Raw genomic sequence first — 144,179 nt, forward strand, 5'->3', positions numbered from 1 at the left:
TTTTCCACTAGGCTTTTTTAATACATTAAGTATCCATTCTGATCAAAACAATTTCTTATAAAGATAAAAAAAATAATAATCAAATATCTTGGAATGTAATCAATATTTTTGATGGATTCATTTGATGATCTTATATTTGTGGCACACATGATGCATTTTGCAAACAATGAAGATATTCTTTTGAGACCCAGTAAAAATACATTGCAACATTTATTGCATTTATTTATAATATCAGCAGTTCTTTAATATTTATTATATATGCAGGACTTTTAAAATATTTCTTCTAGCAGTAAATTGAACTTGTCTTCAAACACAAGTACAGTAAGTCATAAAATCACAGAATCGTAAAAAACTTGAATTGGAAGAGACCTTAAAGGTTGTTTACTTCCAATCCCTCTGCTTCCCTAGGAAGCATTGCTAACTAGACCAGGCTGCCCAGGGCCCAATCCAGCCTGACCTTGAACAGCTCCAGGGATGGGGCATCCACAGCCTCTCTGGGCAACATGCTCCAATGACTCACCACCCTCAAAAAGAAAAAATTCCCCCTAACACTTAATCAAAACCTCACTTTTTTGTGTTTAAAACCACTCCCCCTTGTACTATCACTATCAGACCATGTAAAAAAGTTGGTCTCTCTCCTGTTTATAAGCCCCTTTAAGCACTGGAAAGCTGCAATTAAGTCTCCCCAGAGCCTTTTCTTTTCCAAACTCAGCAAGTCAGGACTCCTCAGCCTTTCTTCATAGGAGAAGCACTCAAGCTCTCCAAATGATATTGTCATAATCACAGAAGTGTCTGGTTTGGAAGGAATCTTAAAGATCATTTAGTCACAAACCCTCTGCCATGTGCAGGGTTGGCAAACACTAGATCAGGTTAACTTGTGTCCCATCCATTCTGGCCTTGAGCACCTGTACGGATTGGACACGCACAGCCTCTCTGAGCAACCTGTGCCAGGCAACACTGTCCTCTGAGTAAAGAATTTCGTCCTAATATCTAACCTAAATCTCCCTTCCTTTCATTTAAAACTATTCCCTTTTGTACTGTAACTATTAGAATCTGTGAAAAGTCAGTCTCCTTCCTGCTGATAATATAGCTTTGATCATACAGCAGCCCTCAAATCATACAGTTAATTCAAAATAGAATTCACACAAATTTTATGGCATTATGAAATATGTGGGTTTTATTTTCTGGTTGGTTGTGGTTTTTACTTTTGTGAATGAATGCATTAAACAATGAAACAATACAGACAACTTTAAATAAGTGGAAGATAAAATGCTTGAGTTGCTTTCAACAAACATTCTTTTTAATTCACGTATAAATTATAATCATATCTTACTTCTGTTCTATTTTCATATTAAGTGCTTCCTTACTGTATAGAAGTATCTGTAATTCATGGGTGCAGACAACAGCTGTAATCCCCGTTATGCATCAACACATATTTTTATTTCCAACAGAATATTTCTATATGCTACAAAATTGATGGAAAAACAAAACAAAAATAAACAACAACAACAACAAAAAAAACTATGGATTCTTTTATGTATCAGAAATGTAAGTTATACATTCGTATGTGCACCTCATAATGTTTACTGAAGTATATTAGTGACAGATTTCTGTTTTGCAAATTTGGTATTCATTATTTATCTTACTTCTTCTCACACTACAATAAATTCATTATATAGTAACTAAGAATGTCATTTCAAGTTGTAGAAATTACTGTAAAAACAGCTATTGAACTCAATAAATAACTGAAATAATGTTCCTCTATTTAAAATGCTATAGACAAAAGAGATGTAGAATTAATTCACACAATACTCTCATCTCTCTATCTCTTTGCGAAAAATAAAATTAAAAAAAAAAAAAAAAAAAAAAAAAATCCAAGGATTCTCTTATACATTAATCTGAATTTTCTTAGGTTTTTTGTTTTTTTTTGTTTGTTTGTTTCTATTGGCATTTTATTTAACAGATTAGATCTTTTGCAGTATACAACATTCTGGTGTTGTATCTCAAATCCTATATTTGCTCTGGATTCTCACTGCACACTATGGAGGTTTGCAGGTTAATTTGTTTTCCGTCTTCATAAGGTGCAGTCAAACCCTTCTCTCTGTCACTTCTGCTCAGTTCATTGAAATTAAAACCAGCACGTCCTTGAAATATTTCAAACAACAGTCAGATTTAATCTGCACCTATTTTTATGAATGACTGCCATAGATAATCAATCTAGTGCAGTACAGTTGTCCTTGAAAATGCAATCTTCTCAAGCTGCCATTTTTAATGGGCTCTTGCTCTAGCACACTATAATTAGGCTTAGTGTCTTATGTGTTGCAAGAATTAATCTTTGCAGAGTACACATTCTTTAACACTCTTCATTCTGTGAATCTTACAGCATGGTTTGCTACTGTCACTGAAGAGGTGTAAAATGTTTAACGCCAGATATTAAGTCATTACATTATGTGTTTTCAAAATTGCTAACTACATAGGAAAGCTAACTTATAAAAGTACCATGTGGCACTCCTAATAAATAATCAGAGGAAACTAAGGTTGATAGTAAAAACAATCAAATAAAGAACACTTAAGCCTTTGGTTGTTTTTTTGTTTGCTTGGTCAGTTGGTTCTTTTTCAGGGAAAAAAATAATAATAATAATAATCATTCCAAATAAGTAACAAATAACAATAAAATAATAATAATAAAAAACAATTTAAAAAAAAAAAACAAACAACCATTCCCTTATCTTTTTCTATGATGACATTTCTTTCCTAGACATTTTCAATCTTGTAAACAAGTGGTTTTATCTCATTCATATTCAGCGAAATACATTAGGATTTTTTTTTTTTACATAATACATTATATGGTGTTTTTTTTTTTTTTTTTTTTTTTTTTTAATGTGTTCTTTTCTGTTAGAACTTAACTTAAACCTCTCCTTGTTATTAGCTTTTGTTTATTAAAACTGAAACTGAAACTAGAGGACATCTGAGAAGATAAATACAGTTTTCTTTGCCCTCAGTGACTCACAGGTTTTAGCCTACTAATTTTTGTCAAGAAGTGGAACATAGAATCTGTGAAGACTGTGCATTAATAAATGCATTTAGTTTTCAGTTGCAAATATGCTTATTTACTTTGAACAGGTATTACCATAAATACAAAAATTTATTTTGTGAGTGTTATGGTTTTATGACTTTTGTTATTAGTATTCCACATTGTAACATCATGTGAAGCACTGGGAGTTAAAGAAGTAATGCTCCAGTTCTGTGGATCATGGATGGTTCTGGGTACCTGGTTCGCAGAAAACAAAACAAAACAAAACAAAACAAGACAAAACAATAACAACAACAACAAAAAAACACTACATAGTACACACCCCACATTTTTGCATTGTTCTGTTTCTGTTTTCTGTTCAGAGATCATGAGACATCTCCTCTCTTTTCCCTTTCTGCTTGCCTTGGCTAGATGTCTCATCTTCAGCATTAGAGTAAGACCTTTAGTTTTGAACACACTCTCAGTTTATTTGATTTATCAGCCTCAATTCCAATCACATTGTATTATATTATGTTATCTTGCATTCCAATTTCATATTCAGTAAATTAGCTTTTCTCCTCAGATCGTTGCTGCTATTCTGTACCCTTTCCCCTTTTCCACTTTCCCCTTTCCCAGGGTGTGGGTCTGTGGGCCCCTCACCCCACTAGTCAGGGAACTGGACTGAATCAGCCCATAAACTGTCAACAGTGAGAAGTGCCACTGACATACTTGATGCACAGCTCTTACTTACACATCAACTCTAGACAGAAAATCTCCTTTAGATCTCATCCAAATCTTTCAGCCTTTTCCTGCCAAGCTACTTCTTCCACAGCCTGTCAAGTTCCTTCACTCAGAGCTTGTCAGAGCTTTACAAAATGCCTGTTCTAATATCTGTCTCAGAGTAAAGGGAAATGTTTCTAAAAATATAACATTTTCCTTTTTTATCCAAGAACTGCTTAACTTAAAAATTTCATCTTGCCCTGATAAGGATCTGTGAATAGTTACATTTGAAAGAATAATCTTCAAACATCAGAAGTTCTCTCAGATTCAAGGGAATATGTAGGATTTTTGCACAGCATAATTTTAATGTGTCCAACTGGGAATTTTATTATGAAAAAGTAATGGAAAGTAATAGGACAGCTTTCAGGCATTTCATAGAATCATAGAATTATAGAATCACCAAGGTTAGAAAAGACTTAAAATGTCATCCACTTCAACTGTCCACCTATCACCAATAGTTCTCATAGAAAAATCATAGAATCATAGAATGGCCCAGGTTGGAAGGGACTGCAAGGACCATGACACTACAACGCCCCTGCCACAGACAAGGCCACCAACCTGCACATTTAAAGTAGATAAGGCTGCCCAGGGCCCCATCCAACGTGGCCTTGAACAGCTCCAGGGATGGGTGTCTCGCTCCAATTTATAGGAGGGAGATGAGGTTCTTTTAATATTTGTATACCTGGTGTGAGATTAAGAAACAACGGTTCATATGTTAGTCCAACCAGTTTATTATAAATCCTAATTAGGGAGACGGGGAAGGGAAGGAGGGCAATAGAAAAGATAGGAAAGAAGCAAGAATCCTGTAAAGCGGGGATAGTCACCACCAGTCTCCAGCAGCGGTCCCATTGCACACCGTTTCGAAGGTCCGAGGCAGAAGCAGCAGGGGGGGAGAGCAGCCGCATGGAAGGCTTTGGGCAGCAAGCAGGTAGCAGGAAGAAGTCGCAGAGCCAATCTGGGAGGAAGCAGCAGGACTCGGGTAGCAGGCCCAGGAGAGTCCGTCAGCATGCAGGAATTCCGTAGTGAGGAATCTGATGGCAGACACCTATCCTCATGGTTTTCGATTCGTCTTTTTATCCTACTTCTTCTCCTGCCTATGTGACATGCCTGGGCACTTGAGCAAGAGTCCTGCGAGTACTTCCTGAGATGGCCATCTTCCTTGAGATAAGTCCACACAAAAGACCACTTCACAGCTATTAAGCTGCAGCTTATCTCTCTCTCTCTCGTTGCCCCCAGCCTTGTCCATCTGTGATCCTCAGACAAAAGATTTAACAATCCTTGCCCAGGACTTGTCCATCAAACTTCTCCAGACAAAAGATTTCTCAACCCCTGACCAGGACTTGCCTGAACTTGTTCGTCTGTGTCCTCAGCAAGCTTTGAGACAATAATGATGATGCAAAATAATAATCTCTTACAATGGGACATCCACAACGTCTCTAGACAGCCTCTTCCAGCACCTTACCACTCTCTTGGTAAAGAACTTCCCTTGATATTCAATCTAAATCTTCCCTCCTGCAACTTAAAACCATTTCCCCTAATTATCGGCCCCTACCTGGACATATAATCATTGATCACCATTCTTTGCAGCCTTTCAACCAATTTCTTATCCACTGAATGGTCCACGCATCAAATCCACATCTCTCCAATTTGGAGATAAGGATGTGGTGGGGCACCACGTCAAAGGCCTTGCTCAAGTCCAGGTAAATGACATCAGTTGCCTTCCCTTTCTTCATCAGTGCCACCCTCCATTCACAGAAGGCCACCAGATTGTTAGTCATGACCTTCCCCTGGTAAAACCACGCTGGCTGTCTCGGATCACATGCTCATTCCTCATGTGATCAAGCATATCATCCAGGAGGATCTGTTCCATGATCTTCCCAGGCACAGAGGTGAGACTCACCGGCCTGCAGTTCCTCAGATCTTTTTCTTATAAATGGGAGTGATGTGACCCTTTTTCCAGTCATCTGGGATCTCACCTGACAACCACAACTTTTCAAATATGATAGAGAGCAGTTCGGCAACCACCTCAGCCAGCTCCTTCAGAACCCTGGGATGCATGCCACCTGGCCCCATAGACTTGTACGTATTCAGTCTCATGAGGCAGTCTCGGACTTGCTCTGCCCTTACAGTGTAGGGGGCGGGATTTGCCGGCCCAGTCCCCACCTAGAGGTTTAGGGATGCAGGGCTCAGGGATGTGAGAAATATTAGAATCCTGGCTACCAGTGAAGACCGAGGCAAAGAACTCATTCAGTACCTCAGCCTTCTCTTCATCCGTTGAAGCTATTTTTCCTTTTACATTTACCAAAGGAGGTATGCTTGCTTTGGCCTGTCTCTTCTGGCCAATGTATCCATAGAAAGTCTTCCTATTGTTTTTCACATTTCTCAGCAAGTTCAGTTTTGCCTGTGCCTTGGCTTTCCTGATCCCACATCTGCAAGTCTGGACAGCATTCCCGAATTCTTCCCAGGTGATACACCCTTGTTTCCAGAGCTTGTATGCAACTTTCTTTGCCCTGAGTTTGCCCAGCAGGTCCTTGCTGAGCCATGCCGGTTTCCTACTTCCTCTGCCCGCTTTCTTATTCAGGGGGATGGAGAGTTCTTGTTCTCTCAGAAAGGCATACTAGAAGAGAAGGCAACTTTCCTCAACATCTTTGTCTCTAAGGACAGCACCCCAGGAGATCTCAGCCAACAATTCCTTGAACAGCCTAAGCTCATCCTTTTAAAGTTCAGGGTCCTGACCCCACTCTTTGCCAGGCCCACATTCCTCACCAGTGCTAAGCATAGATGGATGATTACTTCCTTCTCTCTGGGCCTGGCCCTCCAGCCAGTTCCTTACCCAGCAAAGAGTGCACCTGTCCAAGCCATGGGCTGCCAGCTTCTCCAGGAGAATACTGTGGGAAACAGTGTTGAAAGCTTTGCTGAAGTCTAGGTAGAACACATGAACAGCCTTTCCCTCATCTATCAGATGGGTCACTAAATCATAGAAGGAGATTAGCTTGGTCAAACAGGACCAGCCCTTCATGAATCCATGCTGGCTAGGCATGATTCCCCAGTTGTCCCACAAATGCCACGTCATCTCCCTAATGACAATCTGCTCCACAGCCTTTACTGGCACTGAGGTCAGGCTGACAGGCGTGTAGATCCCCAGATCCTCCTTACAACCCTTCTTGTAGATGGGAGTCACACTGGCAAGTCTCCAGTCCTCTGAGACCTCTCCAGCTGACCAGGAACACTGATAGATGATGGAGAGCAACTTGGCTATCATCTCCTTTAGTTCCCTCAGGACTCTTGGGTGGAATTCAAGAGACTGACCCATAGCGTCACTCCATAGCACTACCTGAGGGCTCAACACCACAATATCACTCCACAACACTGCCCCATAGTGTTACTCCATAGCATCACTTCAAAGTGCTGCCACATTGGTTAACCTCAAAAAATCCTCCATAGCACTGCTCCATAGCTTCACCCCATAGCTCTGGACTGTAGCATAACCCCACAGCACTTCCCTAGAGTGTCATCCCATAATTTTGTCCCACAGCATCTTCCCTTAGCATTGCCCCGAGCATTGTCCCATATCATACACCTGTAACATCACCCCATAGCACTGCCCCATAACACCACCCCACAGCGCTGCCCCATAACGTCACCACTTAGCATCTCCCCATTGCACTGTTCCATAGCATCACCCCATAATGTAATCCCATGGTAGATACCTATTAGATGGGTAAGGAATTGGATTGATAGTGAGATCCAAGGAGTTGTAAGTCAATTATTCAATGTCCAAATGGAAACAAATAATGACCAGTTAATGGCACAGTAAGGGTGCAATCCCTTGAAATCCTTCAACAAGTTTGTCAGTGAACCAAGGTGAGTGGTGAGAAGGAAGGGATGATGTTCATAAGGACTTTGACAGGCTTGAAAAATTCAACAAGGATAAATGCAGTGTCAGGGACTTCCTGGATTGGAGCATTTCCCAAATCAATATAGACTGGGTGCTGAATTGGTAGAGATCAACCTCATAGAGAAGGACTTGGTGATGCTGCTGGATGAAAAACTGGATGTGCTCTGGCAGCATGCACAAGCAGCCCAGAAAGCCAAAGGTGATGATTTTCTTCATCTCCTGGACTCCTGTGAGGCCCCACCTGGAATCCTGAATCCACATGTGGGTTCCATAGGACAAGAGGGACACGGACCATTAGAGCAGACCAGAGGAGGGCTATGAATATGACCAGAGGGCTGACGTACCTCTTCTACTAAGAAGGGATGAGAGTGTTGAGACTGTCTGGAGAAGAGAAGGTTTTAGGAATACCTTACTGCATGGGTGCCTAACCCTTTGGCTTGCCTGGGCTGCACTGAGTGAAGAGGAATTGTCTTGGGCCACATTTATGTGGGTCACTCTAAAAGTAATGCCTCCTATTTATTTCCATAGAAGGGACAACAAATACAAATAACACTGTTGGACTGAGCGAATTTTCAGCTACACAACACTGTTTTTCCACATAGTCACCACTATTAGCTCTTTATGCATTTTTGCCAACAGTGAACAAAAGCCTGCATGCTGTGCTTCTTGCTTCTTAAAATCTGTAACAATGGAGGTGAGCCACTGTCACTATTTTCATTACTGAAACATGCCATGCATTGCCTCACTATGCTGACATCCACTGTTTGGTCTCTACAAAAAAAAACAGTGTTAATGAATGTCAATGTGTGCCATTTTTTTTGCTTGTGGAGGAATTCAGTGACACAGTTTTGATTCATGCTCACTTCCAAGTCAGATGCCTTTCTGACAGTGTCCCTCTGCTACCACATGTCACACAGCAATAAAAGGTAAGATTGGTAGGAAGGTTCCAACTCTACTGTCATGCCTCCAACATTCAGCTCTGACATCATAAAATAGGAGGCATTACTTTCAGAGCAGACTTCATTGAACATATAATATAGTTGATGTATATAAACTAACAAAATTTATTTTAATTTTTAATGTTTTTAATTAAAATGTATACTAAAAAGAGTAATACAAACATACAACTAGTGGGATATGTGACCTTGTTTTTGTGCATCTAATACATCAGCCTGGTTTGATGGCAGTGCTTGCAATTCCTAGTGAGTTCTCAAAGTGTTTCTCATGAAATTTTACTGTTCCTGTACATCATCCTTCAAAATAGTTGTTCACAAAAGTACATACAATGATACAAATAAAATGTGGTTGTGAAGAGTGGGATATTTCTATCTGGTAAGAGAGATCTTATAGAAGTCTGGTAAAGATATCTTTAAAAATTTTATTTATTCCAACAATCTTGAAGCATATTCTCAAATATCTTTATCAGAATGGAAAGCATAGCTGCATATTCTCTGGTGTTCACAGGACTGTGTTTATCAACATCCACAAACTTATTTGCCAGAACTTGAGCTGTCTCTGCACTGCACCCCATGCTCCGGTTTCAGCCCAGACTGGGTTAGTAGTGCCCTGATATTTCATTGGCACTGAAGGACCAGGCCCGGCCACTTGGCTGGAAGAGCCACTGCCATGATGGTGTGGGGCTGGGGCAGCTGCACTGTTAGCTGTACCGTGCCATGTGTTGGACATGCCTGCTTTGCCGCAACATTTTATTAAAAAAATGGGCTTATAAGGAAGATGGAAAGAGAATTTTTTACCACTGCTATGCTGTAGTGATGACAGAATAAGTGGCAATGATTTAAAATTAAAAGAGAGAAGATTTTAATTAGACATAAGGAAGAAGATTTTTTATTTTTTTATTTTTTTTTTTAACTTGGAGAGTGATAGAGATACTGGAACAGATTGCCCAAAGAAGCTCCTTTGCCAGGAGAGCTGCAATTAGATGATCTTTAAGGTCCCTTTCAAATCAAATCATTCTGTGATTCTAAGCTGTGGATTCCTGTTGCAGTTTAACCCTGGTGAGCAGCTAATTACTACACAGCCACTTATTTACTCTCCTCACAGTGGGATGGAGGAGAGAATTGGAAAGGTAAAAGTGAGAAAACTCATGGGTTGAGGTAAAGACAATTTACTTGGTACTGCAAAAGCTGCTCATGCAAACAAAGCAAAACCAAACAAGGAAATCATTCACTGCTTCCTACTGGCAGGCAGATGCTCAGCCGTTGCCAGAAAAGCATGGCTTTTTCACATATAACACTTAGTTTAGAAGGTAACTATCATGACTCCGAATATTTCTCTCTTTCTTCTTATTTTCTTACAGCCTTTATTGCTAAGCAGGATGCCACATGCCAGGGAATATCCCTTTGGGTTAAGTGTCCCATCAGTGTACCTTTCTATCTTTTTTATTGATAGGAAGGCAAGACAACATGAGAACCAGAAAAGTCCTTGACTTAGTGTAAACACTGCTAGCAAAAACTAAAATATTGGCAAGTTATCACCATTATTTTCATAAAAATTCCAAAACATGGGGTTGAGAACATTATTACCTCTATCCCAGCTAAAACCAAGAAAATGCTTCTTCCATGGGAGTGTTCAAGGCTAGGTTGGATGAGGCTCTTAGCAACCTGATCTAGTGAAAGATATACCCACTCATAGCAGGAGGATTGAACCAGGGGATCTTTAAAGGTCCCTCCCTACCCAAACCATTCCACGACTATGATTCAACAATTCTACTATTCTGTGATTCAGCTTGCCTCTAGGTCAGCATGAACTTGTGAACAAATACTGAGGGTGAAATCAGTCAAAACAATGAAATGGAATGGTAAAGAGACTAAGGCTGACTAGAAAAAAAAAAAAAAAATATCTGGAAATAAATACAGATATATTATGGAGAAAAGTAAGGATTACGGTAAGAAGATAATAAAGGTTAACTTATCTATGGCAGTGTGGAAAAAAAACAATCTCTAGCTGGAATTATTATTTAAACTGAGGAAAGGTAAGAACTCCAGGAAAATATTTTGGTGAAAACAACAACAATAATAAGAAAATTCTTCAAACCCACATAATGATGAAAAATCATGTAAAAAGACTTGAGAAAATGACTGGATGAACAACATGCAGCGTAGGTGGCACAAGAAAAATTTGAATTTTTACAAGCAGAAGAGCAGAAGACTTAGCTAGTAAAGTGTAACTGTTGCCTTTTTAAGACAAACATCTCAAGAAATGTGATTCATATGCCTTAACACAGATACCTAGTTTCATTTTAGTGGCACCCTTTGACATAGCTTTCAGTTTAGGGTGGATGTCTTAGATATATTAGACATTTGAAAAACAACAACAACAACAACAAACACCTACAAGTCATTTTGAAACACATGAAGATGCTTAAAAAAAACTAATACTTTTAGGTAATAAAAATCTAAGCAAAAGCATTAAAAGCAACAACAACAGCAAAAAAAAAAAAGACAAAAACAGAACAAACAAACAAAAAAATCCTCTAGCTATATCATTCATTTAAGTCATGTTGATCCAGTTGTCTATACAATTAAACAAAATGAAATTTATGATGCTCTAAGATCATCACAATTCACCTGCAAAGTAGTTGCACCAGAAAGCCAAAGGACTCCCATAGGATTTATTATACATCTGCCCAAAGAAATTTGAATTAACATATCCATAAGGATTCAGATACAAATGTATGAAAATCTCTTTCTTAAATAGGTAATGGAAACTGTTAGCAAATAGAATAAGCACGCTCAGTCAGAACTGTAGTAGCTGCATATACAGTCATTTTTAATCCATTTCTGAGCTCTGAAAAATGAATTATTATGCCTCCAACCACACATAAAAACTCAAGTATGATTTGCATTTGAGTTCCAAAATCTTATTTATGACCTTTGAAAATTTTAAGAAAGAATTTATGATCATCTGTGGTGCATACCAGAGTCTGTCATGAACAAGTAAAAGAGAATCAGGATTCACCATTTCATCAGAATGTCCTTATCCCATGCTCACACAGAAGTTTTAGAAGACTAATGTATTAACAAAATATCCCTCTAGCTTCTCCTTATCTTTACAAGCCATCAAAAATTCCTAACATTGTTTCTAAAGCTTTTTCCTTACTTGTGCTGATATATATATACACGCACACATGAACATACACATATATGCACATATATGTATACACACACACACGTGTGTGTCTACAGAGAAGCCATGACAGCCTTGTGCAGAGGGCCCAGGAGAATTTCATGAGGTTCAACAAATCCAAGAGTAAAGTCTCACACTTCAGCTGTGGAAATCCCTACTATAATTACAAGCTGACATCAGAAAAAGGGGCAAGATGCATGTAAAGATTATGAAATCATATTTTTTTTAAGTAACTAGTCAACTTTAAAAGTTTCCAGATTCTTTAGCATTTTGGAAAAGCCCTAGGATTTTGTAGAATAAAATATTCTCTTTTCACATTTATCCATATTTATCCAACATCATTGTACAAATTCATTATTGCTTTTCACACATCAATATGATCAAAGTGTAGCTATGTGTCTGCTCACTGTAAAAGCAGGCTTAATTTGAAATGCTAAAAGCTTTGATACAGAACTTTAAACATGGGCATGTGCATTAAATTATGTTGTTCTAACACCTGCTTATGGCCCCTTACTTGGGAGCCAAGGCTGTGTGAAATGACACAGGACCTACAGAAGACCTATACAGGCTGCTAGAAGGCAGAATATTCTGCATCTCAAACAGTTGTACATAATCACATACGGACAATGCAATCAATCCCCTAGTATCTAACTTGGGATGAAAAGAATTCTGGGCAACACTGACTATGCTGATTAGATTTCCATTTGCTATACTCTAAGCTCAGACACTCAGCTGACATACAGATAACTGGGCATAGACAGTTAAATATAGTTATTTCTGATCCAAATCCCATCCCTTAGGCTCATTTCATCTGTTCACATTTAGAGAAGTGAACAAAGTCCCCCTCTCTTTGACTGTCATTTTCATCGATGGTCTTAAACTATGTTTAGAAATACTTTAGAAAAATTCTGCTCTGAAATACCTTATATGGAGTATCAAGGAACTTTTGGAGTCATAAACATTCACTTTTTTTTCTCTAAAAAAATCTCAGAACAAGATTTTTAAGGATACAAATCCTTTAAACAGATTTAAATAATCTGCTTTAACCATGAGTTAAGTGATGAATCTTAATCTTCTTGTTCTTTTTAGTTCTTTTTCATTTCTTTTTCATTAATTGGTAACCCTCAGGGCATTAAACTAAATAGGTTTTACAGTAAATTTGCTACTTCTTTAGGCTAGTATTAAAATTACTTAATGTACTTGTTGAGAACTAGAGCATTTTTAAAAATACAGTCACTGTATTTGCATTTGTAACATTTGATTAAAAAGCAGGAATAACTATTATGCAATATGCTGTTTATTTACTTGTGCAGGGCTTACTGGCTGTGTAAATTAGAATTCAAATAAAATGAATAAAAATAGTCTTCCAAATGGTTAATTACTTTATTTATTTAATTGATTTTTTTTTTAAATGTACACTACATACAAATTTTATTATCGCACATTTTTTATTTGAATATAACAATTTACAAAGCATGAACAGACACCTGCATTTTAATATACACAACCCAGTTTGCTTTTTATTTGCCCTGAGCTTCATGGATGATTGCTGATTAACTTTTACTGAAAGAAAGGCCCTCGACTGCCATTGCCGCCATAGAAAACCATTTCTTAGTCAATTTCTGTAGGTAGGAAATTTATGTTCAGATGGTTAAAACAGACTTTTGCTTCTACATGCCAATCCTTTGTAGACAAAAACAGGCCATGTTTTGAAAGTAGTCTACAATTTCATACCAGTTATCTATTACAATTTTAAGGAGAAGATACTGTGGATTTTGATAAAAGAAGTAAATAAATCACAGTAAACAGAATATTAAATCTATCTGTGTGAACTAAAAACAAGCCACATGTTGACATGATGCTAAGAAAACCTTACAAGCAGATGTTTCAGATATATGAAGGGTTTGAATGGTTGAATACCATATGGGTATATTTTTCAAAGGATATGTTATAGAGAAGATGCCTTCATTTCTCAGTGGCTTGTCAAATGAATTGTCACATGAATCAGAATACAGATTTTTGGCTAGGCAATAGAACAACCAAAACAGTTATTAAAATGGGCCAAAATCAGGACTGAGCTATAAGTTTTGAAAATGTATAGTACAGCAAGACCTAAAACCAGAATAATCGAGGAAACACTTAGCTTTTGTCCATTTTTGTGCTGTCATGAGATGCTGAGATGTATAAGAATTTTCCTTTGTTAGAATTACAAAATCATGCAGTATAGAGGTGACCTTTAGACATACCTAGCACCTCCTCCTGTGCAGAGCAGATCCAGTTAAAGGAGATTGCTTAGGGCTGTGTGCAGCCAGGTTTTGAGTATTTCCACACATGGACATGCCACTTCTCTGGGCAAAATACTTCAGTGTTTGACCACCTTTATATATTTTCCCCCCACTTTTTTGGGGGGGAAATTTCACAGTATCTTCCATTCTTAGGCCCAATAGGGGAGCATGTCTTACTTTTCCAGAGCTGAGAAGTACCCAGCATCTACAAGACAATTTCAGTGAATATTATTTACTTATCTGCCTTTCCATTATTACTCACTTTCTTTATTCTACATTAACCCCTTAATGGAAAGGAAAAGAATTATTAGAATCATAAACTAGATGAGGAATCCTGTCCTTGAAAGTAACTTGATCTCCTGAATCTACTGTTTTTTGTTTTGTTTTGTTTTGTTTGTTTGTTTGTTTGTTTGTTTGTTTGTTTGTTTGTTTTTTATCACATGGCTGACATTTTCTTCTATTTTTAGTTTTGGGTTCCAGTTTGGATGAATGAAAGACCTGTTGCCCTAGAATCATGTCAGAAAAATGAAAGAACAAAATTCATGAAAATGTTTAGCAGATGTGCTCATATGTTTTCTATTTTCAAAGTATTCCCAAGTTCATTTCACAAAAGAAATTAAAAGGGAACAAGAAATTAAACTTCCAATCTGTTTTTTCTATTTTTATTTTCATCCATTACACCTTTCTTGTCTAATATCTATATTTATTTTTAAATATAAAATCAAAATACAAGAAACCCAACCTTAACCCAACCTTTTATTATAAGTTGGCAATGCTCTTTTTTCTACGCTTTAAACAAGGTAGAGGGGAAATGGGGGAATGTAAAGCAAAGGTTATCATCTCTATTGTAAAATTATTGCTTCACTTGACATGAGGAACTTGTCATTTTTAACAACCTCCATTCTTCTCATTTTCAGCTTCCTGCATATACTGTATCAGTTGTGCCAAATAGAAAGCCGTGCTTTGTATGCCATTGTTTCAGATAGTTTTGTAGATATACAGAGATAAGAAACATCTCCTTGATCATCATAGCAAGCATGATTATTTTTAATATACAGTCTTACTTGGATACCCCTGTGAAGCGTTGTGAAAGTGAAAATAGAAAAGCGCCTTCTTAAAAAATACAAACAAAAAAACAAAAACAGCCAAAACCAACAATAAATAGTCTCCATACCATAAATTCCCATAAGATCTCAAAAAGTGCTGCTATGTATGATAACAGTTGAAAGTCTGGCCTTCTCCTTTCAGTACCCATAAGGAAACTTCTGGTTGATTAACAGTATAAAGACCTGGTTCTTCATATCTGATGTGTAAATATGAATTTATAACCACTTAAACTTGACACTTTGAGCTTCAACTACAGTTCTTTATTATCCTTAGATGTTTTTTCCTCATTATTCCTCTCACAGAGTTTTCATGAATAAACTTGCCTACATTTGAGCTTCAAAAGAGATTAGTTTATCCCTTTTAAAACATTGTGATGACTGTTTTAACGTTTTGAGGAAAATATTTATTTATAAGGTATTTTTTATCAGTTGCCTCTCATTTTATCTTTTTACTTGAGTTTTCCCTGGTGATGGCCAAGTTCTAAAAAAAAAAAATGCTAGCATAAGACATCAGTACTGAAAATATTATAGTTGTATATGTGAATAACTCTGTATCAGTAAGACTTAAAAGAATAGCAGTGTTCACCACCTTTTTAGCTTATTGAAAAAGCTAAATATTATATAAAAGCTAATATTATAGTAACTTGCTAATTTAATCACAAATAAGGGCATATTCCTAAGCAGTTCAATATATAATTTGCCTTTTGGCCTAGTATGATAGTCTTTTAAATCAAGAAAAAGCTAAAAATGAATTTAATTAAGTTGATGTAGTACAATACTATAGAAATGAAAAATTGATATGTGTAAAATGTTTCTGAAATATGACTGCTTTCATAGCAAAATCATTAATACAACTGCAGTAAAAGTAAATATTTAACCAGTGACAAATCAAACATCCATCTGGTGTTTGCATTATATGAATTAAAGTTATTCTCACAATCCTAGAAGTTTTAAGTACTGCAGCTTCTCCTACTTCTTTTATGAAAGAGTGCTGAGGACTCTGACTAGTAAGACACTGCAGAAGGAAATTTGAATATTTAGTACAGACAAATCCAACCTGCAGACCACAGGCTGAAAGTGGCCTGGAACAGCCTATCTATTAGCCTGCCTTGGGCCCTGTGCCATCATGGCAGCGATTGTTCCCCACCAGGCGGTCTGGCCCTGCCCCAGGCATGCATCCATTTTTCAGCCAGTTCCCCTCAGCTTTATAGATTTTTCACATAAATGGTATGGAACATCCTTTTGTCCAGAGTAGGTCAACTGTCCCTGTCCTGTCCTCTTGTGCTCCCCCTGCCACCAGAGTGTCCAGCACTCAAAGCACAGTTCAAGAAGCTGAACAATTGAAATGTGCCTGGTTCTGTGCAGTACTGGTCAGCAACAATTAAAACATTTGTGTGTTAACAACATTGTTTCTTAGTGCTAGAGCCAAAATATAGCATCATGTCAGACACTACAAAGAAAATCACTTCTGTCCAAGCTGAGACCAGGATAATACCCTGATATGCATCAGGCACAGCACTGCTAGTGAGTCGAGGAAGTGATTGTTCCACTCTTTTGTGCTGGGCTGATGTAGCCTTACCTTGAGCACTGTGTGACATTTTGATTGCCACAATATAAAAAGGACACAAAGCTATTAGAGAGTGTCCAAAAGAAGACTACAAAAACAGTAAACTGTCTAGAAGGTAGTGAATGCATATGAGAAGTGTTCAAGGTCTCTTGGTGTGTTCAGCCTGGAGCAGATGAGATGAGGGGAGGCCTCATGGCAGCTGCAGCACCTCACAGGGAGAGAAGGAGTAGTGATGAACTCTGCTCTCTGTTGACAGCAACAGGACCTGAGAGAACAGCCTGGAGCTGTGTCAGGGAGGTGCAGTGGGGCTTAGGGAAAGGTGCTGCACCAAGAGTGCAGTCGGACACTGAGACGCGTTCCCTGGGAAACTGGTCATGGCCACAGTCTGTCAGAGTTCTTAAGTGTTTGGCTAACACTCTCAGAAACATGATTTGAATTTTTATTGGAGACAGGAGTTGAATTTGATGATTCTTGTGGGTCCCTTCCAGTAATAAATACTCTATGGAATGCATTATAATGCAACTCTGATGAATACTTAAATTACAGTTCAGGTTGCTATCAATATATCCTAATGTAACACACACACACACACACACACAAAAGTAAAAACATAAATCAGCTAGAGATGGAGGCTACAATAAAATGTGTTTCTGTTTGTAAAGGAGGCAGTGATGACTCTTAAGCTGAGAATGCAAAATAAATAAATAAATAAATAAAAGATGGTTGTAATATCTATCGAAAGGCAATGGTAAAATCACTCAACCAGTAATGCATTATTTGGAAATAAGCCAGTCGCTGATTCTAATTTGTTGCCAATAATTTCAGTTCAGATGTTTCCAGAACTGGGACTATATATCAAATATTGAATCAGCACAAATTAAAAAATAAAATGTTTTATTCTTAGGAATTCTTTGCCAGATACTCACATTTTAGTTGAACAGGTGATTTCAGTAGTATCCGATTGTAGAAAAAAATTAAGCCTTTCTAGTAAGATTACTTAAATAGAATATTTTTTACATGTTTGGTGGGCTAGCTTTGGCCAGCAGCCAGACACTGATCTACTACGCACTCCCTTCTCTCCATTACCAAGACAGAATTAAAAAGTTTGTGGGCAGAGATAAAGACATTGCTTACCAATTACTGTAACAGGCAAAACAGACTCATATCAGAGAAAATTAATTTGAATTACTGTAAATTATTTTTAATTTATTTCCATGCAAAGAAGATAAGATGAAAATAAAAGAGGAATAAGGAAATACACTGAATAGTTTAATACACACAAACTAAACATTTAAGACACAGTTGGCAAAAGACTTAAATTTCAGTAGCATTTTTGAATAATTAATGTTGGTTGCTTTCTACCTAGCAATAGAGCTATTAGTATTAATGCAAATTGCAGCACTGTAGCCTCAGATGCTACATTCAAAGCTCATTTTCTGATGTTGTTATAACGTGACTTTTTGAAAAAATTTTAGTTGATTTTCTAAAATACTTCTTGCTCCAATGTTTATATGTAATTATGTCAATACTATTTCTTATAATATTCACATAACATAATCATATCAATATACAAGTATATAATCAATCAATAAACACGTAATCATTTGATTGTCAAATATTATGCTGATGAATGTAGACTAACAATGTCACTTGCTACAGTTATTGTTGTTTTCTAAAAATTGTTTCAGTATACAATTCTGTATATGCACAATTTTTGTAATCTTCTCAGCAGAACTAATGTAAAGTAACTCCACAGTTTTCTCAGAAACTGATAAAACAGGAACTCATCTCCTTATTGAGAAACTTATGATGAGTATTTCAAAAATAGAAATATTATTCTCACCGTGGTTCCAAATTTATTCCTCTTTGCTCCAGAAAATTAGGTAGGTATTAAGCCATTTGACTTTGCACTGTTCCTCATACCTGAAAAAAAAAAATAGTCTGCTTTGACTACAGGGATATAATCACCTTCAGTCTCTTCCAGGACACTGTGGAAAGGGAAGATGCTAAACTGAAATTTATTAATAGAAAAAGTGACTAGCTTTATTAAGTCTAAGGTGGGATTACAGCATGATTTATGTAATGCTCTCCAAAATAACAGTATTACAGTCTTTCTGCTAGAGGTGCTTAAAAATTTTAAACCGACAAGCCCTAACGCTAATCTCTAGCCTCAACTGTTGGGTCTTTGCATAGCTACTGATTAAGTTACTGAGGCATAGAAGTCACCTATATTCTTTTTTCTTCTACCTTGAAGCATACAGCATAAATATATAGATACGTAATGTGCTTACTTTATACTGCATTCTACCTCAGGTGGTCCCAGATAGGGTACAGGCAGAGATGTAACAGTGGCAGGGTCAGGGCTGGTCACTCTCAGAGGGTCTGGGTATTCTTCACCAGCTGGATCCAGCTGGAAGCTCTTGGAGCAGGTCCTACCCCTTTACTCTATCCTTCTCCATACTATCATGTGATAAGTCTCTTTGCTGGCAGGAGTAGCTTTTTGCACAGGGAGGGACAATGGTTGGCTGGGGAACAGCCTGACAGACCACAGAACAGAAGGGAGACTCCAGTCCTTTTTGTCATGGGGCAGACAGGCACCTGCACTCTTCCTTGCTAGGATCCCAAAGGGCAGCCAGCAGGGGAGGAAAGGAAATGTACCCCTCAGGAAGGCCAGCTTCAGAAAGGAGCACCAAAAAAGAAGGACTGTCATTAATCAATTTCATAGTGTTACACTTTTGAAGGTAGTGCTTATGAGCTTTTCTGAGTGGTTACTGATTATGTATGTTGGTATTGCTATAATGGCTGCTTAGAACTATTTTGTTTAAATTGTTGGGTTTTTAATTGGACTAAAGGTGATCCTTGACTTTTTTGTAAGGGTTGATCAGCTTTTACCTAAAAGGGTTGATCAGCTTGTGATTGCATAGGTATTTGTGTATCAATACACCAACAATTATCTATAAAATTTTACTTTTTTTGATTTTTTAATGGAATACTTAAGAATTTTTCTCCCATTGGCAAGTTTATTTTTCATTAATAATTACTTCTGTCTGGACATAGGGTAGACTGAAAAAAATAAGGACACGGGAGCAACATAAACCTTGAATGATATCTGGTACAGTTAACTTGTACAGTGGTGTTAAAAAAAAATTGTTTCCTTTATACAGTGTATTAGTGTTTATTAAGTCTTTAGCTGAGTTACAAATTTTAAAAAAGAAAGCAACCTCATTCTGTCTGAGCTCCTCACAGTGTGAGAAACAGGAAGAGAGAGTAAGCAGAGACATTTCCAGTTACTACTCACAAACCGTTTCAGACAAGGTGTCAGTGCAGCCATGTTCAGAGGATTTGGCTAAACACTGACTGTCCAGACCCATCTTGTAAAACTAAGTGGACAGACCAGTTGTTTCAAAGAATTACATGGACTTACCATTTTACTTCTGTAATGCAGTTGTCAGAGGAGTTGGATAGACTGGGATGGTTGTGCTGCTTAGCTGCTATAGCCTCTCCTGCTGAGAGATTAGATCACATTCACATCAAATTAAAAGGAAAACCAGGACATCAGACACTTATCAGCAAAAGAGCCTTAAAACTCTACACTTACATTTTTTGTATTGCCATAATTTCTAGTTTGTAAGACCTTCTGGTTAAAGACGATGAGAAGTAGAATTTGAACAATCATAAAACACTTTCCAGATTTGAGAAAACATAGCTTTTCAGAGTGGCCTTAATCTTCCCTTGTCTCTCACTTTTATATATTTTCCCAAATAATTTTTTCTTAAACCTTCACTTAAGAATGTTATATACATTTTTTGAAGTGATGTTCTAGCTTGAAAGATTACTTTTATTTGGTTTCTGTCACTTCTTTTTCTCATTATTATCTTTTTGTAAAAAAAAAAAAAAAAAAAAAGAAAAAAAAAAGTTAGCTAAATTATTGCATAACAAATCATAGAATCGTAAAATGGCTTGGGTTGGAAAGGACCTTAACAATCATCAATCTCCAACCCTCCTCCTGCATGCAGGATTGCTAACTAGATCAAGTACTAGATCAGACTGCCCAGGGCCCCATTCAACACCTCTGGGGATGGGGTATCCACAGTCTCTCTGGAGAGCCCATTCCAGCACCTCACCACACTCTCAGTGAAAAACCTCCCCCAGCATCTAACCTAAATCTCCCTTCCTTAAGTTTAAAACCATTTCCCCTTCTCCTTTTCCTACCTACTCATGTAAAAAGTTGATGTCCTTCCTATTTATAATCTCTCTTTAAATACTGGAAGGCTGTAATGAGGTCTCCCCACAGCCTTCTCTTCTCCAGACTGAAGAAGACCAGCTCCTTCAGTCTGTTTTCATAGGAGAGGTGCTCCAGCCCTTGAATCATCTTTGTGTCCCTCCTCTGGCTCAACTTCTTTCACAGAATCACAGAATCACAGAATTGTAGGGGTTGGAAGAGACCTCCAGAGACCTCCAGAGATCATCAAATCCAACCCCCCTGCCAAAGGTTCCCTACACCAGGTTGCACAAGTGGGCATCCAGGCGGGTCTTGAATATCTCCAGAGAAGGAGACTCCACAACCTCCCTGGGCAGCCTGTTCCAGTGCTCCATCACCCTCACCGTAAAGAAGTTCTTGCGCACATTTGTGCGGAACTTCCTATGCTTCAGTTCTCGGCCATTTCCCCTTGTCCTGTCTCCACATACTTCTGAAAAGAGTCTGGCCTCACCACTCTGCCCCCCACACCTTAGATATTTATAGACCTGGATCAGGTCTCCTCTCAGCCTTCTCTTCTCAAGGCTAAACAGACCCAGCTCACTCAGCCTTTCCTCATAGGAGAGATGCTCCAGGCCCTTCACCATCTTTGTGGCCCTCCGCTGGACTCTTTCCTGTGTAGGGGGCCCCAGACCTGAACATATCATGTTCAGTCCCTCATCATTCCCTGTAACTGGAGTGACGGAGGAGCACACGACTTGTGCTCCCAAACCCCTGTCCAGTCACCCCAAGACTCTAAAGTCATAGAATCACAGAATACTTAGAGTTGGACCTTTAAAGGTCATCTACTCCAACTCTCCTGCAATGAACAGGGAAACCTACAGCTAAATCAGGTTTTTCAGAGCCTAGTCCAGCCTGACCTTGAATGCCTCCAGGGGCAGGGCTTCCACCACCTCTCTGGGCAACCTGTTCCCGTGCACAGTGAGATAACAAGCCTCCTTGCTATATAGTTATGTGTTTGGGAGCCAAATGGTTGCTCCATGCTTAAGTAATACTTAAAAATGCTTAAACACACACCCCTGCCTTGTGTAGGACAGACCCAGCCTAGCCCGCTGCCACAGTCTTACCAATACCTCCTTACTGTGCCACATGCATGGGTGGCTTATGGCACGACTCGCGAGAGCTGGTGGCCTCTGCCAGGTCACTCTCCTCTCCTGGGTTTCCTCAGGGAAAGGAAAACTGCCCCTGTACCTCAAGATTCATTGTTGCGGATCCGGCTCCAAAGCAGCAGACCTCGGCTACTGAGTGCTACTTCCAGGGTTCAGCTACTTAAACTAGTACTGGGAGACAGAGAGGTCTTGTGCCCTCGGAAAGGCATCCTAAAGAGTAGTCAGCTTTGCTCCACTCCTTTGTATCCAAGGACAGCTTCCCAGGAGATCTTGTCCAACAACTACTTAAACAACCTGAAGTTCAATCTTATAAATTTCAGGGTCCTGACTCAATTGTTTGCCAGGCCCACATTCCTTGAGATCACAAACTCAACCAGGGCATAGTTGCTGCAGCCCAGGCTGCCTCCAATCTTAATTTCTTCAGTAATCTCCTCCTCACTGATGAGCATTAGTTCCAGCAACAGTTCACATCTGGCAAGTCTGTCCTACACCTAAACCAGAAGAAGGGCAACAAAACTGGTGAGGGATCTGGAGCACAAGTCTTATGAGGAGCGGCTGAGGGAGCTGGGATTGTTTAATCTGGAGAAGAGGAGGCTCAGGGGAGACCTCATTGCACTCTACAACTTCCTGAAGGGAGGTTGTGGTGAAGAGGGGTTTGACCTCTTCTGCCAGGCAAATAGTAGGGCCCGAGGAAATGGCCAGAAGTTGTACCAGAGGAGGTTTAGGTTGGACATGAGGAGAAACTTTTTCTCTCAGAGGGTGGTCAGGCACTGGAATGGTCTGCCCAAGGAGGTGGTGGAGTCGCTGTTCCTGGCAGTGTTCAAGAAGCACCTGGATGAGGAGCTATGAGATATGGTTTAGTAGCTTGTGGTACTAATAGGAATGGGAAGGTGGCTGGACTAGATGATCTTGCAGGTTGTTTCCAACCTTGTGATTCTATGATTCTATGACTTGCAGCTCATCATATTTTCTTCCCAGCAAATATACAGATGTTTGAAATCTTTCATCAGGAAGAGTCTGCAAGCAGGACACTTCTTGCAACTGAAGCAAGAAGGCCTCATCAGCAGGCCCCCCTTGATCAGATGGCCTGTAGTACACCCTGACCACCAGCTGTCCTTTATTTGTCTTGTCTGTAGTTTTAACCCACTGGCTCTCAACCTGTTCAGAGGGAGCTCCTCATAGTCTATCCACTTTTTAACATAGAGAGCAACTCCCCCACCTCTCCTACCTTGCCTATCTGCTCTAAAAGGCTTATAGCCCTCAATGGTGGTGCTATCCTTGTTATGTGAGTCATCTTACCATATGTCCATGATAGGAATAAGATCATAGCTTTCCAAGTCCATCACCATTTCCAGCTCTTCCTGCTTATTTCCCACACTGCATGCATTGGTATAGAAGCACTTCAGCTGCACTTTTGAACACATTACCTTCCTAGAGGAGTTCTAACACAAACCTCTGGGACAAATCTGAGGTTTTTTCCCTGCTACTTCCTGAAGTGACAGTATTCTCTGGCTCTCTCTGTCATTCAGCAGTACATGTCCTCCCTCCCCCAGCAGCTTTACTTTAAAGCTGTGCTTTAATTTAACATAATTTATATTATAAATAAGGGCCACCACAGAGAATCTGTCTGTTTTTGTATTCTCTGGGGAAATGAGATAGTAATGTTGATAAAAAATGCTAGATAAGAGATAAGAAAGGCAGATAATGCAGATACAATAGACATGCAGATAAAGCATTTATTCTGTTGTCAAATAGTTCTATTTCATACTTAGCAAGATGAATAGTAAGCATTCCAAAAGGACAGAAACGGATCACTCACTACAAACACCACTGGAAAAAAAAAAAAAAAAAAAAAAAAAAAGGTTAGTGGAAAAGATTTATAGCTATGAGTAATATGAGGCTTAGAAAACAGTCTGTCTAGTAAGAAGCAAATGTAATTCAGTCTATGTATTTTACCCAGAATGTAAGAAATTAATTGGTCTTGGTTCAAGATATGTTCATAAGAATAAATTCCTTGTTGCTTTTATAATATATCAACAAAAGTTACTACAAAGGAGGGATCTGATATCTCCTAATTATTATTCTCCAGAGAATCCAGATGTACTACTGCTGCTCATTCTCTGGAAGGCAAATTTGAGGGTGAAGTTACGTTTTACTTTGCCCACATATTTGCTGTAATATCCAACTTAAAGCTACTGGTACAGCACAGTATCTGCTTTCTGATAGTGATAAATATCTGAGTGAAAAAATCCTGGCAAATCTCATAAGCAACATGAATTTGTTAGATAAATGAATACATGATACTAATTCCATACAGTGAAAGACTTAGCTAGGAGATTACTGGAGTCCTGTCTTGAAATTCCCCTCTTTTTTTTCTGTTTTCTGAAATTTGCTTTGATCTCAATCTGTTACTAAAATTATGATCAAATCTAATATTTACATTGGGAGCACTAAATGAATGTGTAGAATTATATGGAAGGTGAGTGCATTTTGTTACATAACACTACAGTGCCTGAATCAAACTTTCATACTAATTGATGTTATGTAGAAGAAATGCTTCAGAAATTTTGATTGATTTTAACAGAAAACTTGTATTTCTTACACAGAATGAGTAAAAAAGAATCCAAAATACTTGTTTTCTTTTTATGTATATTTAAGTACTTCATCAAAAGGCAATAGAAGCCTTCAACAACTACAAGAATAAATGAGGCATTCCTCAAAGGAAAGAAGGGCTCCTTAAAATGTGTATGGATTCTGCCATAATGTTGAAGCATTCAACATTTTCAGAAAAATACTTTTAAAAGAAGTAAAAATGATAAAACAACAAGCTTGAGTGGTATTTTCTTCTTTTAAGAGTTTATTTCAAACTTCTAGGAATAAGAAAGCATAAGCGATTTGCTGTTACCAGTTTACATAGTTACTGAAGTCAACAAAAGGCTCAAAAAATTATTCAGATTTGAATTTTTATTGTAGAGAAAGAATTTTACAATTTATCTAAAATGACAGAAGCTGAACTTAATTCTGTTTTAAAAATCAATATATTTTTGCTTCTGTTCATACTGAAACTTGATTTTATAATTGATGATGTTCATTGAATTACAAATCAACAATTATACCTGCTATTTTGGTTTTGCTAATAGTTTCATAGCGATGAGAGAAGTAAAAAAATTCCCCAATTTTCCATGCAACATAAAAGTTGAATTGCACCCAATATTCTATGTATGCTTAAAATACCTTATAGAAAAAAAACAATGGTTCGGTGGGAGAAATGGCAAAAGATGCCTTTTCTGCTATCTGAATAATAGAGTGTGACTTAAGAGCGCATGACTGTTTAAACAGTAAAACAGTATAAGTGGAACTCAGTTTAAGTGTCTTTAGGTTAATAATTAATTCACAAAAAGTTGTGCTATAAATATTACAGAATGAATAAACAATGCATTTTTGGCATTAACTTCTCCTAAGTTAGTACCAGGCAGTTGTTTTGTAAAATAGCTTTAAAGAAAATAAATGTGTTGGTATGAAAAATGAATGGAAACAAAGGATGATTTATGAATGAAGAGTTGTTTTTGTGTTGATTTTTCTTTTTATTTGCTCCATTTTTTAGCTAGAAAAGATAGGAAACATGATTCATCTTCATCTACAGGCATGAGGCTTGCTTGTCTTTTTGCTTGCAGAACTTAGCAAACAAGTTTTCTTTAATTTTTAAGTATACTGAGTTAAAAAGTTAGAACAACATAAAAGCTAAAAAAAAAAAAAGTTACAAAAATATTACAAAAAATACAAAAAATATATAAAGAATATATTAAACTAGGTAAAAATATGTGTCAGTGTTTTAATTGTATGATTTCAGGGGAGTAAGAGTTTTGTCAGTTAAGTAGGGGACAGATTTTACAAAATAACTTTTGAGAAGTGGTTGGTTAAAGGTAATAGTAATGATATGAAGGTTTCCAACTACACAGTACTGCTCAAACAGACTGGTTGGCAGACAATTTTTTTTTTTTTTTTTTTTTAAGTTCATAATTTAACTAAGACTCAAAGAGAAATTCACCCCAAATCCAGAAGCAACAGTGAAAAACAGAAGCAGCTGGTCTACTTAAAACTGATCATTGAGATGTTTCACAAATTTTCTGTTAACCCTGAGCAATCATAACTCTCCATGAAGCTCCTGTTGTAACTTTTGTCCATGCAAGTATGCTGAGCATTCTTAAAATGGAACTTGGAGTAAAGAGACATTAATAAGTAAATAAATAAAATAAAAGTTGAAGGCATAACTGAAAGCAAAAACAATCTGACTAATACAAATATTAAGTCATATGAGGTTTCAATTTTAAATCTGTGCCAAGGGAACAGATTTTGATTAGAACACATAAAAATAATTCAGAGAGTCTTTCAGAGAAAGAACTACTTCTCGAAAAATGGCACAGAATGAGAAGTTATCTGCTGAAGACTGATTTATTGGCAATTTTTTTCAAGGCAGTAGCCAAACCAGCTATGTTAGCTAAACCTCAGGAGGTAAACAAGCCAGAACAAATTATCATACTACCACCTGATAACAAGTTATATTGATTTTGTAAACTATATTAATGTAGTCTTTTGCAAGGAAACATGTTTGCTTACTGTTTAATTGTAAAATGTATCTGAAATAAAATAGATATATCCATGGTCAAACAGAGTCTGGGATTAAGACTGGGTATTAATGCACACCAGTTATTATGTCAGGCTTTTTAAGTAATGACTTGACAATTCTTCTTTTTTTTTTTTTTTTTTTTTTTTTTTTTTTTTTTAAGGCATGTAAATGATTATGTACCTGTAATCTAATAGGCAATTTTGTTACTCAGCATGTCAAAAATGTCAGCATAGTTCTTTGATGCATTTATTTTTTAATAATGCTGTTGTTTGTAGGAATCTATTTTTTGTAATTTTTTTACCAGTGTCTGAGACTGGTAGGAAAGGTCTCAAATAAACATGAGGCAATCAACATCACTTTGTGGACAGTTTTACATTTGAATGCATTTCTTTGGAGCTTTTTGCCTTCAAAAGGGATGGCCCAGGAAAGTTTGTTGTTTGAAGACCTGGCCTAGGAACTAATGATTCCAGCTTGATATAGGAGACTGGGGGATGGTAGTACTGTATCCTGTGAAGGCAAGATGAAATGTGGCGTCTCCCTTTTTCCTTTTATCTGCTTTAAATTGGCAAGGCCTGAAAGGTGGGAAAAAGGATTTCCTGCTGAAATCCCAAAGCCAGAAGCTGTCACTCCAAAAGTGCAGGCTCGACAACTTTGGTCTATAAGTAAGAGTTTTGTACATCATCTTAGTCATCAACTGAGCAACACAACCTCGGACGACTCAACACTACTGGAGACCAGCACCTGACACCAAGACAATGCTGGATTGAGGAGTGGTAAATCAATTTGTTTTGCTGTGTTTGCACAGCTGCCTGTCTGTCTCTCTTTCCACATTTTTAATCTTTTCTCTTTATCCTCTTTTATTCTTTTACTCTGTGTAGTAGCCATTACCTAATATTGTCTTACATGTAAGGCTCATTAATCATAATTAGCTAATTAACCAATTTTACCTTCAAATAGATTATTAGTTGTTGCAAAGAAAGCTGTCCATAAATTGATGTGTATTATTCCTCTGAGTCTTGGATGACTCCATAGTGGAAGTGACCCCTTCTGACTAGGGGAGATGCAACTCAGATAGAAAATTATTCACCTCCCTTAAAACCCACTGAGTGGGACGAGAGACGTAGGAAAGGTAATCTGAGGTAGTGTGCCTTTAAAACATTCTACAGGGTTATTTAGAAGTTGTTACATGTTGTGAGTGCTCATTTTATCTCACAGAATCACAGAATCACCAAGGTTGGAAAAGACCTTCAAGATCATCCAGTACAACCATCCACCTATCACCAATACTTCTCACTAAACCATATCCCTCAACAAAACATCCAAACATTCCTAGAACACCTCCAGGGTTGGTGACTCCACCACCTGCCTGGGCATCCCATTCCACTGCCTGACCATTCTTTCAGAAAAGTAGTATGTCCTAACGTCCAGCCTAAATCTCCCTTGGTGCAGCTTGAAGCCAGTCCCTCTAGCCCTATTACCATTATACGAGAGAAGAGGCCGACCCCCAGCTCACTACAATCTTGCTTCAGGTAGTTATAGAGAGCAATAAGGTCTCCTCTGAGCCTCCTCTTCTCCAGACTGAACAATCACAGCTACTTCAGCCTCTCCTCATAAAACCTGTGCTCCAGACCCCTCACCAGCTTTGTTGCCCTTCTTTGAACATGCTCCAGGGCCTCAATGTCTTTCTTGCAGTGATGGGCCCAAAACTGGACACAGTACTTGAGGTGCAGCCTCACCAGAGCTGAGTAGAGCAGGGCAATCACTTCCCTGTTCTTGCTGGCAACACTGTTTCTGATGCAACCCAGGATGCCATTGTCTTTCTTGGCCATTTAGGCCAAGATGCTGCTGGCTCATGTTCAGCCAAGCATCAATCAATACCTCCAGGTCCATTTCCTCTACACAGTCTTCCAGCCATTCTGCCCCAAGCCTGTAGCATTGTCTGGGGTTGTTGTGGCCAAAGTGCAAGACCCAGCATTTGGTCTTGTTGAAACTCATCCCATTGGCTTCAGCCCAGCTATCCAGCCTGTCCAGGTCAGGGGCCTCGCTACCCCCAGGCAGATCGACACTTCCAGCCAACTTGGTGTCATCTGCAAACTTACTGAGGGTGCACTCAATGCCCTTATCCAGGTCATCAGTGAAGATATTGAAGAGGACAGGCCCTAGCACTGACCCCTGGGGATTACCACTCATCACCAGTTGCTAGCTGGATTTAGCTCCATTCACTACCACACTCTGGGCCCAGCCATCCAGCCAGTTCCTTATCCAGCCAAGCGTGTATCTGTCCAAGCTATGGGCTGCCAGCTTCTGCAGGAGAATACTGTGGGAAACAGTGTCAAAGGCTTTGCTGAAGTCTAGGTAGACTACATCAACAGCCTTTCCCTCTTCTACCAGATGGGTCACTAGATCATAGAAGGAGATCTCACGCTGATCAGCTAAAATGAGAATGCTTAATAAAAAGTGATTTCTCTCAGATTCCTTGATTTTGACTGCTAAAGATCATGGTGATTGAGACATATAAGGGTAGAGTTCATGTCCCGATGTGGTTGGAGCACAGCCCTGCACAAGGACAGAGACCTAGGCAAAGCAACTGGGGTCTATAGCACCTCTGTGGCTACCTGTCCTGAAAATTTGTGTTCATCCAGAAAAGCACCCAATAGGCTAGATCCTAAATCATATGCATAAATTTAAAAACACCCAAACTATATGTAGACAATGCTTGAAGAACAGTCTTCTGTCTTGTCAAAGGATAGAAGAAAAAGAGATAGGAAGATTATGTCTATGGTGACAAATTTCAGAGTAGCTCTTCTCCTCATCTGTATTTGTGGCATGTTTTGTGATTGCACAGTGTTATTAGTTTGAGATTGATCTGAGAAATAGAAAGATATATTTTTGGCCTTCAGCAAAAAAATGATAATGGGAGAACTGAAAAAAAATCTCTTAATGTACAACAGAAATGTTCTGAATAGAAAATAATTTTATGTGACTAGGAATAAGTAGATAGGACTTCTCATTGTCAACACAATTCCTAATGAAAGTACAGTGCATTGTCTATATATGTCTGTTTCATTCAATTGGAAATCTTTATTAAGATATATATATATATTTAAAAAAAAAAAAAAAAAAAAAAAAAAAAACATGACATGTAGCCAAGAAATGACAAAGGAACAGAAGGAACTGCAAACAAACTGCAACTTAGCATCAAGGGAAAGGTTTGCCGAGGAAGAATATCATTACTACCATAGAAACAATCTGCTGTGTATGCAGTTCCTTAACTTTAAATCACCTTTATCATTTCAATGGGTGAATGAGGTGCCCAGTTGTAATATTTTTATGTCCAAATCTTAAACTTGAGTTTCCAACAGTAAACAATTTTTTCTTGCTATTAATGTCTCCCTCCAATTTATAGGAGGGAGAGGAGGTTCTTTTAATATCTGTATACCTGACGTGAGATTAAGAAACAATGGTTCAAATGTTGGTCCAACCAGTTTATTATAAATCCTAATCAGGGAGATGGGGAAGGGAAGGAGGGCAATAGAAAAGATAGGAAAAAAAGCAAGAATCCCGTAAAGCGGGGATAGTCACCACTAGGATCCTGCAGCAGTCCTGTTACATGCCGTTTCAAAGGTCCAAGGCAAAAGCAGCAGGGGGGGAGAGCAGAAGCGTGGCCGGCTTTGGGCAGCAAGCAGGTAGCAGGAAGAAGTCGCAGAGCCAATCTGGGAGGAAGCAGCAGGACTCAGGTAGCGGGCCCAGGAGAGTCCATCAGCATGCAGGAATTCCGTAGTGAGTAATCTGATGGCAGACACCTTTTCTTTTCCTCAACATGCTGGTAGAGAGCAGAGCAAGTGCAGGAGAGAGAGAGGTAGAGCAAGTCCAGGAGGGAGAAAGGCAGGTCATGAGGCTTCTCATGGCAGAAACCTCTTCTTGTTCATGAGCAATCTGTTGCCAGAAAACCTTCTTTATCCTTCTTCTTCTGCCATCGTGGCATTCCTGGGCACTTGGATAAGAGTCACGTGCAGCACCTCCTGAGATGGCCATCTTCCTCGAGATAAGTCCACACAAAAGACCGATCACAGCCATTAATTTGTGGCTTCGCTCTCTCTCATTGCCCCTGGCCTTGTCTATCTGTGTCCCTCAGACAAAGGATTTCACAACCCTTGACCAGGACTTGCTTGGATTTGTACATCTGTGTCCCCAGCAAGCTTTGAGACAATGATGTAAAAGAATAATTTCTTACAACTACTGAAAGGATGTTAAATTGGTTCACTGTATTCTAATAAGACAGGGGATTTAGAAAGTGAAAATTATATTATAATATAGATCAATTACTGCTGAACAGAAAAAGAATGGAAATGTTGCCATAACAGTAATTAAAAGCAGTGAATAATTTGTGTATGAAGAATTAATAGAAAAGACTGCATTTGAATAGTCTTATAAAATAATAGAATCACAGAATGGCCCGGGTTGGAAGGGACCTCAAGGATCATGAATCTCCAACCCCCCTGCCACAGGCAGGGCCACCAACCTCCCCATTTAATACTAGACCAGGCTGCCCAGCACCCCAACCAACCTGGCCTTGAATAACTCCAGGGATGGGGCATCCACAGCCTCTCTGTTACAGCATCTCACCACTCTCGTAGTAAAGACCTTCCCCCTGACGTCCAACCTAAATTTTCCCTCCCTCAACTTAAAACCATTTCCTCTTGTCCTGCTGTTATCTATCCTTTCAAAGAGTTGACTACCCTCCTGTTTGTAGGCTCCCTTTAGGTACTGAAAGGCTGCAATGAGGTTACCCCGCAGCCTTCTTTTCTCCAGGCTGAACAAGCCCAGCTCCCTCAGCCTGTCTTCATAGGGGAGGTGCTCCAGTCCCCTGATCATCTTTGTGGCCCTCTTTTGGACCCTCTCCAACAGCTCCCTGTCTTTCTTGTACTGGGGGCTCCAGACCTGGACACAGTACTCCAGATGGGGCTTCACAAGAGCAGAGTAGGGAGGAACAATCACCCCTCTTCTGATGGAGCCCAGGATACCATTTGCTTTTCGAGCTGCAAGCGTACACTGCTGGCTCATGTTAAGTTTTTCATCCATCAGGACCCCCAGGTCCTTTTTTGCAGGGCTGCTCTCAAGGATTGCTCCTTCCAGTCTGTATAAATGGGATTCCTTCAGCCCAAGTGCAAAACCTCACTCTTTGCTGTTTTGAACCTCATTAGATTTTCCCAGGCTCACCTTTCCAGACTGTTGAGGTCCCTCTCAATGGTATCCCTTCCTTCCACTGTGTCAGCTACACCACTCAGCTTTATGTCCTCGTCAAACGTGCTGAGGGTGCGCTCGATTCCATCATTGATGTCATTGATAAAGATGTTAAAGAGCATCAGTTCCATGACAGACCACTGGGGGATGCCGTTTGTTACCAGCCTCTACCTGGACATAGAGCCATTGATGACCACCCTGTGTCTGCAGACTTCCACCCAATTTCTTATCCACTGAATGGTCCATGCATCAAATCCATATCTCTCCAATTTGGAGATAAGGATGTGGTGGGGCACCATGTCAAAGGCCTTGCTCAAGTCCAGGTAAATGACATCAGTTGCCTTCCCTTTCTACATCAGTGCCACCCTCCATTCACAGAAGGCCACCAGATTGTTAGTCATGACCTTCCCCTGGTAAAACCATGCTGGCTGTCTCGGATCACATGCTCATTCCTCATGTGATCAAGCATGTCATCCAGGAGGATCTGTTCCATGATCTTCCCAGGCACAGGTGACATTCACCAGCCTGTAGTTCCCTGGGTCCTCCTTGCTCCCTTTCTTGTAAATGGGAGTAACATGACCCTTCCTCCAGTCATCCAAGACCTCACCTGACAACCAGGACTTTTCAAATATGATAGAGAGCAGTTCGGCAACCACCTCAGCCAGCTCCTTCAGAACCCTGGGATGCATGCCACCTGGCCCCATAGACTTGTACATATTCAGTCTCATGAGGCGGTCTCGGACTTGCTCTGCCCTTACAGTGTAGGGGGGGGGGCAGATTTGCCGGCCCGGTCCCCACCTAGAGGTTTAGGGATGCAGGGCTCAGGGATGTGAGAAATATTAGACTCCTGGCTACCAGTGAAGACCAAAGCAAAGAATTCATTCAGTACCTCAGCCTTCTCTTCGTCCGTTGAAACTATTTCCCCTTTTACATTTATCAAAGGAAGTACACTTGCTTTGGCCTGTCTCTTCTGGTCAATGTATCCGTAGAAAGTCTTCCTACTGTTTTTCACATTTCTCAGCAAGTTCAGTTTTGCCTGTGCCTTGGCTTTCCTGATCCCACATCTGCAAGTCTGGACAGCATTCCCAAATTCTTCCCAGGTGATACACCTTTGTTTCCAGAGCTTGTATGCATCTTTCTTTGCCCTGAGTTTGCCCAGCAGGTCCTTGCTGAGCCATGCCAGTTTCCTACCTCCTCTGCCTGCTTTCTTATTCAGAGGGACAGACAGCTCTTGTGCTCTCAGAAGGGCATCTGAGAAGAGTTGGCAGCTCTCCTCAACATCTTTGTTTTTAAAGACAACATCCCAGGGGATCTTGGCCAACAATTCCTTGAACAGATTAAAGTTCTCTCTTCCAAAGTTCAGAATTCTGACCCCACTCTATGCTAGGCCCACTTTCCTTGATATCACAAACTTGACCAGGGCATGGTCACTGCAGCCCAGTCTGCCTCCAACCTTCATGCCTTTAATGACCTCCGCATTGCTGAGCAGAAGGTCCAGCAACGCTTCACCTCTGGTCGGTCTGTTCAATACCTGGACCAGAAAGTTATCATCAATTCATTCCAGGAGCCTTCTGGACCTCTTGCAGCTTGCCGTGTGGTCTTTCCAACAGATATCCAGATGGTTGAAGTGCCCCACCAGTATGAGAGCCTGTGAGCATGAAGTCTTCCACATCTGAAGTAAGAAAGCCTCATCAACAGTCTCCCCTTGATCAGGTAGCCTGTAGTATACGCCTATCACTATCTGGCCTGTGTTAGTCCTGTCCCTAATTCTAACCCACAGGCTCTCAACCTGTTCCTGACTGTTTCTCAGAGGGAGCTCCTCCATAGTCTATCCACTCTTTGACACAGAGGGCAACTCTCCCACCCATCCTACCTTGCCTGTCCCTTCTAAAGAGCCAGTATCCCTCAGTGGTGGTATTCCCATTATGGGAATCATCCCACCATGTTTCCATGATAGCAACAAGGTCATAACTTTACAAGTGCATCATGGTTTCCAACTCATCCTGCTTATTTCACACGCACTGGTATAAAGGCACTTCAGCTGGCCTTTCCATCTCACCACCTTTATAGAGGATCTAGGATCCCCTAGAACAGCAGTATCCCAAGTATCCCCCTGCCCTACTCCATCCCTTTGTACTCCACCCTCTTCACCCATCAAGTTTGTTATGAACCCCTGAACAACCCACTCAACCCCAGCGGCCCTTGTTTTGTCGTCTTCCCTCTTCATACGTAATTTAAAGACCTTTCAATGAGTCCCGCCAGTTCTTCAGCTAAGATTCCCTCACCCCTCAGAGACAGGCTACTTCCATCTGCAGCCATCATGCCACGTGCCGAGTAAACTGACCCGTGATCCAAAAAAAAAAAACAAAATTCCTGTGTTTGCACCAACTTCTAAGCCATTTATTTGTGAGGTGGGTTTTTCGGATCCTCTCAGTATCCTGCCCTGCTATTGAAGGTACAGAAGAAAAAGACACCTGGACACCTGTTCCTTCAACTACCTGCCTCAGTCTCCTGAAGTCTTTCCTGATAGTCCTGGGGCTTTTCTCAGCGACTTCGTCACTGCCAGCCTGAACTATCAATAAGGGCTTATTAACAGAAGGGTGAATCAGTCCAGGAAGTTTCCTAGAAATGTGCCTGACCTATGCCCCAGGGAGGCAGCACATATCCCTATGGGTAGGGTCAGGCCAACATATAGGGCTTTCTGTTCCTCTCAGAAGGGAATCACCTATGACAACCACCCTTCTGTCCTTCCGGCTGGAGGCAGTCTTGACGCATGGGGTCAACTGCTTCACCCGAGGCAACCTGGTGGGTGGACCTCCCTCTGCACCCTCACTCACCTCTCCCTCAACTCCAGGGCCTCAAACCTATTGTGCAGAGGCATCCAGGGAGCCGAGAATGGTTGGGGTGGGGGATGCCTTCTTCTCTGAACCAGTATCCGTTTCCACTCCTCTTCCTCTCTCAAATTGCCTTGCTCTGCTTGGCAATGGCAGGGCAGGGGCTTCACCACTGTCTCATGAATATCACCCTGGTGCCTTTCTGAGAGAGAGTTACCCTGCTTTTGCCACTGTCCCACACCCCCCAATTCTTCACTATTGTTGCTAGGGGGAGAAGAGGACAGGGGGCTCGCTGCAGCAGGAACACTGTCTGCCTGCTGGTTCCCCTCTACCACCTGCTGGCTGCCAAGATCCCAGGGCTGATAGGGACCACCAATCAATCTCCCTCTTACATTCCCTTATAGTCCTCAGCCTCTCCACCTCCTCCTTCAGGTCGACCACAAGGATGAGTAAGTCATTTAGCTGGTCACATCTTACACAAATGCCACCTCCATCACCTGGTACTGCAAAGGCCAGACTCTGGCATCCATGACAGCCAGTGGCCTGCGCACTAGCATGTTGTTTTGGGATCTCAGTTTGAGGCTCCACATTTTTCTTAGCAGCAGCCTCTCTTTCATGCATGCACAAGACCTCAGTCTGGGTCTCCACATTCTTCTTGTTTGCAGTCTTCCTTTTATGTGTGCATGAGACCTCTGTCTGGGTCTCCGCATTTTTCCTGGCAGTAGGCTTCTGCCTGGGTACAGCAATGGCAGACCAGCAGACTCACTAACTCATTAAGGCTATTAGATAGCCTTAATGGGGTGTGACTGATCAGCCCCACCTTGCTGCCAGTAGTGCTGGATCTGCCCTCACCTCATTACCAGGTCATTAACAGGTGACCCCCTTATTACTCACTTGACAGTGATAACAACCCTCTTTGCTGTGTAGTCCAGTGAATGGGTGGCTTACAGTTTCTCTCACTAAAACAGCCCACTTGATTCACAGATCCCTATTCCTCCTCTCAACCCCGGAGGCTTTTTCTAGGCAAGGGGATATGGATTCAGAGCCATTCCCCTGGCAACATCCCCGCCACATCAGCTGCTCTCGTGAGAGCTGCCGGGCTGCTCTGTTGTCTTGGGGATCCCTGGATGAGGGAACCAACCGAAACCCACCTGTACCTCGCGATCAGTCACAGCGGTTCTGGCTGAGACAGCTTCAGAGCAGTGAACCTTGGTGATCAAGGTGAAATCAAGCTCAGAAGGAACTATAAACCACAGAATGGATAAGATTTATGGGTGATTGCAAGTGGCTCACTAGGATGAATACTTGGGGCTTTTATATTTCTATCTAGAAAGCTCTATGAAAAGTATGTGCTCATGCCATTCATGCATGTGCCATACAACTTCCCAAAGAGTGAGGCTGAAACAGAAGATATGCTAAAATTGTAAAACATTCCGGAGAACTGCAAGTCATTTCTGCAGGTTATAAAATGTATTGAAAGAGCATTCAAGTTACTGTACCTGAACAAACCAAAGTCACAGAATTCATCTCCAATGCATCAATACACTGAATTTATTGAATTTGTGCTATGATATTAAACGACATAGAGACAACAGCCATTCAGAAGATAAACAGTTCGGTCAGAAATACAGTTATTTCTGTGTAGGATATTAGTGATTAGACTCAGAAATCCCAACCAAAGGTGTTATAATTAGGAAATGTGTTTGTCTATTCCTAACAATGTATTTTCTGAAAGTATATGTACAGCGTCATTCTTGAATGCCCTATGATGCCTTCAAGAATTATGCTTAAGATGTATTGTCTGCTGTCAACTGTAAATTGAATATATACAGAAAGATTTTCAGGCTCACCTTTGTGCAGGTTGTGCAGGTTGTGCAGACATAACTAGCTATGGTAAATCAGTATATTAAACTCAGATTTGCTATCACACATTGAAACAGAGACATAGCTACAACCAAATGCAACTATACAGGTAGGATGCCTTAAAAAGAATGTGTGCAAATTAGACATTTTCATTGTTCCTAATATCCTTGAAATCTCTTGCTGTCAACAACCAAATTTGCTCTCATTGTGGACTAGAAATTTCAACTGTTCCAAGAATAAGAGAGTTGCTCAGCTGAATAAAAGATTCACCTAGAACATTACACTATCTCTGAAAACAAAAAATATAATAGCCTAAACAAAAGTAAATATGTAAATTTTTATTTCCCTTATATCCACCACCTGCTTCCAGAGATTAGTGACTTTGAATTTTTAGTAAGGAAGCAGTGTCTTAGTATAATACATATCAACAAATTTTAACTGGCTGCAATCTAGATGTGCAGATCTACATCTCAGCTAATGTTCTTGGATGACCTCGGTAGTCTATGGAGAGAAACAATCACTCTGCTGGTCAGGTTAAAAAAAATCACAGAAACTGAGATAACTATCTCAGATTTATATTACATTATCAATTCCAACACTTACATTTGGGGCTAGTATAAATACAAATATCTGGTGTATCACAAACATCTATCTATACATTCTGCTACTGAATTAAGCGTTATGTGAAATATGGCCCAGGTTGGAAGGGATTTGAGGGATCATGAATCTCCAACCTCCCTGCCGCATGCAGGGCCAGCAACCTCCTCATTTAATACTAGACCAGGTTGCCCAGGGCCCCATTCAATCTGGCCTTGAACACCTCCAAGGATGGAGCATCCACAGCCTCTCTGGGAAGCCTGTTCCAACACCTCACCACTCTTATAGTAAAGAACTTCCTCCTGACCTCCAACCTAAATCTTCCCTCCCTTCTATTGCTGTTCTGTCATCTTGCTGAAAGCATTCCTTCACCCTAAAAAGAGATTTTTTAATCTGTACTTTATCAATAAGGTTAGTTAATTTCATTCTCTGTTTTCAATTTCTTTGTTTGTTTGTTTGGTAATTATCATGTGTAAAAGTAACTCCATTTTTCTAGTTAGCATTTTCTGTTGGAAACACAAAGTTTTTTAAACTTCTCACATTATTAGTTTTTTCCTTCCTCGTCACAATTTCAGTATTAAAAAAAATATTCTGCACTTTATTTTTCATATTTGGATAATTTACGTTAGTATCTAAAGTCTGGAAATAAGAATTTGAATGATTCGATCTGTAGTAGATATAACAAGTCAATCAAATTCTGAACGACTGCTTTATAATAAAACCATTATATAAGATGGTTGAAATGCTACCTACTTAGTAGCAGAACTATGATTTAGATACTGAAGCCCATGATAAGGAGTATGTACTTCATATGTGTTGTGATGTTAATGCTACTAAGTAATCTGTCTTTTTGATGTCTTAACCAAGAATACTAACTATACTGAATTCCAGGTGCACCAATAAATAAGATTTAAACATTCCAGCTTCCAAGTTATCCTTGAGTTTACTCTTATCTCTGGAGTTATCTCTGGAGGGTACACTAATGTAAACTTGCAAAGGCAGAATGGCCCAAATATAGAACAGACATGGAGAAAAAGCTTCTTCAGAAACGCCTGAGCAGAGTATACACAAACCATCTCCGCTGTGGATGCAGTCAGGATAAACTACTCTTGTTGTGGAAACTTGTCAGTTCGACCAAATGCCTACTTGGTTTTCCAAACAGTTTGGTATGCCTAGAAATGTAGTAAATCCACACTAAAGTTGGAAACTATTCTAAGAAAGGTAAAATATTGCCAGGCCATTTATTGTGTCTCATTCTCATACCCTAATCCTTTCAGTTCATCCTTTTTCCATCTTCAAAAATGAAAGAAAAAACAGTAGATAAAATCTTTTATTATAATAATGTGATTGAACAATGACATATTGACTGAGGCAGAATTATGCTTTTACCTCTATTTCTATCTGATATTCTTGCAAATTCAACCAACGAGCTGTCACACAAATTGAAACGGTTCTGTTTGGTTTATATTTTGCAAATTAAAGCCAGTGATAGAAGTTTCTCAAACCAAAGTATAACTCCTGTACATTTTTGCAACTGATTTGTCCCTAAATTTTGTCCTAAATCACAAGTGCAAAGATATAGATGTATGCATAATTTAGTAAAAAAATAATATTGATTTTTTTCTTCTTATATTGGATAGGGATAACTAATTTTACACATTGTACTACAAGTGCGATTTGTCCTGATGTTATCAGAAATATGCATTTTACAGAAAAAAAAAAAAAATAGCAAATGAATATAAGCTGATATAAAAAAAATCTTTAGAACTCACATTGTCATTGACAGAAATGTCACATTTCACATTTTCAATACCATTCTAACATCAAATATTCAATATTTGTTATTTTCTCAAAAATATGTTCTTGGAACACTTTTGCATCTTACATACTTCAGAGATTTTGATCTTCTTGTCATTGGAAGCCTCAGTAAAAACAGTTCAGCATGAAAGCACATGAAAAACAACAACAACAACAACAAAATCCCAACTTTATTTCTAACCTTTTTCTAACCTTGTCATTGCTGAATATTGAATGAAAAGTTAATGCATTGGCCATGAAAGGCACTGAAACTGATTGCCCTTACAAGTTATGGATGCCCCATTTCTGGAGGCATTCAAGGCCAGCTTGGTTGAGACTTTGAATAGCCTGATGTAGTGAAAGATGCCCTTTCCCCTTGCCTGGGGATATAGATCTAGATGACATTTAAGGTCCCTTTGAACCCAAACCACTGTATGATTCTATGAAAGTCAAGGAAAGGAAACATAAAATGGTTTTAGGTTAAAAGAAGAGAGATTTAGATTAGATGCTAAGACAAAATTCTTTACTCAGAGGGTGGTGAGGCACTGGAACAGGCTACCCAGATTAGCTGTGGATGCCCCATCGATGGAGCTGTTCACAACAAGGTTGGATGGTGCCCGGGGCAGCCTGACCTAGTGAATGGGAACTCACAGAACTGTTTTAAGTGAATATTTTAAGTAAGAATAGGCAACACGCTTAATTGAAGTAATAACAGATTTTTTTCTGGGAGAAATCAAAGCTACAGATGGAATCTCTACCACTTTTTGAAGTGTTATATTTGGACCAAATACAGTTGTTGTAATATACAAGGCTAAACAGGTATTTTTAATTGTGAAGTCTGCTAGAGGAAAAAAATAGTTTCCTCTAGTTCTTATCTACTTCTATATTATAAATAAAGGAAACAGACCTCGATTTTGATACCCTATGTGCTGTTGAAAATAGTTTTTTAAAACGAAATCTTTTTAGTAAAAAACTAGTTGTATTTTTTCTTTGTTGCTTGTTTTTTTCTTTTTTTTTTTTCTTTTTTCTTTGTTTTCGAAGCAATTTCACCCCTTATGCACATAGAACAATTTCATTTGGACTATTGAACACTCTTACAAATCATAAACTATATGCTTGTTCGTATACAGAAATTGATGTGTAGATTCATTAGTACACAGAGCATGTTGATGATACTGTAAAATTACTTTGACTCCTGTAGCAGAATGTAGTAATTCTTGAACAAAGTTGATTATTTGTACAAAGTACAAACTTTCTTTAAAATTATACATTGTAAATTACAATTACATGCTAGTGCCTTCTTAAACTGACACCTGTTTGAATTGCTTTATTATTAATAATATATATATATATATATATATATATATATATATATATATATATATTTTTTTTCCAAGAAGGAATCTGATTTTCCTCCTGAAAGATTGTGATTCTCTGACAGTGAATTAATACATTGTGTATTCCTTGAACACACTCAATAAAGTGTGTTTTTTTTTTATGGTTAGCTTTACAGTGCATTCTAAAAAGACATTGGATGACGGTGTTAATCAATACATGGAAGGCTCCCTGTAAACCATGTAATTCATAACAAAATTGAAGTCTTTTTGTATTGGTTCATTTATTTGTTTATTGTTTACTATTATACTTTCACCATTAACTTCTTATAATTGCAACATAACTCTGCTAGAGGTATGATAGAGGTAGATTCATATGAACATATTAAGGCCAGTTTCTGTAGTCATCACTGAGAAGTACATAGAAGTCTGAGCAATCTCGTAACTTCTGTAAGGTAACTGTATTTATTCACAATGGTTTTCTTAAAACTGATATAAATTATCCCAAGAACAAACTAAAAACAAGGCAAAATAAAACAAAAATAGAAGCAACACAATAGCATAGAAGTCAGTCCTACTTTTACCAGTCCACTGGCTTTGTATTCTGACTCGATTGGTTGCCTTGGCTCATCTTCTGAAGAGTCAGTGCTATACCACATCCTGTGGAAAATATGATGATTCTAAACTTGCTACTGCTAATGGGCTCTTGTATTACAGCTAAATTTGCATTTACATATATCCTCTTATTACTACATTCAATTGGATTTTGTCTTGCATATATGAATATACATATACATATATGCACATATCAGTCTGGGCCTTAACTTACTTATAAATTTCATCTACTTTTTTTTTTTTTTTTTTTCTTTCTTTCTTTTTTCTGAAGCTCGTTTGCTTGTTGCTTTGATTTTGTTGGTTTGTTTTTGTTTGTTTGCTTGTTTTGATGTTGAAGTTTAATTTTATTTCTAGTCTCATTCTGTTACTAATTTTGTTAGTCATGAAGCAGATCTGATGGTCTGGTGTCCTACCCTCATGGGATGCTTTGGGACACAAACTCCAGTGTCCTGGTCCGTTTGTCTGTGATCAGTCTGAGTAAAGTATGCATTTCATCTAGTCACCATTTATTTTCTGTGACAGGTGGAAAGAATGCACTCTGTAGAAACACTGCACTCCATTTCAGATGCAAAATGTGACTGAAGAGGAAGAAATGGGAATAACAATGTCGACTGAGCCATAGAATTCAGGCAGATTCCAAAAGTCATAGAACATAACCACTGCTGCATTTTATAAATAGACTTTTTGTCATTTTCACTGACTGCCAATTTCCTTTTTATGCTTGCTGTTCATTAGCACTTCATACAGCTCTACTCATCATCCTGTCCAGTCATACCAGAAGATACATATCCTAGTTCTGGTGAAAATCTATAGAAAAAAAAGCTGTTGCTCCTGTCAAATGGAATTTCACTTCTGTCTAAAAATATATTACATGAAGAAAAGGTAATAATGGTTAGAAAGCTGAGGGATTATCATTTTTGAATTACATAAAATAAAAATAAAACAGGAAAGCCAGTGAAACTATCAATAGAGAGTAACATAATTTCTAATAATAATAATAAAACATTTTAATATCTGGATTTTTGGATTAATAAAGTATAAAATGGATTAGCTAATTAAGATTAGTAATGCTATTCCTTATGAAGCCTTTGACAATGATGTATGTCAGAAGTATTTTCAGACAGAAAGGCAGAGGAAAGAAGAAAACAGGAGTACAGAATATAAGTGATAAAATACAAGCCGCAAAGCATCATAAATTACTTCTATGATAAAGGAGTAGGAAATGAAATATCATTCCTGCTTTTATCAGAACACTAGCAAGGTAGAACATAAGCTCTGGAAGCTCATTTGGGATTGCTAAAATATTTTAACTTGTATCAGCTATGTATTATCTCTGCCTCCCAGAGTATGGACAGCTACTTTCTATGATATAACTTCTTTCACTCCTCAAAGTCCATTCTAAAGATTTATATTTATGTCCAAGACATATCTCTGTTGTGTACTCAGAAGAAACAAAAGTAGAATGGGATAGAATATGAACTTTTTCCCCATAATCTCATGATATTTCCTCTTACTGCAAAAACTTCCAAATTGCTTAAGGAAATGGAAGAAGGTGATAAGGAAATACACAGGTTTTGAATGTATTTCCCTGTGTTTTACCACAGATATATTTCCTCAGTAAAGATATTTTATAATATATTCTGGGTGTCAAATCATAGAATCATAGAATCATAGAATCATAGAATCATAGACTGGGCTAGGTTGAAAAGGTTTACAATGGTCAAGTTTCAAACCCCTGCTATGTGCACAGTTGCCAACTACTAGACCAGGCTGCCCAGGGCCACATCCATGGCCTTGAATGCCTTCAGGGATGAGGCATCCAAGGTCTACTCGGGCAACCTGTTCCAGTGTTTCACCACACTCTATGTGAAAAACTTCCTCCTAATATCTAACTTAAATCTCCCCTGTCTCAGTTTAAAACCATTCCCTCTTGTTCTATCACTATCCAGATGTACCTCCTCCTGTTTACACACTCCTTTCAAATATTGGAAGGCCACAACGGGGTCTCCTTGGAGCATTCTCTTCTCCAAGCTGAACAAACCCAGTTCCCTCAACCTTTCTTCATAGGAGAGGTGCTCCAGCCCTCTGATCATCTTAGTGGTCCTCCTCTGAACCCGCTCCAAGAGCTCCACATCCTTCCTGTACTGGGGGACCCAGGCCTGGATGTAGTACTCCAAATGGGGCCTCACAAGAGCAGTGTAGATGGGGACAATCACCTCCCTCTCCCTGCTGGCCATCCCTTTCTAATGAAGCATAACACAGTTGGCCTTCTGGGCTGCAAGCACACACTGCTGACTCATGTCCAGCTTCTCGTCCACCAGGACCCCCAAAGTCCTTCTTCACAGGACTGCTCTCAAGGACATCTTCCCCCAATTTGTATAAGTACCTGGGATTGCCCTGACCCAAGTGCAGCAACCTGCACTTGGCCTTATTGAACCTCATTAGGTTTTCATGGGCCCACTTCTGCAGCCTCTCTAGGTCCCTCTGGATGGCTTCCCTTCCTTCCAATGTATCGACCACACCACTCAGCTTGGTGTCATCCGCAAACTTGCTGAGGGTGCATTTGATGCCATCATCTATGTCGTTGATGAAGATGTTGAAAAGCATTGATGACAATTGAGTAATGATGACATTTCCTACAGAGGGGGTTCTATTGGAGTAAAAGATAAAAATAAAAAATAAAAAAGTAAAAAAAAAAAAAAAAAAAAAAAAGGAAAAAAGGTGACTCATAGAAGCTGTGGAGATGATCCTTCCACTTTGCTCAGCATTGGTGAGACCACACCTGGAGCAGTGGATAAAGTTAAAGTTCTCAGCTCCTCAGTGTCAGAGAAGTCCTACTGAAGAGAAACTAATGTAGGGCCACAAAATGTGACTGGCACATCTTTTCTATGTAGAAATGCTGAGATTTTTTAGACCAGAACAAAGAAAAGGCTAACAAGTGATCTTAGTAGTATATAAAATACCTGCATGGAGTATGAAAAATGATGGAACTATGCTCTTTTCAGTGATACCAAATGACAAGGCAAGAGGCAAAAGACATGAGCAGGAACACAGGAAGTTACATTTCAATATCAAGAAGTACGTCTTTACTGTGCAGGTTACAAAACTCTGAAACAAGTTGTCCAGGGAGGTTGTGCAGCCTTCTTCCTTGGCTTCTACAGGTACATCAGTTAGAGAAGGAAAGTCCAGGAAGGCATACCCTCATAGTGAGTAATATAGGCAGGTTGGTAACAATGCACAAGGAGAAGACTGAGGTACTGAACGTTTTTGCCTTCACCTTCACTGGCAACTGCTCTTCACGCAACCCTTAAGGGGATGGGTCAGAAGGCAGGTACTGAGGAAGCAATGGCCCTCCCACTGTAAGTGAAGGTCATGTTGTGATCACATGAGGAACCAGGACATCCAGAAGTCTATGGGTTCCAGTGAGAGGCATTCCAGATTCCTGAAAGAACTGACTGATGTAGTTGCCAATGACTTTTTCAGTGATATTTGAGAAGTCGGGAAAAAAGGCAATGTCACACTAATTTTTAAGAAGGGTAGAAAGAATGATCCAAGGAACTACTGACTTGTCAGTTTCACTTCTGCACCAGAAAAGATCATGAAATAGATCCTCCTGGAAGCTATGCTAAGGCACATGGAAGACAGGAAGATGATGTTAGACAACCAGCAAGGATTCACCAAGGGCAAGTCATGCCTGACTCTCCCTCTCCCCCCCTGTGAGAACAGAGCAGGTCCAAGACCACCTCATGAGACTGAACGTGTACAAGTCTATGGGACCAGATGGCGTGCATCCTAGGGTTCTGAAGGAACTGGCTGAGGTGGTTGCCAAGTCTCTCTCCATCATATTTGAAAAGTCATGGCTGTCAGGTGAAGTCCTGGCTGACCCTGGAGGAAGGGTCACGTCACTCTCATTTACAAGAAAGGGAGCAAGGAGGACCCCGGGAACTACAGGCCAGTGAGTCTCACCTCTGTGCCTGGGATGATCATGGAACAGATCCTCCTGGATGACATGCTTGATCACATGAGGAAAGGGTGTGTGATCCATGATAGCCAGCATGGCTTCACCAGAGGAAGGTCGTGCTTGACCAATCTGGTGGCCTTCTATGATGGAGTGACGGCATTGGTGGACAAGGGAAAGGCGACCGATGTCATTTACCTGGACTTGAGCAAGGCCTTTGACATGGTCCCCCACCACATCCTTCTCTCCAAACTGGAGGGATGTGGATTTGATGGGTGGACCACTCAATGGATAAGAAACTGGTTGAAAGGCCACAGACAGAGGGTGGTGATTAATAGTTCTGTGTCCAGGTGGAGGCTGGTAATGAGCAGCATCTCCCAGGGGTCTGTCTTGGGACTGGTGCTCTTTAACATCTTTATCAATGACATCGATGGTGAAATCGAGTGCACCCTCAGCAAGTTCGCTGACGACACCAAGCTGAGTGGTACAGTTGACATGGTTCAAGGAAGGGATGCCATTCAGAGGGACCTCAAGAGGCTAGAAAGGTGGGCTTGGGTGAGCCTGATGAGGTTCAACACAGCAAAGTGCAAAGTTTTGCACTTGGGCTGGAGGAATCCCAGGCATCCATACAGACTGGAAGGAGCGTTCCTTGAGAGCAGCCCTGTGGAGAAGGACCTGGGGGTCTTGATAGATGAAAAACTTAACATGAGCCAGCAGCGTGCCCTTGCAGCTCGGAAGGCAAATGGCGTCCTGGGCTCCATCAAAAGAGGGGTGGCCAGCAGGGACAGGGTGGTGATTGTTCCCCTCTACTCTGCTCTTTTTGGGCCCCTCACTGCAAGAAAGACATTGAGGCCCTGGAACGTGTTCAGAGGAGGGCAACAAAGCTGGTGAGGGGTCTGGAACACAGGCCATATGAGGAAAGGCTGAAGGAGCTGGGAATGTTCAGCCTGGAGAAGAGGAGGCTCAGGGGAGACCTCATTGCTCTCTATAACTTTCTGAAAGGAGGTTGTAGTGAGCTGGGGGTCAGCCTCTTCTCTCATGTCATTAGTGATAGGACCAGAGGGAATGGTTTCAAGCTACGGCAGGGGAGATTCAAGCTGGACATTAGGAAGTATTACTTTTCAGAAAGGGTGGTCAGGCACTGGAATGGACTGCCCAGGGATGTGGTGGAGTCACCAACCCTGGAGGTGTTCAAGGAAAGACTGGATGTGGTGTTGAGGGACATGGTTTAGTAGGAGCTATTGGTAATAGGTGAATGATTGGACTGGATGGTCTTGTAGGTTTTTTCCAACCTTGGTGATTCTATGATTCTATGATTCTCTTGTGAGGCCCCATCTGGAATACTGCATCCAAGTGTGGAGCCCCGAGTACAAAATGACAGGGAGCTGTTGGAGAGGGTCCAGAGGAGAGCCACAAAGATGATCAGCGGACTGAAGCACCTCCACTATGAGGACAGGCTGAGGGAGCTGGGCTTGTTCAGCCTGGAGAAAAGAAGGCTGTGGAGTAACCTCATTGCAGCCTTTCAGTACCTAAAGGGAGCCTACAGAGGGGAGGGGAATCAACTCTTTGAAAGGGTAGATAATTGCAGGACAAGGGGAAATGGTTTTAAGTTGAGGGAGGGGAGATTTAGGTTGTACGTCAGGGGGAAATTCTTTACAGAGAATGGTGAGGCGCTGGACCAGGCTGCCCAGAGAGGTTGTGAATGCCCTGTCCCTGGAAGTGTTCAAGGCCAGATTAGATGGGGCCCTGGGCAGCCTGGTCTAGCATTAAATGAGGCAGTTGGTGGCCCTGCCTGTGGCAGGGGGGTTGGAGATTCATGATCCTTGAGGTCCCTTCCAACCCGGGACATTCTGTGATTCTGTGATTCTGTGATTCTGTGATTCTGTGATTCTGTGAACCTAGTGATCTTTTAAGATGATGTAACTGCATCAGTGAGCAACAGAAGATCTGCTGGTGTCATCTATCTGGACTTCAGCACAGCCTTTGACATGGTCCTCCACAACATCCTTCTCTAAATTGGAAAGATATGGATTTGATGGGTGGACTGTTTGATGGATGAGGAAGTGGTTGATGGATCCTACGCAGAGAGCAGTGGTCAATGGCTCATTGTCCAGATGGAGATTAGTGACAAGTTGAGTCCTTCAGGGGTCAGTACTGGTGCTGATGTTCTTTAATACTTTATCAATTACATTAACAGCTCAAATGCGCCTTCAGCAAGTCTACAGATTACATCAAACTGTGTGGTGTGGTCAACATGCCTGAGGGATGGGATTTCACCAAAAGAGACCTAGACAGCCTAAGCAGTGAGCCCTTGAGAACCTCAAGAAGTTCAAGAAATCCAAATGCAAAATCTTGCACTTTGTCTGTGGAGTGTCTGACTCCACTATCAGTTAAAGCTGGAGGACAAAAGGATAGAGCACAGCCCTGCTGAAAAGGAGTGGGGGGTACTGGTGGATGGGAGGCTGGACATGAGCCAGCAATGTGCCCTCACAGCCCAGAAAGCCAATCATATCCTGGGCTGCATCTAAAGAAGCATGGCTAGCAAGTTGTCACGGAGTTAACTAGATCAATCTATCCTTGTGACAGGGGGGCAGTAGGCTCCTGGCCCCACAGAATGGGAAAGGGAAAAGCAATAGGGAGATGGGAGCTTAGCTCAAGGAGGGAAAAAATACAGCAGCAACTATCTATGAAGGAAAACTTATTTTACTAACCATGATATTGGAATGCAAGATAACATAATATAATTCAATCTAATTGAAATTGAGACTAATCAATCAAATAAAATAGGAGAGTTTCTGGGACCGAGTCAAACCTGAAAAAGCTTGGTATGGCTAGGAAACCACCCTCCAACACCCACAGCAAGGCAGTAAGAGACCGCCCAACCAGGAAAGGCCAGATCCCGTGACTTCCACAACATACAGGGACAGGTAGCCGCAACTGGAGCATTAACACTTTAAATCCCAGTGCACTACATGAAGCTATGATGTGGAATACCAAAAATCAAAAATCACAAAGCCATGAACAGGTCAAGGGAGGTGATCCTGCTCCTCTACTCTGCACTGTTGAGGCTTCATCTGGAATGCTGCATCCAGATGTGGAGACCTCAAAACAGGAGAAACATTGCTCTCTGCATCCAGAGGGGGGCCACAGAAATGATCCAAGGGATGGAACAGCTCTCGACAAGGACTGATTGAGAAAGCTGTTCTCAGCTAGAGGACAGAAGGCTCTGGGGAGATCTGACAGAGGCCTTTCATTACTTTATGCCCTCCTTAGATTCAAATAGAGGAAAATCAAAACTACACTCAGTTGAGAACTCTGGTGTATTAACATACGGAGAGTCAAGCACCAGGATGTTAGTAGAACATTCATGATCCGCAGTTAAGATCCACAGTTAAGATGCAATCAGAGATTTAAAAATAATAATAATAATAAAATGAAATACTGCCTTGAGTGCTCCCTTACGTTATGAAAGAAAAATCTACATTTTTATTGTTTGACTTCTCCAAGTTTCTATATATGTGAAGGAGGGTAATTTCCCACTGCTGGATAGTTATCTTGATTAAAATATGCAGAAATACAAATGAGAGCAAATGCACTGTAGTAGCTTTTTAAGAAGAGAGATATGAAAAATATCAACCTGTTCTTAATGTGGAGCACCCAGCGTAATGACTCATTGCATGATTCATGTAGTTATCATTATGCAAGCATGTTTATATTCTCTTCCAAACTATTTCTACTTTTTTCATGGCCTTCTATTCATACTTAACTCTCAAGAAAACGTTTGTATTTTGTTATATAAGACATTCTAATTAGGCAGACCATTTAAAGGTAGCACACTAAATCTCTCTTTTATTTCTTTATATAGCAATAGACCTGATGAAATAGGTGGATAGATGTTTTATATATTCACCCTATGGATCTTTGCTCCCAAACAAATAAATATCTTAACCATTAGGCAACAGATGTATCAATCCACTCATTCTATACATTTCCTATATTCCTGACTATACAGTGACAAAGACTCAAACAGAGGAAATGAGAGAGTGTATTACAGGTAGGACATTTCCTGGAGTTCAAAGCAGCTGAATATTCAGTAGATATGAGAGGAAATTGGAACCCAGGTTTCATATTTCTGAAAACAACATCTTAGCAGCTTTCTGTAAAATAAATGATGGCTAACAATACTGGCTATAAATGGTTATATTCAGTTCAGTGCCTACTGAAGGACATTCATCAATATTAAGCATTTCCTTCAGCTTGCTCTAGGCAATGCTTGATAGAACACATGGACTTTTTGCCTATGCTTTGTATTAATCTAACTTAATTGAATATCAAGGGAGTCCATGTACATGCGATTCACAAGGTGTTAGGCATCTTCTGTGATCATATACTAGGTCTAGGATAATTATTCTTACAAGGATGTTTCCAAATAAGTGATTTTTTTTTTTTTTTTTTTTTTTTTTTTCCTGAAATCGGTATCCAAAATAACTAAAAAGATTAAGGATTTGTAAAATCTTTTTCCCTTTCTAGCTATCTAAAATTTACTGACATGAATTGTACTTATTTTTCTTGTAGGAATTACAATGTCTGGCTTAAATGATATGAATCTTGAGTCAAAGAATAAAGGCTGTAAACAATCTCAACTGTTAAAATAAAAATAAGAAAAAGAGTAGTAAAGATAAGCAAGAACCAATGTAATTTAATCATGAGAGTGATATGGACTCCTTTACAGAATAAATGATACAGAGTAACAAAGCAATATCAGATAGATATGATTTGAGTAGCTACTTGTTCATAACCTCAGGGGAATCTGGTGAGTCATAAAACAGACCTCCAGTCTTCAGAACTCCCACAATTTGCATAGTGTTCAGTACCTATTTGTCTGTGCTCAGATTTTCTAGTTCTGGCTTCTAAATTATATTATTTATGTTCTACTGACTATATGTAAATGCCTTTCACATGAGTGAATACAGGTAACACTCTTCACTTAATTATTACTTTTCTGTCTAAATTCTAAACTTCTAGTGTCTTTTCACGAAATCACAGAATGGTAGGTAGGGACTGGAAGAGACCTCTAGAGATCAAGTCCAAACCCCCTGCAAAGCAGCCCCCCTAGAGCAGGCTACACAGGTAGGCATCAAGGCAGGTCTTGAATATCTCCAGAGAAGGAGAATATACAACCTCCCTTTCCAGTGCTCTATCACCCTTACCGTGAAGAAGTTCCTTTGCACGTTGGTGCAGAACTTCCAACCCTTCAGCTTATGGCTGTTTTCTCTTGTCCTGTCCCCACAGACCATGAGAAGATATTGGCCATGTCCCTTTGACTCCCATAGTTAAGATCTTATTTATATATATAAATCAGATCCCCTGAGTTTTCTTTTCTCAATGCTGAAAAGGCCCAGGTCACCCAGCCTTTCCTCATAAGAGATGTGCTCCAGGACCTCTATCATCTTTGTGGCCCACCGCTGGACTCTCTCCAGGAGATGCCTGTCTTTTTTGTATCAGGGAGCTCAGAATTGTATACAGTACTCCAGGTGTGGCCTGACCAGGGCAGAGTAGAGGGGGAGGATCACCCCCCTAGACCTGCTGGCCACGCTCCTTTTAATGTACCCCAGGATCCCATTGGCCTTCTTGGCCACCAGGGCACACTGCTGGCTCATGGCCAACCTGTCATCCACTAGGACCCCTAGGTCCCTCTCTGCGGAGCTCCTCTCCAATAAGTCATGCCCCAACCTGTACTGATACTCATGGTTATTCCTTCCTAGGTGCAAGACTCTACACTTGCTTTTGTTAAACTTCATCTGGTTGATTGTTGCCCAGCTCTCCAGCCTGTCCAGGTCTCGCTGAATGGCAGCACAGCCTTCCAGTGTGAGTGTTAGCCACTCCTCCTAGTTTCGTATCATTAGTGTGCTTACTGAGGGTGTACACTATCCCCTCATCAAGGACTTTGAGGTGCACAGTCTTGAGCTTAGAAGAAGTGCTGTTTAAATGCTGCCCCCTTATCTTAAAGCACTCTGGCTCATGAGATATCTCCAGGTAGGTCCTGGAAAAGGTTGAAAAGATTCCAGAAAAGGATGAAGGTCCTGGAAAAGGTGTCATTGCTTACAGTATTAGTCAAGTCCTCATTTTACATTGTCTCACAAGTATTTATGGTAATCAAAGGCTTGATAAAATCTAGATTTATTTATTTATTTATTTATTTATTTATTTATTTTTCACTGTTGATTAAAAGAGAAGGTTAAGAAGGATAAATAATCTAGTAAGGAAAATGGAATCTTGACAGACAGAGCAATTTTATTTTGTCCTTATTCTGGTTACACACATACACACACATATATATATGCACGTATGTATGTATAGTTTTTCATTTCAGACTTATGTGGCTAGGTTTTGGTAGCAGGGGGAGGCTGAAGGTTGACCTCAGCTGCCCTATGTCAGATCAGAGGCAATTCCAGGTTTTCCAAAAGAGACCTACAACTAGGCAGAGCCTACCCATGAGTGACACTGGGTGTGCCTCTGGGAAAGCAGATTTTAGAAAGGGAAGAATTGCTGTGCAACAGCAGCTTGGAGAGAGGACTGAAAAAGTGTGAGAAAAACAGCCCTGCAGAAGGAGGGCAGGAGGTGCTCCAGGCACATGGCAGAAGTTCCCTGCAGTCCAGGAAAGGCCCATAGAGGAGCGGGCTGTCTCCCTGACCTCCTCAGGCACCACATGGAGCAGATTTCCACATGCAGCCATGGAGGAGCCCACGGGATGGCAGTGAATGAAGCCTAAAGGACACACAGCCCATGGACATCTCTGGAGAAGCAGCCTGTGATGAGGCAGGAGGTCTGGAGGAACTGCTGCCTGCAATGGCCCATGTGGACCAGGGAGAGAGTGACCATGGAGCAGTGGCAGAAACTGAGCTTTATGGATTCACTGCAACATTCATTCCCCTTCACTATTCTTGGGGAGGATATAGAAGAGGGTGGATGAAGGGAAGGTGAATTCAGTTTTCTTTTCATTTCTCGCTACTCTAGTAATAGTGACAGGTTAACGTCATACTAAATATATATATTATATTAATCTCCCTATGCTGCATATGTTTTGCCTGTGACATTTTAATTGCATTTTCTCTTGCAGTTCCTTTGAGGAGGAATGAGAGCGGTGGTGGAATTTAGACTGGCCTGTGTGAAACCACAACTCAAACAACCGATGCAATTGTTAAATGTACGTTGCATTTATGCTGGCAAAGTAAAAAAATAAAATAAAAAAAAAATCATTACCAATTCTTAATTGTGAATTTAAATGCAACTTTCATTTCAGATATTAATTACCTAACCATAATGTAGACAGCGAGCTTAGAACCTTCGAGTAATTGCTAGTAGTAACCAGATAAGAAAGTAGTGACGCAAGTGCTTACGCACGATAAGTGGGGTGTAGACGAAGTTGTACAAGGCTATATAAGCTGTTGCCACGAGTTAATAAACGCCATTTTACCACCCACCACATTGGTGTGCACCGAGGTAGATGGACAGACCGTTGAGTCCCTAACGATTGCGAACACTTGTATGAAGCTGAAGCGGGCTTCCGGCATCATCTGGTGACCCCGACGTGATGTTAGGGAATAGTGGTCGGCCACAGGCGGCGTGGCGGGATCCTGCTCTCATCCGTCTCCCTTGGGGAAGGAGACGATGACCCTAGAAGAGGGGGCTGCGGCTTAGGAGAGTGGAAGCTGGGTAGCGTCGGAAGGCACGGCCGATAGCCTATAAGGCCTGTCCGAGGACCCAGGAGACCATCGGAAGAGGAGCCCGGTGGTTGCTTGATCCGTCGGGGAGATTACGCCCGGCGATGGAAGCCGTCATAAAGGTGATTTCGTCCGCGTGTAAGACCTATTGCGGGAAAAATTCTCCTTCTAAGAAGGAAATAGGTACAGTGTTATCACTGTTATTAAAGGAGGGGCTGCTTACATCTCCCTCGGATCTGTATACCCCGGGGTCCTGGGATTCTATCACCGCGGCGCTTGCCCAGCGGGCGATGGTACTCGGGAAAACAGGAGAGCTTAAAACCTGGGGCTTGATACTTGAGGCTCTCAAAGCGGCAAAGGTGGAAGGAGGGTTCGGGGAGGAGCGGAGCGTGACGGGGTTGCCGGGAGCGGGTCTTTACTTTCTCATAGATCCGGCAAGGCAAAGATGGCGGCGACGGCAGAGAGCGGAGGCGGAGAGACGGAGAAGAAGGAGTCACCGAGTCAGTCATGTGAGCCGACAGCTCCGCCCCCACCTTACCCTGTCCCGTCTTTATGCCCTTCTTTGGACAAAACGTCTCAGCCAGAACCGCCCCTTGAAGAACGCGATAGGGCGGTGGGCGGATTGGGGCGGGGAAGCCCGCGGCCGCGGGGGAGCCCGCGCCGGGGGGGGGGGCCTGGTTACTGACTGGGCTAAAGTTAAAGAGAAAGCGAAAGAAAAGGGCCTAGCGAATCCAGCTGCGTTTATAGTTAGCCCTACAAACACAGGCGCTTTCTCTATCACATCGGGTTATTGCGGAATCCGATTGGCCCTCTACATGGCCTACAGGGGCGGCACAGATGATAGCGGGAGTGGGAGGAACAACGCCCACCCGGAGGTCCGCCCAGATGGTTGAGATTATCGTAATCAGCAGGGATGGTTCCCTGGAAAGGCCTGTTCTGCTACAGCAGAACAGGGGCAGCAGGCATAACAAATTTATAGTGGGGGCCACGATCTGTCAATTGTCAGCGCAGTATGCGATTCCACTGCGCTGGAGACAGGAAGTGCGACCTGTCTGGGTGGATCAGTGGTCCTTACTGACGGAAAAGCTTGTAGCGCTTCACGCATTAGTACAGCAAGAGCTTCGCTTAGGTCGTATAGAACCCTCTCTTAGTCAATAGAACACTCCTGTATTTGTGATAAAAAAGCGGTCAGGATCCTATCGCTTGCTGCACGACTTGTGCGCAGTTAACGCTCAGTTAGTGCCTTTTGGTGTAGTTCGGCAGGGTGCGCCCGTACTATCCGCCGTGCCTGCAGGCTGGGGGGTTGTTGTTATCGATTTGAAGGATTGCTTTTTCTCAATACCCCTGGCTGAGCAAGACAGGGAGGCTTTTGCCTTTACGGTTCCTGTCCATAATAACCAAGGCCCGGCTAGCTCAGTCGGTAGAGCATGGGACTCTTAATCTCAGGGTCGTGGGTTCGAGCCCCACGTTGGGCACCAGCGTTCAGATGCTCGAGGTCAGGGCTGTTGCGATGGCGATTGTTTATTGGCCCTCCCTTCCCTGTAACATAGTCACAGATTCTGCTTTTGCAGCTAAGCTCGCTTTGAAAATGGGCCAAGAAGGCATCCCTAGTACGGAAGCAGCGCTTATCTTAGAAGATGCTTTGTGCACCCGAGTAGAGCCTATAGCAATTTTACATGTAAGAAGTCATTCGGGTGTACCAGGATTCTTTTCAGAGGGCAACGCAGCCGCAGATGCGGCTGCAGGGTCCCGTGTCCTGACGATCCGAAAGGCCAGAGACCTCCACTCCACGCTTCACATAGGCGCCCGGGCACTCGCTCGAGCCTGTGGTATTTCCATTACAGCTGCAAGGGATGTGGTGCAGGCCTGCCCTCACTGTAATTCAGCTCCTGCTATTGGGGCGGGGGTCAACCCCCGCGGCTTAGGGCTGCTGCAAATATGGCAGACGGACTTTACGTGGGAGCCGCGAATGTCACCTCGGTCGTGGTTGGCAGTTACTGTTGACACAGCCTCCACGATGATCGTGGCTACCCAACACGGAAAAGCTAATTCTACCTCGGCCCAGGCCCACTGGGCTGTAGCTATTGCGGTCCTTGGCTTGCCAGTGCAAACCAGATCTGATGAAAGAGAACAGTAACGAGGGACTCTGAGTTTTGCAGGTATGGCTCCTGTGAACGCCGAAGAAGGAGACAGCCCAGGAACCCCAAAAGAAGGCCGGGAGAAGCGTGGAGGAAACTCAACCGTTGCTGCCAACGAGAAAACGCGTTTCTAACAGGGGCATGGATGTGAAGACCTAGAAGGGATGTGCTGCTTCAATCTCAGCGATCACAGTGAATCCATGCACAAGAAGCTCCAGTATCTGAAGGAACATGTCAACAAGATCGGCGTGGAAACGGACCCCATCGGGGACTGGCTGAGAAGTGTGTTCGGAGGCATCGGAGAATGGGGCTTGCACTTATTGAAGGGACTGCTTTTAGGGCTTGTAGTTATCCTGCTTTTGGTAGTATGTGTACCGTGCTTTCTACAAATTATGCTAGGTTGTATTCAAAGGATGATTGACCGCACAGTTAACTATCGCGTAGAATATAGTAAAATGCAAAAGGCTTGTAGGCAGTCAGGAAACGTGGCGGTATAAGGGCAGCGCGGGATTATTTTGCGATTCGGGATGTAACGGGGCAAGGCTTAACTGAGAGGACAATGGCATGTATAGGCGCAAAGCGGGGCTTCGGTTGTACGCGGTTAGGGTCCTCTCAGAATGGGGTAATTACGCTTGTGCATAGGGAGGGGGAGATGTAGACAGCGAGCTTAGAACCTTCGAGTAATTGCTAGTAGTAACCAGATAAGAAAGTAGTGACGCAAGTGCTTACGCACGATAAGTGGGGTGTAGACGAAGTTGTACAAGGCTATATAAGCTGTTGCCACGAGTTAATAAACGCCATTTTACCACCCACCACATTGGTGTGCACCGAGGTAGATGGACAGACCGTTGAGTCCCTAACGATTGCGAACACCTGTATGAAGCTGAAGCGGGCTTCCAGCTTCATCATAATTACCTTTGACTAAACATCAGATGTCTTTTCTTGCACGCTTGACTATTTTAAACAGATAAATGATATTTTCAATATTCACTGAAAAATAAAAAATAAATCAGTATAGAAAATATAGCTATACTGATTACATGCTGTACTGCATTAGCATCTCTCATAATTATAAGTATACACTGACCCCTCCTGACCCCCCATACACATAATTTTGAATTTAGGTTGCTTACGTTGGATTACACAACAAAGTTAATTAATATATATAACATATATATACTTAACTTAGACTATATATATACATACATAGATATAAACTTTGTGTAGGTAAAAAAGGAAAAAGGTTTTTTTGTTTTGTTTTGTTTGTTTGTTTTTTGTTTGTTGTTGTTGTTGTTTCCTTATTTTAATTAAAATAATCTACTTTAGTTTAGGGTTAAAATTAAACCCTTCTAGGAATAGTTTATATTCTACTCACAACCAATGCATCACTTCACCTTTCTATATTAATTATTTTCTAACATTCTTAACAAAGGAAATTTTGTTGTAGCCTTTTGACTTTTAATGCTTTTGTTTCAAACCAACGTTCTTCTTACATATATTCCTGCAATCTTTTCATGAAAAAGACATTATTACACAATCAAGAACACAAATTAGTTGTTTTCCCACATCAAATATCCTACCATTCTCATTTTCCTAACATCATTCCTTTGGAAGATATGTGATACAGTTGTTACATTGAGGAGCCCTCAATTGTTACAAGGAATAATAGATTGCAATTCTTCTGGTCTATTCCATTGAACAGACAGACCTTTCCTGTCTTAGTTTGATGGTTCTATTCATTCTTTCCATCAGGTTGACATTTTTAATTTATATTTTTGAGCCAATTACAATTTTTCAAGTAAATCTCAACAGGATATCTATTTTATCAGTTTGTGAGGTGCTGCTGTTGCTCATACTGGAAAAGTTTCCACCTATAAAAAAAAAAAAAAAAAAAAAAAAAGAAAGAAAGAAAAAAAAAAGATTTAGAAAACTACTACATTATTTTATTTTCTCAGCAAGATGAAGAAGAGCCCTGGGAAATGCATTTTAAACAGAGAACTTACACAATTTTTCATTGAGCTACGAATTAATCATTCATCTTGTTTTTCATGGCTAATCTGTGTATGGAGTAAGGTAATACCTTAGAATTATCTCATATAATGTATGATTCTGTTTGTGTATATCACTGTCTTCTTACCAATCTGTCAGGATTTTTTATTCCTTCATATCCTACTGGAGATAATTTACACAAGATCAATTCTTCTAAATCTGCTCTAGCATTATCTTATTTTCTTTGCATATGAACAAGCAGCTGAAGTTAGTGTTCGTAGGATTTTAAAGATGAGTTCTGTGACAGTAGTTTTATTCTGCCTGTAGCAAAACAATTTCCTTTTTCCTTTTTTTTTTTTTTAATTATCACTGTACCAATATTTGACATATCAGAGAAGCAGAAGATATGAACATATTAACATTCTATTCATGAAGAAAAGCAATGAAAGTTGTATTTTTTATGAGATTTATAGTTTTACTAATTTCTGAGTACAAAAGGTTTGTACTTACTTCTTTATTAAAAATAGATTTAAAGTGAATGTAAAATAAGAAAAAAGAAAATTTTGTAGCACTCCTTTAAAAGCAAGCCTCACGTTCCAACATTATGGGAATTTGTGTGTGACTGAAGAAGTAATTTACAGATATTCCAATCTCAGCATATGTATTAAAATCACAAGTTTTTCTGAAAAGAAAAGAAAAGAAAAGAAAAGAAAAGAAAAGAAAAGAAAAGAAAAGAAAAGAAAAGAAAAGAAAAGAAAAGAAAAGAAAAGAAAAGAAAAGAAAAGAAAAGAAAAGAAAAGAAAAGAAAAGAAAAGAAAAGAAAAGAAAAGAAAAGAAAAGAAAAGAAAAGAAGAAAGAAAGAAAGAAAAAAAGTATATATTTGAGCTTAAATTTTCCTTTGCAGAAACAATATGAGAAAGATATTTTGTAAATTCTGGATAATTTAAATCATTCCTCGATATCTTTTACATCTTTAGAGCTGGCAGCTTCTATTCACCAGTGAACATAGCTTTGGTAGCCTTGATGGTTCTCCAGCCATGCAGGAAATTTTTCTCTGGGAATAGAAAAAGTAATAAAGAATAAAATCAATCTGTCAAAATTTAGAAATATTATATTAGCTGTCATAATCCAAGATGGTTATCTTAAGCTCTCTGTATAGTCAAAAGAAATAGACACCTTCAGAATGCAGCTCATCTCATTGTATCTAGCTGTGATAGATTAAAAAAGTCACTTCCACTCCCAGAGGATACCTGCTCTCTTCATTGCCTATGAGGAATCACAAAGTGCCTAACTAAAATGCAGACACCTAATTCTTAGGTGCTTAAGCTGGTGGAATGAAGAAAATGATTTTTTTTTTAATCTTTTTTTTTTTTTTTTTTTTTTTTTTTTTTTTTTAACAGCTGTTCTGCTATCTGAAGGCTAAGGAGTTCTAAGAGTGTGAGAAACTTTATAAAACAGCGATACCTGTTTATATCATCCCTTTCCTTTCCAAATGACATAATCTTTGCTAGTTTCATAAGAGACTTTAGGGATGGGAATCAAGTTTAAAACTATCCATATCCTATACTGCTTGAGATATTACTGCATATCCAAGATATCTGTTTAGCATTTGTAGATAGGACACACTACCCAGAGGAGGTCCATCCACTTCTGAAATGGCAGCTTGACAAAGGTGGAATAACTTTGAGCATGTAAAATGACATTAGACATCTATTATTAGACATATTGATGAAATGCCTAGGTGGGACTCAGCTACAATGCAGATATCTTCATGTGTTGTTTGAGCTCCCATTCTCCTGGCAGCTTAAGGGGAGGAGTTTAGGAGTCTACAATGCAGATATCTTCATGTGTTGTTTGAGCTCCCATTCTCCTAGCAGCTTAAGGGGAGGAATCATCCTTAAGCACTTAGTTCCATTTTAGACATTCTAGTTTATTCCACTTTTTGACTTATGTTGTATCTTGTTGTATCTTTGTTAAGAGCAAACCATACCCTTAGGAATGGAACAATAGTCTAGAGAACCTGAAATGGCACTGAAATTGTGTATCATTTGATGTACGTGCTCATATATTAATGCACATGTGTATGTATTTATGTGTGTATGCATGCATATGCATATATATGTACAAACTCTCAGAATAACCTAATATCATGTAGATCAGCAGAAACATTTTAGATTTAGGTTAGAAAGGGAAAGACAAAGAATTTAAAACTGTGTCCATGTAAGCACTTTTCTGTATGTGTGCAGGAATATGACTGATATTAAAGAAGGTGAGTGTGAAGAAAAAAAAAAAAAAAAAAAAAAAAATTAAAAAAAAAAAAACAAAACAAACAACAGTACCTCAAATTTACATGAAGAATTGTTCTTACATTCCCCTCCTCCCTTCACATTCCTCCCCAGTCCTCTTTTGTCCTGCTACATTTGAACTCATTTAATGCATAAATTCTTTGGTACAGTGTTTATGTTTCTACATCACACTAATCAAACCCATGGGTAATATAAAATAAATAACAGCCCTCATGGACTTCAGTAGAAAACAGTCATGCAGATGACTACAAAGTACTCAGAGGAATGTGAACACAAGATAGCTATTATTTTAGAAACAATGAAATCCTTTGACACATTCAAGAAGGACAAAAGGGCCTAAGTTTATGTAAAAGAAAGGAACTTCGTAGATTGCTGATATGATTTTGAAATATTCATTGTGTCAAGTTGATCAAAGCACCGTAAACAATTAAACAATTATCACATCCCTTGCAAATAAAACAAGGACCTTGGTAAAGTGTATTAACTGACCTTTTTTACTCTGTTTTTTTGTTGTTGTTGTTTGTTTGTTTGTTTGTTTGTTTGTTTGTTTTTTGATAAGACATATTACTAACAAATATTAACTCATCAGGAACAGATCAGTGATAGTGAAGTAAGAATGAATCACAGAATTTTGCTTCCTCTGGTGTATGAAGTATTTGTTTAGGTTTATGTCATGTTTTTATGATTTTGGGTTATCAGTATTCCACATCACAACATCATGTAGTGCACTGGGAGTTAAACTATTAATGCTCCAGTTCTGGACACCTGCCCAGAAGAGAACTACATATTCCAAGGCACTTTGCGGTCAGAGAGAATATATAACCCCTGGCAAGGTCACCCAATGGGCTCTTCTTCGTCAGGCTCTCCTCCCTGCTGCTCAACCGGACTGCGCATCTCACCTCAGTGCTACGGTGAGGCCTATCCACTCTCTCTCATTTATATTTGATTTATTAGCTTCAATTCTAATCATATTGTATTATAGTGTGTAATTAGTTTGTTTCTCCTCAGATTGTTGCCGCTGTTTTTAATTATTTTGGGGTTCCCTTTTTTTCCTTTTCCAGAGGCATGGATTTTGCAAAATCCCCCTGCCCCGCTAGTCATGGAACCCGTATAACCAGCCCATAAACTGTTGACACTTTATGCATATGTATGTATCTATATATCTATAACTGAGTATTCTTACTTTTGAAATCTATTTTTGCAATATTAGCAATGTCAGTTTAAGTTTACTTATGCTTCTGTGCTATGCATCCTGCCCTCAGGTCCTGGAAAATACATCTGCTACAACTAAGACATAGCACACCTCTTAGCTTCTCTTGAAACCATTATAACAACAACAGCTTTCTATGGTTTCTGTGTAACTGATTTGCCTAATATTTAAATGTGGTTCTCTAAGTTCTGCTTATAGTTGCCACAAAAAAAGGTAGTCTCCTAGGAGAGCATATACCCTGAGCAGAGGTTGAACTCCATTCTGTCTCCTTCCAATTTTCTTTTTTAAAGCAATTTATCAATAAAAATGGCATAATTATCTGTAACTTTCACTTAGTGTGGTGGCAACACAATGAGTACTTTAGAAGTACTGGGCAATAAAGTGCAGATCATGGTATCTGCTGTGCTTTTCTGATAATCTAGATTAAATAGAGTTTTAAACTCTGTAGTTCATTTCTTTTGAAGTTAAGGACACAATATACTAATTTTACATGCTGAATTTGTTAACTTTCTTTTGATTCAATGATCCCCGGGCTTTTATAATTATTTTTCCACAATAGCACAATCCATAAGATTATTTTAAAATCACAGTGTCTTCTTCTGAAGATTTTCTCACTAGAGATCAGCTTCCCCGTTATCTCATTATCTTCTTAACTTCAGATTTTAGGAATTTCTGGGGTTTTTGTTTGTTTGTTTGTTTGTTTTTGTTGTTTTGTTTTGTTTTTAATAAAAGTCCAGACACAAGTTCTTTAACAAAATCCTTTTCTTCTTATTTACGTAAAAAAAAAAAAAAAAAAAAAAAAAATTCAAAATCCCTTTTCTATCTCAACTTTCACTTTATTTCTAAAATTTTGAAATCCTTCAAGTTAATATATCAGTGTTAATAATCACATCAAAATTTCAGAGGTTTCATTCTTTTTTGTTTATTGTTTTCTTTCTTCCTCAGTCATTTCCTGCCTCTTAAAACAACAGATATTTGTAAGTAGGACCTTTACAGTTTCTAGTTTCATTTTGATAGCTACTCATTTAATGTCACGCTGACACCATCAAGAGAACTACATACTTTTATTGCACAGAAAAATAAGAAATGACTTCAGAATTGCAAACAACTGCAACACAAGAGTGAATACTTTTTCTTTGTCATTTTGTGCTAAAAAAACCAGTATATTTCCACTTTTAAAAAAAGAATAAATCTTTAAATCTTAAGGATATTCTTTTGCTTTGTGACAGTTCAGCTAAGGTATTTCTGTCTACAAGACAATTCACATAAGAGTCTGATGATTCTGTTAGCAGATATATTCAGAAAAATGAGGGAGGGGACTCCTTCAAGGGAGGTTGTAGACATAGTAACTTGTAAATTGAATCTTTCTGAGACGACTGTGTTTAAATTTTTGTTATTTGTCATTGATCACATTGCCACATAAGCCGTAAGAGCAGGGTAGAGAATCAAACCAAAGTTCACCAGTATGCGGGTCAGACAGTTAGGGCAAAGTGCAAACTGAAATATCAGATCTGATTTCCACCCCTAGTATTGTTTCAATTTCCTGTTAATTTCAGCTAAAAGAATTTCTTGGTCTGGATTTTATTTTGCATATTTCATCCCCTCAGTGTTTTTTTTTTTCTTTGGTCCAGTCTTGCATTTTTGTGAACATGTAATTTTTTTGTATCCACTCTATCCTTTTCAATGAATTCACATAATTCCTGTCTACTGACTGAAAAACTGAATATTTTGTTCATTTAAAGTACACCATGCCTTCTTAAAGATTTTTATTTTTTTCTTTCCCAAGTATCTGTTTCTTGCTGCATCAACATTATCTTTCTTGACACTGTGGAGCCATTTCTAAGAAAACTTTCTGCAGCTCAGAAATCATACTGTATTTATTATCTGGTGCATCACAGTAGTAGCCTTTGTCACTACTGCTCTAGGATATGTGTGGCTTTAGAATGTAATTTAAATGTATAGTTTTTTTGCTCTGTCCATAGTGTGGGAAACATTTCTTTTTCAGTTCTTATTTATTCACTGGTTGTGCATTTGAGATCACTTTTCCAGAAAATATTCAAAACACTTAGTATGATCATGAACTTCTACCAAAGTGGTTGTTTTTCCTCCTGGAATACTCTCAAAGCTTTGGCTGGCAGAGATACTGAGAATATATCCTCCTATGCATTCTGAGTCACAGCAGGTTTTCTCACATATAGCTCAGTAGAGCCTTAATTTAAAAGGGAGTGAAGTGCCAATAGAGTGTACTCTGTGATAAAACCTCAGTTCTGAAATAGATTAGAGAACTTATCTTTAGCAGTCTTCAGAAGCTGATAGAGAACCTACTACTACAGGCTTTCTTTAAAACTGAGTTTCAAAATAATTGATATTCTGTTCTTTGTGAATTAACACTTTGCTGTTCTCAATTAATTTATTTGTTGTGCATTATTATTATTATTATTATTATTATTTACCTCATTAAATAATACATTTCTGTGAAACTCCAAGGTTTAAAGTCCAGATCTACCATGAATTTTAGGCATCTGGTTCTCATTATTTTTAATAGGATGAAAGTTTCTGAATCTTTGACTCAATTTTTATCTAAGTTTTGTTGAAACACATGGAAGAAGTTATTGATGTTTTGCTTTTGAAGGAGTGAGCTTGTATTTTGGTGGAGAAAAATATGTAACAATATTATTTGTGATATATTTTATGTACTTCATAAGCTCTTACGGGTTAATGTGCCACTGTTATAAAAAGCATTATTGTTTGTTGTCATCTGAACCAAATAATCTAATTCAATTCATTATCAAAATTTCTATTGCTATTTCCATGGTTAAGGACATAGAGTAGAATCTAATCCCTTTTGCCCAAGTTACAGTTTGGGATGTGGGCCTGTATTCACTGTATGTACCTCTTATTTATTAGGTATTTGCACTTGTACTTTCCATCAACATTGTCATGATTTTGTGATTTTTGGTTTTTGGTATTCCACATCATAACATCATGTAGAGCACTGGGAGTGTAACCATTAATGCTCAAGTTCTGGGTACCTGCCCAGAAAAAAAGAAGAACTACGTTCCCCAGGGGACTTTGCCGTCACAGAGAGGAGATATAACTCCTGGCAAGGTCACCTGATTCGCTTCTTCTTCATCCGCTCTTCTTTGTTGACTCTTCTCCTGTCTCCCTGCTGCTCATCTGGACTGCACATCTCACCTCAGTGTTTTGGTGAGGCCTATCCACCTTTCGGACATTCTCTCATTATATTTGATTAGCTTCAATTCTAATTATATTGTATTATGGTGTGTTATCTGGCATCCTGATACTATATTTAGTAAATTATTTTGTTTCTCCTCAGATCGTTGCCTCTGTTTTTAATTATTTTGGGGTCCCCTGTTCCCTTTTTCTGGAGGCGCGGATTTTGTGAAATTCCTCCACCCTGCTAGTCATGGAACCAGGCCGAACCAGCCCATAAACCGTTGACATTCTTGGTGGAGAATGCAGGCAAAAGCTGCTTTTTAGCTTTTTTAGAACGAATCTCTCTCTGCTCTAGGAGAGCCTCGTTGGGAAAGTTTATCTTTTTCACAGGTGCTCACTGAAAATTTGACCTTGAAAGTCCAGGCAGACTGCCAATATTCTGGGATATTTGTAAACTTTGAGCACTGCTAACGTGCTTCTGTAAAGAGAGGAAAAAAAAAAAAAAAAAAAAAAAAAGATTCTGCTTTCTCTTTTAAACCTGTTTTCAGAGGGAGCTGTTAATTTTACAGAACTTGGGATTTTTAAGTAGGCTCCCAGTCTCTCCTTTGAATCCTTTATGCAGTTTTTGAATGCTCATCTGATCACGTTGTCAATCTCCCTAAACGTACTGTTCATAATTTCACTCAGTATTTGTATTTATCATATTTTGAGGAAGCTTTCCGCAAAACCAGAGAATACTGAGTGGCAGAGAGTGTGAAGAGGCTTGGGAGAGACTTTAGAGAGATGGACATCTTCGGTGTCATGGAACTTCACTCCTGAACACCTGAAAGACCCTGAGAGCTAAAACAGATATTTGAGAAAGGAATGTAGTGGCTCAGGCAGATCTGAGGAGACACAAATTATTAGGGGCCTGGCTAATGCTTATCGGGCCTTATTCAATAGTATCCCAGAGAGGGAGAGAGTTTGTTAAAATGAGCAAGAGAATGTCCAAGCTGAAAAGGAGTTTCCAGGAGAGACTCTGAGCCGAGAGGGAGAATCTCCAGGCTGAGTGAGAGTCTCCTAGTTGAGAGAAAAGACCTCCAACCAGAGAGAGATGCCCTCCGTTCTGAGAGGGATATCCTCAAGTCCGAACAGGATGCCCTCCGAATCGAAAGAGACTCTCTGCAATCCAAACTCGACAGTCTCCAATCTGAATGGGACACCCTCCAAACTGAGCAAGACACCCTCCAATCTGAAATAAATACTCTCATAATTGAACAAGACAGACTCTGAGCCGAGCTAGAGGGTGAGAGCATCGGAACTGACCAACCTGATCAAACACAGGAGGCACCACAATTGATGTCAGTTGCCCTTGTAAGAGGATGGAAAATGAAACAAATCTCGACTCAGTTAGAAGAGAAGAAAGAGGAGCAAAGAGGTTCAGAGGAGTGGCTCCAAGATCCAGGAGAAGTGCCCCTGAGTCCAAGGGAGGGACCCTCAATAAGATCACGATCACCAACGCCTACGAGGGCAACAAGAAGTCCTGAAAGAGGAAGAGGTGAGCAAGATATTGTTACCATTGTTGATCAATCTCTGAAAATGAATTAAATTCGAAGTCTGAGAAAAGACTTTTCACGTCACCCAAATGAGCTTATTGTTACCTGGTTACTTCGATAATGGGACAATGGGGCCAACAGTGTGTGGCTAGATAGTAGAGAAGCTCACCAACTGGGTGGCATTGCTAGGGACTCAGCCATTGACAGAGGCATTAGTGTATGCCAGAACCAGGCCTTCACCCTCTGGAAGAGGATGTTAGCTGTAAAAGAGGTATCCCTACAAAGACGATCTGATGCCTGAGAAAAAGAAATGGACTGATATGGAAGAAGGCATCCATTATTTAAGAGAATATGCTGTGGTAGAAATGCTACATAGCCCTGATTTCATTCCTGAGGAGCCAGACCAAGAGCATGATCCTGAGAGAGTCAGGTGTACACCAAATATGTGGCGTATATTCACAAAGACTGCACCAGAAAGGTTCGCTAGCATATTTGCAGCAATGTATGGCAGAGGGGAAAGAAGACCCCTTATAAATGAACTAATTAATAAACTTCAAGACTTTGAGTTACATTTAAGCCCTCTGCATGCTTGTGTTTCAGCCATTGCAAAAGTAACTGAAAAGCTGAACACAGTGGAGAACAAACAAGAAGATATAATAGACAAACTGCCTACCATGCCTAATGCTGATGGATCCACGGAGGTAACAGATACATCCAATGGGGACCAGAATTCCCAAAACAGCCTACTGGAGGGGCTGATCAACTTGGTTTCCTCCCAGCTGGTGTCATCCAACGTCTCAGCTACCAAAAGAAGATGTCCTCCTGCTCGAGCAAGTGACAACAGTAAGACTATGTTGTGTTTTGCCTTGTGACGTTACCTACGTGACCATGGGGAAGATATGAAGAAGTGGCATAAACAACCTACTCCTGCACTTCAAGCACGGGTAAAAGAATTACAAGACAAATCAACCACCAAGGTGAACTTCTCCAAAAAGGTGATTGCTCCAGTTGCTGCAGACAACAGAGGTAACAAATAAAGGGGCCCTGCCCCCAGCCAGTAGGGGGGGAGGGATAATAGAGTATATTGGACTGTGTGGATTAGGTGGCCTGGCACATCAGAACCACAGAAATATAAGGCCCTGGTAGACACTGGTGCTCAGTACACACTAATGCCCTTGAGTCACCAAGGGACAGAATCAATTTATATTCATGGGGTAACTGGGGATTCCCAAGAGCTAACTATGTTGGAGGCCAAAATCAGCCTCACTGGTAAAGCACCCTATTGTGACTGGCCCAGGGGCTCCATGTGTACTTGGTATTGATTACCTCAGAAGGGGATACTGTAAGGATACTTAAGGATCCCAAAGGGTATCGATGGGCCTTTGGAATAGCTGCTGTAGACACAGAAGATGTTAAGCAGTTGTCTGTTTTGCCTGGCCTATCAGAAGATCTGTCTGTTGTGGGGTTGCTACGAGTGAAAGAGCAAAAAGTACTGGTTGCTACAAAAGCGGTGCACAGGTGGCAGTACCGCACCAATGGGGATTCCTTGCTCCCCATTCAGGAGTTGATTCGTCAACTAGAGAGTCAGGGAGTTATCAGCAAAACTCACTCACCTTTTAACAGCCCATATGGCCAGTGCGTAAAGCCAGTGGAGAATGGAGGCTGACAGTGGACTACCGTGGCCTGAATGAAGTCACACCCCCACTGAGTGCTGCTGTGCCGGACATGTTAGAACTCCATTATGAACTGGAGTCAAAAGCAGCCAAATGGTATGCCACCATTGACATTGCTAACACTTTTTTTTTTTCCATTCCTTTGGCCAAAGAATGTAGGCCACAGTTTGCTTTCACCTGGAGAGGCGTTCAGTATACTTGGAACTGTTTGCCCCAGGGGTGGAAACACAGCCCGACCATTTGCCATGGGTTGATCCAAACTGCATTGGAACAGGGTGGTGCTCCTGAGTACTTGCAACACATTGATGACATCACTGTGTAGGGCAACACAGCAAAGGAAGTTTTTGAGAAAGGAGAGCAAATAATCCAGATCCTTCTGCGTGCTGGTTTCGCTATTAAGCAAAGCAAAGTGAAAGGACTTGCCCAGGAAATTCCTTTCCTGGGTACAAAGTGGCAAGATGGACGTCGTCACATCCTGACAGATGTGATCAACAAAATCACTGCAATGTCTCCACCCACTAATAAGAAAGAGATGCAATCATTTCTGGGCGTAGTAGGTTTTTGGAGAATGCATGTTCCAAACTACAGCCTCATTGTAAGCCCCCTTTATCAGGTGACACAGAAGAAGAATGAGTCCTGAGCAGCAGCAGACTTTTGAGCAGATTAAGCAAGAGATAGCCTGTGACCCTGGGGCCAGTATGGATGGAACAGGGTGTAAAGAACATCCTCTATACTACTGCTAGAGAGAAAGGTCCCACTTGGAGTTTGTGGCAATGAGCCTTAGGAGAGACCCAAGGCCGACCCCTGGGCTTTTGGAGTCGGGCATACACACTCCAACTGAAAAGGAGATCTTAGCCGCATATTGAGGGGGTTCGGGCTGCTTACGAAATAATCAGTACTGAAACACAGCTCCTTCTGGCACCTCAACTGCCAGTGCTGAACTGGATGTTCAAGGGAAAGTTTCCCTCCACCCATCATGCTATTGATGCCACTTGGAGTAAGTGGATTGCATTGATTACACAACAAGCTTGGATGGGGAACCTCAGTCATCCAGGGATTCTAGAGGCGATCATGGACTGGCTTGAAGGCAAAAAGTTTGGAACACTGCCAGCAGAAGAGGTATCACGTGCTAAAGAGGCCCCACCATAAAATGAACTACCAGAAAATGAAAAGACATATGCCCTGTTCACTGATGGATCGTGTCATACTGTGGGGAAGAATTACAGATAGAAAGTTGCTGTGTGGAGCCCCTCACAACAAGTTGCAGAGGCCACTGAAGGGAAAGGAGAATCAAGCCAATTTGCAGAGGTAAATGCTGTCCAACTGGCCTTAGATGTTGCTGAACGGGAGAGGTGGCCAATGCTTTATCTCTACACTGACTCATGGATGGCGGTAAATGCTCTATGGGGGTGGTTACAGCAGTGGGAGCAAAATAACTGGCAAGGAAGGGGTAAACCTATTTGGGCTGCTGAACTGTGGAAAGATGTTGCTGACCGAATAAAGAATATGGTTGTAAAGGTGCACCATGTAGATGCTCATGTGCCCAAGAGTCGGGCAACTGAAGAACAACAAAATAACCATCAGGTAGACCGAGATGTGAAAATTGAGGTGGCTCAAATAGACCTGGACTGGCAGAACAAGGGTGAATTATTTCTAGCTCGGTGGGCTCATGAGACCTCGGGCAAGGAAGAGATGCAACATATAAGTGGGCTAGAGACCGAGGGGTGGACTTTATTATGGACGTCATTGCACAGGTTATCCGTGACATGTGACACATGTGCCACAATTAAACAAGCCAAGAGGATGAAACCTCTTTGGGGGGAAGGGCGATGGCAAAAGTATAAAGATGGGGAGGCATGGCAGGTTGATTATATTTGCAAAATCCCTCTGCCCCGCTAGTCACGGAACTGGGCCGAACCAGCCCGTAAACCGTTGACATTCTGGAGAATGCGGGCATCGATCCTGCTACCTCTCGCTACCTCTAGACTTTTACCATTGTGGCATTCTTGTTAAATTAAGGAAAATAAATAAATAAATAAAAGTCAGTGCCTTATGGGCCTACACACCAGAATGTCAATTGCTATTAAAAAGTAAAGGTAAGTGAAGATAGCTAGAGATCCCAAGATAGTTTTTTCCTATGGATGGTAACTTTGATGATGTGTTCTGTATGAGACAGCTAGTGATAACTGTGGCCCATACAAGCGATACAATTTCTTGCAGGATTTCTTGCTTCTTGCTGCCCAATGTTTTCAAGCCTCCATGGAGTTTGAGCCATAACTGCCACTCATGCCACTCAAAAGTAAAGCATCTGAAATGGCACCTGAAATTAAATCCTGACACTTATTTAGGCACAAAAAGTTAGGCACAAAATGTTAGCAGCTGGTAATACAGATGCTGATTAATGTACTGAAGTGGGAGAATCATAACCAGCTTTGTGTCTAGGGCTGAAAGCAGGCCAGTGAGATAACGTGTCCCTTGATCATTTGTACAGGCTCTTACACAGGTAAAAGCTTTCATTTACATTTTATTGTTCATTTATTACATTTATTGTTACTATTTATTCTATTTTCTTTATATATATATATTATACAGATAGATAGATAGATAGATATAAAGAGATATATATTCTATATATATATATAGAATATATATACTATATATTCTATTTCTCTTTATCCTTTATTTACTTTCTTTCCTCTTCTTCTAATATTCACTCCCAAATGATAATTTACCACCTTCAGAGAAAATAGAAGGAAAAATATTAATAATAAAGTAAAAAGAGATTAATAATAAAATGTTGAACTGTATGACAAAGTTTCTTCTAGAGGCAGTGCTTTATTATCAAAAAAGAAGGTAACAGAATGTTTAAACATGCGGAAAGTATCTTAAACAAGAACACAAATTTCAGAAGCATTGAGCATCTAAGTTCAAAACTGCAATCTGAAAAACTCATGTACTGTATAATTTTATGCTTACCTAACTTTTGTACAGTCTTTAGGATGAGCAGAGTACAGACAGTTGAGCATGGTTCAGTAGTGTAGAAGTAGAAGCCCTGACATTCAGTCACTGTGTCGAGCTTTCATGTTTTTAATCCCATCTCTATTTCACACATACAAAAAAAAAAAAAACAACAAAAAAAAAACATTGTGGGAGCAGAGAAAAGAACATTGATTTTGTATTGTGCAGTATATAATATGTGCTGACTCTATGCCTGTGAACTTTCCAAGGTGGCAGATACATGTTGGTTTGCATTCTTTTCTGCAGAGTGTGGAACAGACCACTGGGTCACAAACTGCTTGCTTCAGTGTCCTAACAGCTATCTAAAAAGATCAAGCCCATATTATTTTCTACTCCTTACTAAAAGATCTCATCCAATAAAGAGTTAGATGATAGAAATAAAGAATTAATCTATCTTTAAAAAATGAAGTCTCTTTAAGAGAAGTCTGAATGAAGGAAATCTTCCGAAACCCTCTCCTAGTGAGTTATTCTATAGTGTTACACCAAATGACCTCATTTCAGGAATATTTTCACTTACTGCATTTATTATATTTATAGCATATAAATATATTAAATCCCATTCTGAAAGACACAGTAACTCTCTGTCAGTATATTTTTAAAAGAGTTCACAGCTCTGGCTTTAACTTTGGTGGCCAGGTATGTAACCATTAGATGTTGCAGGAGCTCAATTTTGATACCTAAATTTTATTTGGTCTATGGCTCTTTCTACTGAACAGGTAAGTACTTTATTCAGAAGCACATCTCGTCTTTGGAATGCTGGTAGAATTTCCAGATGTACACTTAGGTCATAGAATCACAATCATAGAATAACTCAAGTTGGAAGGAACCCATAAGGATCACTGAGTTCAACTCCCAGCTCCATGTAGGATCACCCCAAAATCACACCGTATAGCTGAGAGCATTGTCCAGACACTTCTTGAACTCTGGTGGTTGGCTGCCATGACCACTTCCCTGGTAGCCTATTCCAGTGCCAGCCACTCTCTCAGCGATGAATCTGCTGACTAATCTAAGTAATACAAATAATATATCCTATGAATAGACAAGATGCTATCTCTCTCTTTTTTTTTTTTTTTTTTTTTTTAAGTCTTGATAAAACATTTTGGTCTGATTTAGTTCATTTAATGTTTTTTTGTTTGTTTGTTTGTTTGTTTGTTTTCTTTATTTAGAGTAAAAAAAGACAAGGCAAAGAGAAACACAAACCTGTTGTTGATAAAGTACCAAATTTCTACTCCTACATAATGCTCTGGTAATTATATGGGGGAAAATTGTCTTGGGATGTGTATTTATCTTTTAGAATTTTATAATCAAATATGCTTGTTATGTTGTTATGTACTCAGAAACTCCTTCACTATGTTACATAATGGGATCGTGAAAGCTCAACAGTTTAATCATGAATCACGTGGTGCAAAAGAAGTATTATTTAGATATATTTATCAAAGGTAGCTAAGAAATATATATATATATATATATTTCATATCTACATGATCAGTAAGAGAAAAGTCAAGATCAGTGATAGCAAGCATACTGTACTTGTGATGTGTCTGTTTGACCTGATATCCTTCCACCGAATCGGATATGTCAAGTTTCAGTTTTTGTTACCCAGCTTTTAAGTTTACTGGACATTAGCAGTGACTGTCTTACTTTAGTTTGATTGTCAGCAAGAGGTCAAAGACACTTTAAGTGTACCTTTCAACTTTAAGGATTCTGTGAGTACACCTAGTCATCTTTCAAAACTGTTCCTGAAGGCTGGAGAAAAAAAAAAAAAAAACAGTGGAAGGAAGTTCACACTGCAAAATGTTATGTTAGTCAAAGCAGGCTGGTAGATAACCTTATTTGGTATCCTGATAGCTTTTGGAAGTGAAATAGGAATGTGATGTTGCAGACATTAAGGAATAGGAAATACGGGGGGAAAAAAACAAACACACACACATAAAAACACTATCAAATCCATGCTACAAATACCAAAACTAGAAATATATCTCCTTTACCAGTAATTTATACTATGTTTTTTGCTAGGAAGCAGTCTTATCATTATATTCAACTTAAAACTTGGAAGAAAAACTGAAGATGGGAAACAAGAAGCAGCATAGACAGTGGACAGCAGAGCCAGAGGGAACAGATGAAAGCCTGTGGAGCTCAACATGAGGACAGATGCTATTGCTAGAAGAAATACCTGTAGAGGCAGAAACACAAATCCTATGATGGCTAAGTGAAAAGAAACAGACAAGGTGAAAACAAGCATATAAAAACAAAGGAAAACAAAACAAAGGAAGAAAAAAACAAGATAAGCACACAAACAAAACCAAAACCATAATATGTGTTTGTGCTTATTTTAAATATATATGACAATGAATTTCCAGTCTGTGACCTCTTAAGTCAAGCCTTTTAAACAAAAAAATAAATATTTCTAATTTGTGTACATTTCTTGAGAATGATGAATTCTTTGTAATCTTAAAGCAAAATATTTCATCCTACTCTGCTGTTTGGAAATGAGATGAGGAAGGAGAAAACAGGATTTCTCTATATGTCTTTCATGGAATATGCTGGATTTGCATAAGCATACATTCTGGGATGAGAATTCTGGCAAGCTACCCTGGGTGGAACAAAAAGCTGTCCTGCTTATTCTTGCATTTTTTCACTTGTGAGACTGGAAATCACAATTAAGCCTTAGGAAGAACTAGCACAAGTTTTCTTCTTCCACACAAAGTCTCTTGAAGGCAGAATAGGAGAGAGAAAAATATAAAAAGTCAAGCCATCCTTCCTTAGTTTTTGTTGTTGTTGTTGTTGTTTTGTTTTGTTTTTGTTATTGTTTTTGTTTTGTTTTGCTTTTTGCCCAATCTTAATAGGAAGGATGAAGAAAGGAATCCCTCCTTTTAGGGATTAAGCAGCATTTCTTTTACATCAGCTCTTCCTCTTTCCTCTAGATCTCCCTCTACACAAGGTTGAAAGATGAACTGAAGGAATCATTTATGTTGATTTAGAGCTGCTGGTACAAGGTAACTTTTATTACCCTGCTGCTGTTCAGACAGCATGCCTAAAGTTCTTATATACAACTCCTGTAACTTTTAAAAAAGTCAGAACTAGGCCCACAGATTGACACATCCTGCGGTTCTTTGCTCTGCTTTTGAAGCCCAGTAATTCCTTTGTTATCCTAGTTCATATGATGTTTGGAAGGATCTGTACCATAGTTAGGATTTTAACTATGGAGATAGATTTGTGTGGAAATTATTTTGTTTTGTTATCTTGAAACAGTTAGCTGTTCAGAGATACCTAAGAATTTAAACCTATTATTACTATTATCATTATTGTTATTTTTAATGCATAGTAGTGTCAATAAGGCTGATCTATCTGATATGAAAATGCTTATTTTAGGTTCTGTCTACCGTGGGGCAAATATGATCTCTGTCGTACCTTAAAGGCTCATTCTCAGTTCCTGAGACTATAGAATTTGTTTGATAATCTGTTGATTTTCAAGCAAGGGTTTTATTTTGGTGGACGCAAAGGCAAGAAGATAGAATATTTTTTGTTCATTGTTGAACTTCATGCTATGTGTTAATGATCAACAACCTGCCTAGTGAAAAATGTTTGCTTGTTCTTTCTTCAGATTTCCACCAGAATATTTCTTTAGAAAGAAAGATTCCTATAACAATTTTCTAAAAGTTATTGCCTTTGTAAGTTACAAACAAATTATTTAGGAAGACCAGATCATTTATTCAGAATTCATTAGATAAAGAATTTCAGTGAACATTTGTATCTTTCTTTGTTTGCATCTTTTAATTAGATCTGTAACTAATAATAATTTCTGTTTTGCCTTAATGATATTTTTTTCTTTCATGTTAAATATGAAGCAATTCAGGAGATAAGGAATATTATACTAGTTCACCAGTCAGATGAAAATAGAAGCATTAGATTCCCAAATACTGAAACCTGTAAAATATGTGAACTTGAAGAAAGTCCTCAGGTAACAATCAACTACAAACCATATTTTGTTTGCCAAAGTCTATATAATACATTGCCACAGGGAAGTGTTATAGTACTATAGTTATAAATTATTTAAAATTTTGTCTTAATGACATTGAACTTTTTCCTCTTCTTTGATTAGAAATATGCTTCTGTCACCAACTGAACATTGTTTTATTAACAAGTTGATTTTTTCTTCTTTTTAGAAAATGATCAGGTATGTAAATATTAGGAATAAAACAGCGAGTTCTGCATTACAGTTCTTCTGCAGACAATTATGTGCATGAGAGGTTTGATAATAGGTTTATTATTTGAGTCAATGAAAGTTATTATTTTTTTCATATTTTATGTCAATAGATTTTAAAATATCTTCATTAGATGTTTTCTGGAAGTGGGCATTTTGTTTGTTTGTTTTTCAACTGCGTTTTTATTTCTCTTTGATCAACTAGACCTCTCCTAGTTTTCTGTTTTTTTTGTTTTTTTTTTTTTAAACAATTTGAATTGATAGCAACTATACATATATTGTGTGACATTCATTACCAAACTGTTCATTATAGCTGATGTATTGCGGGGAGTATGACTTTCAGTTCACTGAACTAAGAGTCTGCCAACTGCAATGTAAAATTATATGGTGTCCTGCTGAGGGCAGCAAAACACTCAACATACATGTTTTTAATAAGTCATTTGCTGTTTTATGCAAACCAGTTCAGGAATTCCAAATGCTGAGAAAATATATTTTGTTTGGCTTAGGAATAATGTGTCTCAGAAGCTGTATTTTTTTTCCCATTTTATCAGTCACTGTCTGATAGAATTTTCTAATATTTAACAAAAACTTTTATTCCTAATAGTGCTTATTCAAATTTATATATCACAGTAGAATTGATCTGCAGATGAGCAGAGATGTTTAAACTGAAAGCCAATACTGTAGCAATGTAAAAAGACAGTGAAAAGTAACTTGTTTTTTTCTCTTCATATGACTTGTTATATGATGTAAAATATAATACAGGAGCGAGGGCTGTCTGTCTTACAAACCACAGGATATTTTGATAATCTGGGCTAAAATAATAATAATAATAATAATAATAATAATAATAATAATAATAATAATAATAATAATCTGAAGTTGCCTAAAAAAAGAGGAAAAGTATAAAAAATCTCCAAAACTGGAAAAGCATAAAGACATATTTATTCATATGTCTTCCCTTAGGGATCAAAATCCTTCTTTTCATTGATCTCTCAATAACCTTTGTTCATAACTCTTTACTTGCTGTGGAAACAACTATCCAAAGAGAAAAACTACCACCAAATTGACATTGTTTAATGTTCTGCAAGGCCAAAATAAATGGTTTTTTTTTTTTTTTTTTTTTTTTTTTTAACCCTTTTAGTGAAAAAAAAAAAAAAAACACTTAAAAGTATCTTGGACTTTGGAAATATCTATTCATTTTGCCCATATGTTGCTTCTATTTTTCCTGATTGATATGAGAAAGCGAAATATATGTGATGGGAAAATGGTTTACTTGATATGCTTTTGTCAAATGGAGAAATAATGTTATGCTTCATGCTGAGCAATAAGCAAAGAACATTTTAGAGGAAACACGGGCTACAATTATTGTTAAGGATATTTGTTAGGTTTGTGCTTGAAATTATTTCAAACATTCAGTTTCAGACTAACCTTAAATATGAAATTGCACTTTGTATTTCAAATCCATTGCTCAGTATGATGTAAAAGTTTTCATTCTGTATGATGTGAACTCTATTTAGAAGGAAAGGAAAGCAGTTCAGATTTTAAAAGTCTTGTTTTTAAAGACTACTTTGAAGCTCTACTTTCACAAATCACAGAAATTATGAAGTCATTTAAAATGATACATAATTATTCTTAAAATTTCCCTGGGTAGTGTTTTATTAAAATATCTACAGAAACCTTATTGAACTTTCCTTTTGTTGTTGTTGTTTTATCTAACACTGAAAAATTAAGTGTTATTACATAAGTCTCCTAAAGCTGTTTTAGGAAGGTGTGGAGCTTAATAAACCAAACTGTGTACAGGTGTAAAATAGACTTTGATAAACCCTGGGTACTCTCACATTAACTTCTACAGTGCCACACAACATGCTTCCTAAAGAAGAGCATTTATATTGTCAGAAGAATCAATATATTAATATTACCAGGCAACCTGCTACAAATTAAGTGCTTTTCATCATATTAAAAACAATGTGATTTTTTTTTTTATTTTTTTCTGTCTGTTTTTCTGATATATTAGTAATTTATCTGAAATCTCTGAATGTGCATTTTTTTGGGGAAAAAAAAAAATATGAAGAAATACGAAAAAATGATTTTTACCTATTTTTGAAATTTAACTTTAATTTTGACAAGTACTTCCAAAGCGTCATTAATCTTCTTGTGCAGATTATGATGAATTTATATATTACTTAATACATGTGAACTGATAAGCAAATTAACAAGTGAATTTGAATTTCTCCCTGGAAAGGAAGATGAACACTCAGAATTTTTCAAAGTGGTGTTGCCATGTGGTCTTCAGGGGAGGTTCTCAGAAAGATGAAGGGATAAAGGTTTGTTAAGAGGGGACAGCCTTGGCTGATCTGCTCCTTGATTTTTATAGTCTTGGTCATCAAGCCATGGAGAACAGTGTGAGAAAATAAAGAAAGAAAAACAGAAAAACAGAAAGAAAGGGGAATTCTGCTAATAAAAGCAATAATTCTATTTGTGAGAAGGAATAAATTTCCTTTTACTTTCCTATGTTTTCTATTCTTTTTTTCCCCATTAAGGTAATGATCAATACAGAAATCTAGCTTTTTGTATTTTTGAAGGAGATTAAATAGAAGAGAGAAAGTTAAATAAATCAGCCACTGTGGAATTGAAGAGAAATATATATATATATATATATATTATTCCCATACAAACTAATGGAGGAGTGAAAGTATAAATAGGCTAAATAAATAAATAAATAAATCTAACATCTCCAAAGGAAACATTCCTTCCTTCCTCCCTTGGCTATATCATCTATTTCTTATCAATAATTTCAAATGAAATTTAGGGCAGACCAAACTTGAGAGATATATTTACTACCGTGAGAACTACAGGTATTGCAATCCCATTTCTTCCTCCAGAATACAAACTTCTTTGTTTGTTTGTTTGTTTTCTAAACTTCTGAAAGTGCCTCAGGCTAGGATGGATATATGTGGATAATACATACAGTGGATAATACATACAGTGACAGTAGTCAGAAGCCTTAACCCTGTAATTCATATTGGTGCTTTATTTTATCTTCTCATCCCTCTTGCCAAAGTTAAGCTGAGTATGTTCATCTATATAGAAAAGAAGTTAGGGGATGGAGTGTAGCAATCATTGTCCTGTGGCCTGTGTTCTGGTAACTAGCTTGGCTAACACAGCAGCACATGCTCTTGAAATCTACCACATGGTGAATCTGTCATCAACATAGGAAAATGAAAACATAGAGATGCACTAGATAGCCAAGCCATTTTATTAGAATAATCTACTTGCTATTTTATTTTTTTTAATTTACTTCAGCTTCACTGGGTAGAATGATATCTATATTTAGGTCTTCATTAGCATCCTTGAGAAAGGAAATGTTCCTCTGGCTCATTTGATTAAACTCTACCTGTTTTCTACCTACCTTCTCAATCTATTTTTAATAAAAACCCCTGGCTTAATTTTTCTGGGATTGCATACTTTACACTTCAGTAAGTGGCTAATAATAAGGAATGACTTTCTCTCCACTGACTCTCCTATGTTTTAGTTTATGAATGATAGCTATATAGGTCTACAGAAAGATAAGGATTTTTAATTTCAAATGTGTGAATACTCATCTCTTTACATGTTTGTAACTTTTTCTTTATTTTTCTGTACAACAATTTATTGCTATATGCTTAAGAAGAATGTAGGATCCACATCTTAGCAGGTAAGTAGTATAAAGACAGGGTAATTAAACACTTAAAGCTGAGTTCTATAAAGATTGTGTTTGTATTTAACAATATAAATACTTCCACTGCAAGTCACCTATAAAACATCCAAACTGTGTAGGATGAATATTTTTACAAAATCAGAACGGAGAGGAGGGCTAGATCATAATCCCATAAGAAATAAATGTATTCATAGATGCTATGTTTCCTAGCAACATAGGACCTGATCTTTTATTTACTCCATTTATACAATCTTGCTGCAGTAGAAGGGGGAGAAATTACACACATTAGGTGTAATGAATCCTTAATCTCTAGTTCAGCAAGGCTAAAAAGAAACTGAAAACATGTGTTTGTATATGTTGTTCTGGATAAATATTATGAAAAGCTTATTCTTCTGCACATGGCAAGTACCAGTCCCTGTTATTAGCTAGACTATCACAGGAGTCAGAAAAGTGTTAAGTGCTTTACAAATTACAAGAAGAAAAGAAAAAACAAAGTAAAACTTATTTTGCAGCTTACAGCTCCAACTCTTGTACTTCAAGCAGTTTTTACTGGTGTTACATCATGGAAAAATACTGACATTTACTCAAACTTGTATATCATGTGTATTCATAGAGATTACACTTGTAAGAAGAGCAGTTATTGTACCTAAATGTTTAGCACCTATAACTTTCTACATAAAAATATCAGGAAAGTCTTAGGAGAGTAGTCTTTGACTACAGTTAGGCAAAGATGGCAAATGTGCCTAGATTTTTTTGCCTTCATAGACACAGACATCTATTTTTTAACTATAGTTCTTACTCTCTAAAACTTTATTTCTAGTTGAAAATCAATTATTAAGTAGTAGGAAAGAGAGTTATGATCTCAAACTTTTACAAATGAAACCTTTCTGTTAGTTTAAGAAAACTGAGAGAGGATCTGATAAATGTTTGTAAATACCTAACGGCAAGTGGGAGGCAAATGGTTCTTCTTGGTGGTATGTAGCAATAGGATGAGGAGCAATGACCTAAAACTTGAGCATAGGAAGTTCCATACTAACATGTGGAACAACTTCTTTATGGTAAGGTGACAGAGCACTGGAACAAGTTGCCCAGAGAGGTTGTGGAGTCTCCTTCTATAGAGATGTTCAATACTTGACTGAACACCTACCTATGTGATCTAGTGTAGAGCTTTAGCAGGACAGTTGGACTCTATGTTCTCCTGAGATCTTTTCCAATCCCTGCAGTTCTCTGATTCTCTGATTCTTTAATTAGGGTAAGCTTGGTGTGCAGTTACAGGAATTCCTGATTTATACATGCACATGTGCCTGTGTCTGTGGCTTCTTTCTGTATGCCGGATTGTTTTTATGTTGTGAAAGATGATAGGTCTCTCCATTATATTGGATTTCCCAAAGATGCTGATGTGGGTTTGCAGGTTTTCAGAGAAGCTTGAAAACTCTCTGATCTTTTACAAACTGGATAACACTCCATAGGCAAGGGATCAGGACTAACTGTGGAGTCTGCCATTAGCAATAATCTCAACGACTTTGTATGTTTGTTGGTGTGGATGACCTGCCATCCACGTGAATCTTCTTAGGCCTTTGGTTTTATTTCTATGTTTGAACAAAATAATCCAAACAGCTACCTGTCTGTCCTTCAGATACCATGTAGCACAACATGCAGATTTATCTCTCTCTTTTGATTCTTAGATTTAATCAGTACAAGAGTTAAAAGATAATGTTTGCAGTGGTCTACTACAGAATCTTGTAAGCCTCTGAAAGCATTACAGTGAGCAATCGTGTATTTTGTGGCCTTGTGTACAAGAAGTACAGCAAAAGTAATCTGAAGCTCAAGGTATATCATTAGATCCACATTTTCCAGAAAGCACTGATCTCACTCATGGACTACTTGGGGAATTATTCATTGCTAAAGTCTGGGAAAGGGAAATACAGCTCAGTGTCAGAAAGCTTATAGGAACCTATATAGGAAATCAGAGTATATCTGGGACACTGATAGATAATACAGAACATGAAGACAAAAATAAATGTGCTTAGGACCAGAAAAAAGGTTGAAGTAGCCCAAGTGATAGTTAGAAATGGCTACCTAGTCCATGAAGTATATTTATGTATCTCTGTAAATAAACACAGTTCAGGTTAAAAATACTTTCTTTTAATATTTCATTTTCAAAACAAATCAGAATGCCCTTCTTCATTTGCAATTTTCAATATTCTTTTAATTCATACATGCATTTCTACCTATAGTTCAGGCCAAGTTACTTTGGAATGAAACTTAATCTTTTTTCTTGGGAGACAGCAAACTAGAATTTTAAGTTTCAGAGGTCTCCTTTTCATACACTTTTTAATTTCCTCTTATTTATTGCCTGATACTTTTTTTTTTTTTTTTTTTTTTTTTTTTTTAAATTGCCTGTGCTGTTATATAGGTATTTTCCCATGAAAGCCTCTTAGATTTTTTTATTTCCCAACTGGGTTTACTCATGGGGCACTGAGCACCCAGCTGTGGCAAACCATTTCCAGAGGACTTCTGGAAGCTATGTTATTCCACTTCAACCACTACTACTTTCTTGTTAATGCAAACCCTAATTACAAAAGATGAAGAAAAAATGATTGAAAATACCAAGAAGTGGCTGTTATATGCATCACTCACCTTCACTGACTTACTTTTTAACTTTGAAGCCCTCACTACTCCCTTTCTTCCTTTCGTATTACAACATCTTACCTTCCTCATCTATGCAGAAAACAAGGAATCTAATCCTGCTAGATACTGAATGCCCTTGACTCACTTCAAATTAAGAAGAATGAGATCACACAGCAAATTTCATGAATAGCTACTGCAGTGATGTGAAGGTCCTGTCTACTTTCCAGAATCAGACATTGATGTAGCAGCACTTGTATAGCTTTCTAACAAGTAAGATTTCAGTTCATGAAGTCTTTAGAAACAGTAGCAACAAGACTTTGTCTTTTCCTTTGCCTAGATCCCTGCAGGTTCACCAATGCCTACAGCACAGCTGTTTGTCAGTGAAAAAATAAGTCCAAGCACTAGTGCCTTTGTTCTTCCTTCCTTCAGCGCCATTTAGCAGCCCGGGATAATCAAACCCCTACCATTTTTAAAATTAATATAAAAAATTAAACAGCTCCATGGTATGCAAGATTTGAGACATTGTTATGTGTACCGCAAAGCTGTTGTTGACTGTTGGTGTTTGGTTTTTTTTCTACCTTTTCTACCTTTGAAGCAACATTAATCTTTCAATTATTATTACTATTAATGAAATTGTTTTATTAACTCCTTCTACTTTAGCATTCTGGATTACAGCTGCAAAAAAATGCCTTTTGTAAAATGCTACTAATGCCATGAATTGGCACCTTATAAGGAACTGCAAGAAGCAGCTTAGCAAAAGCAATGAAAATTCCTATAATATAGGAAGTAGAAAGGAAAATAAACCAAAACAAATGAACTTAAAAAATCCATAGGGGCTATTAGAGAACATGCAATAGAAGGCAGTGACAATGTGCATTTGTGTCCCAGAAAGAGCCTAATTTTTTATCAGTTGTTTTGATATATTTTCAATTCTTTCAGCTAAATGCTTGTGTAAATTCTAGTGCATTAAAAGAATAGAATCTTTTGACAGATCATTTTCTTTTGCAATTATTTTGGCAAAGGCTATGAAAGAAAAGTGACTAAATGAAGATCAGAAGATTGAGAGGAAAGAGAAGAAAGACAGAGTAAGAGAGAATTAGAGGTAGGTGTATTTTACCACTCCTGGATCCAGCGCTGTCTTGAGTCTGGGATCTTGATCCGTGAGTAGTGAACGTGCATGTTCATCGTTGTGTTGTCTGTTGGTCTGAGATGTCCCTTAGGGTGGCACCCCATTTGCATCAAGAAGATTCAGGAATTTTTGACAAGGGTATTTGGTAGTACTGCACCCCTCTTCCCTATTCTGATGTTTATCAGCCACGAGGAGCTATGAGAGGAAGTGAAGATAAATAGTCCATCCACACTGCTTCCTGAGTGAAGGTGCATAGATCTTACAGCTTCCAACTTGAATCTTTAAGCTCCATTCTTTCATTGGACAAGTTTCTTGTACAGTCATGAAGGCTCCATTCTGTAAGGCTCTATACTGTCCAGTTGTTCGAGTCAACAGTCTCCTTGTAAGGCTTAAACACTTTTGCAATAAGATCTTTAATGTTTAGTAGCCTGAAAACACCAGTGAGTCACACTTTTTTTCTTTAACAGTGTACATAAAGGATGCCAAAGCACCTCTGACTTCTTATGACTGATTTAATTACAGTTTATGCAAGGAAGGTCCCTTATTTAACAGAGAATTTTATTAAAAGATTTTGCTGATCCAGACTGGTTTAAGTGAAATTTGATATATATATGTATATATATGAAAACCAGTCTTTGCTCTGTCAGTATGTTCTTTAAGGTAGAATCCATCCCTCCACTGTTCTGTTCCCATTTAACACTCTTCTCTGGATTTTTAGGCTGGGGCAAGGCACAGTTCTGCAGTAGCCCATCTATTCCATGAGTCTTAAAGTCATTTTGCCGCCCTCCTAATCTGGACAAATTTATGCCTTTCATAGAAAGGGGTATCCACTATCACTAAAGGGAATGGAATACCCAGACATGAAAGTTGTCCTTAGGATGTCACTGTGCTGCAAAACAATTATTACAATTCAAAGTGATTTCAAATTCTAGTTTAATAATCTAAAAATGTGATATATTGCTTGTTTCTTCCAAAAGATAAACTTTTGTTAATTTGGTTATTGATAACTGCCAAGCTGTTTTGGTTGTGTCTGATGAGATAATATTGTTTGTCTTATCTATCTATATTTTTATCTTAATAGGCATCAAATTGATTCTGCATCAGTTCTCAAATTGAGAGGAAGACATGCCTTCTTCTAAGCATACAGAGAGAATTCTTACACTGCTGAGAAATATGATCTGTTACTACTCTCCTGCATTATTATTAGATGACATTGATAATAGGAATTCAGTTGAAAATGCATTCTTTTTACACATTTTAATCTTTCAAAGAACTATATTAATTTCTGAGGCAATGAACACAGTGGATTTCTATCTGTTCAAAAAATACCATTAGTACAGACAAAAGACTATTTCTAGTATTATTGCACTAGTCAAACTAATCCTTGACCTAGACATTGCTAAAGCTAAACGTCAGTTGCCTTATGTATGGTTGAGAAATGCAGTGCTTAATTTACTTATATTCAACCTTCCTCCTCTCCTCCATTCCTTTCTTCCTTTCATGGAATCAAAGAATGGCTTAGGATGGAGGGGACCATAAAGATCGTTTAATTCCAACACTCCTGCCATGAGCAGGATTGCCAGTCACTAAATGAGACTGCCCAGGATCCCATCCAATGTGGCCCTGAATGACTCTGGGATCCACAACATCTCTGGGCAACCTGTTCCAGATACTCAGCACTCTCTGAGTAAAAAAATTCTTCCTAAATGTCTAACCTAAATCTTCTCTCTTTTAGTTTAAAGCCATTCTCCCTTGACTTATTGTTTTCAGAATGTGCAAGAGTCAGACCCCCTCCAGTTTGCAAGCTCCCTTGAAGTACAGTGATCTGAAGAAGTAATTAAAGCCAGGATCTGCACATTCCAGGTGTAATTTGCCTAAAATGTTACAGACAGCATCAAGACACTCCCCTTTGTCTTCCTTATCTGCGTGTGCAGAGACTTCCCCAACTGTCCTTGCATTCCACAGCAATCTCTGGGACACAAGGTGTGTTGGGAGGAAGTAAATGACCCCTCTATGGTCTAACAATTATCCATCACTGTGCTAGAAGGCTAGATGACATTGAAGATTGCCAGATAAGTCTATGTTTTGGGCAATCATTGGGAGTGGATAGGATGATGAATTTGGAAATATAATGAATATGTAAAACATGTGAAAATATATCCTGTTTGTGAACAATCACCTGGGGGAGCATTCTTGGAGAATTATCTCAGTGCTACCCCAGTGCTGCCAAAAAAGAATACCTTGCTTAACAGTAACAGAACTTTGCTGTTAAGTTTCCATGCATCAGTTTCTTCGAATCAACTGGAAGGCTGCAATGAGATCTCATCAGATCCTTCTTTTCTCCACGCCATGCAAACCCAGCTCCTTCAATCTTTCTTTACTAGAGAGGTGCTCCATCCCTCTAATAATCTTTGAGACACTCCTCTGCACCCACTCCAACAGATCTACACCCCTCCCCTACTGGAGACCCCAAACTTGGACATAGTACTCCGTTGGGGCCTCACAAGGGCAGAATAGAGGGGGACAATCAGCTCTCTGCTATCCACTTTTCTTTTAATATAGCCCAGGATACCACTGGCATTCCAGGCTGCAAGAGCACACTGCTGGCTCATGTCCAGCTTTTTGTTCATGAGGACCTGCAAATCCTCTAGGCTGCTCTCAGCACTCTTTGAGTGCTCCCCGTCTGTACATGTATCTGATACTGCCTTAACTGAAGTGCAGAACCTTGCACTTAGCCTTCCTAAACCTCATTAGATTCTCATGTGCCCACTTTTTCTGCATGTCCATGTTCCTACGGATGCCACCTCATGCCAACTGCACCACTCAGCTTGCTGTCATCCGCAAATTTGCTGAGGGTACACTCAGTACACTCAATCCTACTGTCTATCATTGACAAAGACATTGAAGAGCACTGATCTCATGATGGATCCCTGGGGGAAACCACTTGTGACTAGCCTCCACTGGGACATAAAGCCATTGACAACAGCCCTCTGGCTGCGACCTTCCAACCAATTATTTATCTACCTAATAATCCAGCATTCAAATCCATGTCTCTCCAATTTAGAGATAAAGATGGGTGGAACTGTGTCAAAAGCCTTGCACAAGTTCAAGAAGATAACATCAATTACCCTTTTTTTTGTCCACCGATGCCGTCACTCCATCATAGAAAGCCAATAGGTTGGTCAGGCATGATCTGCACTTGCTGAAGGCATGATGACTGTGTCAGATCACCTTCAGATCTCACACATGCCTTAACATGCCTTCCAGGAGGATCTGTTCCATGATCTTCCCAGGCACAGAGATGAGTCTCATCAGTCTGTAGTTCCCCAGCTCTTCGCTTCTCCCTTTCTTATAAATATGAGGGATGTTTCCCTTTTTCCAGTCACAAGGAGCTTTGCCTGAAGACATGACTTTTCAAATATGCTGGAGAAGATCTTGGTAACCACATTAAGCCAATTCCTTCAGAACTCTGGGATGCAAGTCATCTACCCCCATAGACTTATACACCTTCAGCCTCGTGAGGTGGTACTGGATTTGCTCTGCTCTTACACAGGGAGCTGTTCTGCTCTCCTTACCCCTGCTTAGAAGCTGAGAGACACAAGAGATGTGAGAAGCCTGACTGCCCTTGAAGACCAAGACAGAGAATTTGTTAAGTACCACAGCCTTCTCAATGTCTATGAAGGCCAGATCTCCCTTCTCATTTTTTATAGGGAGTGCATTCTCCTTTGCCTATTTCTTCTGCTCACTATATCTAAAGAATCTCGTTGTTTTTCACATTCCTTGACAAATTCAATTCCATCTGTGCCTTGTCTTCCCTGACTCCATCTCTGCACATCTGGACAGCATCCCTATATTCTTCCTTGGCCACCCACCCCCACTTCTACTGCTTATACTTATCTTTTTTTTCCCTCAGTTTGATCAGCAGGTCCTTGCTCAGCCATGCTGGTTTCCTGCCTCATCTGCCTGATTTCTTGTTCTGGAGGATGAAGAGCTCTTGTGCTCTCAGAAAGGCACCCTTAAAGTGCTTCCAGCTCGGCTCTGTTCCTTTGTCTCCAAGGATGGTTTCCTAAGGGATCTCATCCAATAATTCCTTAAACAGTTTGAAGTTTGCTCTCCTTAAGTTCAGGATTCTCCTTTCCTCCCATTCTCCCTTCCTCCCTTCCTTGACTCCTTTCTCCCTTTCTGGAGGCATTTCCTCCTTCCCTTCTTATTCTCTCTGTTTCTATGTCTTTTGTCTCTCAACTACTTGCTTTTTCTCCTTAGTAGACAGGTGCGCCTGCCAAATTCTTTAGCCTGTGCTTTAATACAGGCTTTCATACAGTTGATATTAAGAATTCATTTATGCTAAATACATAGGGAAAAAGTGAAGAAAGAGTTATTTTGCAGTATTTTACATCTTTGATTCAAAGATTGTATATCTTTGAATTATAGGAGCAGGCACGTGTCTAAACAATATAAGAATGCATTATTTTTTTTACAAACAGAATGTACTTTGTAGATAAAGATCTAAGTGTACAGACCAACAGCAGGTTCTTAAATACAGTACCAGATGTTCAGAAAACAAATTTCGAATTAACAATTTATGAAACAAACTCATAAAGGTCAAAACATATTATGCATTTCTGTCAGAAAAGTGCTGTTTTAGCAATTGCTCTGACTTTACTTTTCAAACTCTGTCTGAAATGGAGATGGTATCATGAACTCAAAAAAAAAAAAAAAAAAAAGTCTTACAGGCTTTTTCACATTGTTCGCATTGTGAAAAAAAAAATCTAGAAAAAATACCAACACAGGAATAGTTCTATATTGATCTGATCCTGCAAAATACCAAAGGTGCATTTTATCAAGAATTCACTGGGAGCTGTGAATATCTTTTGGGATCAGCTTCTGTATCACTACTGCTATAATATGAGGGGGAAAGGAGGTAAAAAGGAGGTAAAAAGCAAACAAACCATAAAATTGTTAAATTTAAATGAGAAACGTCATTTTGTTGTTGTTGTTCGGGTTTTTCTATCCATTACAGAGCCTGCATTTGTAAAAGGGTGTATGGCATATAAATTGTGTTTTTAGAAGCATAATGGATAAATAATAATACAGGTTTAAACTTTCAGCATCAATGCTGCTGTATTATTGTTGGTGTTATCAAAACAACTTGTTCAGACAAACCTAAGGCTAACAAAATGCTTTAGAAATAAAATATATTATTGCCCTGAACTAAGTACTACAATCTTCATCTGAAGATCACAAAACAATTTAAAAATGTCACTAAAATAAAGATCATATAATTTCTCCCGATTTACCATCTGGGGCTGTGAACACGTATGAGTAAATGGCAAAAATTCACAGCTTCTTTCTCTAGCGAGTAGTAATTTGTGGGAATAGTTACACTTTTTTGTTCTTTTTTTTTTTTTTTTTTTTTTTCCCCTGCTTAATGACTGCACAGAGAGCAAGTGGTGAGGGTTCCAGCAAATGCATGATATTAACAATTGCTTTATTTTGTAAGAATTATTGATTTTTCTTGGCTATTTTTAAGATTCACGTTAGAGATGGAGGTGATTATAGCTCTAACAATCCAGTGTGGTTTTGTTACTTGTTTACACATTTACCAGATTGAACACATTAAGCTTATATTTTTTTTATCACTTAATTATAGTTTTGAATTACACAGGCTGAACAAAAGACCATAATAAATATTTGTACCATAGCAGACAAATTGTACAACTAACCATATCTCATTTCTCTTGGTTTCCAGTATAATGTAAAGTGGCTGTTTGTTGTACCAGGAAGGTTAATATGTGCTCTACTTTTTGTCTCCTATCTCTTTTTTGTGAACAACTTATTGGAAAATTTTTATTTTTATTTTTAAATCATATTATATATTGGTAGCTTCTACACAATTTAGTTACAAGACTGATCTGTTTTGTTGTTGTTGTTTGTTTGTTTTCATGTTTATTCATCATCCATTAAAAATAAATAAATAAAAATTTAAAAAGAGAGAGAAATGAAGAATACATTTATCTCATAAACATTCTCTAGCATCTCCTAGCAACTACAATGACATTAAGATGTAACTTTAAAAAATATATATTATTATTATTACTATTTCAGATATCCTTGGCTCTACAGTGTTTGTGAATTTAAATGCTACTTTTACATAAGGTTGAGATCCTTGAGTTCAGGGAACACTCAGACACTCATCACCTCATTTCTCTCAGATTTTTTTTAGTAGAAATGTAAAAGATGAAATAAAAGAACAGTCCTCTGTAGCAGCTAAGGGTAACAAATAGTACCATAGTATGTATCTTGTATACTTATTCCGTTTAAAAGAAATTTTGAAGACATAACTTAATGCTTTTTTTTTTTTTTTTCTTTTTCAGCTCATTCTGCTTTGAAATATGATTTCCTATTTTATGTTGAATGTCTAACAGTACCTAGATGACAGCTTTGTGTTTGGTTAGTCTTGAAATATAAGAATACATTAAACTATTTCACACTTCATTCCATTCAAAACTGAGTGAAAAGACAGACTTCTAAAAAGTAATTTAAAAAAAAAAAAATAATTGTGTCAATACCTTTTCAATAAAGTCTTAATTCTTAAAAACACTTATTGTTTTGGATGAGATTAATCACATGTCAGAGTTGTAATCTGAAAGTCAATTAGCTTTAGTGTAAGGTAATGTAAACTCCAAGGTCTTTATTACAAAGCATAGCAAATAATGCTTTACCAACACAATTAATTCTGCTTGATTTGTACATATTGTACATAACTGGCTTGCTAATTTCTCTCCAGTGAGGATGCTTGGGTAGGTACCTAAGACTAGATGATAAAAACTAAAGATACCACCACGCTGCTGAAGTGTTCCATCATAGATATGCTTCAGTTTCCCCTTTAAAAGCTAAGTTAAAAAACAGTAAAATATTTTATTTAAATGATTTAAATATTTAATTAAAGTCAAATCATTTTGAAATCCCACTTCCCTTTCTTAAAAAGAAAAAAAAAAAAAAAATCAAAAGACATTCATTAATTAAGAAAAAGGGAGAAAATGCTCTAAACTCTAAAATGCTCTAAATTCTGAAGTCACTGTGTTTTCAAATTATTTCTGCAATGACCTAAAACAAAGAAAACAAAAACAACAACTGCAAATAAACAATTGTTCTGAGAAATACAGTACTGTCCTTTAATCATTTTGGATTTTGAGAAATCCAACAAAAAGGGAGCTGTTACTCTGAATCCTCAGACAAAAAGCCCTATATTTGCAGATAATCTCTTTCTTTGGCTGTTTTTGCATTTGATTTAACTTTGGTTGACCTTCAACTGTGTCTCACTCCAATTTATAGGAGGGAGAGGAGGTTCTTTGATATCTATATACCTGGCGTGAGATTAAGAAGCAACAGCTCAAATGTTGGTCCAACCAGTTTATTATAAATCCTAATCAGGGAGATGGGGAAAAGAAGGATGGCAACTATTATGAATTAGGGTGCTGGGGAAGGGAAGGAGGGCAATAGAAAAGATAGGAAATAAGCAAGAATTGCGTAAAGTGGGGATAGTCACCACCAGGATCCAGCTGCAATCCTGCTGCATGCCATTTCAAAGGTCCGAGGCAAAAGCTCAGGGGGAGAGCAGCAGCAGCATGGCGCATCTTGGGCAGCAAGCAGGTAGCAAGAAGAAGGAGCAGGGTAAGTTCAGGAGGAAGCAGCAGGACTCAGGTAGCAGGTCCAGGAGAGTCTGTCAGCATACAGGCATTCTGTAGTGAGGAACATGATGGCAGACACTTTTTTCTTCAGCACACAGGTAGTGCACAGACCAAGTTGAGAACAGAGGCAGGTTGTGAGGCTTCTCATGTCAGAAACTTTTTCATGAGGAATCTGTTGCCAGAAAACCTAAACCTCATGATTGTAGGTCCCCTTTTTATCCTACTTCTGCCATCATGGCATTCCTTGGTGCTTGGGTAAGAGTCAGGTGCAGCACCTCCTGAGATGGCCATCTTCCTCAAGATAAGTCCACACAAAAGACCACTTCATGGCCATTAATCTATGGCTTATCTCTCTCTCATTGCCCCTGACCTTGTCCATCTGTGTCCCTCAGACAAAGGATTTCACAACCCTTTCCCAGGACTTATCCATCAGTGTTCTCCAGACAAAGGATTTCTCAACCTTGCCCAGGACTTGCTTCGACTTGTCCATCTGTGTCCCAGCAAGCTTTGAGACAATGATGTAAAAGAATAATCTCTTACAAATTGTTGGATGAAAGTATATGAATTATCAAGTTAGTTCTCAATATCTTGAACTTCCATGATGAGTGTTACAGAAAAGAAAAATGGTAAAGAGCATAACTGAGAAGTGGATCGTTCAGTATTGACCTTGTCTAGGTATATCCTCCTATAGATATTGCCCACCTATGGCTCTGGTGTCCTTTAATGGTCTAGCAGGCACCATTGAGAAGGCAGAGTTACCACATTTCAGTGATTCTACTCATAACCAGATTAAAAAAAAAAAAAAAAAGAGTAGCATTTCTACTGACAGAAGAATATATTTGTATTATGGTAGGTCTGTCTTGCCTTCACAGAAGGGTTAGGCCAGCTAAATTCACTTTCTGGAAGAAAGCAAGGAATATATCCTGGTGTATAGATTCCATAAATCTCTAGTAATATGGACTGCCTTGCACATGTGCAGTATAGCATGTTTATATATTTGTCAATTCATCGAAGACTAACTTGTGTGGTTCTTCAGTGTAAATGCTGCACCCTGTACACCAAACAAGAAACAATCACATTCACCTTTGATCACGTATCACATGCATCCTACAGAACCATATAATGCCGAGTTGCTTTATGGTTTATATATATATTTTTTTTCTAGTAACAAATATTGAAACTCTAGAACGTAAACAGATATTAGTTCCAGAGAAGGTTAAAAAAAAAAAAAAAAAAAAAAGTCGGGTTATTTAAGACACATGATGAACTCAGACAATCACTATCCTAATTTTCCTCAGTTACTCCAGATGAGAACCTGACAGAGAAGCCTTTTATGTGTAAGCAAGAAAGAAGCTTGCCTGGAGCCTAGTCATAACAGCACTGAAGTGCCTAAATAGCTATACTGTATAATTATTTGTGAGACTGCACATTTTGTAATGCTGCTAATGGCATATCCAGCAAGCGTGCCTGGGCACTCTGTCAAAGATACACGTAAATATGAAGGCAATATATAACAGCAGGCAGCAAGAAGGGTCTTGTGATGCAGTTGCTCAAATAGAGTGCAGTAGAAATGGTAGTGTGGAAGTAGAGTTTGAACCTTCCCAACAATATTCCATTACATTTTGTTGCCATGCAACAGATAACAGCAGAGGGACAATCTGACAAAATGGTATCTGACGTGGAAGTGTGTATCAAACAAAGATGTGTCACTGAATTACTTCATGTGGAAAAACCTGCTCCCGTTGACGTTCATTTTCAGTTTTTACAAGATGCAGGCTCTTGTTCATCTCTCGCAAAAATGCAAAGCTAATAGTGGTGACTAAGAAATATTGTACTGTAGCTGAGAATTTTCTCTACCAAATAGTGCTATTGTGCTCTTTATTTCTGTTGTAGTTTCCATGGAAATTGTTCTATTATCTTATGAAAAAGAAGGCATTACTTTCAGAGGAACCTACTTACACGACAAACTGCAAGGTAGGAAAGGTGAATGTAGAACAGACAGAAAGCATGCTGTGTAAAACAAACAAGTTTTGCTTCTGAGATACTGTATGTTGGAAGAACCACCTCTTCTCTTGGGTAGGTTGTAAGGAAATTAAAAGTACCATGGAAACACTAGGGGGGAAGAATAAAAAAGTAAAAAAAAAAAAAAAAAAAAAAAAGAGGAGAAAAGATGACTCCTGACTTTGACTCTAGCTTCCCTCATCAAATTGAGCCAAATTTGATCCTCAAATCTGACCACGCTCGTTACAGTTAACTGCTGTGGCATCAGCTATGTGGTATAGACCATACCTAGCTAATGTAGACAATGATTATTAAGGACAATTTGAATATACAACAATATAATCATGTAAAAAATTACCATTGGAAATACATACTGTTAATGAATAGCAGTATAGTAAGGCACTGTTTCAAGCACAGTTTTTTTAGTGGCATCAAAGTCCCTGATATATATACACAAAATCTGTGTAAGTATTTACACATATCTGCAGAGTCTTATGTGAGGTTGTGCTTTATGCTCTGCATAATAATTTAAAGGTAATTAGGCCCAGATTCACTCCATCTAAGGTTCTGTGGGGTCTGAATACAGGACTTCAATATGTATCCATTATAATAAGTGTAAGGATGTTGCCTTAGCTACCTCAGCAACAAAACTGATTTCGTCCTGTCATAAGCTCAGGAAGGACAGAATTGTTTGCGGACTGTAATATGAACTGAATCAATAAAATAATCTTGGCTAAATAAAAAGCCTCAAAACCTAGTTACTGGTTGGAGACTGGTAGAGGCAGCAAGGGATTTCTTAGCTCTTCTTTGCCAATGATGAAAATAAAAAAACTACATCCTGAGTGACCACTGCAATGCCCTAGCTTTACATTTGAAATCATCTGGGATGCTATGATGCAAACTCAAGTGCTACAACGATTAATCAGGTCACCAACCTCTTTTCCCTTATGTCTATGAAATGTTATTTAATTAAAACTAAAATGCCATGTAGGATCGGTCCCATAATATGGTTTCTAGCACTGCATAAATAGGCTAAAGATACTATTTTATTGTTAAAAATGTTTCATCTATTCAGCATTGTCACTATTTGCTGATGTCTAAGAATTGTTCTTTAATGTTCACATGCCACATGAAACTCTTATAGTTTCAAAAAGCTGTTTAGAAATTTTCTTTCAGATAATTATGGCTGAAATTGCCATTAATCAAAGAAGAAAAATATTTTAGACAAAATTAAATTTTGGAAAAACAAAACAAGGAAAAGCCATAGAATCATAGGATTATAAGATCACTGAATGGCTTGAGTCAGAAGGGGCCTTAAAGATCATATAGATCTAGCTCCCCTTCCCAGATTAAGCTGCATAGGGACCCATGCAACCTGGCCTTGAACGTCACCAGGCATGCATCTCTGGGCAACCTGTTTGTGGTGAGGCACTCACCACTCTCAGAGAATTAGAATTTAAATTCCTTTCTAATATCTAATCTAAATCTTCCCTCCTTTAGTTTTAAGCCATTTACCCTTATCACTATCAGATCATGTAAAAAGTCAGTGTTCCTATTTATTAGCTCCCTTTAAATACTGAAAGGCCACAATAAGGTCTCCCTGGAGGCTTCTCTTATCCAAGCTACACAAGTCCAGCTCTCTCAACCTCCCTTCACGATAGAGGTGCTTCAGCCCTTTGATCATCTTCAAAACTCCCCTCTGCACCCACTCCAACATCTCTACATCCTTCCCCTACTGGGGACTCCAGACTTGTACACAGTAATCCAGATCGGGCCTCGTAAGAGCAGAATAGAGGGGGAAAATCATCTCACTCTGCTAGCCACCTATCTTTTGATGCAGCCCAGGTTACCATTAGCCTTCCAGGATGCAAGGGCAATGTTGGTTCATGTCCAGCATTTTGTTTATCAGGACCTGCAAGTCTTATTCTGCAGGGCTGCACTCAATGAGTTCTCCCAGTATGTACTCATATTTGATATTGCCTCAAACCAAGTGCAACGCCTTGCACTTAGCTTTGTTAAGCCTCACTAGGTTATCATGTGCCTACTTTTTGAACCTGTACAGATACTTCTGAATGGCATCTTTCCCCTTCTGTTGTGTCAGTTGCATCACTCAGCTTGACATCATCAGCAAACTTGCTGAGGGTACAATCAATTGCACTGTCTGTGTTAATAAAAATGTTGAAGAGCACCAGCCCAAAAAACAACCACTGGGGTACACCACTCATCACTGGCCTCCACCTGGACATACAATTATTCACCACAACCCTTTCGATCATGAAAGATACCACATTTTGATTTCCCTGAATTCCAGACTGATTTTTTTTTTTTTAATTTCAAAATGCGCTTTTTTACATATACTAGAAAACAAAAATAAGAAATACATAATAAAAGTACAAAACATTTCAGTTACCTCTGATACTTCAGGTTTCTGTTTTGAATGACAGTAGAAATTATTAATTTGGTTTGCACCTTTACTTTGTTGCTTGCTTTTGTTTTTATTTTGTTTTGTAGCAGAAAAAAAAATATTATGTATGAACTGATGAATTTCCAGAACACAAACCACTTCTTCACAGTTCTTATATTTAAACAGAGAATTCTTATGATATTTTGAAGCACCATCTTTATGTTTTACTTGTTGTTTTGTTGTTGTTGTTGTTGTTTTCTTGTAATGCTTCTTAATTCCAAGATACTTTGTATTTCAAATGGTTTATTATTTGTCCCTGAAATCTGTGTACTTTTTGAAGTCTGAGTTTTGGAGACTTGTAACTAGCAGTGCTCCTCAGGGGTCAGTGCTGGGTCCGGCCCTGTTCAACATCTTCATCAATGATCTTGATGAGGAGATAGTGGCCACCCTCAGCGAGTTTGCTGATGATACAAAGTTGGGAGAATTGGCTGACACTCCTGAAGGCTGTGCTGCCATTCAGCGAAACCTGGACAGACTGGAGAGCTGGGCAGTAAGAAACAAGATGAGGTTTAACAAAAGCAAGTATAGAGTCTTGTATCTGGGGAGGAATAATTGCATGCACCGGTACAGGTCAGGCAATAACCTGCTGGAGAGGAGCTCTGCGGAGAGGGACAAGGGTGTCCTGGTGGACAACAGGTTGGCCATGAGCCAGCAGTGTGCCCTTGTGGCCAAAAAGGCCAATGGCATTCTGGGGTGCATTAAAAAGAGTGTGGCCAGCAGGTCTAGGGCGGTGATCCTCCTCCTCTATTCTGCCTTGGTCAGGCCACACCTGGAGTAGTGTGTCCGGTTCTGGGCTCCCCAGTACAAAAAAGACAGGGATCTCTTGGAAAGAGTCCAGCGGAGGGCCACAAAGACGGTGAAGGGCCTGGAGCATCTCCCCTATAAAGAAAGGCTGAGTGAACTCAGCCTGTTTAGACTTGAGAAAAGAAGACTGAGAGGGGACCTGATCCAGGTCTAGAAATATCTAAGGTGTGGGGGGCAAAGTGGCGAGGCCAGACTGTTTTCAGCAGTGTGCGGAGACAGGACAAGGGGAAATGGCCAGAAGCTGGAGCATAGGAAGTTCCGCACCAATGTGTGCAATAACTTCTTTACGATGAGAGTGACGGAGCACTGGAACAGGCTGCCCAGGGAGGTTGTGGAGTATCCTTCTCTGGAGATATTCAAGACCCGCCTGGACACCTACTTGTGCGACCTGGTGTAGGGAACCTGCTTTGGCAGGGGGTTTGGATTTGATGATCTCTGGGGGTCCCTTCCAACCCCTACAATTGTGTGATTCTGTGATTCTGTGAGTTGAGAGAACACTGAGGAAAGAAAATATACAATTTTGTCCAGTTAAAATGATTAAATTATAATTTAACCCGTGAATTAATAAGAAAACTAAGCCATGGTATTGCTGCCACACCACATAACTACATTAGACTTCCATAAAGAAAATGACTGGCATATGTAACCCCTGATGCATGAAGTCAAGTCTGAGAAACAAGGAGAAAGAGGCAGTTGGCCTCTTTTCTTTTGGAGCAGACTTATTTCTGTAAAATACTGGGGCAGAAGGCAGTGCCTGACATTCTGAGAATTTGGTCTATTTCTAGCTCTATCAATGGCTTGACAGGTGACCTTCCCAAGGCCTATGCTTCTGCTTTCCAATCTGTTGAGCAAATAAAATTAAACTATTCCATTGCAAAAGCCTTTAAGATAGGTTGATAAGTGGGTATTACTCTTACATAAGATTTGACTTTTCACACTGCATCATTGAGTAATGATGATAATTACCTCAGGCACCACATTTGTTCATCACAGACTCCTAGTACCTTTGGGCTCTACAATTCCATCCACTTCTGAAGGCTGAGAAACTGAGGCACAGGAAAAAGAAATGAATTGCCCATAGTCATGTCAGCAAACTATTGGTTGAGATAGAAATAGAGCAATTTTTGTCTCAGGGTCATGTTCTGCACTTTTAGAAGCAATTCCTTCTCCATTATTAAACAGTGGTTTAAAATTATAGTTATAGAGAACACAGGCATAAACTCTTATCTACTTTTGTCCATTTAAATGATCCTTCTGTTGCTCCAAGGCTACACCATGAAAACAGATAGAAAAGAATTAATTATTGAAAACACATTATAGATCTATTATTCAAGCTGATGTGATTCAGTGGGATTACTTGTGTAAGCAATAGATTGGAAGTTTAGATATCTTGTTTTTTTTTTTGTTTTTTTTATTTTTAGTTTGAGATACTTTATGCTGCTTAGCGAAGATCTAAATTACACTGTGATGTGTATGTAAGTTAACTCCTGCTCTTCCTATTTCAAACTATGAGTTTTCATATGAGGCTGAAAGTCATTCCTAACTAACTATAGATTGTATGGATTCACATATCTACTTCAGCCAGTTAAGCATATTGCAGAATGACCAGTTATTCAAACGTTTTGCTGTTTGCAACCTCTAATGTTTCAGGAAAGAACACAATAAGCAAACAAGCAAATTACAAAAAGGTCATATTACAAGAAGTACAATATATTGATCACACCGCAAGGGAGTCTAGTCTTGCAGGTTGTTGAGAATTGTCATTACAAGTGCTTAAATGATACCACTGGAATCTGTTTTCAAACATACAAACAAACAACAACAACAGCAACAAAACAACAGTGCTGAGGTTAGTATATGGTGCAGATGTTATCACTCTTTAAGAGCTATAAGATTATACTAGTACTTTCCCTGCTATATCTGACCAAAAAGAATATTTCTCACAGCTTCAGTTAATTGCACTGCAATATTTTTACCCAGCCTGAACACATGTGCTTTATCACAAAGGGAAAAATAAATAAATCTCTGTGCTTCAGTGCTGCAGTGCTAAAATCTGCAGTGCCAAAATTAGGAAGAAGCATGGACTGGAATCCCAATTCCTGAGTCAGACAACAAACCACCTCACACACTACACTGGGAAAGGCAGAGAATCAGACCTCCACATCAAGATCAGGAACAATGAAGATGCTGCTTGGAGGTCATTTAAGGGAAATGCTGCAGTGGTATCTCTGACATCCTGGTGTCAGGGCTGCAGCAAAACCATTTCCCCCCGTCCAGGCTCTACTATCTGAAATTCACTCTTTAAAACAGATAACCTCTTTCTGTTGAATCAACTTTTTATGTGTCTGCATTTATGTTTATGTATATTTGTGTTTTGGAAAGAGAAGAATAAAAGGAAGTGGGTGAGTCAGCTCCTCTCTCCTTCCAACCAACAGCACAGTGAGGGGAACATACTTTCCCAATGGAAGCTCAGGGTCAATTCACTGCTAAGCTGGAAGAGAACCAAGCTTGTCCCTTGGCTTCCCTACAATACACTTTTCCTTTGAAAGCATGTCATTCTAGCAGACTATGTTACAGGCTGCAGAGAAATTTAAAAAAAAAAAAAAAAAGAGAGAGAGAGAGAGAAGAAAGATAAAAATATAAATTCATATATAGAAAGATAAACTATAAATGCATATATGTGAATTCGGTGCTTTGCTAATCAACTAAACAACTATTCTAGATACTCTTGACATTAAGGGCGCTAGTTCTAGGGCACTATCTTCTCATAAGAATTGCTCAGGTATGTTAATGCAAGCAATCACAGTGGAAACTGGGCCAGAAAAGTAGATCAATATATATAGTTTAAATAAGAAATACTGGTCAGGACTCTGGCAGGCCCACTCACTAAATGCACCTCTTGCTTTCACATCATCAGAATTTCAAAATGATATGACTACATGGCTTTTATGGCAGACTCTGCTCAGGCTGGATATAAAACCTGTCAACATTTTTTTGGCACCTATTCATTTATCCAACCCCTAATGTTTGAAGCTTTTAAGAGTAACTCTGTGATCTATTCAAGCCAACATTTCCAACATAAAATTACTGCAAGGTCTGACAAATATGTTTAGTGGAGAATGGAAGTCTATGGATTTTACTACAGGCTCCACAGTCTAAACATCTGATGGGAAGTCAATTCGGTCAAGCTCAGTCTCAGAGGAAAGCACAAAGCAAGCATGTCTTCCCAGGCTCTGCACAATCTGCTGTATGCTCTAAGCAGTAGGCTGTAAGCTCAAGCTCCCCCACTGCCTTTCTCTGGTTCAAGGAAATCTTAAAATGTTTCTTGTGAAGTGGAACAGCTGCAGCAAGAGGGCTGGTAGCCTGATGGTTGAGGGTATGAGCCAAAAAAGAGGAACATGTGGGCCGGAATTCTCATACAGTGCAGACGATAGAGAATTTTGATTTTCTAATGCTGAGCCAGTCTCCTACCCACTAGATGGAAACAGGCACACTACTTCTCCAACTTTCTTTTCTTTCTTCCTTAAAAAAAATAATAAAAAAATCATTATCATCTACTACTTTATTATTTCACAAAGCTCCATCTGGTGAATGTATCACTACCTTTAGTAAAAACTAGACCTGAACATGTCTAAAGCCACCAGGGGAACTTTTTCTGGTGGGGCTGCATCAACGTATGTACGCACCTGTGTTAATTTTACCTGCCAGCACAGCCAAAGTCTGAATATAAGCTATAATATCAAATGAAATAATGATTTTATGATTTTTTTTTTCTATTTTCTGCATCCATCACAATATGTAGTAGGTGCATTTATACATATATATACATATGTGTGCGTGCATGTATATGTATACACGCATATTTATATCTCCCGTGGAACAAGTACATGGAACACTACGGGAACAAACTACCCAGAGATGTTGTGGAGTCTCCTTGTCTGAAGATATTCCAAACTGACTAGGATGCTTTCCTGTGCAACTTACTCTGGGAACCTGCTTTTGCAGGAAGGTTGGATTAAATCATCTCCAGAGGTCCCTTCTAACTCCTACAATTCTGTGATCACATATTAAAATGCTGCAAGCAGGTTTTCTACAGTAGCAATTTTTGGTCTGTAGATACTTTACAGATGCTCTGAGTCCTGCTTTGCAAAGTCTACAATGTTAGATGAGACAACTAGTTTTTTTAACATGGTTCCATATAGCATAAATAAGCCCTTAACCAATTTTACAATGTTACTACTGCATAGTCATAACAACTGGGAGATGAAAGGCTACCAGCTGGGAAAAATGTAAATGTATCCCGGTACATTTGCTTATTTGAAGATATTTTCCATATTAGGAGTTAAAACATTCCTATTCTGAAGGCAGCAGTGATGTTGGAGTCAATTTGTTTGTGTTTGCTTAAGTACAGGATTTCAATCCCTGAAGAAATGTGTAAGTGGGAAGCTTACTACTGTGCATTTCTAGAAGCTGCAAAGGAAAGCGGGAGGTGAAAGGCATCAGATAAGGAAAGGAGTCAAGGAAGATAGAACTGTCCTTGTGTGCTCTTTCCCCTTTCTAAAACACAGGATAATTTGGAGCGGATAATGTGATCTGTGATTGTTCAACCTGTCTGTATTTTTTAAAATGGGATGCTTATACTGAATTTTAAAGACCCAGATTCATTGGTCCTTCAGTGCTGTAGGATCTCTCACTTTACATCACTGTCTAAATAGAAGAGTAAAACATCTTAGCTTGAGAGGCCCTGATGCAGGAGCAGACATTTCCTGAAAATACTTAGAGGCATGGCTTTTCTCCCCAGATATGTTTCCATACTTAACATAAGACGATGAAGAAATCTGGAAATTTAGGATTATGGCACTGAGTAATGACAGATTGATTTCATGGCCTTGACACACCTTTTCCAACTTGACTTACAGAACAAAAGCTTCAGATATCAAATATGAAATGGATTATGCCCTTTCTCTTCCCCTCTGACTTTTCTTCTAGATGTTAACTTTCACATGGCAGATGTACTCCAAACAATATATAACATATATAGATCTTTCTTTACAGCTCCAAAGTATACAGCTGCAAGCACAACAGGTTCCATCTCCAACTATTTTCTGTTGGAAATTACATAGTGCCTGTAAAGACTGTTAGGTCTTCTAACAATTTTTTTTTTTTTTTTTTTTCCTCCTTAAAATTTCATTTGTTTTGCCCCCACTAGTTTCCACCTCTCAGTAGATGCCTTGGAAGAAGGAGGTTATTTGTCCTTCATGCTTTGACAGCAGGTCGTTTTCTCCTTCCGCTTTTTTTTTTTTTTTTTTTTTTTTAATTCATACTTATTTATTTAATATCTCGTTAACTTTCAGCTTTTCTGGTTGCATTTTGATCATTTTTATGGTGCCTGAGCAATTTTAATAACACAAGGGTAAAGATGCTAAGAAGCTTTATTCTTGAGCAGATCTTTAGTCCTCCTGCCACACATCCCAGTAAGCATTCACCAGGTTCCAGCGTATCGGTGCTTCCTCTCCCGTGTTTTTACTCACGGAGATCGGGTCGTTGCTGCTGACAACATGAGTGGGTCCCCTATTCCAAACCTGTTCCTACCCCCGCTCCTTTTTCCTGACTCTCCCACCTCCGTCCGAGGACTCAAACAGGGGCTGTCCTGCCTCCGGCTGCCCCTACACTTGCAGGCAGCTCCGAGTCCTCCCACCCCCGGCATGCACCGAGAGGCAAAGTCAGAGCCGGCGACAAGAGAAATGAATTAATGCGCCTCAACGTGGCGCCAAGTTTCCTTCCCCTCTTTTTTCTCCTAATGAAACGACTAATATATTTATTGTCGTGCTTTCTCTCTCGGCGGCATTTTATCTCTTCTGGACCATTTGTAATTTTGGGGGGGGACGTTTTCAGGACCAGAATTTCTCTGTTTCTCTCTCTCTCTCTCTCTCTCTCTCTCTTTTTTTTTTTTTTTTTTTTTTTTTAAATCTGTTTTCCCTCTTCTGTCCTGTTCCACCCCTTACCCCATACCCCTAGCTTCCTTCCGCCCTCCGCAATCCTCGGCTACCGCATCCACCAGAAAGGCCAAACCTTCATCTTGGGGACCCAAAACAGCCACGTTGTAACCTGTCTGCAGTCTAATTACATTAATTTGGTAAGATCATCGTCGGCAGGATGTCTAATTCACTTGGAAGCGACAGACGGGGAAAAAAAACTTTGACCAAATTAGCATGCCGCCGGGACCAGGGGTGCGGGCTGCACCTGGCTTCCCCTATAAATAACCCTCCTTCCCCCCGCGGCCCCGCGCTAACTTCTCCCCTCTTCTTGCGTGCCGCAAAGTTCACCGGCATGCCGGCCAAGAGCGGTGCGGCTCCGGGCTGCGAAATGCATCGGCCGGTCCGCGTCACCCGCCCCCGCCTCCTCCTCCTCCGCCTCGACGCGGTTTGCCAAGGATGGGGGGAGCTCCGCATTCACTCGCAGCACCAGAGGTGCAACTGGTCCTTCGCTCGCAGGCATCTGAAACCCGTCCAAATGATGCAGAAACTTTTGTGTGCTTGGCTCCTGTCTGTAAGGCCAGGCACCGATTTTTCCGCTGTGTAATCTCTTTTGTCAGAAGAGTGGGAGGGAAGGGCGGCGGGGGGTGGGGTGGCAGTGGGGGTGGGGAGCAGCCGTTGTGCTTCCACGGAGCGGGTATTGAGAGCATCCCTAGGGAAATAGCCATGCATGCATATACGTGCTTACCTAGATTTATTTGTGTGTAGAGGAGAATGTCAAAATGCACAGCTGTCAGTTTCACCCCTCTCCTCCTCTCCTTAGGGGAGACGCTGTACTCCGTAGGTGCCGTGAATTGCTAACAGTGCAGCAATCCCCTCCTCCCTATCCCTTTTTCTTCTCTGATCATCTGAATTATATATATATATATGCATGTATGTATGTATATATAATGCAGTAATCCACGCTTCTTCATTATATAGAGAACGCCAACAAGAGACTAAACACAGCATGAAATACTGTAGATTGCAGGGGAGGAAGAAATGCATTTAAAGCAACGATAAAAATGGCGTGCAGCATAATTACCTCAAATTGCTACTCGCTTGACACCCTGACACTAATTCTGCTCAAGTCGTTGGGAAATACAATAAGGCAAATACACCTTCCTCGCCTGCTTGTGCAGGTATGTCCGTGTGGATGGGGGCAACAGGGAACTAACTGGTCGGGAGTGGGGGGACGCTAAACTTCCCATCTTAAAAGGAAAGAAATAAATTAAATAATCTGTTTAAGAAAGAGCATCTAAATAGATCGGCAGCTTTTAATGCCAACATTTTTAACGCTTGTCATGTACGTGGATTGATTCCTTTTTTTTTTTTTTTTTTTTTTTTTTTTTTAAATCCAGCATTCCCTCAGCAGATGGATTTTTGCCACTGCAGCTCAGCAGAGGGTGTCAGATCTTTCAGAGTGCACCAGGTTGAAACGAGCAGAGCCTCTTAGCAACTCTCCCTCTGCGTGCATGTGAGTGTGTGCGAGCGTGCTACTCGGCAGCAGCGGAAGAAAAAGGAAAGAAGAGCGAGCGAGCGAGGGAGCAAGCGAGGAGGGGAGGCAGCGCGGCCGGCGGGGCGAGGCGCGGCGCGGGCGTGCGGGCGGGCGTGCGGGCGGGCGGCAGCTCCCGCCGCCGGCATCATGGGCAGCAGCGCTCCGCAGCTGGGGCAGGCGCCGCGGAACGCCGGGGGCTCTGCGGCCAGCGCCTAGACTGGGGCGCGCTTTCAGCACCGGGGCGCTGGACAGCACCCGGCGGGCGGCGGGCGAGGAGCGCGGCTCCGCGGCAAGGTCAGTCCGGCGCGGAGCCGCGCACAGCGGCAGTCTCCGCGGGCACCGCTGCGCGCTCCGCCTGCTCCTCTCGACCATGCAGCGGCGGCTGGCGGCTGGCGGCTAGCACCGCTCCCGTGCCGGCCCGCAGACCTCCGCTTAGCTGCCCGGGAAGCGTCAGGGAGAGGGATCGAGGAGGAGGAATTTTTTTCCTTCCACTTTTTTTTTTTTTTTTTTTTTTTGCGTGCCTTGCAGTACGTGCCTGGAGAGTTTGTGGATATAATTATTGACTGGAATCTGGGCTGCTGCAGATGTATGTGGGGGGGGGAGAGAGGAGAAAAGAAAGAGTCGTCCCCCCCCCTCCACCGACCCTTCCTGCTCCCCCTCCCCACATTTTTTCCCCCTTTGGTGTTGGTTTGGACATTTTGTATTGAATGAACTGGAATTGCTTTCCGTGTGAGAAGGATGGTTGCTGTTACTTTGTGATGAGATCGGGAATGAATTGCTCAGTTTAAAAATGCTGCTTTGGATTCTGTTGCTGGAGACGTCTCTTTGTTTTGCTGCTGGAAACGTTACAGGGGACGTTTGCAAAGAGAAGATCTGTGCCTGCAACGAGATAGAAGGGGATTTGCACGTAGACTGTGAGAAAAAGGGATTTACCAGCCTGCAACATTTCACCGCCCCAACTTCCCAGTTTTACCATTTATTCCTGCATGGAAATTCCCTGACTCGACTTTTCCCTAATGAGTTTGCTAACTTTTACAATGCAGTCAGTTTGCACATGGAAAACAATGGTTTGCATGAGATTGTTCCTGGGGCTTTCTTGGGGCTGCAGCTGGTGAAACGCTTGCACATAAACAACAACAAGATCAAATCATTCAGGAAGCAGACTTTCCTGGGGCTGGACGATCTGGAATACCTCCAGGCAGATTTTAATCTATTGCGGGATATTGACCCAGGAGCGTTTAGGGACTTAAACAAACTAGAGGTGCTGATTTTAAATGACAATCTCATCAGTACTTTGCCCCCAAATGTGTTTCAGTATGTGCCGATCACCCACCTCGACCTCCGGGGAAACCGTCTTAAAACCTTGCCTTATGAGGAGGTTCTGGAGCAGATCCCAGGCATCGCTGAAATCCTGCTAGAGGATAATCCCTGGGACTGTACTTGCGATCTGCTGTCATTGAAGGAATGGCTGGAAAACATACCCAAAAATGCTTTGATCGGCAGAGTGATTTGTGAAGCTCCCACTAGGTTGCAGGGCAAAGATTTAAATGAGACCACAGAGCAAGAGCTGTGCAAAAAGAACAGAGTGGATTCTAGTCTAGCTGCTCCCCCTGCTGAAGAAGAAACCTGTGATCCTGGTCCCATTCCAACTCCCTTTAAAATACATGGCAAAGAAGACTCTGCCACACCAGGATCTGGTCCAAATGGAGGTACAAAGATTCCTGTCAACTGGCAAATCAAAACTAGACCCACTGCTGCTGTGTCAACTGTTAGTGTGAAGAGCAAGCAACCAGCTGTCTTGTCCTGCCCTCAGATCTGCAGCTGTGATCAGATCCCTGGCTCAGGTTTAAAGGTTAATTGCAATGACAGAAATGTAAGCAGCCTGGTGGATTTGAAGCCTAAGCCATCCAATGTGCAGGAGCTGTTTCTGAGAGACAACAAAATACACACCATCAGGAAATCCCACTTTCTGGATTACCGAAAACTTAATTTACTTGATCTGGGAAACAACAACATAGCAACTGTTGAGAACAATACCTTCAAGAACCTCTTCGATCTCCGATGGCTGTACATGGATAGCAACTACTTAGACACTCTATCCCGGGAGAAATTCACTGGGCTGCAAAACCTGGAGTATCTGAATGTGGAGTTTAATGGGATTCAGCTGATCATGCCCGGAACCTTCAATGCAATGCCCAAACTCAGAGTCCTCATCCTCAACAACAACTTATTGAGGTCTCTCCCAGTTGATGTGTTCGCCGGGGTCTCACTTTCCAAACTCAGCATACACAACAATTATTTCATGTACCTCCCAGTGGCAGGGGTGCTGGACCAGCTCACCTCCATCACCCAGATCGACTTGCACGGCAACCCATGGGACTGTACTTGCCCTATCGTGCCTTTCAAACAGTGGGCGGAAATGCTGCGCCCCAAGGTGATAATGAGTGACCTGAGGTGTGAGTCTCCAGAAGATTTCTTCAAGGAGGATTTTGAGTCCCTCTCCAATGACGTGATTTGCCCTCAGCTAAAAATATCACCCACCTTAAGTTCTACCAACAAAAACAGCACTGGAGTCTCAGAGACAGGTACTCACTCCAACTCCTACTTGGAGACCAGCCGGGTCTCCATTTCGGTGCTAGTGCCAGGGCTGCTGCTGGTTTTTGTGACCTCTGCTTTCACAGTGGTTGGCATGCTGGTATTCATCCTGAGGAACAGAAAACGGTCCAAGAGGAGGGATGCCAACTCATCTGCATCTGAGATCAACTCCTTGCAGACTGTTTGCGACTCATCCTATTGGCACAACGGGCCCTACAGCACTGATGGGGCCCACAGGGTTTACGACTGTGGTTCCCACTCCCTGTCGGACTGAGGAGGTGGGTGGGGCAGAGGTGGCTGCTGCCCGGGCCGACCTTGCACTCTCCCGGTGATGGAGAGGCAAATGCCTGCAGGGATGGCTCTGCACCTCAGCTACCTTTTGTGAGAAATGAAAAACACTTGCACACTCCACTGCGGCCCCCAGAGCAAGAGCTGTGCTTGGTACGTGTGGGGGGAGCCCGGCGGAGGGGCACGTCTCCCTACCCAAGCGCTGCTGGGACGGCAATGGACGAGCAAGGACCTGCTTTCTTTGGCTCCAGCAGGGCGAACCATGGCTCTCGGTTTTGTTGGGCCTTTGTTCTGTTGTGTTGGGGATTGTTTTGCTTTTTTGTCCTCTTCCCTTTCGGATGGACCCCTCCCTTGAGAGGCCAGGAAGATGAGGGGGACGGAGGAAAGGCTGCTGTCAGCCTCCTCCTGACAAAGCAGGAGTAGAAAGTTGCACGAAGGCATGAATGTAATGTAAATAAATGACTGACTCCGAAACAGACAAATGAAAAAAAAAAAAAAAAAAAATTAAAACAAAACAAAACAAAACAAAACAAAAAAAAACAACTGCTGCATGGCTCGCATGGATACAACGCACCCCAGGGACGCTCCAGCCTGCGACTGGAAGCAGCGTCTAGTTCACACCATCATCCCTCTTACCTGATAAGTCCCTTCGTATCAAACCTTCTATATAAGAAATACAGTATAATAATAAAAGTGCCATTTCGCCTTTTTTTTTTTTTTTTTTTTTTTTGTGTGTGTGTGATCTATAGGCAGTAGAGATCGTACTTTTACCGTGGGGGGGGGGAGGGGAGGAGGGATGTAAAGGTTTTATTTAAGACATAGTTGCATGAATATTCTCATTTGATTTTTTTTTTTTTCTTTTTATTTTTTTCTTGATGTGGGGATGGCTTTTTTGGGAGGTGTTTTCTTTCTCAATGGTGAGTTTTAGTTCTTTTTGCGGGAGGGTAGGGAGGGGGGTAGGCTTTGGCTTTGTTTTCTCTCTTTTCCTTTTCAGTATACATATTCAGTATTGCCTTTCCATTTGAATGTAAAAATTACTACTCTTGATTTCTATTATGGTAATAGTGTAAACATTCAAAAAAAAAAAAAAAAAAAAATCCAAGGCAGTTAAGCATGACCAATTAATGTCACTCTAGTGCTTAGGCTGCAGAGTTTAATGGTAGAAAAATCTGTGCTGTTGTAAATCTTACTATAACTTGAGGAAATTAGAACCGAGGAAGCAAGTGAAACTTACTAATTCTACTTGAGGTTTTATAATGGCATATTTTTTTCAGTATTAAAGTGAAAATGTTTTCAACTCTGGGTCCTTACCATTTTTCCAGCATCAGTTCTTGCAAGTGGGTTATTTGGGTTTAGGGGATAGAGCTTCCTTTCAGTGATGTATGCTTCTTCCTCCATCTCTCCACTTCCAGCCCCCCCTGCTTTCCTCTCTCCCTCTCTTCCTCTTTCTCATTTATTCACGTGCAGTGTCACAGTCTTCCCCAATGTAAATAACACACACAGGTTTCTTGCCTCCCTTACTCCCTCCCACCCTACCCTCTTTCCTCTCTCTCTCGTAATGCGGCAGTGAATCCCTTTATTAATACTGTGAATCTCTCGCTGCTGCTGCTGCTGCTGCTGCCACTGCCTCTGCTGCACACACTGCAGATGTATTAGGGATGTTAGTGAGAATTTGATTTAATTGACTCTGCCTACCTCGGTCTCATTAAGCTAGAGCTGGATTTCACTGGTCAGCACTTCAGGCCCTTACACAGCTTGCTGGACTGCTGGCAAGGTGAAGCTGCTGTGGGCGGCTGGAATCCAGCTGCTGCTGGAGGTGGGAAAGCTAATTAGCGAAAGGACTTTCCCATCCCTGCTCTGGGTTTCTGAACCTTTAGTATTAGATGCTGAAATAAACAAAGCATAGGACTGCAGTTAGACTACAGGCAGCTTGCACTTGATCCTATTCTGATATCGAAAAGTGCCCCAAAACCCAGTAATATCTGTAAAGGAGAAAGCCCTTGCAAATCATTTTTAACTCAGAGCTCAAGTCCCAGTGGAGATATGGAGAATTTCAGTCACGTTGCTTCTGGCTTTCTCCAGGCAGAGAATCCTTTTAAAGAGTAAAACACCATAAGGGACTTGCTAAACTTCAAATACTAATTCGGTTTGCTTTATAGAAAATGCCTACCTTTGGGATATGCAATGAGAAAAAAAGACATACATACAGAGACATTGCAATTGATACACTCTTGAAAATGAGGCAGAAGCCTGATCCCAGGTGTTCATGAAGTATTAAATGTGAGAAGATCATTCTTCCAGAATCCTTTATCATTATGGAAAATTCTGCAGTCTGCTAGATAATACTTGGTGTTTGATTATGCAGCTCTGGAAACATACTGTCCTGTTTAATTATATAAACCATTCCAATTTCAGGGACCCTTCTTTGTTTCCCCCTGCTTCTTTTCTGCACTGATTTTCTTCCAGGACATTCTATGTAAGACAAAGTGATGGCAGTAGAGTCACTAGTTTGACATTGTGCTTCCCTTCTACCTGCTTGAGAAGAAAAGGAAAATGCGTTCACCCAAGAGTCAGTATTTCTATCATTACAAGGCCATCCACTTTAACTTAAGCATAGTCTAAATATATTTAAGAACATGACAGTACACCACTAGACTACCATTTGTGTCTTGCTGCCTTCCCCATGCCACTGCAGTGAGAAAATTGAAGAAAAGAGAAGTCAGAATACACCTCGCGCTAAAAATTGTTGTTATGTTAGGTTCGCTGCTATGGAAGTTAAGATAAAAGAGATTGTAAATTAAAGATGCCAAATCACTGGCTGAGGCAAGTCATACGCACACTGAAGAGACTATAATACTAAATACATGTGATTATGTTTTTTCCATCATTGGGATGTAGCATAAGCTTGTGACTTTTGTCTCCTACTTTCTTTAAAGCACTATTTCATTGGCACAAGTACATAGAAATGTCAAGTCAGCTGGGGAATTGAAGGTATGCATTTATGCATGCTTCTAGTTTGAGGGTTGGAAGAAACAACAAAATAACCCCTTTTATTTCTGTGACACGCTCTGATTTTAACACTCACATGATTCATTCTTCCATCTCTCAGACACTTGCCTGTAGGATAAATAGATCATCTAAATCTCTGATACTGTACCATGCTCAGGTTTGAATTATGATATTTATCTTATTTGTCTGATTGACATTTCAAGGTCATTTTATCAAAACAAAGCACCCAACTAAACAGAAAAATAAACTTAAGAATCATAAATTAAGTCAAAACACATACCACATTGAGTCACTTCTTATCTCTTCTGTCTTTTGTAACAGTAAAAAGAATTTTTTTTTTTTTTTTTTTGCTTATAAAAGGGTGTTTGTGAAAACAAACAAAAAATCAAAACAAAAAAAAATCAAATAGAATATTTCATTTAGTTAGTTAAAAAACAACATAACAAAACACCTTGTTTTTTTTTTTTTTTTTTTTTTTTTTTCCTGAAAACAATCTAAGAATAGCCTAGACTTCAAACTGTTGCCATAGAAATATATTCCTGTATGCATGGTAGCCCCTTGCATGCCATTGCAAGAAGACTAAATGGAACTTTAGGCACAAATTGATAAAATTTTAAATCAATACCAATAGGTGATACATATTGTTTTGAGAAAAGCCTGCTGATGAATTTGCACAAAGGGGCATAATATTTTGCTTTATTAAAATTATTGATTGTATCATGATATTTTTTAACTTTGTTGCACTTGCACTGAATGTTTACGTGCTTGTAAACTAGGATGATACAAACTCTTTTGCTAAAGAAGTATTTTTGAGGGATCAGAATTTATCTAATAGAGAAGAAAAGGCTCTGAGTAGCCTTTATTCAGGTAGAGAAGTCATTAAGTTCAAAAGGTGGACATTTCACAATTTCTTAAGCTGGTGGCAAAAGTCATTAGGGGAACATTAGGGCAGCAAGAAACCACAGTCTTTAGCCTCCATTACCTATGGAATGTTTTCTGGGTCTTCCATATATAAAAGCTTCTTCCCAGTGACAGTTAGCTCTTAGTAAAGAGGCAAACTCTTTTCCTGTTTTGTATTTTTTTTTTTCCAGCATCTTGCCCGTTGCAAAGAAAACCTAAGCAGGATTTTGTTCAATAATTCAGTGTAGTTGTTTGTTGTATTTTAATCAGTCAAAATAGGTTTCACTGTATTTTTATTCAATCATTGGCCAGAGGGAGCTTTTTTTTTTTTTTAGGAAAGTTTAGACAATTTATTTGACTGCAACTTATTTCATGTGCTTGTGTAGTTCAGATTTACAGGATTGTGTGATTTGTGGCACATTAAGTTCAGTGCAATGTGCAGGACTTCTGAGCTGGTTGATGTATGAATACCTCTTTTCTTGGGATTTGGGAACAAATCAGAAAGTGAAGAATTCATGGTTTGCATTCGTAAATTACCATTGCCCTAAATTACCCAGATATTTATATAATGTTTAAAATGCTCTGACCTGTATTATCAGTATGGAGATGACTGATGAAAAGTACAGGAATCTTCTTTGTTATCCTCACTTTTTCCCAGACATAGGAATATTAACATCAGAGAAAATGTAGACTAAAAATTCTGCAAGTACTCTGTTTTATTACCTTCTATTTATTATGATTATGTCTATCAGTGGTAGTTTAATGCGTAAACTTGTAACATATGATATTTGACATAATTGTCTGATACTTTCAGAAAAAGTTGTCATATTATCTCATGTTTGGAGAAATATAAATGAGATTAATCTGTATTACTTCTCCAAGATTAATTATTGCGTCAATTGATATATTATCTGCTGAATGGTTTCACTTATTCAGTAGTTTCTGAATTAGTTTCTGTTTATACTTCTTAAATACATCCTTCAGTTTTGTGAAAGAGGAGCGAAGTCAGTAGAAATTCACCTGAAGAAACAGCATTTTCCTATATGGATCACTTGAAAGCTGACTGTAAGTTCACAATAAACGGAAGAACAGAGAGAAATAACTCATTTCAGAAACAGTGATTTGCAGTAAGTGCTTTAAGTGCTATTGTTTTAGCATTATTAGTGGGATAAAGTGTTTTACTATTTGAATCAAGAAAACATTGGTGGTGCCAGAAGTTTTTCTCCAACTTTCTCCTTTCCCATTATATAGTAATATTGATTCTCCTCAGAAAGTTTCCAACTGAGGCAGCATTAAAAAAAAAAAAAAAAAAAAAAAAATCTTACTTGTTAATGTGTTTTGTTGAAGTCATGACTGTTCAAACAGACTGCTCAAACTTGGGTCTCAACGCGGATATGTCTAAGCATGTGTTATCATGCTTGGTTTATGTTACTGTTTCATTCCTGAATCACTTGAAAGTGAAGAGTTTAACAAACAAAATGTGTTAAGGTATTACTTGGAGAAAAACAAAAAGAATGGGAAGATATCTATGTTTTCCTTTAAATGAGATGTTAGGTTGTAAAGGTTGGCTAGGAAGTCATAGTGAAATCTATGCAAAACTGTGGGAAAGGTAGTGCAGATGGGTTACAAAGAAATTGAGAAGAAATATAGTTCTAGTAGAAAAAAAAACAAAAAATAGGGAATGTGATTTGTTTTCTAGATTGCTTTATGACTTATAGTGTAAGCGGTTTTTACCTCATCTAGTCTGATATGCTTCATTGAGTTGCCTATGTATAAATCAGTAGTTTCCTTCAGAGGTGTCATGGAGTACCTTAGAAGTTTGCATGAGGCTGGTAGATACAACATAAGGCCTTGGGCTGATTCATATATTTCTGGAGTGGCAACTGGATCCTGGGTGAGGTACACTGGAGCATGTAAAATAGGAGTAGCCACTCGTGGGAAGAAATCTCTTGCATCTCTCGCAGCTTGGAAAGTGAATGGTTTTCTGCGCTCCATCGGAAGAGGGGTGGCCAGCAGGGACAGGGAGGTGATTGCCCTTTTCTACTCTGCCCTCATGAGGGCCTATCTGAAGTATTGTATCCAGGTCTGGAGTCCCCAGTACGAGAAAGACAGAGAGCTGTTGGAGAGGGTCCAGAGAAGGGCCATGAAGATGATCAAGAGACTGGAGCACCTCCGCTGTGAAGAGAGGCAAAAGAAGCTGGGTTTGTTCAGCCTGGAGAAAAGAAGGCTGCGGGGTGACCTCATTGAAGCCTTTCAGTACCTAAAGGGAGCCTACAAACAGGAGGGGAGTCAACTCTTTGAAAGGGTAGATAACAGCGGACAAGGGGAAATGGATTTAAGATGCAGGGGGGAAGATTTAGATCGGATATCAGGGGAAGTTCTTTACAGAGAGAGTGGTGAGATGCTGGAGTAGGCTGCCCAGAGACACTGTGGATGCGTCATCCCTGGAGGTGTTCAAGGCCAGGTTGGATGGGGTGCTCGGCAGCCTGGTCTAGTATTAAATGTGGAGGTTGGTGGTCCTGATTGCTACAGGGGAGTAGGAGCTTGATGATCCTTCAAGTCACTTCCAAACCAAGTCATTCTATGATTCTATGATTATCTTGGATTTTATTTTTGTCTTTTAAAATTACTAGCTCTCTGTCTTGGATACTGTTTCCTAAGGGTTGCTTTTGGATGGGATAGACTCCTATTTCTGCTGGTGCCTTCAGAAATTGTTTCATTACATAATAACTGCAATAGAAACATCATGAAGTAATAGAAGGCTCAGGAAACAAATATAAAACAAAAACAGGAACAGAAACAAAACCTGAGAGTTATTACTGTTCCTGTAATAGTAAATAACTGGTTCTTGGGTCAAGTTTGAAATATAAATAAGGAATACAATACTCCAGGGTTATAGTCATTACTAAAGTCATTAAGAAGATTACAGCAAGAGATAAATGCTTGTAATGGATAAGAAAATATAGCAGTAACTTTTTTAAAAAAGAAATTCTGAAAAGAAAGTACTAAACTGCAAGTGGTTTTTCACAAGAGGTTTGTAATGAGAAAAAATATAATTTAATTATGGACACAGTGTAACAACCTATTCACATGAGATATCTTAAAGAGAATACAGATGGTCGGAAAGATTTAAGGGCAGGATCTAGAAGATGTGGCTAGACCCCAGAGTCCATTAGTCATATTGTAAGTGGATGTATCAATTGCCCAGAATAAATGTCACAACAAAATTGGCATTACTGTGTAACAGGTACTCTGCAAATAATATGAACTTTCAGGGAAGAGGGTTGAAACAGACCAGGTAGAAATGATGAGAATGAAGCCATGAAACAGGTGTTTTTGTTTGTTTGTTTGTTTGTTTGTTTTTGTTTTGTTTTGTTTTGTTTTGTTTGTTTGTTTGTTTGTTTGTTTTCCCGCAATTATAGCTTGGGAACTGAATGTTTCAAAACTAGTTACAGTGGTTATAAATATTGTTTTATCATGTGTCTTTGTGTCTTTATTGGTATTATCTACTCAAAATACAAATATTTCACCAATTCTCTGTTAAGGTAGGAAGGATCACGGTAGTTGAAAAATAAATGCAAGTAAAAAGATTTTTTGATTTTACCTCCCATAGCATCCTTGTAGATAAGCATGGGAAGTGTGGGCTAGTGCTGGCAATGGTATCCATAATGCTTGGCTGGGGGACACTTCTAGACAACTGAAAAACTGAGAATTTTCTAATTTGGGGAGGGAGTTCATTTTGACTGTTTCTTAATCTTAGATCCCTATCAGAAATTGAGTTCTTCCTTATAGCACCCTGCATGCTAGTGAATATTAATATTAAAAAGAGTAAAAATAATAATGATATCTTTCAGGTTAAAAGATTTTCCTTTTTTTTTTTTTTTCTTTTTCTTTTTCCAGTAACTTAAGATGCATATATATCCTACTAGAAAAAGAAAAATAACAGCATTTAAATGTATTTTCCTTCTTTTTTTTTTCTTTTCTTTTCTTTTCTTTTTTTTTTTTTTTTTTTTTTTTTGCTTTTGACATTTTCATGCTGTAATTAATATATACACACTTCATTGTGTCAGTAACAAAGTAAGAACATGATTCACAGAGAAAAGATTGCAAAAATAAGAAAGAACAAGAAAAAAATCACTAAACAGGTGATAGATCTGTAGATTTTCTGAAATTACTCAGGAAGAACAGCAGATTGAAAGGAGCTGCTGGCATTGACTGAAGATGCTCTGGCGAACAGGAGACACGTTTTTGGAAGGTCTGTCTATGAGTATGCTGTTATTAATCAAAAATAATCTTAACTAATTAAAATTTTAGTATAAGAAAATAGACCTCAGGAACTAAATAAATTATATTTAGGATAATTATTAGACTGTTGGTTTGAGTCTCATAACAAGGCAATATTAAAATTAAATTGTGAAGAAAGTGGTTTTTACTGCATATTCATAAATAAGTGGCTTGTCCAAATATATTATATCAATTACAGGCATATATATTAAATAAGACCAAATTTTGAATGTATATTTCAAATCTCAATAATAAATACAGGGATGTCCATTATGTTATACAAATGAAAATTTAGAATGAAATAAATAGGAAAAAAAAAAAAAAAAAAAAGCTTGCTGATAAGATTTCAAAATAGGATTCATACCTTCAAGGATAAGTTTTGGATACTAGTGTTACATCATCAACAGTGGTCAGGTGATGCTGCAATTTGACAGATGCTATTTGAAAGCATTACATTTCTGATTATAAAACAACAAGCATTTGTAAATGTAAAAGTAAAAGCATTTAGCAGAGACTGCAAAATTTAAGATAATTACTCTCAAAGTGCCAATAATATTGATGTTAATGGAGTTTCGATCATGCCCAGCATGATGCAGAAGGAAATGGAAATTATCAACATGTATGTTTAATCAAAGCATACATTTTCTTGACTAAATGACATCTACAAATATGTACCTAAAGTTATCACTCAATTAGCAGATTTTCTTTGAAATGTTGGAGTTTACAAAGAAATTTTAAATCAACTTTTCCTGCAGAGAGAATAATACCAATTGCAAATCTCTGCTCTGCCTTGATTGACATGGAATCAGTTTCAATTTTCCATGGAGGTCCAAATTGTCAAACAGTAGTGGAGGAAAGAAAACTTGGAAAATATAATTGTCATGTAAATTCTTTTGTGTTGGACTGAGTATCTCATTTCTGTTTGGTTTTAATGAGATACTCCAGCCTGCTAAATTAATGGACAACTACTTAAGTGAACACAAGCACTGGAGATACAGTCTATAATAGATAATCCATAATGGATTATCTCTGCTCTTTTTTGGAGTTCTTCACTGGTGCTGTCCAAGACAAAATTACAATTACTGCAGAGCAAACTAGCCTTCAGCAATCTGGACACAAGCCAGTTTGTACTTGGACTTTGAGCCTATGATTTTCACAGTCTCAGAGAATTTGAGAGTTTGAAAGGACTTCTAGAGATTGTCTAGTCCACCTCCTCTGCTAAGGTAGGTTTCCTCAAGTGGGTTACACGAGAGAGCATCCTAACAGGTTTTGAATATCACCAGAGGAGACTCCACAACCTCTCTGGACAGCCTATTACAGTGTTCTGTCACCTAAAAAGTAAGGAATTTCTTTCTCATGTTCAAGTGGAACTTCCTGTATTGCAGTTTTGCCTGTTGCCTCTTTTCCTTTTGCTGCACAGCACCAAAAAGATCCTGCTCCCATTCTCTTGACTGTCCTGTAATTTTTTTAAATGAATTGATAAGATGATCCCTCTCTTGTCCAGTTCCTAGTCTCTTGTCCAGATCCTAGTCTCTTGTCCAGGCTGAACAGTCACAAATCTCTCAGCCTTTCCATATAAGGGAGACAGTCCAGGCCCCTAATAATCTCTGTAGCCCTCTGCTGGAGTCTCTCCAGTAGCTCCGTCTCTTCTCTTGATCTGGGAACCCAGAGTACTGGACACAGTACTTCAGATGTGGCTTCACCAGGGCAGAGCAGGGGGTGGAGGAGGACATCCCATGACCTGCTGGCTATGGTCTTTTTATTGCACTCCAGGAAAACATTGGCCTTTTTGATCACAAGGGCACACTGCTGGCTCTTGGTCAACCTGTTTTTCACCATGACACCTAGATCATTCTCTTCATAGCTCCTTTCCAGCAGATCTGCTCTTAACCTGTGCTGACATGTGCATTTATTCATCCCCAGGTGTAGATTGCTAAACTTGTCCTTGTAGGACCTCATAAGCTTCTTCTCCACCATACTCTCCTGTATGGAGCCAGTCCAGATCTTGGTGAAAGAAAACATATTTTTCTGGTATGTCAGCCACTCCTCCCAGCTTTGTAACAGCAGACTTGCATGATAAATCCCTTCATCGAGGCTCTTGACAAAGATGTTGAAAAAGATTGGACCCAATACGAACCTCTTGAGATCTCCAAGAAGACTCTGCATCACTAGTCACAACCTTCTGAGCTCTCCTGCTCAGCCAGTTCCCAATCTACATCACTGTCCAGTTCTCTACCTCTCACTTCCGAACCTTACCTAAGAGGTTGTTTGACAGTGTCAAAAGTGTAGATGAAGTCAGAGTACACAACATTCACTCCTTTTCCCTCATCTACCCAGCTATTCATGACAGCCTGGAAGGCTACCAGATTGGTCAAGCACAATTTCCCCTTGGTGAATCCATGCTAACTACTCTTCATATCCTTTTCTTCCACTTTCTTGGAGATGACATCCAAGATAAGTTGTTACATCAACTTCCCAGTGACAGAGGTAAGACAGACTGAACTGTAGTTTCTGGGGTCCTCCTTCTTGCCCTTTTTGAAGACTGAAGTGACTTTGTCCTCCAGTCTTCAGGAAACTCTCCTATTCTCCATGAACTTTCATAGATGAAAGAGGATTGTTCAACAAACACTTCTGCTGCTTCCTCAGCACTCATGACTGCATCCCTTCAGGGCCAATGAATTTGTGTGCACTGAGTTTGCCCAGACAATCTCATCACAACCTCTAAGATGAAGGCTTGTTTTTTATGGGTTTTGTTTGTTTCCTTCATTTTTACTTCAGGCTTGCTGGGATTTGATTATGTATTTCCTTCTTATACGTACTGTAGGATATCTTGAACTGCCTCTGATGCCCCTGATTTTGGCTTTTCCTGACATTCACTGACTGTTAAGAGGATAATAATATATTGACAAAATATTTGTTTAATCAAAATCTTAAAAAAAAAAAAAAAAACAACCAACCAACCAAACAAAAACAGGAATTAATTTAGTTTGTCATGTGGCCTATCATTTTATATTAAAATTGCTAGAATAGTTTAGCAGTATTATTGTAAGTTGATGTAACTATGCCCAACGTTATAATGTACAGTTGTTTTGAACTTGGGACTAGATTTTAGATCTTAAATCATTTGAATTGTTTAGATACTTTATAGTCTTTAAGGAATCCAAGGATACCTTAGGTATCTGTACAGGCTTAAAATATTTTCTTTTCTGAAGTGACAACTGGATTCCAGGCAAGATGCTTTATAACACATCAAATGCTGTAGATGATTATACTAAGGTATCTTAAGTGTTCCCTGGCCGAACTGTAACAGCTGTACTGTGAGCACAAGAATTTAAACATCTCAGTCTGTAACCAAACTGCAGCTCCTAAAGTTGAGTAAGCTAATTCACAGCTCAGCTATTTAATTTTTATATTGCTAAAGTTAAGCATGATGAATCACACACTAATGAATAACATACTCAGGATGGAACTTTTAATTAAAAATAAGAATATATGCATAAAATAAGGTAGCCAAGGACTGTTCTTCAAATTTATTTATTTGTTTGTTTGTTTGTTTGTTTGTTTGTTTTCGCCTTGCCAAATCACAATTTATTATGAGCAAAATGAAATATTGCAGGTACATGCTATTGGTGATCTTTGGTGATCTTTATTGCAGCCTGAAGATACAGACACATATATATTTGCTTGTAAAAGAAAATGACAACAACAACAATAGAATGAGGCTTTTTTAAAAGACTTTTGTTTTATTGTTATTTCTGTAAGAATATCTTCTTTTTGTCTTCAGGAGAATAATTAACAAATAATTTATGTAATAAATTATAATAATAATGTAATAATTTATGTAATATTGCCCTAGATTAATTAGGGAAAATCTTGCTTATTTTACCGAATTAAGTACAAATAAACAAAACATATGAATCAGTGAAAGAAATTGAAAGTTGAAATAGCTATGCCCCAGCTCCTTCCTTCTTAGAAAACTTGGCAGAACAGTTAGTAGTAACTAAAAATTATCAACCATGGACTTCTTCAGTCTCTAAATTTTTATAATGAGTCTATTTTATGTAGAATCTGTAATGTACAGACATCAATATAACCACAACTGACACAATCTAATGAGTCAGATTGACCATATATATATATATTTGTTTTTTGGTTTTTTTTTTCTGTGATACACAAATTTTGACAAAAGATCTAAGTTTTCAGAAATCAGTTTCCAGAAATCAGTTGTGATGAGGTTTTCTTAGACTGTAGATTATATCTGTGACATCAGACTGGTAGATGTGTCTATTAAAGTTTTTTGTTTGTTTGTTTGTTTGTCATTAATTTCTGAAGCTGAGATTTAGGAGAGTCATTCTGCCACTTTGTCACATTTCCCTCTTACCAAGCTAGGCACCTTTGGCTTTCTGCATAATCAGTGGAGATCTTCATGTGAACTTCAAAGTTTCAATGCAGCATTTTGGAATGCTAAGAACAGTTCAACTGCAGACTAAGACACCAAATTTATGTGACTAAATATTGACATATGGATGTGAATTTGTTCTTCAAACTCTCATCAAAGTCAGTGAAGGGCTAATGATTATACTCAATGGAGAATAGGAAAAGGTGCAACTTAATTTAAATAGACATATAACACGAAATTCATTTTTAAAATGTAATTTTGGTTTCCAGACATATTGCATCTGACTCTATTTGACACTCTAGAAAATCTTTAGTAAGTTCTGAGCCCCATTTGTGTCCTGGATGTGTCCTCCATTTGTGTCCTTCCAGGCATCTCCAGTGGTCATTTACATGTTAGCAAAGCTCATGTTCTTCATTGAATATATCTGGCACTTAGATACTTTATTCATCTTGGGACAACTATTTTTGGAAATCTTAATCTTAAAATAAACCCTGTCCATATTTAGAAAGAAATAAACATGTTTTAAAAGTTTTAGTTCTCACCATTGACTCTAGTAAGAATTTAGGGCACCTTGTCTAAATATATCTGTAAATATAGACAGCTGCATTTCCTCAAATTAATTCCACACTTTTAGTTTTTCATACTCCTTTGCTGTAAAATGGCATCGTTTCATTGATCTTGCAGAACAGAGGACTTAATGTCTTGTCTCTGCCTCCTATCCTTCCCCAACTGTCAGCACATCGAGAAAACACTAGCCCCACACTGAGCTCCCAGGACCCAGAGGCACCCTGCATGACATCTGTGAGTCTGATTCCGTAAACACAGGTTCCTACTGAACACAGACATATTTGGTCCCGATATTCTGACTTGTTTTTTTTTGGAGTTATGTTGCTAAAATATGGAAGTTTTAGCTCTTAATCTCTTGTGGACATTAAGAATGTAAATGATAGTATGAAAATATGTGTAATAGTTTCCTATCTCAGGAATAACTCCTATTTGCAGAAAAACCATGTCAATTACAAAGAAATGTTTTCTTCCTTTAATGCATTAATATTGCATTTATTTTACAAAGTTACATACTACCACATATAATTCCAAGGCAAAATATTTGCTTTTCTTCTGAAAATAATTTTGAATCTATGAGAAGGTTTACCGGAGATCTTGACAGATTAGAACACAAATTGTTGAGGAGTCAAAACTAATTAAGTAATTCCTTTGCATGGTTCAGAACCAAAGTATAAAATTCATTTTCAACTTAAAGTCAATAGAATTATTTTTGGATTTATAGTAATTAAATATATGGCCAGTTATCCTCACTCTGATTTAAAAGATTACAGAAAACAACATCAAAGTGAGAAAGAATATACCTAAATTACTTAGTTTCAGAACCAGTAATGATTTTAAATCTAATAAACATTATCATCTGGCTTCTGTCTCCCTTGAAAAAGGCTGTGCTACATAAAATCCATGCATAATTCATAGAAAATTATTTAGGAAAAACAAAACAAAATAAAACAAACAAACAAAAAGAAACTTCCCCAAAGTCAGTAGTGAAAGAGAATTCTCATTTGGAGAGAAGTCTGAGGAGGGTGAAATAGAATGAGAAATTTCATGCTTTATTTTTCACTACATTAGGCAGCCAGTGTGTGACAAACAAAAACAGATCAAGTTTTCATTCCTAACTGACTCTGATTCCTTATAAATTATGCATATGAACACAATTCAGTAAGCAAGTTTTAATCATTTCTGTAATAATATAATTTTTCAGATTAGATATTGTACATGACTATCATGTTCAACACCACAATCTCTTGCTCATCGGGTTCACTGTGTTACTAAATTTCACTGAATTGCCCTACAGATTGGTGAGAAACATCCATTAACTTTTTTCTTTTTTTCTTTTTTTTTTTTATTTTCTTTTTTCTTTTCTCACTATCTAACAAGTTTGAATTCTGTCATATAATTAATATACCAAAATATCGCTAAACGATCAAATAAGTCTTGGAAAAACTGCTTAAATTGACTGTAGTATTTTAGTAATTTTCCAGTATTTTAAAATCATCACATGGAAAATCGATTACAATATGTAGATAAGTCTTCAAAATATGAAGGAATAATTTTGCCTTTTCAGTTCAACAGAAATTATGATAATAATGCATTTATTAATGCATTAGTCATGGTGTAAAACCTGTAGCTGCCTAAAAAAAATAGAAGTACTAGTTTTGTGCTCCAAGGTTGTGCTGTTTCTAAACTTTCAGACTACATGGATAGCCAAGAATGAAATAAAAGCGATCTTGTGTCTTAATAAGAAAAAGGTAAATATGTAGTGTTATAGTTGTATTACAAATAAATAAATAAGTAAATAAATAAAACCACACACACACACAACCTTCATAAATTGCCAGATATGTGGAAGATTTTTCTCCTTTTGTAACCACTTTCTTTCTACTCATCACTACATAAGTCTTGTTAACTTACCTTTTATATCACCCACACTCCCATATATAAATTATCATAATTTATGATAATTTATGATGATTTTACTTTATGATGATTTTACTTCAAAATATATTTATGCAAACTGATGTTCAAATCTAAGATTACGAAACTCTCTAATAGTCAAATTGATGTTTGATTATTTATGGTCTTTTATATTAATGTTAAAATCAAAAACTGGTTTGGTCATGTTAAATTTCGTGTATTCAGTGCAAACGTAGTAATTGTGTAATATATATATCTAGTATCATTTAAGATACTGTAAGATATCTGAAAAAACTGTATGGAGAGGTAAATGTGATACAGGACATTTAAGAACCTTCTAGGGAGACAGCTGTAGACCAGATACCATGTTCTAAGACTTGTAAAATGTTGCTGACATCTCTATTAAGGCAAATGAATGAGAAAGACAAAGTTGATCAATGACACTAATTTCAGTTTACTCAAGATTCCTACACAGAACTTATCTTAATCAGTTAGAAAGATACACTGCTTCTTATTTTTGTCTTCTTTTTAGTGAATTATGTTTTTGCTTTTGGCTAAACTGCATACACGACTTTTAATTCCTACTCAAGTAGCCTAAATTACATAAGAATTTCAATTATCTTCTTTTGAGTCTTTCAATCTGTAGAACACAGGCTTTACCTTGAAAGCTTCTAAAAAGTAACAGTAACACTTTCCCTATTAGTTCACCAAGGCACGTCTCTTACACATACAGACACACACATACAGTAAGAAAGAAAATAAGAGTGAATAGAATCACAGAATCACAGAATCACCAAGGTTGGAAAAGACCTTCAAGATCGCCCAGTTCAACCATCCACCTATCATCAATAGTACTCACTAAACCATGTCCCTCAACACAAAATACAAACGTTCCTTGAACACCTCTAGAGTCGGTGACTCCACCACCTCACTGGGCAGCCCCATTCCAGTGCCTGACCACTCTTTCAGAAATGTAGTATTTCCTAATTTCCAGCCTAAATCTCCCCTGGTGCAACTTGAAGCCATTCCCTCTAGTCCTATCACCAGTTATACAAGAGAAGAGGCCGACCCCCAGCTCACTACAACCTTGTTTCAGGTAGTTATAGAGAGCAATAAGGTCTCCCCTGAGCCTCCTCCAGGCTGAAAAATCCCAGCTCCTTCAGCCACTCCTCATAAGGCCTGTGCTCCAGACTCCTCACCAGCTTTGTTGCTCTTCTTTGAACCCTCTCCAGGGCCTCAATGTCTTTCTTGCAGTGAGGGGCCCAAAACTGGACTCAAGGTGCGGCCTCACCAGAGCTGAGTACAGGGGGACAATCACTTCCCTGTTCCTGCTGGCAGCACCATTCCTGATGCAAGCCAAGATGCCATTGGCTTTCTTGGCCACCTGGGCATACTGCTGGCTCATGTTCAGCCAAGCATTGATCAATACCCCCAGGTCTATTTCCTCTATGAATAACATTATTATTTAAAATAATAACAATGAATATCATCATTTAAAACAAAATACTTATGTTTCTCTAACCAAAATAAAAGAATGAGATCTCAAAAATATATATTTTTTTTCTTTGAAGAAATATACAAGCCAGCTAGAGAAAAAAAAAATCTTAGAAGTGTATGTAGTTTTAAAATTCATCATGAGGTATTAAAGTAAGTGAAAGACTCTAGCAATTTTATAAAACCTTGGGCTGAGTTCTAATGTCTAATAAATTATGGCAGCTATCAAATGCATCTAAACTAAAAATAGAAACATTTAGAACAATTTCTGTGGTCAGTATAAAGTGTGAAAGGTATTAACAATGACTGTTAGTACAGTGTGTGAGATCTTAAGTAAGCATAAGTGTCTAACACTATGTTAAATCAGTCAATGACTAAGCATTTAAAAGAAAGGTTAGAATTTCATGTTAAATTAAATTGCATGCATGAAAATTACCTTTTTAAAAATAAAAAAACAGCTTATTTTACTTTAACTGAAACTGCCTTCATCTGAAGAGATGAAATGCTTTTGAACATTAAGTTCTAGTCACAAATAGACAGTGAAAAGTGTAACATTAAGCAGTCAAGTTTGAAAAAGATGGCTTTTTATTTACAGTGTTACCTATATACTATTTATAATGTACTTTTTTTTTTTTTCTGACTGCAAGATTTTTTTTTTCCTTCTATTAAAAAAAAAAAAAAAATCTAATATTCCTAGTGAATTTTTGGTTATACTAAATATTTTTTGAAGGTGAGGTATATTGAATATTCTGTTGAATTACTTCCATGCTTCCTTTTTCAGACTCTATCCATTTATAAGCTAGATTTGTCATATTTTAGTGTACTCTTATGTCTTACATATTTTTCTGTGCACTTGTTGTGTAATGTAACAGTCCTTAATATTTTTATACACTGCTTTATCTGTCTAGAGATAGTTTTAGAGATATGTATAAGAAAGTCAATACCAGCAGAGGTAAAACCTTACAAAATTTGTTTCCAACAGGAACTATTTCAGACAGAAATAAATAAATAAATAAATCAAATAAATAAATCAAATAAATAAATCAAATATCAGTAAAACTCCTGAAAAAAAAATGTGACTTTGAAAGCCAGCTTCTATGTTTACTCTGAATCCTTTCAACTGCATATATGGTGTGATATTTCAGACTGTTTAGTGTGAACTTGAGTATTCCTATAGAGGCAAATGAAAATTCTCCTTATAAGAAAATAGTGAAATACAAAGTGGAGTGAATCTCACTCATTCACCATCTTCGTGAAATATAATGAATCCAACAGAGTGAATCTTATTTAATTCCATGTATTTAGAATCAGTTCCTAAATTTGCACAAGTAAATATTGAAATAGTTATTTTACTTGACTGGAAAGCAAGGTCTCATCAATATTTTGTCATATCATGAATTTTCCAGTTAGAAATAATGAATACATTCAGTCTGTGACATGCCTTATTATATCACAGAAATTAGGGATCAGAAAACAAGCAGTTATAGTCGCCTATTCAAATCATCTACACTTTTCTACTGATGTATAAATCAACAAAACAAACCAACCAACCAACCAACCAAACAAAGGATTATTAAAAAGGAATTTTTAACTATTTATACAAAGATAAATATTTCAAGTATTTGCTTATATTGTTGAATTTGAGAATGAGTAACAAGGTTATAGAATTTTGGAAGGTTTTTATCAAATGAATAGGATTTATAGCACAGGAAACTGGAAAAGGGGAAAACGAAAGGGTGTATAAGGAAGAGAATGATTTTTATTAATTCACCATGAGTATGCAGTGTGAAATTTCTACAGTGTTGCAAACTTAACTATAAAAACTGAGAATTTACAAGACAGTGTCTCACTATCTACCTATCCTATATGTGTATCTATTGTCATTCTTTAGACATCTCTAGATGCAATGAGCAAGTAATTCTCTTACTATGACTTGCTTGATGCAATGGTCTGAAATACTATGGAATGGCAGGTCAGCTATTCAAAGAGATGTTAGAACTTCTTCATGTGAACGGGTGGTATGTCAAAAAATGCAGCCATGTTGATTCTTATAAATAAATAAAACAGTTTTCTTAAGGCGCCACTCAAGTGATGAATAAATGAAGCAAAGAAGTTATTAGCAAAAGTAGTATGTCACTTTGACTGGACACATCTACTTCTCTTCGTAGTGAGAGTATTTGAAATAATAGAGTGCTTCTAATTAAAAGTTATAATTCTAGATAATTTAGTTTATATAGATGTCCAGCATTTAATATTGTTTTCAAAGTTTCCACAAGATAATAGTCATTGTTCTTCTCTAACAGCCAGATTTTGTCCTGGAAAACTTTTCCCTAAAATTTCTCTAAAACTAAGCATATGTCTCACTGCTAAGCAAAAGCTTTAACACAGAGAGGTATTTATTTTTAGTTTAACAAATCTGCAAATATAAGAGAACATTATGCTTTCAGAAAGATTTATGAATTCAGTTAACCAAAGAGTTTCATTTTATAATCAGATTATAAATTATACTGCTGATTAATCTGTAATGTGTCTTAATCCTTTTTATTATCTTAATAAAAAGCAAAACATGTCTTACATCCTCAGTGAAAAAGCACTGCAAGAGTTTTTAGAACTGAGGCTCAGTATGATCATGTATATTCTCCTACCTATACCCACAAGTTAATACCTTGATCTTGCAATAAATGTCATGCAGGCAGAACATGACTTTTAATCCTCCTATGCAACTGAAAACTTATGTCAATGAGGTATTTATTTTGAAGACAAGTACTTTGTTTGACTGTATTTACCACAGAGAAAATAAGGAAAAGAAAATACAAAAAGGAAAAAAGGAAAAAAAAAGCACAGCCAAGAACACTTAATACAGGTAGATGTTTGTTTGTTTGTTTGTTTGTTCATTTTTTAGACAGAAAAGACTGTCAAGAAGAAACATGAGTTTCTAAATGTTTTAATTAGGAGTTGAGCTATTAAGTCAGGAAAAAAAAATACTCCTGTCCTTCTCATTCTTCCTTAACATTTTCTGTTTCGTCTTTCTCCTTCCTGGTTACTGCAAAACTGAAAACTCAGCAAAATGAATAATGCAATTATTTAGTCAATATTTAGTCTTAAGTTGTTTTATAGTTATCATTATTACCTTTTAAATAAGTTATCTATGTTTGTGCTTGAACTGATATTTTATTACAGGTGTCAAAATTGAAATTAACATAGTAATAAGAAAGCTAAAATTGTTATAGAATTATTACTTTAAAAATCAAGTAATATCTGTGTCTTTCTGGCTACTTGATGCCTCTCTTTCGTAAGCTTCATGGTAAAGCTGTTGAAACTTTATACTTGAATATGAATACTGAATATATCAATAAGTATGTTGATTTCCAAGAAATCCATGCAATTTTTTTTTCTCAGCCTAATCAGATCTCTTTCACTGAAAATTGCAACACATTGTAATATTTTTAATGTCTTCATTTATATTTACATTTGCATCAAGTAATTGAACCCTTTTTTTTTTTTTTTTTTTTTTTTAATACCTCTGCTGGGAGGACACTCAAGTAGAGATTCGTTTTCACTTTTCCTACAACATGAGAAGAATGCTGTACATGTTGTTCTTAAATCTGTAATATTTATTTCTGGGTAAAAAAAAAAGCTTTTCTTTAAGGTTTTTTTGTTTGTTTGTTTGTTTTTTTCCCTATTTTTAGTAATGAGAATATATTTTAGCTGCACATACTTTTAAAAAGTAGACCTATTTCCAGATCTTTTAATGAGCTATCATGAAAAATAATAATAATAATAATAATAATAATATATATATATTTTTTTTTAACTCTGTATGGTTTTGCTGCTTTTTCTGTATGCAGCAAAAAGTTAGCATTCACTGCTCTCATTATTGAATATAGAGTTTCAAATCATCAAAACAATAGAGTGAAAAAGCCTGCAGATACTTTTCCAGTTGTCAGGACATTTCCATGTTTGGGGTAAAGTAACTACATACTGTTTCTTACAGATAATACACGAAATTTTATTCCATTTCATATTCAGTGTACTCAAGAATACTTAACTCAGAACAATTGCTCTAGTATTGCTGTTGTCTGGACATTTGCACCATCAAAAAATGGTCAGCGCTATCAAGTTATCAGTTTACTTAGAGATATTTTTTTCATGTATTTATGTAAGTTGAAACTCTTCTAATATGCTCAACCTACTATCTGCTAATATTTCAGCAAGAATAGGTCTGATCTGGCACAACTTATATGCAAATGTTATATACTTGCAATAAATATGTCATCTGCCACTTAAAATTAATCTTTTCAGATGCCATCATTTATTTTTGGACTGTCCATAGTATTCACAAATGTAATTAACTTAACTTACTTTGTTCACAAGAGAAATTTGAACTGTATCAAATAAATATTAGTGACTGCTGATAACACAATCTTTTTCCAGCTAACTGAAACTTGTACATTTGTCTCCATTCAAATTTATGAAAAGTTCCAGGAATGGAAATCAATTGACTAAGCACATCTTTTTCCCTTAAAAACAATATATATATATATATATATTTTTTTTTTTTACTCCATTGGAAATAGTGAGTTTTCTTCTCATCTGTACTGTATTCCCTTTCAGATTAATTCAGTAATTTGCTGAGTTCATGGTACATATGATTGATTTTTTCTGAGTCTTAACTTCATATTTTCTTATGAACATTTTAATCCATATTTAAGATAAGCCATCAAAATGAAACTTCAGTTTTTTATCTGCAGATGTCTATTCATATTATCCTTTCTGAAGTTATGATACTCTGCTTTTTCCAAATATAAGTGCATTTATAACACTTCCATATTCCAAATTTCCAACACAGAAATAAATAGAAACGTTGTGTGAGAGACATCTAGAAGGGAAAGCCTGTGAAATTTCTTGTTTTTTGTGTATGTGTGTGTGTCTACAGCTGAGATATATTCCAGTTGGAAAACTGGAAGATATGTATCAAAAAGTGAGATAAGACAAATGAGGAGTAAAAACTTAATATATGGATTTTTACTAATACTCTGAGTTTTGTGCACAAATATAATTTAGATTTGGTGAGGAGACATAAAACTGTGACGGGAAGATAAAATGAAAGAAACAAGAAGTATTGTCCTTTGAAACAGTGTCCTATTTCTTCTGCAGGAATGGACAGGAAGGGCAATACCACTTCAGCATTCCTTAGAATAGTCAAATGTTGAGGAAAACAATGGTAAAACTAAACATTATAAAGAGACCAGAATGAGGGGATTTAATAATTTCCATTAAAAACAACAAAAACAACAATAACAACAAAAAACGCACATACAAAAAAAAAACCTTGTTAATATATTTTTAGGTTTTTAAGCAGGTGGTCAGCAATTGCCTCTCATTGACCAGAGAGATAAGCAAAAATAACTCTCCATTTAGAATACATTTGTCAAGACGTTCATTGAAATTATGCAAATTTGACCTGAAGCTTTGCTTCTTGTTTCACCTTTAAAACCTTTTGCTCCTTGTGTTCTCTTAGATTTTCCTCATTTTTTTTCCCCTTATTTAATGTAAGTTTCTTTCAATTCCAGAACCCGATTATCTTAGCAAGATTAAAGTGAAAATACTTTGTTCTGATTTTCTAATCTGTTAGGAAGGAAAGAAAAAAATGTTTTATTGTCAAAGTGTGTCTAAGGACTGTCTTCGTGATTTGGAGATAGATAACATCTCTCTCTTGATAGAGTGAGAAGAGTTCAGTCAACAGCTAGGTAAGTCTGAAACACCCTGTGACAAATCTACCAGCTCCTCTAGTGCTTCAGGCACTTCTATATGTATGGTATGCCTGCTTATTTGCAGCTGAGGCACACCTAGATGTTCTGTGCAGAGCCATGGGTTGGACGTGCCTGATCTAGATTCTTATGTGAGAACACACATCAGTGTGTTTTCAGCTGCATGCAGAAAAATGAAGGCAATCCTCCACTGCATGTCTTTCTCTAGAATCTCTTCTTCGCAGGAAAATAAGTGAAATTATATTAAAGGACACAAGGCTGAAGGAATGAATGAGAATTAATGAACAAATATAACATCTTGAGATATCTGTTCAAATATAACATCACAAAAGTTTATGATGAGGAAGATAGAGGTAAATGCATATGAACAATGTATTGAGAAATATTTTTAATACTTTGAGTGATTGCTTCATCCACAGGAAACAAATACTATTCATAATGCAGCCCAGTTATGCTGAAGATTTTAGAACAACATACTGAAAGTTGAGTAGAAAAGAAGAAAAAAGGAGGATTTATCCAAAATACGCATACTGTATTAAAAAAAAAAAAAAAAAAAAAAAAAAAAAAAAAAGAGTTGTTCCCCAGATTTCAATACAAATGGTTCACTGTTAAATTATATAATTATCTGGTAAGTTCAGTGAGATATATTTAAATGGCTGTACATGCATGCTCTTCTCTTATACCATTATGAATTTGAGGAAGAACAAAATGGTCTGTTGAGACATCTCTCTTTCCGTGTCTGGGCAGAACAATAATTTTTGTATTTAAAATAAGCATGGAAGAGAGAGCAGATCTCATCAAATCTCATGTGAGTTTGCTTCAATTGCTTGAAGGAGAAAAAGGAGCACATGTTTAAGTCATCTCATTGCACCTTAACACTGCAGGAACTATTTTACTCTCAATTGACTTTCGATGCAGATAGCTTTCCCAACTACTTTGGTCATCCTACTGCAAATCCAGGACTGAGGAACATCTTTGTCATTCTCCAAAGACTGCAGATGAAGTCTAGTTGCAGTCTGGTGTCTCACTTCAACATAAAGATCTTATGTTTAAGTAACATTTAATTCTTACTTTCTCAGGGACTAAGGCTTTTCTATAATGACTTCAAAGATGTTTTTTTTTTCTTTTCCTAAGTAAAATATGATACACAAATAAATATCACTATTAGAAAGGATGTTTGACTAAGAAACACCCCATTTATCAATATCAATAACACACTGATTTTTTAAAGAGATTTGTGAAGGCTTAGCTAAAATATTTTCTTTTATGCCAGAAAACAAATTTGTGTTTCACTTTGAAACATGAGAGCTATCAGTTCAACATGACACTTTCCAGAAGAGAGAGGCCCAATAGATGAGCTTTGTTTCTTCATCAGGTTTTGCCATGTATGATCTCTTCAACATATTGTATAGGTGACACTATATAGCCAGGAATAAACTGTGTTTTTATGACTTCATGTACAAATGTCTCCTGACAGGCTATGTTCACATCATTTACCCTGTATGACTAGACTGATGTGTCTTGTTGAGATGAAAGTGGGTTTTGCTGTTGACAATGAAGACTGTACCTCTTTCTGCTGTCAAAGTAACACACTGTTTCACTGTTAACCTGCTCAAATCCACACATCTTATTAACTACATGTAGAAAAAAGAGTTGGTGCAACACGAGGCTGATCCACCATGCAGTGCATGAGAGTTTTTGGAAAGGACTTTTCAGGTATGAGAAATATCAGAATTTGGAACATTTCAAATTAGTATGCTTTCTGATGCTATATAGATAACAATTATCAAAGGCCGTTGAAGTTAACAGCAGTCTTTCCAGTGTTTACAGAAGGTACATGATCAGGTCTATTTTACATATTTACAGATGATTTGTATATTATGTACAGTATTTAACTGATCCCCAAACAAAACTTGTCTTCATATTTATTGAACAATTGTAGAATAAATTGCACTGATTCAGAGCACTCCACTTTATTGAAAAGTGAATCAGAATCTTAAATGAGAGAGACAGAGGGTTAAAACATCAGAGAAAAATATAGTGACTAGCAAGACCGTAAATTTATTTTATATGTGCAAACTATCCTGCACACTACTGGAATAGATGCTCAGTCTACTTAATATTGTTGGTCAATAAATTATATTTTGAGTATGTTTTTTGTCTGTTTTCAATATATTTTATCTGCACTTTATACTAGTCTCATTAAAATAATGTTAAATGCATGGATATGCTGCATAACCTATGGATTTTACAGAGGTTTATTATTTACACATAATGAGTAGCAATAGATTCATTTAATTTTGAAGTGCTTACTAATGACAGAGTCATTTTGCTGACATTATTATTATTATTATTAATAATAATATTAATATTAATATTAATATTATGATAATTGCCCTAGGCAAGCACTCATTCTGTTCATTTCAATTCTGTCAGCATATGCATTAGAAAACTAAAATGATTGCCAGATACAACTATGTGCTTAAAAAAAAAAAAAAAAAACACGAATAAATACAAATTGATTAATGTACAAATGAAAGTTTTTTGGCGATGTTTACCAGAAAAATCAAAACAAAGAATACAATGATACAAATACCAGAACAGAATTGATTAGACAGGAGAAAATTTTTGAAACTATTTTTGCAATTTTAGGACAAATAGAATTTACACTATCTCTACTACTATTACTAATAGTATTCTATTAAATTTGTACTTTTGCATTCACTTCCTTACTGTTAGCATCTATACAATAATTACAATTAACTATCCTTGGATAATACAATGAATTGCCACTAAGTGAATGTTGCATATCACTGCTAAAGGAAGGAAAAATTAATATAAAAGCATTGTTGAATCTGAAGTTCAGAAAGATGAAGAAATTAATTTGAATTGCAAAATATTCATGTTGAAAAATAGCAGTATAACCCACAGTTTAGTGCGTAATTGTACTACGCCATGAACTAAGACTAGCAAATATGAGAACAAATGAGGTGTAAATTAAAAATGCTAAAATTTGCTATTGATCCCATATAAAAGCAGATGAACGTGAGTGCTATCTGACAGAAGTAAAAACATAGCCAGCAATATAATATACACTATTAGAATAAGATGGATTACATGGTGTATGTCTAGTATGTATATGGCGCTTACAGTTTTTAGCTTGTATCTATCTGAAATTAATTTTGAATAATCATCTTTTATATAATATATAAATTCTGAAAAATAAACATGAAAAGAATTTCAGATAAAATTGAATGTGTTTTATGTTATCATTAAAAAAAAATAATAATAATCCTCAAAATTGTCAAGAGCATAGCCTGCTTTTCTAACGATCTTTTCTATCATAGTTGATTGCATAGAAGTGGAATCTCTGACTTTTAATCTTTTCACTATATTTAAATTCAAATGTATTTGTGAAATATGTTCTTCTTTGTTAACATAGCAGTTAAACAACTATATGGTTATTTACCTTGATGCAGTTACTTAACTGAGAGCTTACTTCAGCATTCAGCATACAAAAATGTTTTAAAATTTACTGCTAATATACACAGTAAATATTCCACATAATTTAAATATCATGTTCATTGATTTGAGGGCATTAAATATCTTTAATTTTTACATATATTTATATATATATTTCAAATGAAAATATATAAAATGCATTTTTGAATATCTAGTTCCTACTATTCTGTGAAGAAATAGAAGATGCTAGTTGACAATATTTTCTTTAATATAGAAAATGCATCTGAATGTCATTATGCACTGGAGTATTTCTAGTACTGAGGAAATGTAAGATATCTATCAAAGCATTTTCTACACCGAGTCTGTTTATCTAGGCTTTAAAGGTCACTGAGAAGGACTGAAGTTAGCATGTGAGCTGCTAACATAAACCTGAAGTCTGAACTCTAAAATTTGATATTTCTTTGAATAGCACAGTTAATATCTCTGTCCATTTAGGGGATGCTTTCCTCTGGTTAGACATTTGTCTGAGTAGGATCGCTCTTCAAACTATAGTAAGAGATGCGTATGAAGATATCTGAAATGCTCTGAAAGTAATGCTTCCTATTTCCATGGAAACTACAACAAGTGCATAGTTAATAGAGCAGGCTCTCCACTACAAAAGGTTATTTTTTCAACATAGCACCGTCATTAGCTATGCACTTTTGCCAGCAATGAAAAAGAGCCTGCATGCTGTGCTCGTAAAATTCTGCACCAGTGGAGATGACCCTCTGTTTCATAGCTTATATGACAGTGTCCTTGCTGAAACACAGCACCCACTGCATCGCTGTACTAACATTCACTGTTTGGTCTCCATAAACATTCAGGAAGCCTTGATGAATGTAAATGGGTGTAACTTTTTCTACATGGAGGAATTCAATGACACATTTTTCTTCATGTGCACTTCCGTGTCTGATGCCATTTTGTCAAAGTGTCCTTTTGTCATCATCTGTTACTTGGCAACAAAATGTAAAGGAATATAGGTTCAACCTCTACTGCCATACCACCAATAGTTTGCCTCTGACATCATGGAACATAATAAAACAGAAGGCATTACTTTTGAAGCAGCCCTTGTACATACTATGCTTAACAATTTTTTTTGCTTGTTTGTTTGTTTAGATGTTTTTCTTCAGAAATTGGAAACTTGGAATTATTATTGATTACAATTTGCAAGAATTTAAGCTCATATTTTACAGCTTGAACAGTATAGTTGTCCATTTCTCCATCATTTTGTGGATCACTGTTTAAGAGAATGAAAAACTGAGTCACATGGTGATTAGTTAAGAGGGAACATGAGTCTGGTGCATGCAATATTGTTGGAGAAAAAAAAAAAAAAAAAAAAGGCTTCTAGTCACTAATCCCTCTAGTCACGAGATTAAAAACCACAGAGAAAAGAGGAACTAGCAATGAAGACCTCTACTTGCCAGACATCATCATCTCTGTGTCTTGATGAAAACAACACGTTTTTTCTTTTTTTCAATTTCTATTCTACAGTTAACAAATGACGCTTCTGATATGGGACAGTTTGAAATTCGATATCCTAAATGGAATATTGAAACATGTTGATTTATCAGTCTAAATAAATAGAACACATTGTGAAAAGTAAGTGCTTTTCGGACTGGGAAGCTAGCAAAATCAGAACTTCATGGACTTTTTGTTTGAACCTAAGCACCTAAATTTATCCATATCCAGCAGGATCGAATGCACGCAAGTTCAGTTCATCTTTGTGGATTATAGCTCTGATTATAGCTCTAAGATCTGCTTTGTAACACATTATGCAAACAAATTCAATGGTTTTCTCTGAAAGATAAAATAAAAAGTGAAAATTTCAAAGCCCCCTCCTAGATTTCAGTGAAATTTTAAAATGCCAGATGCATTCATCTGCACACATGACTTCAGAAAATAAGATAACTGGGTCTGTGACTCTATTTTCCCATTTAATATGTCATTATAAGACGTGAAATGTGAAATAAAATCTTTCCATGCTAATTAAAAAAAAAAAAAAAAAAAAAAATCACTGAAAGTACTTTCTGCTGCAATGAAAAGTTAAAATTTTAATTCTTCACTGCTAAAATGATTTTGTGAAGGCATATTTTGAAAGCAAAAGCACACATTGGTTAAAGAATATTTTTTTTATTCTAATCTTATAAACATCCTAAAAGCATTTATCACTGATGTCACAGTGCACATGTACACATGTAGAGTTAAGGAAGAAAAGACCCTCATTATTTACCAAGTCCTGTATTTAAGGGTTTGTTTTTTTTTTTTTCAAAACATGGGTTCTAGTGTAAGCCTTGTTGTATATAGATAAATATTGTTTAATTATGCATCTTTTTATTTAAAAAGATTAAACTTATATCCGAGTTTTGTTTGCTAATGCATGAAATTCTTATACCCCGCATCTCTGTGATTTCTTTCTTTTTCTGAATATAGTGAAAGTGATGTTTCAAATTTCCTGTTATTGAATTCCTCTTTATTTTCTATTTGTTTCTATTTCTCGATGTCTACATTTCTTTTACTTATTTATTCTTTTGTTTATCTTATTCTTTGTGATAGAGTTACTTTTTTTTTTTTTTTTACTGTTGACTTGATTTATTGCAAGTGATATAACGATTTGCTGTTTCCAAATTGCATACATAATTTTAAAAAATATTTATTTTTATCCACAGTGCACATTTAATGACATTAAATTTTATACACATGTATTTGTGCACTTGTCTGTATAAAATACCAGGGTAACATGCCTGATAGTTTCTGAAAGATGTCTGATTATTTGACAATAGTTGCTTGAAATTAATTCACTAGGCTACAGTCTATAGCCTGTTACATGATGTTGTGATATGGCATATTGATAAAACCAGGACAGTTTTATATAAAAATTTCTCAGTTCTCCTCAGTTTTTCGTGAGTGTTGATATAATTAACAGTAGGATGTCACTGATATCAGGAACCTTTATTATTTTCCTGCTACTCATACCTTGGAGGAGCAACTGTGAGACTCCCAGACGTCATTCAGCTTTCCTGACATTAAAGCATCCCACTCAGATGAGTAAAATATACCATGCATTCACCCACAATACTATTTGAACTTCTCGTATAGAAATGTGTGATTCCTATTTGATTGTGACAACTGTACAGTTTAAATTTGTATCACATACATATTAATTCAGATTAATTCAATTTACATTTTGGTTTTAATTATTATTGTAATTTTAAAAAATGTTTCTCTTCAGAATACTTTTTTTTTTTTTTTTTTTTTTTTTTTTTCACTCTCCAGTCTGCCAAAATACATCTTATCTCTCACAGAATATTTTTTTTAAACCTAGTTGCCTAAGAAGTGGCTCCTTCAAACCGGATTTAGGTATTAAAGAAAACAGCCTGATTTTCTGTGATGGTGATATGAATGGAGACTGGAAACACATCTCTCTCGGTAATGCAAGTCTTTTCTATGTTTTTTTTTTTATTATTATTATTATTATTTATTTATTTATTTTTATTGTCATGCCACAGAATTATTCATGGATTAAATTTATCTTATAACTTTTAAAATCAAACCCAATGATTTGAAAATAATTCCTTTCTTGTTTAGTTTGGAGATAAAGTAACTTTAAAAAGCTGAAATGTCTGATTGAAAGTTGAAGTTATCCACCTTCTTCCTTTTCTTTCAACTTCTTCTTCTCTTCTTTCACATTCATAAATTATTATCTTTTTCATTCTGCAACTTACACATCCCCTCTCTGACCACCTGCCTTTTTTCATGTCAGTTCAGTAGTTTCAAAAGCAGGACGCTTAAACAGCTCATACATGTACTAGTTCTGCTTCACTACAGAACAAAGTTACTCAAAATTCATGCTAAGAAATGAGCAGATAAGTTAGTAGAAGTGTTGACAGATCTTTAAGCACCTCTTGATGGCCCAAGAAGCTCATGACACCGTATAAATTTTAATTATATGAAAACATGGTGTATCATATTTATTTCAAATGACCCCAGTGAAGTACTGTTTTAATGCAAAAACCTATAACCACTTAACACACCCACAGCAATACTAAGAAGATATAAAAGGGCTCTGCCATGTTGTTGTTGATTTATGTATGTTTTCCCTATAAATACTGACTTGATTCTTGAAAACGTTAAAAAAAACAAAACACAGAAAAAAACAACAAAAAACAAACTAAAAAACCCAGCTACCTTGTCAGACAGACATACTGCACACTCATACATGTACACCCACAGAAATACTTACAGCGTATATGTTAGAAAACATTCTCTGCTCTGAGATACAGACTTCAAGAATTAGATAACATTGATTTTGTTGTTGTTGTTTTCTTTTCTGCATCCGTGACAGTAGTTAAAAGAAATGTTGGTTTCATAATCATCACATGTGGTGGAGAGCTCTACAGGTCATCATCTGCTGCCTCTGCAAAACACCATATCAGGGGTAACATCAAGCTACAAGAACCTATTGTTAATGTATATATAATTTTGATAGAAACATTGCAACAGGAACATATATAGCAGAATATTGGTCTGTTTACTCAGTCTCACAAATTTTCAAAATGGTCAGGCATAATTTATAGATCTTTAAATCCAGAACAATTTTATGAATATCTAACATGATTTACATTGCATAATTAAGAACTTCACACTTTGATTTACATATACCACTAATGAATGTTTGGACAAGAAATTTTAGTATAACATCAGAAATTAATGGCATAAAGAATAGTGTATTTTCACAAATTACAATCTGGTTTACTCATATATGGTATAAACTTAAAGCATCGTTGAAAAAAAAATGTTCTGTAGCTCTTAAGAAAACATTTTACTCTCATTAATTAACAAAATGTAAAGTGTCATCAAAATTTTGAAGCATTAAGTTTTTGTTTTTTAAATAATCGTAAATGGTAAATACTTCTATAAGCATAAATCATTATAAATCCAGGATGGGTCTGTCACTCCCTGTAACTGAAAAGGAAACCTATCAAGTTTACAGAGGACAGTTGCAGATGAGTCTTCACTGTAATAATTACATTAAATAAAATCAACAAAAAACTTCTAAGTTTTTCAATATCTGCATGCTATGAACGTAATTCTACATTTTGTCAGGTGAGACTTAATATTTTAAACAAAAGCTGATCATATGAAGTTACACTAAGCAGTAGTTAAACTAATCCTGTGACTGCACTAAAATGTATTTGAAGCAACCACATAACTTTTCTGGGTTCATAGCTGTCAATATAGTAACTTCCAGAGAAGGAGAATACTGACACCTTCCAAAGCTGTTCCAGACAAATTTATAAGACTATATTGTTATTCTCCCTTGCACATGCCACCTGTCATATACGTTATGAAGACTGCCAGCCAAAAAATTCTGCAAGATATTTTTTCCTAAGGTGCACACATTTCTAGATTGGAAATGTGCATGGAAATTTTTTACTCACAAACTTGAAAACTCTCTGGTCCAATTTCACATTTTCTAAGAAGTTCCTAGAATATTATTTTAAAAGTTTCTGCTTTCTAGAAATACCACAGACAAATGGAAATTAATGTTTTTGCCTATGCTGAGTGAAGATAGCACAGGAACAAAAAGTCATGCATGGCTGAAACTGAAGTGAAGTACAATTCACAATTCACAATTCACAATTCACAATTCAATTTAATACATAATACATTGAAGACATTTTTCAGAATCTATTCATTCTGTTAATTCTGTAGTGTTCCTGGGGTCCATAGGACTTTGCATGTCTTTCTGCATCTTTCTGCATATGTTCTAGACACATTAGCAAATATTACCTGCAGTTTTACCTTATCGCAGCCAGATGCCACAATACTGTGCCATTTTCATGGATCTCAGAAATTGCTACAAAGTGCTCATGTGAATTTTCTCTTCTTTCTTTAGCCTAGAATGATCCTTTATATCCTACAAAAGAATAGTAGTAAAACAAAAATCTCTACTGATGATGAGAAACTCAGGTAAATTAGATTATCTTTGCCATTTTCACAGTTAAATGATCTGTAATTTAATTTTCTGAACCAGAATCAACAATATGTATAAATATATGTACAGACAGATAACATGTATACACCTATCTGTACAAGTATGTAGGTAGATAAGCATAGATAGATAGATAGATAGATAGAAACATAAATGGGAAGATAAATAGATAAGAAGGCATTCTGTCCATACATGTGTGTGCATGTCTGCTTACATGCAAGCATAAAAACAGAAAAAAAAAAGAGAATAGTTTAATGCTAGCATTGGAGAACAGGGTCTTTAAATTTAGGACTTAAGAATTTTTAAATTTCAGGAGATAACCTTGCATTGATAGTTTAATTTTAAACAATTACCATGAAAATACTTTTTTTTTCAAAATATATGTCTTCCTATCCAGCTGCAATTATTTTCTATATTCTACATAGCTTCTACTCTGTGGGATTCAGAGGTGACATTTCAAAAAAACACTGTCAGCATGGGTGGGCAGGTGGGGCGTGATCTTTAAAATAAGGATGAACAGAAATTGTTTTATTTTTTCTTTATTTTTCTTTAAAAACAAAATAAGAAATGAAGAAAACTAATACATAGCCACCAACAGCAAGGCTTTCTATAACAAGAAATAAATACTTTCTTGTGAAGATTATGCAAGTCATCAGATTTCTACAGCAATTGTTTTAGCTGAAACATCTTGTATTTGTGCTGGGTTTTTTGTTTTTGTTGTTGTTTTTTTGTTTGTTTTGGTTTGGTTTGGGTTTTTTTGTTTTGTTTGTTAAAAACAAAAACAAAAACTTTGAAGGATATTTCTATATGAAAGCTCAGAAAGCATTTGATCATAGGCAGTTTATGAAAAGGGAAATTTTCTGATCATTTCATCAAAATTGTTATGAAGAGCTGCACAACAACAATGTGACAACTTCTTATTGTACCTACAAGGTAGGAGGTGGATGCCACCACAACTCAAATAATTTCTAGAAGAGTAATGTTTTCAGTGATAATGCTGGTGATGCTTTTTAAGTTCTGTAAAGCTACCTAGATAAAATGCCCTAGATCCAGTAACAAATAACTTTTGTTCTGATCCTGTTGTTCCTCATAAGTCAGTCAGTTTCCCAAAGATGTAAATAAATGAAAAAGTTATTTAAAATAAGCATTATTCTGTATTTGCATTCTTTGAGAGACAAATTATTGTAAACATGTGAGGAAATCCTTCTTAGGAAGAGTGAACAATTCAAACCCATCCAAAAGAATTCAGCATCTGGTGTAGCCTTCACCTTATTTAAATCAGAAACAATTCCTCCTCTTAATATTGTAGCCAGAATTCAGAACTCGGGAAGAGGGAATAAATAAATAAATAAATAAACCAAATCTCATCAAGGAGGGGAGTATGCTGAATTATTTTTTTCAGCACTGAAGCTCCTTATGCTGCTTTCTCTCCCTGACACACAGTCCAGGGCTAAAGAGGAGACATTTGTTATCACTTGACAGGCAAATTCCAGTTTCACGTTGGGAAATGAGCTTTACTCTCTAGGCTTCTAAGGTTTTTTTAGATGAAATACTATGAATAACTAGGGTAGTCAATGTCAAATACTCCTCACACAGAGAATGAAAAGCTTGATTACTTTATATAAGATATCATTATGACTGCAGGCTCTAGTATCAATGTACATCTTTTGCATCTGCCTTGGCTTTTAATAACTTTCATATAGGTGAATTTTTCCTGCTTTCACATATACATTCTACAAATCAAAACAAGTGTGCATCTTTGTAAAGGATATGTAGAATGTGGCAAAAGGAAATGGATATATCACAATTCTAAATCTGTCCCTCAACAACAGGATAATAATCCATATTCCAAAAACTTGATGAATAAGGCATGCTTTTTTTTTAAACACAGTGGTGTAGTTAGGATAGTTTATTTGCCTATATCAAGTTCTGAGTGAATGCTTTGATTGTAGATGACTGTATATTAAGTTTATATTTATTTAATGCATAAATCATTGTGAACCTGCTAATCTGTGTCTAAAGGAAGGATGATTTAACAGGATCCATTAAGGTGATATAAAGTAGGTATCCTAAACTGATAAAGAGTGTTGAAATGATTAAACATTCTCTGCAAGATCAGTGCTAAAATTATCTACATTATTTTTTATTATTATTCTTACTATTTGAGCAATTTTATTTTTATGAAGAAAAATGTACCAAACTGTAGAGAGCTGCTGTACAGACTGTTTGAAACATCCAAATGGTAATCAAACTGGCCTTGTTTTCTGGATTTAACAGTGCAGAAAAACCTTTAAAATATTTTGCTTTAGCAATGTTTTTGAATTTTAATTTCAGAAGAATCCATTGTTTTTGCATTACAGATTTTTTTTTTTTTTCCTGACAAAAGGGGCAAAAGCGATCTGTAATGAAGAGATACATTGATCCAGACAATCCTTTTATCATGCTGACACTATTGGCAGCAGCATGTCGAGAGTGTGCTTTTATTTTGGATTCAAGTTAGTGAGCATCTTGTTGCTGAGATTCATTCAGAAGAAGCTTAGTTCCCTTATTCTGGTTTATCACTCATGCAGCAGGGTATGTAGATGTCTAATCTGGTAATTATCACACCATCTTCCTTGGCCTCTATTATGAAAACTAGAACAGAATTTCAAAGGGGGATGAGGCAAGAAACATTTTATTTAAACTGCCTGATCTGAATTATTCACTCCGTAGGGCAAAGGGGTGAGGGAGAAGCGGGAAAGGAAAGGGAATTGATGGGGGATGGGATAGAGAACGGAGAAGGATGAAAAAAAGACGGAAAAATATGAAAAAAAAAATATTTCATTTCTTCATAGATTGTGATTGTCCAAGAGTTTTTGAATCTTCTCCACACTATTAAATAGTTATTTTAAAGCATATGATAGCTTTTGGAGGCTTGTTCAGTATTCCTACTGTTGTGGTAGTGAATAGTCACAAAACATTTTGCAGCTTTCTGGCACCTGCATGAAGCTGTGACTTATGAATATGCTAATGAGACTGCAACCAGAACTGGCTTGGGTTCAACACTTGCACACAATTTGTGCTCAGGCTACCAGCACTGCTAGGAGGCTGAGTACAGAAAGTAATATTTAGACTGATCAATTCAACATAATGCACTTTCATTAAAACAGAGACTTTAAACAGAACAGCTTAAAGTTATCCAGTGCCAGCACAGAGGAAATTATTTCTAAGCCATTTTTTATATGTCTGGAAGGATATTATTCAATTTAACTACTTGGAATTGCATAAGCTGATCCATATAGCATATTATGTTGTTTAACAGCACTGAAAAAACTCCAAATCCACATAGCAATAGCGACAGCTGTACTTATTCATGTCTAGACTGCGTCTCCTTCATAATATAATTTTTAACCTTGAATGCTGAAAGGCAGCATTTTCCTACAGAAATGTCTTCTATAGAATATCTGTAGTTTATGCCTTTAATATTAGGAGAAGCAGGACTGTCTACAAACCAGATTTAAGAAATAGATATTAAGATTACTAGCAACTATTCCCATTTATTGCACATTTCCAGCGTTAAAACATTTTAAATATTGGCTTTAGACTTAGAAATCTCAATATCAGTTTCAAATTAATCTACTTCAAATGTCTATGCTGTCATGATTTATTATGTCAACATATAAACATATAGAGAAACAATTAAAAAAAGCAATCAGAGTTTTAGAGATGAGCATCATTTGATTTCACTTATTTTTTTTTAATGAAAAGTGAATAAATTCTGAATTTTTTAAAGTAATCAGCTGATACAAAATACAAACATTTGAAATTAATTTGGTTTACACTTCTGACAGAGCGTAAGACTCCACATATTTTGAATAAAATTAAAATGCATTTGTAAACAAGTGAGTTAGCTTTAAATGAAAGTTCCTATCTATTTTTAAGGGTGTGACAAATAATTATCTGTTCATTTTGATTTTGTTAATACTATTAAAACTATTATAGGTTAGGAATGAAAATGGCTTTACCTAGGCAATGGGAATTGAAAACAGCATGTCCTCAACCTGCTATTTGATTCTGTTGAGAAGCTAATAAATAGAAAGTATACATATGTAAATACTTTCTAATTATTCTTGTCCTTTTGAGTTCTGCATATCTTTTGATCCCAAAGAAACATTTTATCTGAATTTTATGATGTGCCAGAGTTAAAGGGAACACATATGAACCTCCTGTTTCACTGAAAAAGCATCAGAAAGCAGAGTTCTACAAAATAATGTATTACTAAATGTGGTGAAAAGACATGATAGTGCTAACATCTTTGTATTTTACTTCATGTGCACAAAACAGCAATCTTCAGGCTTACCTTTCTTGGCTCAAATCCCGTATGACACGTTTTCATGAAAATCTTATTTGCTATCTTCAGTTTTGCTTATCATATACGGTAGCAGATGGATTATTTTAGTGTATACCAACTGAAAAGGGGAAGAAAAAAAAAGAAAAAAAAAGAAAAAAGAAAAAAAGAAAAGCACTTCTAATGAAAACATGAAAACAAAAAAACACCATGTGAATTTGCACATGGTTATTACGAACAGCTAAAATATTCATACTATAGAGACAAAGTTTTGTATCTTTTTTAAAGATAACTGTTATTCATCAATCTGATCTCCAATCTAGTTTCCAATTAGACTTGGAAATATGAAATATGTCTTGAAGGACAGCAAATTTGGTTTATTTATTTCGGAGGTTGAAGATAATCTTACTAGTCAACACTCTCCAAAACTCCTTTTATGTTGCTGGGTTCCCAGGTCAAATGACTACATTTCAAAGCAATAACTTTGTCACAATGGTAGTAAATCATCTTCTGAATACAAGTATTTTAGTTCTTGCTTCATCTGCCCCTATAAAGTGTTGTTCCAGTAGTTATTATTTTACATGAAGTGCACATATAGTACTGGTATTTGAAGCTATTCAAATCACACGGGTCTGAAATGCTAATTGCTTCATAAGTATGACATGTAGATTTCACAATTTTTGCTAATGAATAACAATATAAAAATATCTGAAATATAATTTTTGCACTATATAGGGAAAAAATAGTAGTCACGAGAAAATTATATTCTTTTGCAAACACTAAAATAATTTTTTTCCTCAATTTTTCAGCATGGCTGGGGAGGAGAAGACATTTATTAGACTTAGTTACTCACTAAAATACTCTGATGCTTTGTAAATATTTTCTGGAGGTTTCCACCACTTCAGAATTGTGCAATATGGTAAATCTACTGTCCAATAATCAATCATTTCCTACTGCTCTTAAAATTTCATAAACATATGACTAATAAGCAAAAGTGTATAACTTATCTCTGTAAAAGCAAGAGAAATGTCTTTTTTTTTTTTTTTTTAATGAACTGTCTTCAGAAGCACTGTTTTATTCTTTTCAAAGGAAAGTTGAATTGAAAAATTTTGTCATTTAGTTTGTCAGATCAATGTGTTTTCTCCCAAATCTCTGGTGGCACCAGAAGTAACGTGAAAAGATCTTAACACTTCCTTTGTAGCTTCCAGTAGTAGCATCCAAAGAAAAAAAAGTCAGTACTTTGTGCAGTATATCCTCATATATGCAACATACAGATTTTTCTCAGGACTGAGAACTGTACAGGAGAAAGATATCTTTCTTGCCAATTCCATAGACTTGAAACATTTTTTTTCCTGTGCATTATTATTCAAGATTACTATGTTGTGGTGAACTTAATGTTTTTCTTTTACGTTGCTGTTGCCACACTGAAAAGCATCACCCACAACATTGCTGTGTTCACATCCAGTGTTTGCTATTCATAAATGCTCAGCAAAAGTCAGTGAATGTCCAATAACTGTAATTTTTTCCACATGCAGGAATTCATCTCTGCTTCATATGCACTTCCATGCCACATGTCATTTTATCATACTGCTCCTCTGCCTTCCTGTGTCACATGGCAACAAAACTTAACAGAATATTTTCAGGAAGATTCAACTTCTACTGCCATACCACCAATATCTGCCTCCAATGTTGTGAGTTAATATAATAAAACAGGAGACATTGCTTTTGGATCAGCTCTCATATATAACTTTTAAATCCTGAGTTCCTAGTGTGTGAAACGTGCATCTGTTAGGAGCATGAGTACCAATTTTAAGAAACATGTATGAGATGCAGGTAGTGCATCAGAACATCACAAGGGAGAGTTTTTAAAAGAGTGCATCTTCAAGAGAGGGTTTAAGTGCTATGACTAATAATACTGTACAGGTCACTGATTTCCAGGAAACAGATTATGGCAACTGCTGGGGATATTCTAGGAGAGTCACAATTGTACTGAATGCCAGGAAATGTTTTCTTCCTTACCTTCCTCAGAAGCGTCTGTCAAACTGCCTTGAGTCAAACCTTAGTTGTATAGCATAGGAAAGCAAGACATCATCCCACAGATATAAACAATAAAAATGAGAGAAATTTAAATAAGATCTTGAATTTTGTCTTATTCTATTGCATATTTAATATTAAGAAAAGTAGATTATTTACATCATCAGAGGATGTAGCAGTATTTCCTATTTGAGAAAATAATTTAGGTAGACAAAGAGCTACATATAAATCTATACCATATTTAAAAGAGAAAAACAACTTGGATTCAGGCAGGCAAATTAAAAAATATTCAAAAATAATTTCTTTTAAATACAATTGCACCTTCTATTGAAATCAGTTTCAAATTGTCTCCTAGCAATAGACTCCCAGTTTTGCTGCTCATGTTCAATGAACTTGATTACTTTGTGAAAATCTACAAATATTAAGTAAGTTTCCACAGGACTAAAGCAGCCACAGTGAATTTTTTTTCTTCTACCACCAAGATTTCACAATAAGATCATTGCTGAATTGAGTTGTTAGAGTTAGGGTGGTATGGTTAGGTTGCAGTTAGACTTGATGATCTTGAAAGTCTATTTCAACCTGAGCAATTCTATGATTCTATGATTCTGTAAGTAATGCTACCAGAATACTGCACTAGGGACAAATTTGTTGAGCTTCAAAACAAGCTCAGCCTTTGTGGTAATGTCCTCATCAGTGTGCTGAGAGAAAAAACTTCGTCTACTTTGTCAAGTGTACAGTAAATTTTACACATCACAACTTAGGGAGGGCGAAAGGAGAGAAAAGTGAGAAAAGTAGGGGAAAAGGCTGCTTTGCTTTATATTTAAACAATAATATATATACATACATATGTATAAACATATAAAGTGTGTATAGAGAAGAAATGGAATGTCTCAAAACATTGTTCAAAATAATTATTTGCCTTTTTCTTAAAGACCATCATATCGCAAACAGACAATCTATTTCAAAGAAGGGCATAATAATAATAATATATAATAATCATCATCATATCATATAATCATCATCTCATTTGTAATAATTATTGTGATGATTAACCTCAGAGGTGAGAGGTAATTAGTAGTTTGGACACTGAAATGTGTTTAATAAGATGTGTTAGTAGTATTTTGAAAAGCTTTCATTGTATTGAATCCAAACATAGAATCTGGCAGCATT

General features: G+C 37.9%; 1 protein-coding gene, 1 long non-coding RNA gene and 1 other non-coding gene across 4 annotated transcripts; 2 read left to right on the forward strand and 1 right to left on the reverse strand.

Moving 5' to 3' along the window:
* Positions 1 to 18,635: 18,635 nt before the first annotated feature.
* LOC149920153 (uncharacterized) lies at positions 18,636 to 101,243 on the reverse strand. Its single transcript, XR_016461336.1, has 3 exons — positions 101,146 to 101,243; positions 20,220 to 20,298; positions 18,636 to 18,718 (listed from the first exon to the last, which is right to left on the reverse strand). It is a non-coding gene; the product is annotated as an uncharacterized LOC149920153 (long non-coding RNA).
* On the forward strand, positions 54,158 to 54,230 carry TRNAK-CUU (transfer RNA lysine (anticodon CUU)). The gene has a single exon. It is a non-coding gene; the product is annotated as a tRNA-Lys (tRNA).
* Positions 100,401 to 105,510, forward strand: SLITRK1 (SLIT and NTRK like family member 1). Of its 2 annotated transcripts, none has more exons than XM_031611964.2 (3): positions 100,401 to 100,971; positions 101,379 to 101,578; positions 101,798 to 105,510. In XM_031611964.2, the coding sequence occupies exon 3, from the start codon at positions 102,725 to 102,727 to the stop codon at positions 104,801 to 104,803; it is 2,079 nt and encodes a 692-aa protein (XP_031467824.1). In that variant the 5' UTR covers positions 100,401 to 100,971; positions 101,379 to 101,578; positions 101,798 to 102,724; the 3' UTR covers positions 104,804 to 105,510. The 2 variants fall into 2 exon arrangements, with proteins under 2 accessions (XP_031467824.1, XP_089986317.1); XM_090130191.1 differs by having other exon boundaries at positions 100,401 to 100,558.
* Positions 105,511 to 144,179: the final 38,669 nt, after the last annotated feature.

Source organism: Phasianus colchicus, chromosome 1 (genome assembly GCF_987193195.1).
Source record: "Phasianus colchicus chromosome 1, bPhaCol1.hap1.1, whole genome shotgun sequence".
Classification (NCBI taxonomy): Eukaryota; Metazoa; Chordata; class Aves; order Galliformes; family Phasianidae; genus Phasianus; species Phasianus colchicus.

What these genes read in the sequence shown, in the direction of transcription:
- SLITRK1 (XM_031611964.2), top strand. Translation starts at nt 102,725, where the DNA reads ATGCTGCTTTGGATTCTGTTGCTGGAGACGTCTCTTTGTTTTGCTGCT.